The sequence below is a fragment of the Homo sapiens genome, chromosome X (assembly GCF_000001405.40).
Source record: "Homo sapiens chromosome X, GRCh38.p14 Primary Assembly".
Lineage (NCBI taxonomy): Eukaryota > Metazoa > Chordata > Mammalia > Primates > Hominidae > Homo > Homo sapiens.
In genome coordinates this window covers 149,797,018-149,904,294 of record NC_000023.11, presented here as the reverse complement: position 1 = coordinate 149,904,294, position 107,277 = coordinate 149,797,018, and the positions used below count along the sequence as shown (strand labels likewise).

The 107,277-nt window shown below is 41.1% G+C and overlaps 1 protein-coding gene, 2 long non-coding RNA genes and 2 pseudogenes across 5 annotated transcripts, besides 4 other annotated features; 1 reads left to right on the top strand and 4 right to left on the bottom strand.

Annotated features, from left to right (window-relative positions):
• The first annotated feature begins 7,288 nt into the window (after positions 1–7,288).
• Positions 7,289–25,532, top strand: MAGEA8-AS1 (MAGEA8 antisense RNA 1). Its single transcript, NR_102703.1, has 5 exons — positions 7,289–7,368; positions 21,797–21,927; positions 24,437–24,494; positions 24,937–25,029; positions 25,299–25,532. It is a non-coding gene; the product is annotated as an MAGEA8 antisense RNA 1 (long non-coding RNA).
• On the bottom strand, positions 18,470–23,112 carry MAGEA8 (MAGE family member A8). 3 transcript variants are annotated; one of them, NM_001166400.2, is made up of 4 exons: positions 23,010–23,112; positions 20,946–21,224; positions 20,161–20,222; positions 18,470–20,085 (listed from the first exon to the last, which is right to left on the bottom strand). In NM_001166400.2, exon 4 carries the CDS (start codon positions 20,020–20,022, stop codon positions 19,066–19,068), a length of 957 nt encoding a protein of 318 aa, NP_001159872.1. In that variant the 5' UTR covers positions 20,023–20,085; positions 20,161–20,222; positions 20,946–21,224; positions 23,010–23,112; the 3' UTR covers positions 18,470–19,065. The 3 variants fall into 3 exon arrangements, with proteins under 3 accessions (NP_001159872.1, NP_001159873.1, NP_005355.2); NM_001166401.2 differs by lacking the exon at positions 20,946–21,224 and having other exon boundaries at positions 20,161–20,473; NM_005364.5 differs by lacking the exon at positions 20,946–21,224.
• On the bottom strand, positions 24,496–78,587 carry LINC00850 (long intergenic non-protein coding RNA 850). Its single transcript, NR_109813.1, has 3 exons — positions 78,479–78,587; positions 46,410–46,532; positions 24,496–24,948 (listed from the first exon to the last, which is right to left on the bottom strand). It is a non-coding gene; the product is annotated as a long intergenic non-protein coding RNA 850 (long non-coding RNA).
• Positions 73,722–73,841: an enhancer, noted in NCBI's record as "active region_30020". NCBI's record gives its function as "activates an Ori minimal core promoter by ATAC-STARR-seq in GM12878 lymphoblastoid cells {active_cell/tissue: GM12878}" and the evidence as "EXISTENCE:reporter gene assay evidence [ECO:0000049][PMID:35858748]".
• Positions 73,862–73,931: an enhancer, noted in NCBI's record as "active region_30019". NCBI's record gives its function as "activates an Ori minimal core promoter by ATAC-STARR-seq in GM12878 lymphoblastoid cells {active_cell/tissue: GM12878}" and the evidence as "EXISTENCE:reporter gene assay evidence [ECO:0000049][PMID:35858748]".
• Positions 73,952–74,091: an enhancer, noted in NCBI's record as "active region_30018". NCBI's record gives its function as "activates an Ori minimal core promoter by ATAC-STARR-seq in GM12878 lymphoblastoid cells {active_cell/tissue: GM12878}" and the evidence as "EXISTENCE:reporter gene assay evidence [ECO:0000049][PMID:35858748]".
• Positions 74,292–74,341: an enhancer, noted in NCBI's record as "active region_30017". NCBI's record gives its function as "activates an Ori minimal core promoter by ATAC-STARR-seq in GM12878 lymphoblastoid cells {active_cell/tissue: GM12878}" and the evidence as "EXISTENCE:reporter gene assay evidence [ECO:0000049][PMID:35858748]".
• On the bottom strand, positions 86,647–87,123 carry DUTP4 (deoxyuridine triphosphatase pseudogene 4; annotated as a pseudogene).
• On the bottom strand, positions 95,285–95,951 carry MAGEA7P (MAGE family member A7, pseudogene; annotated as a pseudogene).

Sequence of the window (107,277 nt, the reverse complement as noted above, 5' to 3'; positions counted from 1 at the left end):
GAGGGATTTGTCTCCGGTCTTTACTGGGACAACCCGATAGGGCTCCTGGAGATAAAACTCCCAAAAATGTGTTAGCCCCATTAAGATTACGCCCCCAGGAGTTGTTAGCTATCAAATTTACCTATGCTGAGCCTCCAGCCATTCATCTTGTGCAGAGGAGGTTTGCCTATCCTAGTACTTGTTCCTGGGTATTTAGCTCCTGGTCTCCAGGGTTGTGACTGTATCTGTATGTCTCTTGAACTTTGGGGCAGCAGTTTGCCCTATGGTCTCAGTTCTCTGAGGGATCAAAGAAAAGTTGTTTTTCAATTTATTCAGCTTTTCTCTTGTTTGTGTCAATAACAGAGAGACTTCAAGCTCCTTACATGCCCAACTGAAAACAAGAATGGACAATAAAGATGGAAAAAAAACATTTAGAAAAATATCAGTTTTAAGAGAATTAAAAAATTAAATGCTTTGGTACATATCTAACAAAATATGTACATTATCGGGACGTTGAAACTACAAAATGCTGATGAAAAAAATTTCAAAGAAGGCCCAAATAATAAATGGACATACTGTGTTCATGGACTAGAAGACTCAGTGAAGATGTATCATCTATACAAAAGTGATCTATAGGTTCAGACAAACTGTGGTCAAAGCAGCAGCAGGATTTTTTTCTAGATGTAGACAAGCTGATTTAACAAGTGTGTGGAAATGCAGTGGAGCTGGAATAGGTAAAACAATTTTGAAAACACAGAATAATAGGGAAATCATACTACCCAATTTTAAAATCTGATATAAGCCTATGGTAATCAAGACAGTATGGAATTGGCTAATGGATACACACAGACGCATTTATATAAATATGGAATAGAATGCAGAGTCCTTCAATAGACCCACACAAATTAGCCAAAAGAGTTTTTAGAAAGGAGTGAAGGCAATTCATTAGAAAAATGTTAGTGTTTTCAGGCTGGGTGCGGTGGCTCACGCCTGTAATCCCAGCACTTTGGGAGGCCGAGGCAGGTGGATCACTTGAAGTCAGGAATTTGAGACCAGCCTGGCCAATATGGTGAAACCCTGTCTCTACTAAATATACAAAAATTATGCAGGCATGTTGGCTCACACCTATAGTCCCAGCTACTTGGGAGGCTGAGGCAGGATAATTACTTGAACCCGGGAGGCGGAGGTTACAGTGAGCTGAGACTGAGCCACTGAACTCCAGCCTGAGCGACAGAGCAAGACTCCATCTCAAAAAAGAAAAAGTTAGCATTTTCAATCAGTTGTATTGGAACAATTGAACATCCAACTATTTAAAAAAAAAAACTTTCACCAAAACCTCACACATTATACAAAAATTAACTCAAAGTTGATCATAAATCTAAATGTTATGTGTAAATACTTTAAAACCTTTAAGGAAAACATGGGAGGAAATATTAATGGTCTGAAGTTAGGCAAAGAGGTCTTAAACATGACACTAATAGCATAATTCATAAAGGAAAATATGATAAATTGGGCCTCCTCATAATTAAAACTTTTGCTCTGTGAAAAACTCTGATGAGAGCATGTAAAGTCAACCAAGAGATTGGACAAATATTTGCAAATCATATGGTCTTTTATGAAGATTATATAAAGAGTCCTAATACCTCAAAAATTAGAAAATACGTGTCACAAGACAAATTACACTATATTTAGCTCAATTATCTAATTGGCTTTTATTTGTGATTCTAGAATGTGCAACTGCTAATTCTATCAAATAGAGTGGGTGTTCTGATGAGCTAAGCAGAAGAGGTTGACTTTATATGCAGGAAAGGGCTGAAGAAAAGTAGAAACAAGGGACAAAAAGTTGACTGGTCATTTTGAAGTTGATTTCCTTATATGATAAAAGTGGAGAAAACTTTCTTTCCATGCCTGCTCGAGCACACTGGGCTCTTTGTCATTGGATGCTGTGACTCTCCTGTTTCTTTTTAATTTTTGGAAAACTGGCCCATTTCAAATTTCATTTTGATTATATGGCAATTAGGATGAGTGATTCCATTCTGGTTTCGTCTGTTCTGCTGTTGCCTATCAATGGAGCTTAGTCCAAAACAATTGTCTCCCATGAATTCATTTAACACAACCAACCAAATTTTTTTTTTGTGGGGGGAAGAGGGGCGCCAAAAGATATCAATAGACACTTCACTGAAGTGAACATATGCATGACAAATAAGCACATGAAAAATCATTCTACATCACCTCTGTTAGGGAAATGCAAATTAAACCATGATGAGATACCATAATACTTATTTGAAAATGACTGAAACTTTTTTTAAAAAAATTGCTAAGTGCTAACAAGGATGAAGAACAACTTGAAATCTCATACATTGCTAGTGGGAATTATGATACAACCACTATGGAAAATGATTTCCAAATGTCATATCAACACACTTAGCAATCCCACCCAAGGAAAAAAGAAAAGCTTATGTTCACACAAAAGCTTACATACATGAATGTTTATAACATTTCTGGTCATATTTGCCAAAATCTGGAAATTACTCAAATATATTTCCATGGGTAAATGGAAAATGAAATTTTGGTGCATCCATACTATGAAATACCACTCAGCAATAGAAAGAAATGAACTATTGATACACAACAATGTGTAGTATATCAAACTCAAAGGTGTCTTGCTCTATGAAAGGAGCCAGTCTCAACAAGTTACATATTCTATTATTCTATTTACCTTATATTCTTGAAAGAGAAAAATGAAATGACAAAGTACAGATGAGTGGTTGCCAGGGTTACGTGTGAAGGGGTGGGTATAACTATAAAGGTTTAGTAGGTGGAGGGGATTTTGGGGGGAGGAGGGTGATGAAAGTGTTACTATCGTGATTATGGTGGTGGTTTTATGAATCTACATATGAGCTAAAGCCCACAGAACAGAACACCAAAAGCCAAAAAAAAAACCAAAAATTTACTGTTTGATAACTTAAAGAAAAAAATTAAAAAGTAAGCTGCAGTGACTATATTATATAATTTTTTTTGACTTTATAAGAAGGAAAATTACCATGGATAGAGACATTATGCAATGATAAAAAAGTCAATTAACAAAGAAGACACAATAGTCCTGTTAATTTACTTAAAAGCAGAGCTTCAAAATACACAAAACAACATTTAATAGAACTTAAAGGATAAGTAGTTAAATCTGCAGTTATATTTGGAGATGGCAATGCTCCTTTCTAAGTAATGATGGAAGAAGTAGACAGAAATTCTGCAAAGTTGTAGAAGGAATGGAAGAACAAAATGAACCAACTTGAGCTGATTGATTTTTATTGCACACTCCACAGCACAGCAGCAGGATATACAAGGTTTTCAAGTGTATGCGGAATTTTCACCAAAGTAGACCCTAAATGAGCCCATAATGAATTTAAAATAATTGAAAATGTACAAAGTGTATTTTAAAAATCTAGAATGGAATAAAAAATAAAATATAATAAAGGAGATATCTGTAAAGTCCCCATGTAAATGAACCACATATATTTACTGATCTATGTTTTAAAAAAATTCTTGAAGAAAATTAGAAAATATTTTCAAATAAATGAAAATGGAAATATGTTTTAAATTTTGTGGAATTCAGCTAAGCGAGTGGCTAGAAGAAACATTGTCATTAAAAGCTTATATTAGAAAGTAACAAAGGACTAAAATAAAAAATCTAAACTTTGATCTTACATAATTAGAAAAAGAAAAGAAAGCCAAAGGCAAACAAAAATATGTGGATGATATAAATAAGGAGAGAACAATTAATGAAATAGAAATTTCAGAAGTTTCCAAAAAACAGTAAATGATGTTGATGGAACCAAAAATTATTTCTTTAAATAGATCACACAAGCTGAAATGTCTGATGTCAATCTGAGAAAAATTTTTAAAACGTGGTGGAGAAGTAATGGCTTTCAACACAGCTAGAAGTAAAGGACACTATATGGAAACTACTTTTTTATGACGACAGCACTCCATTTTTAGAGAAACTTGTGAGAAAACCAGATTTGCCTTAAAATTGTCTGAATTTTTAAGTGCCTACTATGTGACAGATGCTATCAAATGCATTAATCCATCAAATTTGAAGAGGATCCTGTAAGGTCAGCATGGAGAGTTCACCTTCTACACTCCATAGCATTTTCTGCACTTCCCTTTGCAACACCATCTATCATCTCGGGAAGCTGAAGATTTCCTCCTTCCATCTGATGCAGGGGCAGAATCTTACCCATCATCTCTGCTACCCTCCATATGACTGTTCTTACCTGAACACATGTACAGGTGCCACTAGTCACACTGAAAGCCAGCATGTTCCTAGAGGCAGATGCCAGACAGGAGGCAGTGGAAGGCTGGTTAATTATTCTTTTCAAATTCTAGTTGGTATGTCCACCAAATAACCATTTTTTCACCTCTGGGAGAAGCCCAGGTTTGGTAAGAATTCAGCTTTAGGAGATGGCTGCTTCTCTTCTACTTCTTATGAGGGGGTGGATGTTCTGAGCACCATCCATCTCTTTGCCTGTTCAGTCTCCACCTTTGGATAAGAACCTCATTAAAATCCTACTGCAAATATCCATGTGGCTTCAAAAACCCACTCTCTACTTTCAGAGCTGAATCTCAAGAACCAGGAAACCTAGAGCAAATATCAAAGTTTGCAGTGAAAGACTGAATGCCTTCTCCTAAGAACAGAAACAAGAAAAGGGTTTCCCCTCTCACTACTCCTATTTAGCATTGTAGTGGGATTCTTACCAGTGAAATCAAACAAGAAATATAAATAAGAGGGACCCAGAATGGAACATATTATACAACATTGTTTCTAACCTTGGAAGACATGCCTGTCTATGCAGAAAATCCCAAGGAAACTGCACAAAAGCTTCTCAAATAAGTGAGTGCAGCAAGCTCACAAGATAGAAGCCCAATATACAATAATAATATTTCCATGTGATGGCAATAAAAGTGGGAAGTTGCTCTTGCCATTTCTTCAGATTCACTGAGTGTGTCCTTTGCTCTGTCCATTCTACTGTTCAGCTCATCAAAGTCATTCTTCATTCTAGCTGTGATATTTTTCATTTTTAGCATTTCCTTTTGACTCTTACAGTTTCCATCCTTCTGCTGATATTACTTATCTGTTCTTGCACATTATCTTCTGTTTCCTTATAGCCCTCAGCACATTCCTCACAGTTGTTTCAAATTCCCAGTCAGATCATTCCAATATCTTTACCATATATGAGTCTGTTTCTAATGACTGCTCTTTCTCTTCACACTGCATTTCTTGTGTATTATGGTTTGAAATTTTTTGTTGCAAACTTGATGTAATGGAATAGATAAAAAGAATGGAGTTAAATAGGCATTTAGTGCGAGACTTTGTGTTCATCTGGCTGTGTTTACTGTTTGCTGTAGCTGTAGGTGTCAGAAGCTAAACCTCCCTTTTGTGTCCTTCATTTTTCCTCCTTGGTTGTGTTTGGTTTTCCTTGGATACTTGTTCATTATGGTCTGACATGTACTGTTCTTTCAGTTTCATTGCCCTATTGATGTGGCAGTGAGCTGTGGAGGGAGGGAAAATGTTCTGTCCTCCTATGACTAGGTGTTAGGCTTGAATCAGTGTGCCTGGGCTGTAGGTTTCACTGGTGCTTCTCAGTTTTGTTTTCCCCTTGAAGACACAAAAGGCTGGATGGTGTTGTAATTGGATATTTCCCTTCCCACAGGTTGGTTAAAGTCTAGAAAAAACCCAGCAAGTTAGACTCTGGAAAAATAGTTTCTCTTGAGTTCAGGCCTTGGTAAGAAGAACAGAACACTCTGGGCATATTTTCTAATTAATTCTTTCCAAACTCCTTACAGGAAGTAGGAAGAGATTTTTCCCTGGTCTTCACTGAGAAAACCTGACAGGGCTCCTAGAGAGAAGATGTTGGAAACAGTGGTAGTCCCCTTAACATGGTTCCCCCAAGAGCTCTCAAACTTGCCAATAGTGAGCCTCCAGCCATTCATCTCGTAGAGATGAGGTTTTCCCATCTTGATACTTGTTCTTGGGTATTCAGCTCCTGGACTTCTTATCTCCAAGGTGTGACTGTATTTTGCCTGTTTCTTTAGCTTTGGTCTGGTAGTTTGCCCTGTGGTCTCAGTTCTCTAAGCAAATCTGAGAAAAGTTTTTTTTTTTTTTTCAATTTATTCAGCTTTTTACTTGTTTGTGTCAATGGAAGAGACACTTCAAGTTTCTTATAGGCTGAACTGGAAAAAAGAATGGACAATAAACATTGGAAAACATATTTTAAAATATCAGTTTTAATAGATTAAAAAATAAAATGCTTTGCTATATAACCAATAAAATAAGTCCCTATCTGTGTGGAGAAATGACAAAATGCTAATGAAGACAATTCAAAGAGGTCCAAGTAAATATATGAACATATTATCTTCATGGACTGCAAGACTCAGTGGAGATGTGTGACCTATACCAAAGCTATCTGTAGATTCAAAGTCAATGCTGTCAAACTACTAGCAGGAATTTTTGTACATGTAGACAAGCTGACTCAAAAAGTGTATGGAAAGGCAAAGGATCTGGAATAGTTAAAACAATTTTGAAACAAAAACCAGAAAATCATGGTGGAATCATACTGCTCAATTTTAAGATGTAATATAAACCTACAGTAATCAAAACAGTATGGAATTGGCTAATGGATACACATATAGATTAATGGAATAGAATGGAGAGTCCTTGAATAGACCCACACAAATATGGCCAATGGAGATTTTTAGAAAGGAGTAAAGACAATTCATTATAAAAATGTTAGGCTTTTCAATCAGTGATATTGGAACAATTGAATATCCATATGTTATTAACAAAAAAACTTCACCAAAATTTCACACTTTAGACAAAAATTAACTCACAGTGGATCATAGATTCAAATGTTATACAAAAAACTATAACGCTTTTAAAGAAAATATAGGAGGAAATACTGATGACCTGAAATCAGGCAAAGAGGTCTTAATCATGACACCAAAAGCGTGATTCATAAAGGAAAAAGTGATAAATTGGATTCCTCAAAATTAAAACTTTTACTTTGGGAAATACATGGATCAGAGAATAAAAAGTCAAATGTGGAGTTACACAAATATATGCAAATTGTATGCCAAACAAAAGTCTTTTATGCAGAATATATAAAGAGTCCTAAAGTTTCAGAAATGAGAAAATGTGTCAAAAGACAAAATTACACCAAATTTGGTTCAAAAATCTAATTAGCTTTCATTTGCAATTCTATAGTGAACAACTTCTCATTCTATTTAAATAGAATAGGTGCTCCAATGAGCTGAACATAACATGTTGGCTTTACATACAGAGCAGGGCTGAGAAATGTACAAACAAGTCTTCAGCCTGGGCCCCATTCCCAGGTAAGTAGCTGAATTGGGGTTTTGTCTTGGAAATTTTCCGTAATGGCTAAAAGTTAAGATTAGCAAGTAGCTGGTCTTAATTTCTACTTACCAATAGAGTACTCGGTAATCCTGTGCTATCTTTTGTTTTGCTTAACTGCCTTTCTGTTTTTCAGTTTGTTTTTTTTACTGTTGTTTTTGCTGTTTTAGTCTTTTTCCCAATGGATTTGGCCAACTCTACTGGACTTGGTCAAATCCAAAGGAAAGTTCCAAATTATGGGGAACAAAGTCTCTGAATTGGCTAAAATCATGCAGCTGAAAAAAAAGAAAGAATTTGATTACCTTAGGTGCATTATTTACATAACAAGGCCACCTTTTAGTAGCCAAGCCAAATTGAAAGAGCAATGGCTGTAGTTCAGTAGCTAAGATTCTGCTCTTTTTTCACATGACAGCCTCGGTTTGGTTCCTAAATCAAGTCCTTTCTGGTTTGATATTTTTGTTACATTTGAACTATCAGCAGTTTATCCCAGCCAAAATATGGTAATGAGATTTAACGAATTTTTTTAAGAGCACAATTATTATGTCAGCTTAATTAAAAGCTAAGATCCAAGATGTATATGTGTGTGTGCCTCTGTGTGTGTGTGTGCCTCTGTGTGTGTGTGTGTGTGTGTGTGTGTATGTGTATGTTCAGAACAGGGATCTCTGAGAAAAACAGAAACAAAAATTTAAAAAGGTAAATATATATGTATACACATACACCTACATATATATTATATATGTGTGTGTGTGTGTGTGTGTGTGTGTGTGTATGTATATATTGAAAAGGCCTTTATGCTTTCTTTCTCTTCTAGAATATTATTTTTTGAGAAAAAGCGTTTTTTACCATTCTCAGTCAACGGAATTCTGTTTTCTCCATTTACTTCTGCCAGTCTCTTTCTTCTTGCCACCGTCTGCTGCATGAGGGGCCTTAAATAATTTCAGGGTCTGTGAAATTAGATTTTTTTCTAATTTCAGAAGCGCTCATTAGAGCTCTTTAGATTTAATTTTTATATATTTAATTATATATTTATATATTGATTTATAATCTATATAATTTAATTTTATATATGTAATTGGCTTACAGACAAAAAAATCACTTAAATCAAATACTTTATCAGAAAAATAGGAGCCCAAATGCTTTTATAAGCTTACTTAAGTAAATCCTTAATAAATAAGTTGGTTTTAAAATTATTGGTAAAATAAAATTAGAAATTTCTTCAGAATGGTCAACATACATTATTGTTGGATTCATTGGTCTAGTAGTTTAATATTTAATATCTGTTAGGTGTTATAAGTTGTCAAAATTTCGCAGGAGAATTGTAAAGCTTGCAGCCCACAAGAGAATTATTTTTGTATAGTTTTTTATAAATAAGGCACTGAATATTGTTGAGTTTAATGGGAACAGCTAAATCTTGAATATTGGCAAAATATACCATTTTTTTAACCTTAAGATTCTTACTGAGGTAAATACCTGAAATGCACGTGCTATAAAATGGTTAATAGGGATATAACTTTAAATGATGACTATCACAATTTTCATAAACAATCTAGTTAAACGATTGAAAAATACAATTAATTAATTGATTAGGAAAATGTAATGAAATAAATGCTTGCAAATAAACCTCACATAGTTTAGAATCTAAAGTTGTATTGAGTTAAATAATAGATATTCATTAAATGGATCATTTCCAATTTCTTTAAAAAAATTATGGGGAAACATTTTTCATAAAAAATGTGTTCTTATTTAAAGGGAAATAAGTTTAGTCTAAATTTAAATGTTATTTAATGGTTATTTTTGAAACAAGGTAAAAGGAACCAGTAAATAAGAGAGATGTAAAGAAAGTTATAGATATAATAAGATATTTTGGTAAGAAAGGCTAAAAGGAGACTAATTTTATATAAAATGAATCTTGCATGGTAAATTTTTTGCCCTAAAATAAAATGACTGGTTATTTAAGAAAAAGGTTGTTTAGGATACAACAGGAGGTCCAAGAATGTTGTAAATGGTTTCTCTAAGCCATAATAAAGTTTGTAAAAAGAGCATTCATAAGACAGAAACTTTATGTGATCAAGTTGGCTATAACTAAAAAGAAATTATTTATAATTGTCTTTCTAGAGATTGGGTATTGATAAGGAAAAAACACTAAAACACTAAGGAATTGGTTAGAACAACAACATTTTTAAGGTATTGATTTATTATTAATAAAATTACAAGGGATTTTAATTTTTTAACTCAAAAGCTCAACTGTTATTGCATCTCACTGTTTTCAGCTTTCTCTCCCCTTTGAAAAGGGCTGAGATAATAACTGTCTCCTTTAACTTTTTCGTCAGCTCCTGTAACCTTTTTCCTCAGGTTTTAACTGCTGTTGTGGACTGATGCTGAAAGTGTTTCATTTTAAAGGTCTAAAGGAAATGTTTTCTTCCAGTATGATATTCTGTGCTCTTGGCTTTAAATTCTATGAAACTAAGAATTTTCACTTATGACCCAGGACACACTCTACCTATTTCTAAGTACTATTTTCATTAGTTCTGACTTGCAGGTTATCTAAAAGGACTCCCCATAGGAAAAGCATTCACACTGCAGAAGGTTGTTTTTTGTTTTTTTTTTAACTTTTGGTAAGTGGCCTAACAAACAAATTTTACATTTTATCAAAATAATTCCTATGTCATTGTTACTATGTTTTGATTTCCTCAGGAAAACTGAGATAAAAAATTAAGATTATTACATCCATGTAAGTTTCTGTATTTCTTTTTTTTTTTTTTTTTTTGAGGCGAGGTCTCGTTCTATCGCCAGTCTGGAGTGCAGTGGCGATCTTGGCTCACTGCAACCTCCGACTCCTGGGTTCAAGCGATTCTCCTGCCTCAGCCTCCTGAGTAGCTGGGATTACAGTTGCCTGCCACCACGCCCAGCTAATTTTTTTTGTATTTTTAGTAGAGACGGAGTTTCACCGTGTTAGCCAGGATGGTCTCGATCTCCTGACCTCGTGATCCGCTCGCCTCGGCCTCCCAAAGTGCTGGGATTACAGGCGTGAGCCACCATGCCCGGCCAGTTTCTATATCTCTTTTAAAGTCCTAGTGCTATTAAGTTACAGGGCTTTGATTCCTGGGACTAAAAAGGATGCCAAGTCCTGCTAAAAGCAAAAGATGAGGAGAGGAAGGAGCCCAGGGAACGAGAGCACAGGATGAACCCAAGTTCACTTTGATTATGTGGCAGTCAGCACCAGTGTTTCCATTCTGTTTTGGTCTGTTTTTCTGGGACCTGGGGATAGACCTTAGTCCAAAACAATGCCTCTTAAGAATTCATTTAACACAAACAACCAAATTTTGTAAATGGGCAAAAAACATCAATAGACACTTCCCCTAAGTGGACATACACATGACAAATAAGCACATGAAAAAGTACTGTCCATCTCATCTATTAGAGAAATGAGAATTAAACCATGATGAGATAGCATAACACATATTTGAAAATGATTTTTTTTTTTTTTTTTTTTGAGACGGAGTCTTTTTTTGAGATGGAGTCTTGCTCTTGTCGCCCAGGCTGGAGTGCAGTGGCACAATCTCGGCTCATTGCAACCTACACCTCCCGGATTCAAGCTTCCCCTGCCTCAGCCTCCTGAATCTGGGATTACAGGCACCTGCCACCACGCCCGGCTAATTTTTGTACTTTTAGTAGAGATGGGGTTTCGCCATTTTGCCCAGTCTGGTCTCAAACTCCTGACCTCAGGTGATCTGCCTGCCTCGGCCTCCCAAACTGCTGGGATTACAGGTGTGAGCCACTGCACCTGGCTGAAAATGACTGAATTAAAAAAAAAAAAAAGATATTACTAAGTGCTAGCAAGGATGAAGAAAATCTTGTATGTTGCTAGTGGGAATTGTGAAATGGTACAACCACTGTGGAAAATGATTTGGTAATTTTTTTTTCTAGTTTTGCAGTTTGTACTGCATTTATTGTTTAAAAACCTTTTATTTAATTATTTTTTGTTTCTTCCCAACTTTTATTTTTGCTTTAGGGGTACATGTTCGTGTTCATTACATGGGTAAATTGCATGTCATGGGGGTTTGGTGCATCGATTTTATATCACTCAGGTAATAAGCATAGTACCACATAGGTAGTTTTCTTTGTTTTTGATTCAGAGTCTCACTCTCTTACCCAGGCTGTAGTGCAGTGACATGATCTCGGCTTATTGCAACCTCTGGGTTCAAGCAATTCTCGTGCCTCAGCCTCTCGAATAGCTGGGATTACAGGCATGCATCACCACGCCTGGCTAATTTTTGTATTTTTAGTAGAGATGGGATTTCACCATGCTGGCCAGGCTGGTCTCGAGCTCCTGACCTCAAGTGATCCACCCACCTTAGCCTCCCAAAGTCCTGGGATTACAGGCATAAGCCACTGTGCCCGGCCAAGAAAGGTAGGTACTCCCATCTCTACCCTTAAGTAGGCCCCAGTGTTTCTTTTTCCCTCCTTTGTGTCCGTGTATACTCAATGTTTAGCTTCCACTTACAAGTGAAGACATGTGGTATTTGGTTTTCTGTTCTGCATTAATTTGCTTAGGATAATGGCTTCCAGTTGTATCGTTATTGCTGCAGAGGGCATTATTTCTTTCTTTTAATGATGCATAATAGTCCATGGTGTATGTATACCACATTTTCTTTATCCAGTCTACCATTGACAGGGATCAAGGTTGATTGCATGCCTTTGTTATTGTGGATAGCGCTGTGATGAACATTTGTGTGCATGTGTCTTTATGGTAGAACAATTTGTATTCCTTTGGGTACATACCCAGTAATGGGATTGCTGAGTGAATTAGTAGCTCTGGTTTAAGTTCTTGGAGAAATTTCCAAACTACTTTCCACAATGGCTGAAGTAATTTACATTCCCACAAGCAGTGTATAAATGTTCCCTTTCATCACAACCTTAGCAGCATCTGTTATTTTTTGACTTTTTAATAGTAGCCATTCTGACTGTTGTATAATCTCATTGTGGTTTTGATTTGCATTTCTGTAATATTAGCAAGGTTGGACACTTTTTCATATGCTTGTTGGCCACTTGTATGTCTTCTTTTGAGAAATGCCTACTCTTGTCCTTTGCCCAATTTCAATGGGGTTGTTTGTTTTTTGCTTGTTAATTTGTTAATCTTCCTTAGAGATTGTGGATATTAGACTTTTGTTGGATGCATAGTTCGCAAATATTTTCTCCCATTCTGTAGCTTGTCTGTTTACTCTGTTTATAGTTTCTTTTGATATGCAAATTAGGTCTCATTTGTCAATTTTTGTTTTTGTTGCAATTGCTTTTGGAATCTGCATCATGAAATCTCTGCCAAGGCCTAGTTCCAGAATGGTATTTCTTAGGTTTCCTTCTAGGATTTTTATAGTTTTAGGTTTTTGAATTAAATCTTCAATCTAGTTTTAGTTGACAAATTAAAGATTAATCCATCTTGAGTTGAAACTGGAAGGGGTCCAATTTAAATCTTCTGCCTATGGCTAGCCACTTATTCCAGCACCATTTATTAAATAGGGAGTCATTTCCTCATTGCTTGTTTTTATCAATTTTGTTGAATGTCAGATGGTTGTATGTGTGTGGCTTTATTTCTGGGTTCTCTAACCTGTTTCATTGGTCTATGTGTCTGTTTTTCTACCAATATCATGCTGTTTTGGTTAGTGTAGCTTTATAATACAGTTTAGAGTTGACTAGTGTGATGCCTGTGGCTGTGCTCTTTTTCCTTAGGATTGCTGTGGCTATTTACATTCTTTTTTTGGTTCTGTATGAACTGTAGAATATTTTTTTTCTAATTATATGAAAGATGTCATTGGTAGTTTGATAGAAATAGCATTAAATCAGTGACACATATACACCATGGAATACTATGCAGCCATAAAAAAGATGAGTTCATGTCCTTTGTAGGGACATGGGTGAAGCTGGAAACCATCATTCTGAGCAAACTATTGCAAGGACAGAAAACCAAACACCGCACATTCTCACTCATAGGTGGGAATTGAACAATGAGAACACTTGGACACAGGGTGGGGAACATCACACACCGGGGCCTGTCATGGGGTGGGGGCAGTGGGGAGGGATAGCATTAGGAGATATACCTAATGTAAATGACGAGTTAACGGGTGTAGCACACCAACGTGACACATGTATACATATGTAACAAACCTGCACGTTGTGCACATGTACCCTAGAACTTAAAGTATAATCAAAAAATAATAATAATAATAATAAATAAATAATAAAAAGAAAGAAATTATAAAAATAAAAAAATTTTAAAAATCAGTAAATTGCTTTAGGCAGTATGGCCATTTTAACAATATTGATTCTTCCTATCCATGAGCATGGAGTATTTTTCCATTAGTCTGTGTTAACTCCAATTTCTTTCAGCAGTGTTTTGTCATTCTTATTGTAGAGATCTTTCACTTCTCTGATTAGTTGTATTCCTAGGTATTTTATAATTTCATGGCTGTTGTGAATGGGATTTTGTTTTTTATTTGGCTCTCTTTGTGAATGCTGTTGACGTATAGAAATACTACTGATTTTTGTACATTGATTTTGTATCTTGAAACTTTGCTGAGGTTATTTATCTGATCTAGGAGCTTCTGGGCACAGACTATGAGGTTTCGTTGGCATAAAACTATATCATCTGCTAAGAGAGATAATTTGACTTCCTCTCTTCCTATTTGGATGCCTTTTGTATCTTTTTGTTGCCTGATTGCTCTGACTAGGAATTCTAGTACCATGTGGAGTAGCAGTGGTGGGAGTGTGGATCTTTGTCTTGTTCCAGTTCTCATGGGGAATGCTTCCAGCTTTTGGCCATTCAATATGATGTTGGCTGTGCGTTTTTCATAGATGGCTCATATTATTTTGAGGTATGTTCTTTCCATGCCTAGTTGGTTGAAAGCATTTTCCAATGTGGACATATACATGACAAATAAGCACATGAAAAATTATTCTACATCACAGCTATTAGAGAAATGCATATTAAACCATAATGAGATATGGTAACATATATTTGAAAAAGATATTTAAAAGACATGGCCTGGCACTGTGACTCAATGCCTGTAATTCCAGCACTTTGGGAGGCTGAGGCGGGCGGATCACTTGAGGCCAGTAGATTGAGACCAGCCTGGCCAACATGGTGAAACTCCATCTCTACTAAAAATAAAAAATAAAAAAAATTAGCCAGGCGTGGTGGTGCACGCCTGTAATTTCAGCTACTTCGGTGGCTAAGGCAGGAGACTCGCTTGAACCCAGGAGGCAGAGGCTGCAGTGAGCTGAGATCACACCACTGCACTCCAGCCTGGGCAACAGAGTGAGACTCTCTCTCAAAAAAAAAAAAACGACAACGACAACAACAACAAAAAACCATTACTAAGTGCTACCAAAGATGAAGAACAATTTTAAATCTGATATGTTGCTAGTAGGAATTATGAAATAGTACAACCATTGTGGAAAATGATTTGATGGTGGTGGCTCCCTAAATCTACACATGGGCTAAGGCCACAGAACAGGACACATAAAGAAAACAAAATTACTGTTAATTTAAATAATGAAATTAAAAATTAAAAAAAGAAAGTTGGAGTGATTACATTGAGTAAACTTTTAAAAACTTTATAGGAAGGAAAATTACCATGGATAAATAGGGACATTATGCAATGATAAAAGAGTTAATTAAGAAAGAAGACATAATAATCCTGTTAATTCACCTAAAAGCATTATTTCAAAATACACGAAACAATTTCTGATAGAACTGAAAGGATAAATAGTCCAATCTACACTTGCATTTGGAGATTGCAAAACTCTTCTCTGAGTAAATGACTGAAGTAGACAAACTCTGCAAGGTTATAGAAGAAACTGACAACACAAAGAACCAACTTGATCTGAGTGGCCTTTACTGGACACTCCACAGAATAAGAGCAGAATGTATAATATTTTCAAGTGTGTGTGGAATTTTTACCAAGATAGACCATTAAACAACCCATAAAAAATTTAAAACAACCGAAATTGTACAAAGTATATTTTAAAAATCTATAATGCAATAAAATGTAAATATAACAAAGGACATACCTATAAAGTCCCCAAGTATTTTTAAATAAACAACACATTGTTACTACTCTATATTTAAAAAAATTCTTGAGGAAAACTAGAAAATATTTTCTGATAAATAAAAATGGAAATATGATGTTTTAAAATTTGTGGAATTCGGTTAAGGTAGTGCCTATGGAAACGTTTATGTCCTTAAATGCTTACATTAGAAAGTAACAGAGGGCTCAAATAAAACATCTAAAATTTGCTCTTAAATAACGAGTAGAGGGAAAGTACATTAAAACTAAGGCAAAGAAAGAGATGGGGTGGTATAGATAGGAAGAGAAAAATTAATGAAATTAAAATTTCAGGAATTTCAGGGAAACAATAAATGAACTTTATAAAACCAATAGTTAGCTTTTTTGATAGATCAGACAAGTCCTAGTGTCTGATGTCAATCTGAGAAATTTAAAAAAATATTGTTGTTGAGAAGCATTGGCTTTGAACACAGCTAGAAATAAAGCCAACTACATACAAACTATAATTTGTCTTGATAACTACACCCTTAATTTATCAGAGAAGTTTCTGAGAAGACCAGCTTTTGTTTGAATTTCTCTTAATTTGTAAGGGACTGCTATGTGTCAGAAGCTTTCAAATGCATTAACCCATCTAATTTGAAGATAATCCTGTAAGGTCAGCTGGGTGAGTTCACCTTCTTCACTCCATAGCATTTTCTGCACTTCCTTTTGCAACACCATCTGTCACCTCAGTAGGCTGAGGATTTCCTCTTTCCATCTGATGCAGGAATAGAATCTTACCCACCTTCTCTGCTACCCTCCACATGATTTGTTCTTGTCTGAACACCTGTATAGGTGCCACTAGTCACACTGAAAGCCAGTATGTTCCTGGGGGCAGATGCCAGACAGAAGGCAGTGGAAGGCTGGTTCTTTTCAAATTCCAGCTGGCATGTTCACCAAGGAACAGTTTCTTATGTCCTAGGAGGAGCCCAGGATTTGTAAGAACTCAGCTTCAGGAGATGGCTGCTCTTCTTCTACCTTTTATGAAGGAATGGGATTCCTGAGCACCATCCATTTGCCTGTTCAGTCCCCAGCTTCAGACAAGAAGCTCATTAAAAATCCTTCTGCAAATATGCTAGTGGCTTAGACAAACTACTCTCTACATTCAGTGCTGTATCCCAAGAATCAAGAGATTATGGGCAAAGCAGACTCCACTCACACCCCATTGGGAAAACAAAGAGTATTTAGAGGACTCCCAGGGAGAGAGGACGAGGTGTCTAAAGTCACAGTCCAGAATGGCTGTGGCTATGGGACAGGACTGAGGGTGCGTGGTGGAAAAGTCAGGGAACTTTTGCAGGGCTAGGAATGTTCCACGTCCTGGGGAGGGCAGGTGATTCTGTGCAGCCTCCAGAGGTAGCAGGGAAGAGCAAGCAGCGGGCTAGGTTCCCAGAGGTGGAACAGAGGGTACATGAGGGGGACCAGATGAAGGGTGTTGTAACTCAGGAAAGTGTTGGAGCCAGACAGAAATGCTGGCTAGGAGTGTACTTGCCCCATGTGCTGAAGGAGAGAATCCAATATGTGGATGAGCACTTGTAGGCTTTCCCATAACGTGTTTCATAGTAGGTGCTCAACAGAAAGCACCCAACAGTCAGCTCCCAGGGGAACCATCATGCCCCTAATGCTGTTTGATTCTCATTGTCACCTTCTTTTGGCCTGCTTTTACTACCTTGGCCTGAGGGTCCTTCTTTTTGTCACCTGAGAGACATGATGCAGTGCTGAGAAATGAACTACTTACTATTCAGGAGGTGGGCCTCAGGCTGGCAGGAATGGGAAGAGCATGAGCTCCAGAGGAATCACACTAGAGATCTGGTTCCAGCCCTATTACTAGCCATGTTATCCTGGGAAATGCCCAAGCCCTGTGAGCCTTGGGTTCTTCATCTGTGAAGCAGGTGTGATAAGCCCTGTTCAACAGCACTGTTGGAGTGTATGCAATGTAAATGATGCACCTGGCTCAGGGCCTGGTGTAATTTAGAAGTTTAAAGAATGGCAGATGACTATATTTCTACTATTTGACCCCAGGCCCTAGCACTCTGAGATTTTGTTCTTGTTGATTTCTCCAGGACTTATCAGAAAATATGCAGCTTATTAGGACCTGGAAGAATTACTTAGCCAAAAAAAGAAGTTTTGTCAATGAATTTCAGTAAGTTTACCCACTCAGAGGGTATACTTCAAAATTTCAGTGTGCAGGGGTCTTCCTCAACTGGAATGCAACTCAGAGCTCCTAGAATATGAGTCAAGAATAAACTCCTTCCCTCTCAGCTTCTTTTCCATCTAAACCACTATTTTCATTCATTATATCACCACCCCAAATCTTTTCCCTTGTTTTAACTGGCCAAATTGCACTTCAGATAAGCTAGTTAGAATGTCTCTTTAATAGAGTCAGCTCTGGCTCACACAACCAGGAAGAAAAACACCTGGCCAGTGGCATCTGAGCCTCACATCCCAGGAGATTCACGCTTCTCTCTAAGGAAACCCTTCCGGATGATGGGTATCCATCATCAACTTCGTGTGCCGTGTTCAACTGCACTGAGACAAGAGTGCAGGACACCTCCCATTCCTGCCCCAGGAGGAGATGCCTCTCTGTTTCATCCACCATCCAAAAGGAACTGCTGAGCATGTTTCCCTTCCAAGCTTTTCTCTCGTCCTCTGAGAATCTGGCTCTGGCCCCACCCCGCTTCATTAGAATCAGCTCGCCCAAAAGGTACTGCAGTTTCCCAAAGCCCAAAAGGCCTTGGTTCAGGGCATGTACACTCCACCACTTCCTGTTGCTCCACACGCTCATCCCTCTCTTATTTTTCCTTTAGATCTTAGAGGATACCTGGCCACCTTAGTTATGTGGCTGCAGATACTAGACTCTACCACCCTAAGGTCAGGGGTGGGCCTGGCTTACTGTAGCATCTCCAATACTAACCCAGGGCCTTCCAAATAGCGGAAGCTCAATGAATATTTTGGGAAAAAATGAGCCAGTGAGCAGGGGGACTTATTTATTCATATTTAATTCAATTTCATTCTCAAAGAAGCCAAGCAAATTCAGGTACATAGGGTACACTAAGAGGTACAGGTAAGGCAAGAATTAACTATTGTTTAATTTCTTTATGTCTTTATCTCATGTATTTTACTGCTATGTTGTTTCACATTTCTAAAAAAACCTTAATCCTCTGCTCTTGTAGTGTCTGAATTCAAGAAATAACATGGGTTTCCCAGTATAAATGAAAAGCAAGACTCTTACTCCTAAACTATATAAAAAGCAGTAAGTCTGTCTACTGTCATACATAAAATGAATGTTGAAGTTCATTACACCATCCATTAGAAGGAACATTGGAACAATTCCAAAAGGAAACAAAGATAAACCTCCAAATCGCCCAATAGAACAGGAACTGAGAGATGGTCCACACTGTGTTCCCTCACACCCAACATGCTCCCCACTACTGAGAACTGTGACTGCTCTCTTCAAACACAGAGTGAAGAATGGGCCTCATGTAACAGAGCAGGGAAAGTGGTGGATGTGGCCCTGGAACGTGCACTGGCCCAGGCCCTCCCACAACCTGCCCCACTGGCCCTAGCTGCAACTCCTGCTCAAACTCCTTTCTCCTCTCCCAAAGCCTCTTCATGCAGGGATGGGTAGGAAATGCGAACTCTTGCATTGACCCTGACCACATGCTCCAGGACTTTCACATAGCTGGTTTCAGCAAGGGCCCTTGGACCCCACAGGAACTCGTAGCGCACAGGATCACTGCCGGGCGCCTGGCGGTACTCCAGGTAGTTCTCCTGCACCCACTCTTGGGTGAGCAGCTTCCTGAGCTTCCAATAGACACTGTGCTCCCTCCCATCATACAGCCCCATCACACTCAACGCTTCCCAGATTGCCTCCTCCGGGGCGCGGCTGCCCTCCATTAAGATCATGCCCAGGACGATTATCAGGAGGCCGGTCTTGGGCGTACTCTGATCATCACCCAGCAGGCCATCATAGGAGAGGCCCAGGCAGGTGACAAGGATGTAGGAGTGGCCGGCAGGGTCCACTTCCTTCACATCAATGCCAAAGATCACCTGCATGCACTCAGAGGCTTTGCTGAAGATATCAGGAAAGTGGTTCTTGTAATTTTTGATGACACTCTCAAGCATTTCTGCCTTTGTGACCGGCTCCTTAATTTGATATTTGCGGAGCAGGAAACGAACTAACTCAGCCACTTTCTCATCAAGTGCTTCCCGGAACAGGGACTCCAGGTGAGCTGGGTCCGGGGAGGTGCTTGGCCCCTCCTCTTCATTGCTGCTGGAACCCTCATCGGATTGGCTCCACAGAGTGCTGTCGGTGACAGTCAGGGAAGAGGAGGCACCCTCAGGACTCTGGGGAGGACTTGGTGACCCAGAATCAGTCACCTCCTCAAGGGTTCCCATGATCAGAGTAGAGGAGGAGGATGCAGCCTTCTGCTCCTCAGCTGTGGGAATCTGCACATCCATAAGCCCTGGTGCCTCTCCTTGGGCCTGAAGGCCTTCCTCAGCCTTGTAGCGCTGACTCTTCTGCCCAAGAAGCATGATGACTCAGGTCAGGGCAGCAGGAGAGTGTGGGCCGGAGCTGGGCAATTGAGACCCACAGGCCTGGGGAGAGAGGAAGCGTGTGAGAGGCCTCAGCTGGGTACTACACCCTGGATGCCCTAACAAAGGTCTACTTACAGGTCTTCTTCAGTGCTTCTCTGGGGCCTCCTGACCTCCTGGCTGGCCTGTTCTCTGCGAACCTGAAGGAGAAATTGAGAGGGCATCTCAGGGTGCAGCCTCCTGGCAAAGGCCAAGGCTCCAGGACTGACAAAAGGGCTGGTAGGGCCAGGAACTGTGGGGTTCCTGCTGTTCTGATGCCAGAGGGGCCTCTGGTATACATACAGGGGAAACACCACCTCAGCTTGACTGCTACTACTGCCTGGGCCTCTTATGCTCTGTGATTGAAGATACTGCCTCAGACCAAGACCTCACAGCCTGGTTCCTGGAGCTCCTAGAAGATAAATCGAGGGGAACTCAGGCTGCAGACTGCAAGCACAGCCCCAGCACCCCAGTGCTGTCAGGAGGGTGAGCCTGACTCTGTGAGCTCCCCACTATTTTGTGTGGATGGTCCTTTCTGTGCTCATTCAGGGCCCTCATCTTTCTCCTGGCAGGGCCTGGATCTGGCCCTTTTGCTGGCCTGAGAAACTTTCAGATCAAGAGTTTATATCCCTGATATGGAAGACAAGGATATGAAGGGACCCACATCTGGCCCCACATGCCCAAGGCCTCCTGGGAAAAAAGCAATAGCTACACAAAATGCAATGGGGCCCACGTGTCCTGTCCTAGGGTGAGAAAAAAGCAATAGCTACACAAAATACATTGGGGCCCATGTGTCCTGGGCTGACCTGAGGCCACTTCCTTAATCCAAGGACCTATCTCCAGGAGACACTGGAAGAGCAAATGAGGGGATTCCATCCACCCACCTTTCCCTGCACTTCCCATGGCTGACAGAAGGTGCAGGGTGGGGTTCGGTCCTGTGTGTTTGGTGAGTGGTGTCCTCTGAGTCCCTGACTCCTGGCAGGGCCTTGGACCCCCGCTCTGCTGACCTGAATGCAGTGCCCTCAGACCAAGGCCTTCTTCTCCCTGAGACCAATGAGTCTGGTATAACACAGGGGCCTCAGCTGATAGTCCTGCTCATGCTCTCAGGGGTGACAAAAGAGGCCGGGCAGATTTCTGTTGGGCCCCCATCTGTTTTTTGCCTGCTAGGAGAACCATCGAGGGTACCCTCAATCTTCCCTCAGTGTTGTCACCTAGACTCTTGGTAGATTCTTGGACCACTGAGTCTGTTGCCCACATGGGGGTCCCTGTTTTGTCCTGAGTTGCCCTCTGAGAACAAGGTCCTCACTTCCCTGAGATCTCAAGAGAGAAATGAGGAGCCACCACATCTGATGACCACTGGGTGGGGTGTCCAGGGGTGACACTAGGATCTGTCCCTACTTGTTCTTGAGTGGTGGGTTCTAAGGTCTTCAGGGGGTTATTCATCTTTCCCCTGATGGAGCCCGCCCTTCCTCAACCCACAACACCCTGATATGAGCAGACATCTCCCCTTACCACCAAGACCTTATCTTCCTGCGTTTCCCCAACTTCCTGCCCACAGTACAGATGAGATCTCCACTTAGGGCCACCCTTGATCGGGTTCCCCCAGAGATAATAACCAAAGTTAGCCAGACTTTGTGGGGTCCCTTCTTTCCAGGCCAGGAGTACCCCCATTCATCACAAAGTGAGCACATCTTGGGTCCTGCAGATCCTGTGACCCCGTCCCTCTGTTGAACAGGTGTGGCTCCCTCTGCTGAGCTGAGGACGCCCTTCAGACCCAGGTTGCTACCTCCCTGAGACCCAGGAGGCAGAAGTAAGGAGGCACTACATGGACAACCCTGCATGGGATTCCCACGGCTGACAGAAGTAGTAGGTTTCATGGGGTCTTTCTCTGTCTGGGTGTCATCCAGGTATTCATATTTACTCCACGACAAGGCATGGCCCTTTCCTTCCTGCTGAACCGTGGATGTGTCTTGCATGCCAAGGCCACCATCTCCTTGAGGCCCCCTACCAGAAAGTGGGGGGGCCACATCCCTTCCCCACTGTCCTGCCTTGGGTGCCCAGACCTGAGAGTGGGAGCAGGTTTCCTAGGCCATGATGGGAGGTCTGCTGAGTCCTCCTTAAGGGCTCTGGGGCACCTCTCTCCAGTGATCTGAGACTCCACTCCTCAGACCACAGCTGTCTCCTTTCTGACACCCTGAAAATGCAGCAAGGATGCGCCACATGCAGCCACAGATCCTGGGACTTCCCAAGGCTGAGATCTCCACTGATCTGGAGTCCAAGGACCCCTGAGTCCTCCCTCTTCTTCTTCTCCTTGACTCCTGGCAGGGCTGTTCACCACCCCCCTGCTGACTTGAGTTTCAGTCCCTCGGATTCCTGAGGCCAAATGTGGAGGCCCCTCAGTCTCAGACAGGTAGGGTGGGCCCCCTGTCCTGGGGTCCTGGGTCCCCTCGGGCCTCCTCATCTCCCAGCATAGCCTGGGCCCTCCCTCTGCTCCTCTTGAGTCCGTGCTCATGAAGCCCCTTTGCTGCATCAGCCCCGGATGCGGACGTCAGAATCAGCGAGCCCGGCCGCCATGCCCGGCCGCCATGCCCGGCCGCCATGCCCGGCCGCCATGCCCGGCCGCCATGCCCGGCCGCCATGCCTAGGGCTTCCCAGGGCTGACAGTAGGGGCAGAGATGTGCTCTGTGGAGCCTCAGCCCTCCCTCAGGGTCCTGCCCTTGATGCCTGGCAGAACCTGGGCCCTGCCCTCTGCTAACCAGCCCTGCTCTGGTCACACCAAGCTCTCACTCCAGATTCCCCTGGGGCTTAAGCGCAGGGCTGGCGAGGGGTGGCCCAGCCAGACAAGTCTGCCCCCTGGTGGTCCAGGGCTGGCAGCAGGGGCGGCGCTAGATTATTTTGGGTCCTATATGAGGGGTGGGGGCCTCCTCAGTCCTCCCTCAGGGTCTCACCTTGCCTCCTCACAGACCCTGAGCCCGCTTCCCTCAGCCGATCTCAAGCCGACCCCTCAGAACCAGGCCCTCGCTTCTCTCTGATCCCCGCGGCCACGTCAGTGGCGTCACATCCGTCCACCCAGGGCTCACCTGGGTGGACAACAGGGGCGGAACCGGATTCTAGTGGGGCGGGGGATGAGGGAGGAGCGGTTCAGTCATCCCTCAAGGTTCTCACTTTGAGATCTGGCAGAGCCTGGAGCTCCGTACTCTGCTGATGGTGTCTGCTTCCCTCAGACCAAGGTTCTGATTCCGAGTCCCCTGAGGTGGCAGTGGGGGGAAGGGTGTGGTGGGGGGACAAGGCTGCTGGGGTCTTTCAGGGCTGACATGAGGGTCTGAGCTGAATTATGTGGCCCCTCTATGTGGTGTGGGTGGACCCTCAGTCCTCACTCAGGAGGGTCCTCTTCTTGACTCTTGGCTCTTTTAGGAGATACTCTGTTTCTGTCACCTCTGAGCATTTGCACAGCTGCACCCCTTGCAGAGAATGGCTGCGGGTCCCAGGCCAGATTCTCCCTGTGGGTTTGCAGCACCTAAGATTGTAGTGACCTCTGGGAGAAGAGGCACACCTTCCCACGGGGGCTCTTCCCCAGCTAGAAGAGGATTTTGCAAAACTTTTGTACTAAATGATTTATTTTTACACTGAAGAAACTGAGTAGCTGCAATAAATTTGTGGAAGTCCTGAGTTTTGAAGTTACCTAACAATTCCTATTCCACTTTAGTGATTTTCATAATTTAATTCGCATTCGTATAGTAAGAAACGAATTTTAAATCTATGCCAATTGTATATGTGCATTATATTTATGTTTATATGCATAAACACATATGTATGTATATGTTTATATTATATATGTGTAATTATATGAATGTATGTGTATATATCTTTACATATATTTATACATATATGTATGTCGACTATACGTACTTATTTTATCAAACAATATCTACTCATACAATGTGTGATTCACTCATACTATTCTATTTCTAGTTCATTATATATATTTGATTAAAATAATAGTATTTTGGAAGGTAGTCCTAACCTACTCTTTGTTTCTAGTTGTTATTAGCAGAATTCTGGAGCCATGGTGTCTCAATCAATCCAATTTTCCTGGTGTCCTGATATTACCCCTGGGCTACTGGCTTCGTGTTTTGAGGTGCAGACTCGGATCCTACATTGATGTGGGGTGGTCCTTTAAAACTTTTCCTGCAACTCACCCTGTCGTCTGCAGTGGCTGCAGACCTCCTCAACCTCCCTGCCTCTCCAACTGCCCAGAACACAAGTACCAGTTCAACACAGTTTTTTCCCCAGGGTTTTCTATGTTTTGTTGTTTAGACTTTGTTGCTGATATTGTTGTTTTATTTTTCTTTTTCCCTTCTATATTTTTACACAGTTGATTTTGGGAGTAGAGCACAGCAGCCTGGGCTTGATTGTCACTTTGGCAGCTACAGGTAGGCATTAACTGTTTATTTAATTTAAGTAAGATTTACACCTTTGCTGTATTCTATTCCTCATCAGTGAACATCATATACTACTCCATTTATTTGGGAATTTTTTCTCTGAATCTGTCAGCAAACTTGTACAGTTGCTTCTGTAAATGTCTTGCATATTTTGGTTAGGCTTCTTCTTCTTTATATTTTGGATTTAAATGCTGTTGGGGATGGTATATTTTTCATTTTATGTTCTAAGTTGCTCATCTGTGACAAGTCTCTTGTATTCGCTGCAGTGGTCTTTGTATGCTGTCTTCTGAAGTCTCTTATTCATTTGAATGTTCCATGTGTCTCTTCCTTTGAATTTTCTTGATGGTCATATTGTGAAAAATATGATCTATTTCTTTTCAATCTTCATACCTCTTTTTCATCTTGATATCCATAGCTCTCTTTTTCATTTCAGCATTCACTGCAGCTGTGAACGGTAGCAGTGAAAGCATACATCAATGACTTGCTCCTGACGAGAATGGGAATGCTTCTAACATTTCACATTCAAGTATGTTTCCTGTCAGTTTTAGAAAATTAAAGTGCCTTTTAATCTTCATTTGCTAAAAATGTTAATTTGAAAATATGATAAAATTCATTTCAGAGGCTTTTTCTGTATTTTTATTCCTTGCATACGAGCTGCTTGTTCATTAGTCCACTGTTGTGTTGAATATACAATTATCTATTTAGGACATTTGCTGCAATATGAGTGAACACTTGGCTCATATGTTCTTTTTATAAAGGCTGGATGTCTTTATCTTTTTTTCCCCCCCAATGCAGGAGAAGGAGCCTTGGAGAATTCGTTGAATAATTGCCCGTATTTTGGGATTATTTGGAAGAGTTAATATGGTGATTCGTTTTCCCTGACCACTTGGGGGAACTGACCCACAAAACTGCCTGCCTTAGAACGGTAGAGGGTGGATTGAGCTTTAAATACATTTTCAGTTTGTGGACGTACCATTGGTTTTATCCATTCACCAATTGGAAAAAGTATTGATTGTCAATTTCAAATAAGCTGCTATATATGTTTTTGTGTACGTGATTTTGTGTGTATGAACCTGTTTCCAATTTTCCTTGATAAAACCTAGGAGTACAATTGCTGTGTGTAATGGTAAGTCTAAGTTTTGCTATATTAGAAATAGCCAAAGCCCCTTCTAGAGTGAATGTGTTCTTTTTCTTCTCTACCAGCAATGAAAGAGAATGCCACATCTTTTGTACAATTTGGTATTTTCAGGTTGTTGCATTGTATCAATTGTAACAGGTGGGTAGAAGAATGTTACTGCTGTTTACATTTGTATTTTTATTGAATAATTATGGTAATCATCTTTTCATATGCTTTTTTGTGATCTGTGTATCTTCATTGGTGAAGTCTTGAAATCATTTACTATTTTATTGGACTCTTCATTTTTATGTGGTTGCATGTTATAAGGTGTTTATTCATTCAGTATATGAATCCTTTATCCGACACGGGGTTTACAAGTATTTTCTCCCCATTTTTGGCTTTTTTCCCCATTCCTTTAAGTGTTTTTTTTTTTTTAGTAAACATTTTAGAGTAATTTTAAATTTACAGAAAAGTTGCGAAGACAGTTAAGAGGGTTTTCCTATACATCATGTCCAGTTTCTCCTATTATTAACATCATGCAATAATATGATACATTCTTCATAATTCATAAATCAATATTCACCTGCACATTCCTGTCATTGTTTGAGGATCCCATCTAGGATACCATGCTACTTTAGTCTAAGCTGTGATAGTTTCTCAGACTATTCTTGTTTTTGATGACTTTAACAGTTTTGGGGAGTATCGATCAGGCTATTTGTGGAATTACCCTCATTTGGTATTTGTCTGAGTTTTTTCATATATAGACTTGAGTAATGGCTTTGGGGTAGGAGACCAGAGAGGCGAAATGCCATTCTCATTACACGATATTTTAGCAACATGACTCATCGCTGTTGATGTTGACTGATGAACTGGCTGAGGTAGTGTTGTCAGGATTTCCCTCTGCAAGGTTATTACATTCCCCCCTTTCTGTATTGTGCTTTATAAAAGAAAGTCACTAAGGGCAGCCATTGGGTAGTAGGGAAGTATGGTCCACCTTCTTGGGAAGGGGTAGTATTGACATGAATGATTTGGGATTCTTCTCAATGGGAGATTTGTTTATTCTCCCCCATTATTTGTATTTATTTAACCTTCAATTTGTCTCGGCTGAACTCATGGTAATTTATTATATGTTTGGGGTTATAATTCAACACCACTTTTATTTTGCTGCTCAGATTGTTCCATCTTTGTCCATTGGAAGCTCTTTCAGTTGGCTCTGATGTCCCCTTCACGTAACTGAGCCATTACATTTGTTTGTAGCTCTGTCTTACTTTATGGTATGACAAGATGATGCAGGCTCATTTTTATATTTCCTGTTCCAGTCATAGAAGAGTCAATTTTCCATGGTTTCTGCTTCCTTTTATGGGAGAAGAGTATTGGAATGTGAGAGGTGGGTGCTTGGCATGCTCATTGTTCCTGAGGATTTGTTATTCCTAGCCACCTCAATTCTCAGAGTAAAGATATATATTTTGGTATATTAACCTGTGTATATACACATATCTATAATCAGAATTCTTAAACCCAGTCCCTGTGAGAAATAGCTTTAGAAGCCAGACAATACTGCTTCAGTACAGTTTCTTTTAACTTCGGTCCCAGAGACTAACTTCCACAGGTACTTAGGACAGCACCATATCCCCAGATACTCATTAGAGGTTGTTTCATAGATTTGTAACACAGTTATATTGTTTTGTCATATTCTATACTCCACCTTGGCATTCCTCGACCTCCTAATTTTTTCAATTTTGCATACATTGAGGTTTACTCTTTGTGCTTTAAGGTTTTATGCTTTTTGACAAATGCATAATATATTCCATTTTTTGACAGCATGTCATCAACCATGACATGACAAAATCAATCATTACAGTAGCCTAGAGAATAGTTTCACCTGTCTAATAAATTCCTTCTGCTTATCCTAGTCATACCTTTTCCCCACCCCTGATCCCTGGCCACAACAGGTATTTTTACTGTCGTTATAGTCTTGTCTTTCCAGAACGTCAAATAAATTGCATCATATACTATGTAGTCTTTTCGGACTGGCTTCTTTTACTTAGAATTAAGCATTTAAGATTTATTCATGTTTTTGTGTGCCTAGATAAGTAAATATTTTGGTTGATGAATAGTGTTCTGTTGTTGTTGGACCACAGTTTGTTTATTCATCTGTCTCTTGAAGAACATCTTTGTTGTTTCCAGTTTTGGCCAATTATTAAATAAGCTGCCACACCCATTCATATGCAGGTTTTTTTTGTGGGCATAAATTTGCAAATTAGTTCAATGTATACCTAGGAGTGTCAAGAATTTGTTCAGCTTTGTAAAAAAATCAACTGACAAACCATCTTTGAAAGTGGCTGTACTACTTTGCATTCCCAACAGCAACAAATGAGAGTTCCTTGTTGCCAGGAATTGGTATTGTCAGTATTTGGATTTTGGACATTCTAATAAGTGTGTATCTTTGTTATTTAATTCATAATTCTCTAATAAAGAATGACATTGACTATGTTGTCTTATGCTTATTTTTTATGTGTACATGTTTTTTGTTAATTTGTCTGTTCAGAGCTTTTGCACATCTATTAATAGAGATTTCTTGTTTGTTTTCTTATTTACTTTTAAGCATTTTCTGTATATTCTGAATAGTTCTCATTGTTTAGTTTTATACTTTCTCTGTAGATTTTGGATACAAGTCCTCTATGAGATGTATGTTTTGCAAATATTTTCTTAAAGTCTGTAGCTTATCTTTCCTTTTTCTTACCAGTGCCTTTTACAGAGCAGTAGTTTTGTTTTTAATTTTTAGAATGTCCACCTTTTCAATTTTGTCTTCTATGGGCATGCTTTTGATGTTGTATGTAAAAACCCATCACCAATATCAAGGCCATGTAGATCTCCATTTATGTTTTCCTCCAGAAATTCTATAATTTTACATTTTATATTTGAGTCTGTGAAGTATTTTAAGATAATTGTTTGTGAAAGTTGTAAGGCTCTTTCTAGGTTCATTTCTTTGCATATTGATATGCATTTGTTCAGGTACCTTTTGGTGGAAAGACTGTCATTTCTCCATAGAATTGAATTTGCACCTTTGTCAAAAATCAGTAGACTATATTTGTGTGGGTCTTTTTCTGGGCTCTATTTAGTTCCATTGATGTGTATCTGTTCTTTTGCCAATAGCATACTTTCTTGATTACTGTAGGTTGACAGAATAACTGTATATCAAAGCTAACATCAACCATGAGAAACCATTCATATGTCTAGTGATTTCCTTTTATATGATGTAATGAGAATGACATTTTACTTCTGAGATCTTCTCCTAAATGTCCCTATCTCTATTCTTTTTTTTTTTAATTTTTATTTTCAGTTCAAGGGTACATGTGCAGGTTTGTTACATAGGTAAACTGGTGGCATGGGGGTTTGTTGTACAGATTATTTCATCACCCAGCTATTAAGCCTAGTGCCCATTAGTTATTTTTCCTGATCCTCTTCCTCCTCCCACCCTCCACCATCTGAGAAGCACCAGTGTGTGTTGTTCTCCTCTATGTGCCCATGTGTTCTCATCATTTAGCTCCCACTTATAAGTGAGAACATGTGGTATTTGGTTTTCTGTTCCTTTGTGAGTTTGCTAAGGATAATGGCCGCCAGCTCCATCCATGTTCCTGCAAAGGACAGGATCTCATTATTTTTTATGGCTGCATAGTATTCCATAGTGTATATGTACAACATTGTCTTTATTCAGTCCATCATTGATGGGCATTTAGGTTGATTTCATGTCTTTGCTATTGTCCATGATGCTGCAATGAACATACATGTCCTTGTGTCTTTATAATAGAATGAGTTATATTCCTTTGGGTATATACCAATAATTTGATTGCTGGGTCAAAATGTATTTCTGTTTTTAGGTCTTTGAGGAACTGCCATACTATCTTCCACAATGGTTGAACTAATTTACACTCCCATCAACAGTTTATAAGCATTCCTTTTTCTTTGTAACCTCCTCAGCATCTGTTATTTTTTGATTTTTTAGTAATAGCCATTCTGACTGCTGTGAGATGGTATCTCATTGTGGTTTTGATTTGCATTTCTCTAATGATCAGTGATGTTGAGCTTTTTTTTCATATGCTTGTTGGCCGCATATATGTTTTCTGTCTTCTTCTGAAAAGTATCTGTTCATGTCCTTTGCCCACTTTTTAACGGGGTTGTTTATTTTCTTCTTGTAAATTTGTTTAAGTTCCTTATAGACGCTGGATATTAGATCTTTGTAAGATGCATAGTTTGCAAAAATTTCCTCTCATTTTGCAGGCTTTCTGTTCACTTTGTTGATAGTTTCCTTTGCTGTGCAGAAGCGTTTTAGCTTAATTAGATCCCATTTGTCAATTTTTGCTTTTGTTGCAATTGCTTTCAGCATGTTTGTCATGAAATCTTTGCCCATTGCTATGTCCTCAATGGTATTGTTTAGGTTATTTTCCAGGGTTTTCATAAGTTTTACATTTAAGTCTTTGATCAATCTTGAGTTAATTTTTGTATATGGTATAAGGAAAGGGTCTAGGTTTTTTTTTTTGTTTGTTTTTTTTTTTTTTTGAGACGGAGTCTCACTTTGTCACCCAGGCTGGAGTGCAGTGGCACAATCTCGGCTCACTGCAAGCTCCGCCTCCCAGGTTCACGCCATTCTCCTGCCTCAGCCTCCTGAGTAGCTGGGACTACAGGCACCTGCCACCACGTCCGGCTAAGTTTTTGTATTTTTGGTAGAGACGGGGTTTCACCATGTTAGCCAGGATGGTCTCAATCTCCTGACCTCGTGATCCGCCCGCCTTGGCCTCCCAAAGTGCCAGGATTACAGGCACGAGCCACCGCGCCTGGCCAGAGTCCAGTTTTAATCTTCTGCATATGGCTAGCCAATTATCCCAGCACCATTTGTTGAATAGGGAATCTTTTCCCCATATCTTGTTTTTGTCAGGTTTGTTGAAGATCAGATAGTTGTAGGTGTGTGGCCTTATTTCTGGGTTCTCAATTCTGTTCCATTCATCTATGTGTCTGTTTTTATACCAGTACCATACTATTTTGATTATTATAGACCTGTAGTATAGTTTGAAGTTGGGTAGTGTGAAGCCACCAGCTTTGTTCTTTTTGCTTAGGATTGCCTTGGCTATTTGGGCTCTTTTTTGGTTTTACATAAATTTTAAAATAGTTTTTTTTCTAGTTGTGTGAAGAATCTCAATGGTAGTTCAATAGGAATAGCATTGAATCTACAAATTGATTTGAGAAGTATGTCCATTTTTATGACATTGATTCTTCCTATCCATGAGCATAGGATGTTTTTCCATTTGTTTGTGTCATCTTTGATTTTTTTGAGCAATGTTTTGTAGTTCTCATTGTAGAGATCTTTCACCTGCCTGGCTAACTGTATTCCTAGGTATTTTATTCTTTTTGTGGCAATTGTGAATGAGAGTTCATTCCTGATTTGGCTCTTGGCTTGACTGTTGTTGGTGTGTAGGAATGTTACTGATTTTTGTACATTGATTTTGTATCCTGAGACTTTTTTGAAGTTATCAGCTTAAGAAGCTTTTGGGCTTAGACTATGGGGTTTTCTAGATATAGGTCATGTCATCTGCAAACAGGGATAGTTTAACTGACTGCCTCTCTTCCTATTTTGATGCCCTTTATTTCTTTCTCTTGACTGATTGTCATGTCCAGGACTTCCAGTCCTATGTTGAATGGGAGTGCTGAGAGAGTGCATCCTTCTCTTGCGCCGGTTTTCAAGGGAAATGCTTCAAGCTTTTGCCCATTTAGTATGATGTTGGCTGTGAGTTGTCATAGATGAGTCTTATTATTTTGAGGTATGTTCCTTCAATACCTATTTTATTGAGAGTTTTTAACATGAAGGGGTGTAGAATTATATTGAAAGCCTTTTCTGAATCTATGAAATAGTCGTGTGATTTTGTCTTTAGTTCTGTTTATGTGATGAATTACATTTATTGATTTGTATATATTGAACCAACTTGTATCCAGGGATGAAACCTACTTGATCGTGGTGGATAAGCTTTTTGATGTGCTGCTGGATTTAGTTTGCCAGTATTTTGTTGAGGATTTTTGCATCACTCTTCATCAAGAATCAGGGTTCTTGCACTGATTCTTATTATCCTTATTATCTTTGTGGGCTTATGTACCTTCAGTCTTTGAGGTTTCTGACCTTTGGATGGATTTTTTCTTTTATCCCATTTGATGACCTTGAATGTTCGACTGTGGTGTAAGGTGAAGTGAGACTCCAGCCTGGGTGACAAAGTGAGACTCCATCTCAAAAAAAAAAGTCAGCTGGCTGGCTTTGTTTCTGGGGGCCAACACTCAGCACTCAACACCTGGACTGTATGTTCTAATTCTGGGGGACTTGTATTGGGTCCCATCTTTGTTCTCTGGCTCCTCGAGGTTTGGAATCCACTGCACTGTGCAGGCAGAGGTACAACAGCTGTGGTAGAGTGTTTGTGGGTGCCAGGGTGCCTACCTCCCTGCGTGTGTTCACCACAGTGGCGGAGGCAATGCAGCTGGATGGGGGATGGGGGCCCCCTGCTGGAGACTGTGTGTGTGGTCACACTGGAGGTGGTGGTGACTCAGGGGTGGGGTGCTGGTGAGTGCAGGTCTAGGTGCCTTCTCTATGCCCCACAAGCAGGAGTGATCACTCATGGTGGGGGAGGATCTGCTGTCATATCCCCATTCTAATCAGGAGAAAAAGATAAGACAAATACCACTGGATGGATTTTGTGCTAAAGAGCTGACCAATATTCCTCAAAAGTGTTAAGATCATCAAAAACAGGGACAGTCTCAGGAATTTTTACAACTAAGACAAGACTAAGGAAGCATGACTAGCAATGGAAAGAATTAAACTTTTATTCTGCCCTTCCTGTGTATTTTAAGATTACTCTACAGGCACAGTTGAAGAGGGAGAGCTGTTCCTCACTGAAAAATTTAAGCCAAGCCTAGTGAAGGCTATGTTTAACAAAAGAAACAATATCTAGAACCCCAGTGACTGAACTGATGTAGGTTGAATGAAACACTTTGGTTAAAGGTCAGTGAGGAATCAGTCAAAGGAGGAACGAGACTGTCATCACCTGAACCCACGATCAGTGCTGATATGGTAAAGAGTGAAAAAACCAGAACTCATGTGCTTCATGCTGGGATGCTGTAGGAGACATGGCACCACTGATGAAGTCCTTTTATCAGAAGAGTGAGACCTGCCTCTAACCTTGTCACAGAGGCTAACTTCCTATGATCAGAAACACTGGGAAAGAGCAACAAGTTAAATGACACAAGAAGGCAGCATACAGACAAATGAATGGTGGTGAGACATGCTGCAGGACCACAGGCCAGTCTGCTAAAACAAGCCAATAGAATGAAAAAGGACAATGGGATGAAGGCAGACATTGTGGGCAATAGGTCTGCTGGAGACTTAAAAGAGACCCAAGAGTATGATCTAAAGCAGAACATCCGTACACCCTAAGCTCCAGAATGTCCCCTCTGAGGTATGTACTAGTGAAAAGGCATACATTCATTTGGCAAAAGATGTGTCTAAGCATGCCCTCAGTAGCACGCTAGAAACAGCCCCAGTGTTCATCACCCTAGCATGGGTAAATACATTGGGATATATACAAAGGAATACTATACAGCCATGAGCATGAAAAAACCATTGTTACTTCTACAACATGGATGAAGGTCACTAATCTATTTTTGATCAAATATAGCCAGACCCAAAGAATATCAGCTCAATAATTCCATTTAAATAAAGATCAAAACAGGCAGTACTACTCTATCCACTAAAGTTAGGATAGTGGTTACCTTGGGAGACAGTGACTGGGAGGGGAATGAGGGGGATTCTCAGAGAATATGTTAATTTCTTGAGAGACGATGGGCCCTCCAGGGATATTCACATATGAAAATTAAGCAAGTCTATGTTTGTGATCTGTGCACTTCGTCAGCAGGGAGAGGGAGAATTAGGAGACATGAATGAATACAGTGTGCGAATCTAGTGGGTTTGGATCCAAACAGACACAATCCCATAGGCCACAATTCCAAATGTTGAAACCCCAAAAGGTCAATCTTTCTAAAGTCTAAATTCCAAAATATCAAAATCCCTAAGCAGAAGATGAGAAAGGTTAATAGAGAATGCTCATGTCAGTGTAACATAGAATTTCAATAAAGCAGTGCCATGAAGAAAACGAATGTGAATATATTCACTGAGGATACCCATGTCCTAAAAGAGAAAAAAAAAAGCAGCTATATGATGCGATGCATGACTTCAAAATATAGTAAATGATCGTGAAATCTGGCCAGTTCTTAACCACTATCTCCATGCAATTGCCCGTAATTTATACCTGTGATGCACTTTTTCTTATGTCATTTTTTAAAGTTTTTGTTTCCTATTTCTTTTCTTTTTTTCACTATGTTAAATTGTCAGCATTATTTTTTACAATGTGTCATATTTCTTTCATCTTGGCATTGCTTCCAGTACTAGAGGCATAAATTGTGTAGAGACTTTTAAAGAGTCTAATTTGTTTTATGCATTTTTTCAAATTAGATTCCACAAAAGTACATTATCACAATGCTTTGTGTGTAAGCATTGTGACGCATGTATAATCTTGCTGAATAAATGAAGAGATGTCTTTTTTTGTTCATGTGCATTTTTGAAAGATAAAATTTCTCGAGATCTTGACTCTAGGTGAAGGTGTGTGCAGTGGTGATCCATAATGGTTTTTGATTGTAGTTGTAAAAGACTTAGGTTGTTGGTCACAGTATTTCATATGACACCAAACTTATAAAATGAGTTTACAAAATTATCAACTATAGTAATATTTGTTGATACATTTCCTTGTGTGACCTATTTCTTTATGATTATGGTTTGTCCGCTTATAAGAGTTATACCTGTGTGACTGTCATTGGTGTAACTGTTTGTGCTTGCAAATATATGCATGTTATTGTTGTCTATTTCATTATATAAAGTGGCTTATGAAGTATTCTATCATGTTTTTACATTTCTCAAATAAGCCTACATTTTTAAAGGTAAATAAACATCTTCAATGATTTTTAAAATTATTTTTCCCAGAAGTGCATTTTTGGCATTTTGATATTTTGGGATTTCAGCATTTAGGGTTATGGTGATTGGCATTGCATCTTGTGGGATTATGGTGGACTCCTCACTGTAGGCATTGTATTCTGGCCTGCTGGCCCTAGTGTGTGGCCAATGGTCAGCCTGCCCAGTGGGGTTGGCCTACAGGTGACCTTTGGGTCACCCAGTCAGCTAGGAATGAAGGAGATGATTCAGGGCAGGTATATGGGAGTGTAGGGCCCACCCTTGAACAGGAGTGCAGCCTCTGGAGGGTGGAAGGGACCTGCACCATCCATGTACAAGTGGAAGCTTCTCCATCCTCACCCACTCTGTCCTAAACCCCAACTCTCCTCCAGGGCCCTTGTCTGTATTTTAGAAAAGGTGGTGTCCTAATGGAGATGGGGAGAAGACAGGTGGGCCAGGTCCAGTGACAGTCTCTCACTGGCTTCCTTGCAGGCCTCAGCCATGTGGCATGGGGCATCTGGCACTGGGTAACTGTTGATTACAGCAACCCTTCCCTGGTCATGGGGTAGACAGCTGAGGCCAGGGTGAGGGCAGAGCCCTGTTAAATGCAACTGTTGCTGGTTATAAGCTGAGCCAATCACGTACCTTCTCTGCCTCAATTCTTCATCTGTAAAGTGGGAACATGATAGTACAAGTTCAGAGAACTGGTGTGAGTCTTTACCTGATGTCACCCACCTGCATGTAAAATGACTGGCCCAAATGATGTGGTCAGTAAGAAGTAGCTTTTGTTACAGTATGTCTAAAATATGCCTTCCCTCATATTTTAACATTTCTAAACCTGTATATGTCTTCAGATCCACTTGTACACTGATTAGTGCATTTATTTTCATTTCCTCCTGAAAATCTGTTATGATGGATGGTTCATCTCACATCTCGGAACTGTGAAGACATGGTATAACTTGTTCCAGGTCTGGCTGGGTAACAGTCAGGGCTACTGGACCAGGGCCTGGATTCCTACATGAGTCTGTGGGACTTGGCCCTGGGAAGGTTTCCAACACATCTTCCAGGACCACACTCCCTGCACCCAACCCCAGACCTCAAAGTTTTGCAAGGGACAGTCCTCCAGCTGGAAACCCTGAATGCCCACACTGTGCCTGTCCCTGGACTCCCAGGTTCATGTTTCTAGAGAATGCTGGAGCCACATTCCAAATTCTTCCTGCCATAGCTTGGATTTGCAAGGAGCCTTCCACATAGATATGTAAAAACCATTTTTGCTCACACAATTGTTTTCAAGGTTTGACTCAGCCTAGAGCTACCTACTTAGAAGCTGCAAGCCTCTCTTGAGTCCAAGATATTTACAATTTCCTCTTCTGAATTTCCTTCCAGAAAGCAGCCAGAGGAGGAATTATGTCCCCAGGACACAATTATGTGCTAAACCATGGCTAGGAACTTGTTGATTGCGTAGACATCAACCTTTCGTATGTCCAAGGCCTTGCCCTCTCAGCTTTGTCATCCACTGCACTTTTCTTTTTTGCACACTCAGGAATCTGCCACACCACCTGCCCTTCACCCACCTTCTGTCAGCATTCAATGGGTGACAGGAAACTGCTGCACAAAGTGCTCTGGGGGTCTGTGTCATTTGCTATGTGCAACCCTCCCTTCAATGGGTATTTGGAAGGAGCCCATCTCTCCGATGAGCCAGACTAGACCATGGAAGGGTTCAGACATGGCCCAGGTTCCACAGTGAAGAAGTAAGAGGACCAGAATAGGCTCACATAATCAGACCCTCAGACTCACAACCTCTCTCAAGTAGAATGAGTGTTCTATTGAACAGAGGAGAGGAAGTTGTCTTTGTAGCCAGAAAAGTACTGAAGAGAGTGGAAACAGAAAACAAAAAGCAGGTTGGTCATTTCAAAGTTGCTTTCCATTTAGGACTAAAGTGGAAGAGACTTCCTGATTATGCTGACTCATGTTGATTGGAATTTTCTTTTTTTTTAAATATATATATATTTTTTATTATACTTTAAGTTCTAGGGTACATGTGCATAATGTGCATGTTTGTTACATATGTATACATGCGCGATGTTGGTGTGCTGCACCCATTAACTCGTCATTTACATTAGGTATATCTTCTAATGCTATCCCTCCCCCCTCCCCCCACCCCACAACAACTGGATTAAGAAAATGTGGCACATATACACCAAGGAATACTATGCAGCCATAAAAAATGATGAGTTCATGTCCTTTGTAGAGACATGGATGAAGCTGGAAACCATCATTCTCAGCAAACTATCGCAAGGACAAAAAACCAAACACCGCGTGTTCTCACTCATAGGTGGGAATTGAACAATGAGAACACATGGACACAGGAAGGGGGACATCACACACCGGGATTGGAATTTTCCGAATTATTTTTAACTGGCCCATTTGAAAGTTCAATTTGATTTCATGACAATTAGCATGAATGACTCCATTCCGATTTGTTCTTCTGGGGCCTAGTAAAGGAGGCTGGTCTGACACAATGGCCTCCCATTAACTTTGTTTCACAATCCCCCCATTTTGGCCAGGGTGAGAGTGTGGCCAAATCAGAGGGCATGAGTGCTACACTCAGTTACCATCAGTTTTGGATTTTTGGTGTTAACATGCCATTTGTATATTACAGTGTCCTTGTTGTCATGTGTTTCTTGGAGCTTTCATCATTCCAGCTGGAGAGAGGCCATTTAGCCTTCAGCAGATGGCTGCATGGAGATTTCTAAGCCTTTTCGAGAGGATGCAGTGAACTAGGGAGACCACTCTTATGACTGTCAGGAGGATAATGCCAAGAGTTTGGAGTATGCTCTTGCAATGGGAATGACAGAGCAAAGGTTGCTGCCTAGCCAATTGAAGTAGAACATCACACCCAAATGTCTCAAGCCTCTGGTCAGAGATAAAAATTTAGAGGTGTCTCTCCCACCTAAAAGACTGGGCTTCCCCTGTTTTTCCCTCCATATCTTTTACTTTAAAAGTACCATTCAGGCATTTGCCTGTGAACTTAACATGACCCATGTCCTATTTTTCTATATTTATACTGCTCTCTCTCTCTCTCTCTCTCTCTCTCTCTCTCTGTCTCTGTCTCTCTCCCTTCCCTCTCTCTGTGCCTGATTCTTTGCTTCTTCATTCCTGCCTCATATCATTAGGGAATAGAGAACCGTCCTCCCAACTCTTTGAACCCTCTCTGACCAGGATCTGTAAGTAATAAATCTTTGAACTTATTTCCTGTCATGGTGGTAATTTGAATTTTTGCCTTCCATTTGAATATCCTGTGTCTAACCAAGGCCAGGCTTTACCTGGGATGTTGTGGGGAACACAAGATCAGGGTCCATGTGACAGAACGGTGGTCAGGCAGGCATAAACGAAACACAGATTAGACAAGAACCACAGTGACATCTGCCATTATAAACAAATTTCCCACATGAGGGGCTACCTAATCAATGGTTGGACAACTAGGCACAAGAATTATCCTGTGAAAGGCATACTGGAAACACCTACCTTAAGCTCCCCTTCATTTCCAGTTATGGAAACCTTACCAGCTACTCTGGTACTGGAACCTCAGTTTGGCTGGGAATTTTAAAAACAGCCCCTTAGGCAGGCTTCCCATGAATTAAACCAACTGAAATTGAACAGATCAAAGAATGAGCCAGATGAGGAATCTACTTGTTTTAACCAAGCAGCCTGTTTGTCCTATTTATCCACATGCAACTGAAAGTGTTAGCAACTGCAGAGATCCCTCCGTTTTGAGCTAGAAGGTTGCAGTTCTATGATCTACTATCCTATCACAGGGCTAAATTAAAGCAGAGAGTGAGGTCAAGTGGGTCTGGAAGTCTGACTCTATAAAAGGGATTACTAGTAAAGTTTGGATAAACAATTGCATCAAGGATGTTGATAAAGCTAGCTACTGGGTGGATTAAAAATTCTCTTAGGTCATGTAAAAATATGGGTTTGGCATGGCATATCCAACTTTTTATGGAATCTAATCATTGTAAAATTCTAACTACTTTTGACCCTTGAACAACGTAGGTTTGAAATGTGTCGGTCCAGTTATACATGAACTTTCTTCTGCTCATGCCATTCCTGAGACTGTGAGAATAACCACTCCTCTTCCTTCTCTTCCACAGCCTACTGAAAGTGTGGATGATGAGGACAAAAACCCTTATCATGACCCACTTCACTTAATAAATAGTAAATATATTTTACTAAAATATACAAATACGTAAAATATATAAATGCAAAACCCTTATGATGATCCACTTTCACTTAATGAATAGTAAATATGTTTTGTCTTACATAGGATTTTCTTAATAACCCTTTCTCTTCTCTAGCTTTCTTTATTGTAAGAGTATAGTACATAATGCATTAAACAGAAAAAAATATGTGTTAATTCTTACGGTTTCCAGTCAGCCGTAAGCTATTAGTAGTTATGTTTCTGGGGAGTAGTATGTTATATGTAGATTTTTGACTGCATTGGGAGTCAGTGCCTCCAGCCCTCACTTTATTCAAGAATCAGTTGTACAGGTATTATCCTGACAAGTGAATGAGGTAAGCATAAGTAAGAAAAAATTAAGAGGGGTAAGGGTGTCATTGTGATAGTCTTATTTCAATAAGACTTCAGTAAGTCAATAAGTTTTATTTCAAGTGTGACTTCATAAGAAGTCATACCTTTTTAACTTTTATGTTAGGTTCAGGGGTACTTGTGCAGGTTTGTTATACAGGTACATTGTGTGTCATGGGGGTTTGGTGCACGCCTCATCCAGGTAATAAGCATAGTACATGATAGATGGTTTTTCAATCCTCACCCTCCTCCCACCCTCCAACTTCAAATAGGCTCTTGTGTCTGTGTTCCCTTCTTTGTGTCCATGTGGACTCCATGATTACCTCCCACTTATAACTGAGAACATGTGGTATTTGGTTTTCTGTTCCTGTGTTAGTTCACTTAGAATAATGGCCTCCAGCTCCATCCATGGTGCTGCAAAGGACATGATCTCTTTTTATGGCTGTGTAGTATTCCATGGTGTATATGTACCACATTTTCTTTTTCCAATCTATTGCTGATGGACATGTAGGTGATCCTATATCTTTGCTTTTGTGAATAGTGCTGCAATGAATATATGCATGCATGTGTCTTTATGATAGAACGATTCCTTTGGGTATATACCCAATAATGGGATTGCTGGGTTTAATGGTAATTCTGCCTTAAGTTCTTTCAGAAATCACAACTGGGTTTTTCACAGTGGCAGAACTAACATACATTCTCACCAGCAGTGTATAAGAATTCCCTTTCCTCTGCAACCTCACCAGTGTCTGTTATTTTCTTCACTTTTTAGTAGTAGCCATTCTGACTGGTTTGAGATCGTATCTCATTGTGGTTTTGATTTGTATTTCTCTAATAGTTGGTGATGTGGAAAATTTTTTCATATGTTTGTTGGCCACGTGTATGTCTTCTTTTGAAAAGTGTCTGTTCATGTCCTTTGCTCACTTTTTTTTTGGGGGGTGGGGTCGGGGAACAGAGTCTCACTCTGTCGCCTTGGCTGGAGTGCAGTGGCGCAATCTCGGCTCACTGCAACCTCCACCTCCCAGGTTCAAGCAATTCTCCTGTCTCAGCCTCCCAAGTAGCTGGGATTACAAGCATACACCACCACGCCTGGCTAATTTTTTTTGTGTTTTTAGTAGAAGCAGGGTTTCACCATATTGGCCAGGCTGGTCTCGAACTCCTGACCTTGTGATTTGCCTGCCTCAGCCTCCCAAAGTGCTGGAATTACATGCATGAGCCACCGTGCCTGGCCTCTGCTCATGTTTTAATTGAGTTGTTGTTTTGCTTGTAAATTTGTTTAAGTTCCTTATAGATTCTGAATATTAGACCTTTGTGAAATGCATAGTTTGCAAATATTTTATCCCATTCTGTAGATTGTCTGTTTATTCTCTTAATAGTTTCTTTTGCTGTGCAGATGCTCTTCAGTTTAATTAGGTCCTATTTGTCAATTTTTGTTTGTGTTGCAATTGCTTTTGGCATCATTGTGAAATCCTTGCCAGGGCCTAGGTCTAAAATGGTATTTTCTTGGTTCTCTTCCAGGGTTTTTATAGTTTTAGGTTTTAGGTTTAAGTTTCTAATCCATCTTGAGTTGTTTTTTGAATATGATGTAATGAAGTGGTCCAGTTTCAATCTTCTACATATGGCTAGCCAGTAATCCCAGCACCATTTGTTGAATGGGTAGTCCTTTCCCCCCTGCTTATTTTTGTTGACTTTGTCAAAGATCAGGTGATTGTAGGTGTGTGGTTTTATTTATGGGTTCTCTAACCTGTTCCATTGGTTTATATGTCTGTTTTTTGTACCAGTACCATGGTTTCTTGGTTATTGTAGCCTTGTAGTGCAGTTTGAATTCAGGCAGTGTGACGCTTCAAACTTTGCTCTTTTTGCTTCAGATTGCCCTGGCTATTTGGGCTGTTTTTGGTTCCATATGAATTTTAAAAATAGATTTTTTTTCTAATTGTGAGAGAAATGTCATTGGCAGTTTGATAGGAATAGCATTGAGTCTCTAAATTACTTTGGGCAGTATGGTCATTTCAACAATATTGATTCTTACTCTCCTTGAACGTGGAATATTTTCCATTTGTTTGTGTTATCTCTCATTTCTTTGACCAATGTTTTATAATTCTTGTAGAAATGTTTCATCACTCTGGTTAGCTGTATTCCTAGATATTTCATTCTTTTTTTGTGGCTGTTGTGAATGAGATTGCATTCTTGATTTGGCTCTCTTCTTGGATGTTGTTGGTGTATAGAGATGTTACTGATTATCGTACGTTGTGTATCCTGAGACATTGTAGAAGTTGTTTATCAGAACTAGAAGTTTTTGGGCAGAGACTATGGGTTTTCTAGTTATAGAATCAAATTGTCTACAAACAGAGGTAGTTTGATTTTCTCTCTTCCTATTTTGATGCCTTTTATATGATCCTCTTGCTTGATTTCTCTGGCTAGGACTTCCATTACTATGCTGAATACGAGTGGTGAGAGTGGTCATCCTTGTCTTTTTCTATTTCTCATGGAAAATGCTTCCAGCTTTTGCCCATTCAGTATGATGTTGGCTGCAAGCTCGTCACAGATTGCTGTCATTATTTGGAAGTATATTCCTTCAAAGCCTGGTTTTTTTTGGGTTTTTAACAAGAAGGAATGTTGAATTTTATAGAAACTCTTTTCTTCATCTATTGAGATCATCATGTGGTTTTTGTTTTAGATTCTGTTTACGTAATGAATCACACTTACTTACTTGCATATGTAGAACCACCTTTACATCCCGGGGATAAAGCCTACTTGATCATGGTGGATTAGGTTTTTGATATGCAGCTGCATTTGGTTTGGTCCTATTTAGTTGATGATTTTTGTCTGTGTCAAGGATATTGGCCTGAAGTTTTATTTTTTTTTCTTGTGTCTCTGTCAGGTTTTGGTATGAGGATGATGTTGACCTCATAGAATGAGTTAAAGAGAGTCCCTCGTCCTCAACTTTGTGGAATAGTTTCAGTAGGTATGGTAACATCACTTCTTTATAATCTGGTAGTATTTGACTGTGACTTTGTCTGGTCCTGAGCTTTTTCTAGCTGGTAGGCTTTTTACTACGGATTCAATTTTAGAAACTATTATTGGTTTGTTCAGGCATTCAGTTTCTTCCTGTTCAATCTTGGAAGGTTGTATGTTTTCAGAAATTTATCCATTTCTTCTAGGTTTTCTAGTTTGTGTGCAAAGAGGTGCTCATAGTAGTCTCTGAGACTTTTTTTTTGTATTTCTGTGGGGTCAGTGGTAATGTCCCCTTTGTCTTTTCTGATTGTGTTCATTTGGATCTTCTCTCTTTTTTTGTTAGTCTGGCTAGTGTTCTATCAATCTTATTTATTTATCCTCTCAAAAATCAAGTCCTGGATTTGATTTTTTTAATGGCTTTTCACATCTCAATTTCCTTCAGTTCAGATCTGATTTTGGTTATTTTTGCTCTTCTGCTATCTATGGGGTTGGTTTGCTATTGTTTCTCTAGTTCCTCTAGGTTTGACATTAGGTTGCTAATCTGAGAACTTTCCAACCTTTTGATGCAATACTATAAACTTCCCTCTTAACACTGCTTTAGCTGTGTTCCAGAGATTTAGGTATGCTGTATCTTTGTTCTCATTAGTTTCAAAGAATATTTCAATTTCTAAGTTAATTTTATTATTTACCTAAAAGTCATTCAGGAGAAGCTTGTTTAATTTTAATGTAATTGTGTAGTTTTAAGCGATTTTCTTTGAATTATCTTTTTATTTCACTGTGGTCTGAGAGTGTGGTTGGTTGGCATGTTTTCTTTTCTTTTTTTTTAAACTTGCTAAGGATTGTTTTATGTCTGATTGTGTGGCTTATTTTAGAATATGTGCCACGTGCAGATGAGAATAATGTGTATTCTGTTGTTTTTTGTTGGAGAGCTCTGTAGATGTCTGCTGGGTCCATTTTGTCAAGTGTCAAGTTCAGGTCCTGAATACCTTTCTCTGTTTTCTGCCTCAGTGATCTGTAATACTCTCAGTGGATTGTTGAATTTTCCAGCTAGTATTGTGTGGTTATGTCAGTCTCTTCATTTATCTCTAAGTACTTTCTTTATGAAACTGGGTGCATATATATTTGGGATAGTTAAGTCCTCTTGTTGAATTGAACCCTTTACCACTTTATAATGCCCTTCATTGTCTTTTTTTCATCTTTGTTGGCTTAAAGTCTGTTTTGTCTGAAATTAGAATAGCCACTTCTGCTTTTTTTCTGTTTTTCATTTGTTTTATAGGTTCTTCTCCATCTCTTTACTTTGACCCTATGGGTGTCATTGTATGTGAGATGGGTCTCTTGAAGACAGCATACCATTGGATCTTGCTTGTTTATCTTGCTTGTTTAGCTAGTTTGTGGATTTTAATTGGGGGAATTTAGCACATTTGTATTCAAGGTAACAATTGATATGTGTGGAATTGTTCCTGTCATCATGTTGTTAGCTGGTTATTAAGTAGACTTGTTTGTGTGGTTGTTTTATAGTGTCACTGGTCTATGTATTTAAGTGTGTTTTAGCAATGGCCAGTAATGGTCTTTCCTTTCCATGTTTAGCATTTGCTTCAGGACCTCTTGTAAGGCAGCCCTGGTGGTAACAATATCCCTTAACACTTGCTTGTCTGAAAAGGAATTTATTTCTCTTTTGCTTATGAAGCTTAGTTTGGCTGGATATAAAATTTCTGGTTGAAAATTATTTTCTTTAAGAATGTTCAATGTAGGCCTCCATTCTCTTCTGACTTGTGCAGTTTCTGCTAGAAGACCCTCAGTTATTCTGTTGGGGCTCCCTTTGTAGGTGACCTGCCACTTTTCTCTAGCTGCCTTTAACATTTTTTTGTTTCATTTCTACCTTGGGGAATCTGATGACTATGTGTCTTGGGGATAGTGCTCATGTGTAGTATTTCACATGGGTTCTCTGCATTTCTTGAATTTGAATCTCGGCCTCTCTAGCAAAGTTGGGGAAATTTTCATGGATGATATCCTAAATATGTTTTCCAAGTTGCTTGCTTTCTCTCTCTGTCTTTCAGGGACAACAATGAGTCATAGAATTGGTCTCTTTACATAATCTCATATTTCTCAGAAATTTTATTCATTCTTCTTTATTGTCTAAGTTGTTTTGGAAATCAGGTCTTCCATCTCTTAGAATCTTTCCTCAGCTTGATCAATTTAATTGTTAATACTTGTAATTGTATTTTGAGATTCTTGAAGTGAATTTTTCAGCTTTATCAGCTTGGTTTGGTTCTTTATTAAAATGGCCATTTCATCTTTCATCTCCTGAATTGTTTTATTGCATTTCTTAGAATCCTTGGATTGAGTTTTGCTCTTGAAGGTTGATGATTTTCATTCCTAACCATATTCTGCATTCTATGTCTGTCATTTCAGCAATTTCAGCCTGGTTAGGAACTATTGCTGGGGACCTAGTGTAGCTCTGACTTTTTGAGTTTCCAGAGTTCTTGCACTGTTTCTTTCTTATCTGTGTGGGCTGGTGTTCCTTTAGTCTTTGAAGTTACTGTACTTCGGATTTTTTTTTTTTTGCATTTATCTTCTTTTTTGCTCTTAAGGGTTTGATTGTGGTATCAAGTGTGTGCAGTCAACTGGCTTCATTTCTGGATGATTTTAGGAGGCCAAGGCTTAGCTCAGCACCCATGAATTGTGGGCTCTAACTGTGGGGGGCTGAGACTGGGCCCCTAGCTTTGTTCTCCAGCTGCTCAAGGTTAGCAACCTGCCATGCTGGAGGAGAAGAGGTGTTGCTGGTCTGCTGGTCACCACACTCCCATGAGTGGTGCTGGCTGAAGTACATTGTTAGGGAAGTGACATTGGGATCCTTGCCTCCTTACACATGTTAGCAGCCACAGAAACACAGCATGGTACATGCACCATGGCTGAGGCTGAGTACTAGCAGGAACAAGGCTGAGGCATTATAGTGTATACTCATGGCAGTGGCAGCAGCTGTGGTATGACAAGGTATGGGATGTCGACAGGGGCAGGGTTGCTGGAGTCCATGTGTCCACTCATGCCAATGTTGGCAACAGCAGGGGTGGGACACAGGCGGGCCTGGAGCTGCTGGCTTCCATGAGTGTGTTTGCACCAGTAGAGGTGGCAGTGCAAGGTGGTGGGGCAGAGCTGCTGGTGTCCATGCCTATGTTCACACCTGTGGCGGCACGGGGGAGGGGGGCTGGTGTTGCCAGCATACGTTTGCACATTCACGCCAGAAGTGGCAAGATATCTAGGTGCCAACACGTCAGCAGGTGGTGTGGTGGGATGTCCTCACGCCAGCAGCAGTGGCATGACATCCTGTTTGCTCATATGCATATCAGCTGAGGAGGGGAGTTGAGGTCTGCCTGCATGTGTGCATAAGCAAAGTGGTATGGTGGTGGCTGTGGGTGAGTATATGCCAGCAAAGTGGTGTGGGGGAGGCTGCAGTGGGGAGAGTGTACAGGTGGGCTGGGACACTTTGATGGGGGCCACTCTGCTGCAGTTATCAAACATGTTCTGCTGGTGAAGGAACTACGATAAAGACCCCGGGAAGCACTGTGGTAGGGCATCCCAGGCTGTACTGCAAGCAGGCAAGGCTAGGCTGGGGCCCTGGGAGATGAGAGCAGACAGGGTGGCACTCAGATTGGACAGGTCCCATGTCACAGGCAATATCATGCTGGTCTGTCCAGGTCCGACAGTCGCCCCAAGGCTAAAGTCTTCTAGAGGAAAATGGTGAGCCTTGTGGAATGGGCATCCCTGGTGGTTCTCCACTGCAGATATTTCAGCACCAAACCATCTGGGCTCTGCACAGGCTGGAGTATTGACCCTACCACCTCTCTAAGTAGCTCTCCCTGCCAGCTCAAGTGCCTGTGGGGGTTGTGGGGTCTCCTGCTGCTAGGATTCCTCATGTCTATGGCAAGAGCAGACCACTCCCTGCCTGTTTAACTCACCCCTTCCCCAGTTGTCGCTGGTTGCCAGGAATGAGTCCCGGTGCATGGTAGCCTTGTGCAGGGTTCCCAGCTTCCTCCCCCTTCAGCCCAGCATCTGCATCCCATCTCCATCCACTCTCAGTGCTTTCCCTCTGAAGATCTGCTTGGAGTGTGACAGTCTTCCATATGTCCTAGTCTCTCAGTGGCAGATGATCCTCCTGGCTGTGTCTAGTTAACCATCATGACTGAAACTCTGAAGTCATCAACTTCTTACCCTGGTTTGCAGTTTGAATGTCCCTGGTTATGGCTTCACGGATTGTAGTGAACTCCTGATTGGCTCACATATCAGGCAGGAATGTTGTCCCTTGACACTTACATTGAGGGGTTCACCTCCAGCCTATAGAGGAATGGAGCAGATTTTGTTGTTAGTACAGGAATTGTAGCCAGGTAATGGAGAAAACTAGAACAATTTGGAATCAAGTATGGTCTACAAATAGATAATAATAACTCAAAAACAATGAACAGAGATACAGTCTAATAATAGGTGCACAATAGTTTTTTTTTTAAATTTTCCCAAAACATATTTTTTCTGTCTTCGGTCATCCCCGTTTCTAAGAAAGATAATCAGAGTATGACTATTTTGATAGCAAAATAAGTTTAGTATCATCAAACTTGGCCTGATTATTTACTTAAGCGCAGTAAAGATTGTGATTAGCCAAATAAGCTCTTTTTAAAGGTTGCTCTGCTGGAGCTTTTAATAAGGATTCTCAGATTACACTTTTCAAAGCCTCTTCATGCTAGGAAGCCAAACCAAGGCAGACTTCAGACTGCCTGCTATACAGATTTGGGTGAATTCCTCTCTTCTCCGGGTCCCCAAAATATTTTGAGGTCCCTGGGCCTTCAGGAAGTGACTTTTTTTTCTCACTCAGTATAAGGCTAGGAACCCTCAAAGCCATGAATTCTATGGACTTTCCCAAATGTGGTGTCCCAGTGACTGTCTTGGTAATATAACTAGTATTGCCAACTGTATCCTGTTATAAAGAGAGCAGATTGTGATTGAACTTATGCAAACAATATCGCCATAAAAACTAGAAAATATATATATTGTTTCTGATTCCTAGAGGGACCAAGTAGACAGAAAAATTAAATGATTTCAATTTTGTTCACAAAATTATACTTTACCAAATTATAGTGAGCCCTAGATACCTTAAAATAAAGAAGTTTCCTTAAATCTGGAAAACAAAACATTAAAATAAAGAAGCAAGAAAATTCCAAAATAAAAAATATGAAAACATTATCCTCATCAGTTCATTTATTCCCGTGTAATTAATTCTTGTTCTGCTTGATGTTGGAGCAATGGTTTCATGAAGTCATCAGTTTCTTCATTAGATTTATGGACATTCTTATCAAGTCCAATGGTATGATCTTAAAGTTACCAGAATCCTGTACTTTTCAGAATCTTTTCCATGAGTCTTTTTGAAGACAAAGCACTTAAGGATTACAGTTGCTGGGCCAGGCGTGGTGGCTCATGCCTGTAATCCCAGCACTTTGGGAGGCCGAGGCGGGTGGATCACCTGAGGTCAGGAGTTCGAGACCAGCCTGGCCGAAATGGTGAAACCCTGTCTCTACTAAAAATACAACAATTAGCTGGGCGTGGTGGCAGGCTCCTGTATTCTCAGCTTTTCAGGAGGCTGAGGCAGGAAAATCACTTGAACCTGGGAGGTGGAGGTTGCAGTGAGCTGAGATCACGACACTGCACTCCAGCCTGGGCGACAGAATGAGACTCGATCTCAAAAAAAAAAAAAAAAAAGAGGAAAAAAAATAGGATTACAGTTGCTTGAAAAAGCATTCAAAAATAATTAACTGTGGGTGACAAGACTCGAAATGGTCATGGTTTAAAATCTGATGAGCTCATTCTCAGCAAACTATCACAAGGACAGAAAACCAAACACCACATGTTCTCATTCTTAGGTGGAAATTTGACAATGAGAACACTTGGACACAGGGTGGGGAACATCACACACTGGGGCCTGTTCGGGGGTCGGGGGCTGGGGGAGGGATAGCATTAGGAGAAATACCTAATGTAAATGACTAGTTGATGGGTGCAGCAAACCAACATGACACATGTATACCTATGTAACAAACCTGCATGTTGTGCACGTGTACCCTAGAACTTAAAGTGTAATAATAATAATAAAAATCTGATGAGAGTGCATTATAATGATGACACTGTTGATAAGGAAATTTGGTTATTTCTGTGACATACAACATTTTAACATAATGGCTGAAATGATGACTGATAACGTATCAGTTTTCTAGGAATCTCATGCAACTTTTGGAGTGCATATTAGTGACATCTATAAAAATAGAGTCAAAGTAGGTTAAATATCACTTTTTATTTGACAATGTGTCCCAATAATTTAACTTATCAAATAAGCCTAATTGGTTTAATATCTCCCTTCCTTTGAAGAGGTTTAGGAGCCCTTTGGAATGTTCTAACATTAATTTAGGATCAAGAAAGACTTAATTTAGGATATGATTTTGAGAAGTTTTTGAAAGATGTCACAAGGTTTAAAGCACTTCACTAAACAGTATCACCAATCATTATGAAACAAAGACAAATACAGATATGTTACATAGCTTTCAAAAGACTTAGGTCTCTGAAGATTTATAAGACTAATTTTTTTTAAAAAAATCAAAATACCTGATAAAAGACCCATAAAAAGACAAAATACCTTATAAAAGACGACAAAAAAATCCTGACAAAACACTGAATTTATTATTTTTTTGTTCCTTAGGTAGATCACTGAAAGGATATGAAAATGTTTCCTAGTCTCTTATCAACACTCCAAGGAAATACCCATTTTCAAAAGCAAAGACCCGATTCTAGTTTTGCATCAGGGTACTTTTGATATTAAAGCTCATTCAAAAAAACCTCTTATAATAAATTTATTCCGTTTTAGCATGCTTGACCCCACATGAAATTCTTTTCACAATCCTATTATGTTCTTGTATCTCTTTGGTCTTTCATATACTTTTTCACATTGTGGAACAATCAGTCATTCTATTTTAGGGTAAAAATTGTTCTCTTTTTCCCTTAAGGCAAACACAGCATCATACATATGCCTTTTTTTAAAATAAGATATGCCTTCCTTTCCTCACTTATAGAGTTGTTTTCCTTTATTTTAGTTTTAGTTACCACATGTTAGAATTTTCAAAATCCCTTATGATCTTAATTTTTATGTGAAACTATACAGGAGGCAATTTTGAACTGTCATATGCTAACATTTTATAGATATACTTTTCATATCACAATTTTTTTGTTTAACAACAGACTCAAATATATTAAACTTCACTATACCTATAAAAATAAGCTTCCAAAGTATCGATACTTTATATTTATGTTCAGCAATTAATGTTTCAATAATTTAACTTGCTTAGGAATGACTTAGACATTTTATGACTATCTATTATTTCATTTAACATAACATAATATTAAGATGCCCAGTGATGAAACAAGATTTTTTTTTCAAGTTTTATTTTACTTTCAGGGGTACATGTGCAGGTTTGTTATATAGGTAAACTTGTGTCATGGGGGCTTGTTTTACAGATTATTTCATCATCCAGGTATTAAACCTAGTACCATTAGTTATTTTTCCTGATCCTCTCCTTCCTCCCACCCTCTACCCTCCAATAGGCCCTAGTATGTGTTGTTACCCTCTTATGTGGCCATGTGGAAAAATATTTTTGAAACTATGGAAAGCTTACTTATAAAGTTTATTCCATTTATATTTACCTAATTTACTCATTCTTAACAATTCAATTGCTCATTAAGCAAAGCTAGCTATTGGAGGAGTTCATAAAATGCCAACCTACAATGCGTTGCTTTGGTATACTAATCACTTTGAGCTTAAGGCTGTTGAAGAATAGCAAAATGTAAGGCAAGGCTCTCTGAATTCCCCTTATCTATCTAAAGACAGATCCTTCAAAAGGAACTCAACTGTCATGAGTCCTCTGAAGATGACTCTTATCACATAATAGGAGGTCAGAAGTCGACATTACACCCAGACAGACCTCCTCACAAACCACCATCTGTTCTTCTAAGAGACCATTAATCTTCCCTCCACATCAGTTACTCTGAGGATGTCTCTTCTTCATCCCCTGACCATTTTACCCACTCCAGTGAGGGGGTTGAATCAAGGGACCCTTGCCCTATTCTTGATCCACCTACCTGATTGTTGCCCTGAGCAATTCTTACCTGAGCACTTCTTACCTTGTCATCTCTGCCTTGTGGTTTTTAAAATTTTTACAGAAAGGGAGAAACAGAGCACACTTGTTTGGGGTACTGCAAAGTTGGGGAACTAGCAGAGAGTTTCTCTGGTCCATTCAACTATTACTAGATTTAACCTTTTTTCTAACTGCATTACTGTCGTTTTAATTCATCCAATTTTTAAGAAAGAAAAATTATCCTAAATTTGCATCTCAAAAGGGATAGTTCTTAGGTAAATCAAAGTAGGAAACTTACATGTCAAAGGCACAGGACTTAGATTTCAGGACTGAGTTCCTTTACTTGCCAGACTGAAAAGGAACAGTTAGGAAGTCCAGTAAAGACAAAATGGTAAAAGGTGAGGCTTGTCTAAAGCAATACTTTCTCCCACTGCAAGAATTTCTGGTGATTTTCTAAATGCCAGAAAGTCGTATTTTGGAGACTGATTTAGTTCGATGTGTGGTATTTTCAACTCAGCTTCTGTTTCTCAACTAAATGACCGAGTTTAAGGCAATGTTCATTAAGGAATAGTGCAGGCAAAGCATTTTCTATAGCTGGAATCATCAGCATGGATAGTTCTGAAAAAGAACCAAGCCTGCTTGTCCTCGACTTAACTTATAAACGCCTTATCTAGCTTCCTTTCTATCTTTGGAGCAGGAAAGTAACTAAGTGAAAATGTTGGCAGATTCCATTTTCCTGTTAATTACCTACTTAAACTTTGCATTTGTTTTCTATAAGGGATTTCTTAAAGAGGCAAGGCTTAAAAAAATCTTTTTAGAAGTTTGTGCACATGAATAGTCATCCGTGTGGGGGCCTATTTCAGGAGGCCTAACTTTCTTTTGACAGGTAATTTGGATCTTTATTTCAGTAATTGTCCACATATTGTGGTAAACACTCTTGTTTTTAACAAGATCGATATCTGCAGAAACATTGTTTGACACTTTGTTAGAAGCAAAGTGTCTTTTTCTAATATGATGGATACATATTATTCCATTGAAATCAACAATTGAGAGTCAAGTTTGATAATTGAAAGACCTTGTTGATTCTAATAGAATCTAAAATAACTGCTTTTTTCTAATGATCAGTGATCTTGAGCTTTTTTTGTTCATATGATTGTTGGCCGCATGCATGTCTTCTTTTGAAAGTGTCTGTTCATGTTCTTTGCCCACTTTTTAACGGGATTGTTTGTTTTTTTCTTGTAAATTTGTTTAAGTTCCTTATAGATGCTGGATATTAGACCTTTGTCAGATACACAGTTTGCAAAAATGTTCTCCCATTGTATAGGTTTTCTGTTTACTCTGTTGATAGTTTCTTTTGCTGTGTAGAAGCTCTTTAGTCTAATTAGATTTTGTCAATTTTTGCTTTTGTTGCAATTGCTTTTGGCAACTTCATCATGAAATCTTTGTCCATGCCTATGTCCTGAATGGTATTGCCTAGGTTGTCTTCCAGGGTTTTTAGTTCTGGATTTTATGAGATATCATCTAATAGCAGTCAGAATGGCTATTAATAAAAAGTCACAAAACAACAGATGCTGGTGAGGTGGCAGAGAAAGAGAAACACTTATACACTGCTGGTAGGACTGTAAATTAGTTCAGCCATTGTGGAAGATAGTGTGGCAATTCGTCAGAGACCTAAAGACAAAACTACCATTTTACCCAGCAATCCCATTACTGGGTATTTACCCAAAGGAATATAAATCAGTCTACTATAAAGACACATGCATGTGTATGATCATTACAGCAGTATTCACAATGGCAAAAATATGGAATCAACCTAAATATCCATCAGTGAGACTGGATAAAGAAAATACACCATGGAATACTATGCAGCCATAAACAAGAATGGGACCATGTCCTTTGCAGGGACATGGATGGAGCTGGAGGAGGAGGCCTAATTTTTAAGCACATTTTTGGGGTGAACAACCTTGTTCATCTGAAATGTTCACATGATGGCCATTGTAAGTCTAAATTATCCTTATTAAGATTGTGCCATTTTTTAAAGAGCTTGCAGATTCTGCTGCCTAATACTTATACACATAAAAAGCAAATATAGCCAGAAGGTGGAGGACACAGGTCTCTGGAAAGTAAAGATCTCAGTAAAAATTGTTTTTTCCATAGGTTATTGGGGTGCAGGTGGTGTTTGGTTACATGAGTAAGTTCTTTAGTGGTGATTTGTGGGATTTTGGTGCACCCACCTGAGCAGCATACACTGCACCACGTTTGTAGTCTTTTTTCCTTCACCCCCTCCCACCCTTCCCCTACAAGTCCCCAAAGTCCATTGCATCATTCTTATGCCTTTGAGTCCTCATAGCTTAGCTCCCACATATCAGTGAGAACATACGATGTTTGGTTTTCCATTCCTGAGTTACTTCACTTAGAATGATAGTCTCCAATCTCATCCCAGTTGCTGTGAATGCTGTTAATGCATTCCTTTTTATGGCTGAGTAGTATTCCATCATATATCTATCTATCTATCTATCTATCTATCTATCTATCTATCTATCTATCATCTATATATCTATATATATCTCATATATATCAGATATATATGAGATATATATATATATATCTCATAGTTTCTTTATCCACTCGTTGATTGATGGGCATTTGGGTTGGTTCAACGACTTTGTAATTGCGAATTGTGCTGCTACAAACATGCGTATCTAAGTATCTTTTTTGTATAATGCCTTCTTTTCCTCTGGGTAGATACCCAGTAGTGGGATTGCTAAATCAAATGGTAGTTCTACTTTTAGTTCTTTAAGGAATCTCCACACTGTTTTTCAAAGTGGTTTTACTGGTTTACATTCCCACCAGCAGTGTAGAAGTGTTCCCTGATCACCGCATCCACGGCAACATCTACTGTTTTTCGATTTTTTGATTATGGCCATTCTTGCAGGAGTAAGGTGGTATCACCTTGTGGTTTTGATTTGCATAAGGACATGAATAGATGATTCTCAAAAGAAGATACACAAATGGCCAAGGTCTCATTTTTATGTTGACTCTTGGGTCTTTCAGAGCTGACATCAAAGTCTAAGAAGGAAATGCCTTGGGATTGGGTCCTGGATTGCTTTCTAGTGAACCTTCCCGCATGGATGCTGTCTTGAAGTTGGTGGGTGACATGGTATTAAACTTGTTTCATGACCAGCTGATCCTAACATGGATGTCTTATTTACAGGTGGTGAGTGCTCTAATCGCTCCTAAGTGCCTAAACCATGCCCACCAGTCAGATCATGGCTGTGACTCTGAGGTCCCCTTGACTAATGTAGCCAATGAATCTCTCATACTATGCACACACACCAAAAGGAACTGGAAGAACCAAATCTCTGCAAATTTCCAAAAGCCAGAGTCACACACTGCATGTGGTAAGCTTCTCCCACCATCAGTTACCTTTAAAACTGCAAGTCTTGTCAGTGACTTGTCAGCCCCACAAACCCCCAAGAAACTCATGTGCTCTCTCACCGGACACATGAATCCTGGAATCAAGAGCCAAAAGTATCAGGGGAATCAATACAAAAATGTGACCCTAGAGGAACTTATAACCCTTGTGTCTGTGAGAGTGAAAGGGGACTCAAAAGCTGTCAGCGGCATCTCCCCTGCATTTGTCAAGGGGTCTCCAGAGTCATCAGCAGTGCCTTTTGGGTCCTATCATGGGTTGCCAGAAACTGCTAAAAGAACAAATAACAGCAAATCAATTTAAAAATCAAACTGGCTTTTATTTGCAATACTAGAATTGGGCAACAGCACATTCTATAAAATAGAATGAGTGTGCCAATCAACCGAGAGGAGGAGGTTGGCTTTGAAGGCAGAAAAGGGCTGAAAGAAGCAGAAACAGAAAAAAAAAGAAAGCAGGTTAGTCATTTTGAATTTATGTTCCATTTAGGGTTAAAGAAGATATTCCGCTGACTCAGGGACTCAGGTTAATGGGAAGATTCTGTTTTTTTGTTTTGTTTTGTTTTTTGTTTTTCCCCATTGGAAAGTTCAGGATCATTACTTAACACTCAGCACAAGTGACCCCATTCTGGTTGGGTGTGGTCAGCTGGGGCTTAGGACAGGAGGCTAGTTCACAGCAGTGGCCTCTTGTGTAGGTTGTTTCACTCAAGCCCCTGAGTTAATGGAGCTTTCTAAAGGAGGCTGTGCTAGCTTTCCTAAACAGCCAGCTTTCCTCCCCCTCTGTAGACAGGAACATCTGGATGCTAGTGGTTTACACTGGTTTTCTTTTCTACAATATCTTAAATGATTTTCATAGAAAAGCTTGTCTGTGAGGAATTGTAGTATTAAAATTCTCAATCGATATTTAGTGCTTGGATTTGCCTTCTCTCTCTCTCTCTCTCTCTGTATGTGTGTGTGTGTGTGTGTGCTAAGCTTTTCAAGTATGGAAACTAGAACATGTCTCTGTAGGTGATAATTCTTGCCTCTTGGGGTCCCTGGAGAAAGGAAGTCCACATGGAAAAGAGAAGCAATCTTCAGGTGGAGATACATCCTCAGAGATTTAAAAGCAGTTTTCAGCCTGTGTTATATACACGTACCAAAGATGACCTGTGTGTAATCCCTAGGCTGGATGAATGCCTTGGTTGTCGTTTAGACATGGGATGTTGCTGTTGATTGGCCTTGAGGCTCCTCGGCTATCCTGCAGTACCGCTGGTGTTTCTCTACTCTTTTTCTTCACAAGACTGAGACCTGTTGGCTCCGAAGCCCACCAGCACAAAACTCAATTTTTCACACGTTTGATCGTTTGAAACATGGCACTGCCAAGCAGATTGTTAGGCATTCAGAGCCTACCTGGCTTCCATACCCTGCTAAACTTCACCCCACATCTGCTAACCATAGATAAGATAGAACCTTGTGGTTAGGAGACCTCAAAGCCACTTTGTCCAGCTACTGATACACAGCAGCTAGACCTGTAAGGCCCTTATCCAATTCCCACCTCCTCCAGCAGTTCTCCTGCCTTCTTACATGTCTGATGGTGACCCCTGAACTATAAACTCTGGACAGCCCTCTGCTCTGAGGATATCCCCTCCCCAGCACCCTATCCAATCACCACCCAATAAAGCTGCTTTGTGTGGTACAGCCTCTGGTGGTCCTATCATTTTCCTTGATCAACCCCCCCAGGCGCACACAGTGTGAAATGAGCTCTTATGAACTCAGATATCTGACCCTTAGAGGCTGATGATTGAGCTGAGTTGCATGATTTGAGGGGGTCTGTTTGGACAAGGCCAAAAGGCCTTAGGAAAGCACACCAGGCAGGCATCTCACGGGGACATGGAATGCTGATGTTGTCTGGCCTTGCAGCATCTCGGCTTTCTTGTGCTGGAGAAACCCCCCTGACTGTTTTGGATTCTGAATTCACAGATCTCAACAGGCTGGGCTTGACTCTAAGTTAAAACCCAAATTGTCCACCCTGAGCTGTTTCAGACTCGCCACAAGCTGTGCTGGATAGAAAGCAGGCGTAGCTCAATGCAATAAATTAGTCTTTGACACTGGAATCTTGATTGTTCTGGGCCCTACTCCATGGGGTTCAAAACTGTTGCAACCTGCATGCAGCCCTGGGCCATCCACATCTCTTGCAGATGCCCATGATTTAGGGCTTGTTCTCAGGTGGGACCCACTAGAGTGGGACTGCTCATGGGCACTGTATTTCTGATTCAGGCGGATTGCACTTCTAACCAGTCATGGTGGCCAAAAGCTGCACATCGGGAGAGGGCACCCCACAGAGACTGTGATCCCTCTGCCCACTCATGACGGATCAGTCTCGAACCCCTTCTCTGGGATGCCCACTGCTGGTGACTCGTGTTTGACAACCTACATCAGTTACAGGTTGGTATAGCAGATGGACAGCCTGACTTCACTTCCTCTCTCTCCTCCTGGTCCACATGCCAGGCAATGGGGTCATCAAATGCAGCGATGCCCAGGAAGGGATGAGTTTTTTCTGCTCTGCTCACTGCATAAATAGGGGGGATGGAAAGGGATATGTAAACCCATTTTGAAATCTTTTCAAAATGCAGGATTTTAAATATGATGGGTTTTTCTGTCCACATCTTGTTTTATGACAGTGTTTTTGTCCCTGTTACATACAGCCTTGCTAGGTGAGAAGGCCTGAGAGAAGGTATGAGTGATTGAGGGAATGTAAAGTTTTTATTACTGAGTGAGCCACGTTGATTTTATAAGGGTGGAGAAAAACACAAGATATCTGTGGAGGTGAGAGGGAGAGCACTGTGGTCTTAGTGTTGCAGAACTGTTCCTGGAAGGTTTCTTCCCTTGCTGAAGGAAAACTCCCCATGCTGCCTTTGCAAGCTGCTGCAAGCTCTGTGACTCCAAACTGACAGCTTCACCTGAGCCCATACCTGACGCCATACCTGACCCCACTGACTAGGGGAGAGAGGCGGTGGCTCCAGCCCCTCCATGTTCCCCACGGAGCACCTGCAGTTGTCATCCACAGTAGTCATGGACAAGCCAAATTGTCTGCAATGAAACCAGGGACTGAACTGGATTATGTGGCCTGTACTGGATACCCCGTGGCTGGCAGCAGCTGCCACAGAGGAAGGCCACAATGAGGCCTTGATGTCCTGTGCTTCCTGACTTAGGTACACTCTCTTGGGGTGCCCAAACCATGGTACACTTGGTGTGTGCAGGGACACCATGTGTGCCCTCATGTATTGTACATCCTGTGTGCCCTGCCTGTCATGACACTGCCTCAGGCCTGGATGACTTTCAGATCAGCTCCAACTTACTGACCAGAGTTGTATTCTACCTGAATTGATGCCCTCGGCTAGGTAAAAGGAAACCATTTGTACTAAAATTTAAGGAGGGAGCCATTTGGTTGTCTAAGATAGTCCTGTGTGGTTAATGGGGTTTGTGTTGACTGGTTCAATCCAGGACTCCTAACAGGCATAAGTGATATCTGTATGCAGCTTGATTACACCCTGCTGTGTCCGGTCCTATTGATAATTTCCTGTAATATGCCTTGACCAATGGGGTGCACTGTGCAGAAAAGACTGCACACAGCAGGCTTCATTCCTCTACTTAGAACAGCCTATTACTTTCAACGTTGTCCATTGGCTGGATTCTGAGGACTTGGATTTGGGAGGGATTTCACTTTTCTCAGAACTCATTATACCTAAACTATGTATGGAAACAAAAAGCTGCACAGTGCTTTCCTCCTGGGAGTCTGGAATTTTGGTCCATGCCTGGGAAGAACCACTTGTGTGACCAGCCCAAGTTCAACTCATGGGTGATGAGGTTTTACTGAACTCCACTGGTTGGCAGCATTTTACATGTGTGGTCACACCTTGTTGTGAGGGAATTAAGTGCATTCTGTGTGACCCTACTGGGAGATGAGATGACTCTGGAAACCTGTGTCTGGTCTCCTGCACTTCTCCCTGTGCACCCTTTCCCTTTGCTGATTGTGCTTGGTACCCTTTCACTGTAATAAGTTGTAGTCATGGGTAGGACTATATGGTGAGTCCTGTGAGTTCCCCGTTAGTGAGATACTGGACCAGATTTAGTGGTTTGGGGTCCCCCATTTGGTCCATATGCCCCATATCTGGCATATCCATCCAGCCCCTCCATCTCACACTCCAGGAAGTTCAGATCAGGACACTACTGAGAGGAATCATAATGGACAAGCTTGCTTGAGTGTTTCTTAGATCTCAGGGACTCTTCTCAATGCTTTTTAAAACATCTAATATATTCCTCATCACTCACCGTTGAGATAGATTCTATCTTTTCACCAATTTTGTGAAATAAATCCTTGGTTTTCTCTATGCAACTTTTCTGTAAATCCAAATCTCTTCTCATACCAAAAGTTCATGCTTCTATAAAGTAAATGGTACCAGGAGGTTTGGGCAAAGAAACTAGAAGTTGAAGTAAAATCAGTATGGTGGTAAAATTTTTGTGCTTTTTTTTCCTCCTCTATCTCCAAGACTGAACTCAAAGGCTGCCCAAATTTCTAAATTGCACATGAGGTGTGGACAAAAAGAGTTTTATGAAACAGGTCTCTGTCTATGGCCCAAGAGCTAGGAAGGCAGGCCCATACAGTATACAGGGAATGAGGGAAAGAACATTTGGATCCTGCTGGCCCAGCTCACAGATTAGCTCCAGTCCTGAATCTGTATCCTGTGGCTGCAGCATCAACCACAGCTGGAAAAGCATCTAAAAATCTCAAGGAGGGGAATCCTACTCTCAAACAAGAGATTTTGTCCAAAAAAGTGTGAGAAGATTGGAAGGTGGTAATGAGTAGCACTTTTGCAGGTCTCAGCCCAGGGCACAGGCCAATAAAAAGACTGAGACTTACTCATAGGTCTGTGGAACACTTCCTCTTTGCCACACCTTACCAGTATGTCAGTAGGACTCCTGTGTAATAGCAGGGGAATAGCACTGAAACAACTTCATATCTCAGATTTCATTTAAGAATAAATATCTAGGGAAACTCAACACAAGAGCAGAAAGTTTAACCTCTGAAACCTATGGCTCCAGGAAACCGTAAACACAGTTGCACTCCTAAACAGACAAAAATAAACTGTAACTATAAAGGCTTATTTTCCTCAATTCCATTTACCTAGTACGTTATGTCTGGCTTTCAACTGAAAAAGGAGTTACAAAGCATTATAAAAAAAGAAAATACCCAGTTTGAAGAGACTAAATATCAAACAGACTCAGGTACGGAAGAGATGTTGGATTATCAGTCTGACAATTTAATACCAGTATGGTGAATATGCTAAGGGCTCTAATGGAAAAAGTGAATAGCATGCAAAAATAGGTTGGTAATATAGGCAGAGAGATGTAAACTCTTTGAAGCAGAGTCAAAAAGGATATGCTAGAAGTTGAAAATACTATAAAACCATCAGTAAAAGAAAATGTATACCTATTGGACTTCATAAAAATTAAAAACTTCTGTGCATGAAAAGATATTAGGAAGAGAACCACAATGCAATCCACAGACCAGAAACAAATATTTCCAAATCATATATCTGATAAGAGATGCACATGCAGCATATATAGAGGACTCCTAAAATTCAACAACAACAGAAAACAAACCAATTCAAAACTGTGGAAAGTATTTGATTAGAAATTTCTGCTTAAAAGCTATGGAAGTGGGCAGTAGGCATATGAAAAGATACTTAATGAAACTAATTATTAGGGAAATACAACTCAAAACCATAGCGATATACCACCTCACGCTCACTAAGATGGCTACTATTTTTTTTAAAAAATGAAACATCAACAAGTCAGGAAATAAGTGTTGGCAAACGTGGTGATATTGGAACATTTGTGTCTTCTGGAATGTAAAATGATATGACTGTTATGCATAACCCTGTGTGATTTCTCAAAAAATTCAAAGTAGAATTACTATATAATTCAACAATTTCACTTCTGAGTATGTGTCCAAAATAAACAAATACACAGACCTACATTTTTGTGTACTGAAAAATATGGTATTATTACTCACAATAGCTAAAATGTAGAAGCAACCCAAGTGTCCATTGCTAAATGAATAGAGAAGCAAAATGTGGTATATGCATACAGTGGAAACTTATTCAGCCTTACAAAGGAAGGACATTCTAGCATACATTACAACATGCATGAACCTTGAAGATATTATGCTGAATGAAATAAATCAATAACAAAAAGACAAATACTGCATGATTCCATTTACACGAGATACTTAGAGTGGTCATATTCATAGAGACAGAAACTAGAAAGGTAGTTGCTAGGGGAGTTGGGAAAAGTGAATGGGGAGCTATTGTTTAATGGTTATAGTGTTTGTTGTGCCAGAGAAAAGAGTTCTTGAGATGAATGGTGTAGATGGTTGCATAATAATATGAATGTACTTAAATATCACTGCTCTGTAAACAAAAACTGGTTGAGAAGGTCAATTTCATGTTATGTATCTTTTATTAAGAAAAGAAAGAAACCCCTACTGTAACAAAAATGAATAATGCCTTTGATTGGCTCATCAATAGACAGGACAGGGCTGAGGAAACAAGCACAAGCCTGATGAAATGTCAATATAAATTTTCAAACCTGAAATGCAAAGAGAAAAAAGAAAGGAAAAAGACAGAACAGAATATTCAAGAACTGTGTGACAATTACACATGGTATAAATATGTATAATTGAAATACCAGAAGGAAAAGAAAGAAAGAAAGGAACAGGAGAAATATTTGAATTGGCAATGGCTGAGAATGCCCCCAAATTAATGACAGACATGTATTCACAGGTCTAGGAATCTCATAGAACACCAAGTAGGATAAAAACTAAAAAGTATACATCTACACAAATCATAGACAAACTGTAGAAAATCAAAGAGAAAAAAATATTGAAAGGAGCTGGAGGAAAAAACAAGTATCAGAGGAATTCCTATTGTTATTTTACTCTATCTTCCTGCTTCCTAGTTTCCTAACCAAGCCCTTTAAAGGGAAATGCACAATAGTATGAGTAGACAAAAGACCCACCTTCTAGTGAGAAGGTCAGAGGGCGTTCCCTGGGATCCAGTGGACATGGTGAAGATCACTGAGAATAATTGATGTGGTTTGAATTTGTGTCCCCACCCAAATCTCATGTCAAATTGTGATTCCCCAGTGTTGGAGGGGGGACCTGATGGGAGGTGACTGGATCATGAAGGTGGATTTCCCCCTTGCTGTTCTCATGATAGTGAGTGAGTTATCATGAGATCTGCTTATTTGGACGTGTGTGGCACCTCACCCTGCTCTCTCTTCCTCCTTCTCTGACCGTGTAAAACATTCCTTCTTCCCCTTTGCCTTCTGCCATGATTGTAAGTTTCCTGAGGCTTCCCTAGCCATGCTTCTTGTACAGCCTGTTAATTAGACCTTTTTTATTTATAAATTACCAAGTCTCAAGTAGTTCTTTATAGCAATGTGAGAATGGACCAATACAGAAAATTGGTACTGAGAGTGGGGTATTTCTATAAAGATATCTGAAAATGTGGAAGTGACTTGGAACTAGGTAATAGGCAGAGGTTGGAAGAGTGTGGTGGGCTCAGAAGAAGAAAAGATGAGGGAAAGTTTGGAGCTCCCTAAAGACTTGTTAATTTGTTGTGACCAAAATGCTGATGGTGATATGGTCAATGAGGTTTAGGCTGAGAAGGTCTCAGATGGAAATAAATAACTTACTAAGAACTAGAGCAGGCCGGGCATTGTGGCTCATGCCTGTAATCCCAGCACTTTGGGAGGCTGAGGCGGGCAGATCACCTGAGGTCAAGAGTTCGAGACCAGCCTGACCAACATGGAGAAACCCCATTTCTACTAAAAATACAAAATTAGCCGGGCACGGTGGTACACGCTGTAATCTCAGCTACTCGGGAGGCTGAAGCAGGAGAATCACTTTAACCCGGGAGGCGGAGGTTGCAGTGAGCCGAGATCACACCCTTGTACTCCTGCCTGGGCAACAAGAGTGAAACACCATCTAAAAAAAAAAAAAAAAAAACTAGAGCAAAGGTTACTTTTGTCATGTGTTAACAAAGAGTTTGGAAGCATTGTGCCCCTGTTCCAGAGATCTATGGAACTTTGAACTTGAGAAAGATAATCTGGAACTGGTACTTATATTTTAAAGAGAAGCAGAGTATAAAAGTTTAAAAACTTGCAGCCCAGCCATGTGGTAGAAAAGAAAAACCCATTTTCTGGGGAGGAATTCCAGCTGGCTGTAGAAATTTGCATACGTAAAGAGGAGACAAATGTTAATTGTCAAGACCATGGGGAAAATGCCTTGAAGGCATTTCAGAGAACTTCCTGGCAGCCCCTCCAATCACAGGCCTGGAGGCCTAGGAGGGAAGAACAATTTTGCCACCAGGCCCAGGGCCCTTCTACCATGTGCAACCTCAGGACATCGCTCCCTGTGTCCCAGCCACTCCAGCTTCAGCTGTGGCTAAAAAGGCCACAGATATGTCTCAGGATTCTGTTCCAAAGGGTGTAAACCATAAGCCATGGCAGCCTCCACATATTGTTAAGCCTTCATGAGCATAAAGGGCAAGAGTTGAGGCTTGGAAGCCTCTACATAGATTTCAGAGGCTATATGGAAATGTCTGCTGCAGGGCTGCAGCCCTCATGGAGAACCTCTGCTAGGGCAGTGCAAAGGAGAAATGTGGGGTTGGAGCCCCTACACAGAGTCCCCACCGGTGCACTGCCTAGTGGAGCTGTGAGAAGAGGGCCACCATCCTCCAGACCCCAGAATAGGAGATCCACTGACAGCTTGCATCATGTACCTAGAAAAGCCACAGGCACTCAACACCAGCCCGTGAAAGCAGCTGAGGGGGCTGTACCCTGTAGAGCCACAGAGGCAGAGATGCCCAAGGCCTTGGGAGCCCACCCTTTGCATCAGTGTTGCCTGGAAGTGAGACATAGAGTCAAAAGAAATTATTTTGGAGCTTTAAGATTTAATGACTGCACTGCTAGATTTCAGACTTGTATGGGGTCTGTAACCCCTTTGTTTTGGCTAATTTCTCCCTTTTAGAACAGGAGTATTTAGTCCATGTCTGTACCCTCATTGTATCTTAGAAGTAACTAACTGGTTTTGGTTTTACAGGCTCATGGGTGGAAGGGACTTACCCTGTCTCAGATGAGACTTTGGACTGTGGACTTTTGAGTTAATGCTGGAATGAGTTAAGACTTTGGGGGACTGTTGGGAAGGCATGATTGTATTTTGTAATGTGAGGAGAACATGTGATTTGGGATGGGCCAGGGGTAGAATGATATGGTTTGGATTTGTGTCTCCACCAAAATCTCATGTCAAATTGTGATCCCCAGTGTTGGAGTGGGGCCCTGGTGGGAAGTGATTGGATGATGGGGGTGGATATCCCTCTTGCTGTTCTTGTGATAGTGAGTGAGTTCTCATGAGATCTGGTTGTTTGGAAGTGTGTGGCACCTCCTGCTGCTCTCTTCCACTTCTCTGACCATGTAAGACATGCCTGCTTCCCCTTCACCTTCCAGCATGATTGTAAGTTTCCTGAGGCCTCCCAAGCTATGCTTCCTGTATAGTCTGCAGAACTGTGAGTTAACTTCTTTTTAAAAATAAATTACCCAGTCTCAGGTGGTTCTTTATAACAACACAAGAACAAACCAATAATGGCAGCAAATGTAAGAAAGAACACTTTAAATTTGATAGAATTTCCTGCATCAACCCAAGGTGCCCATGCAGGAATCTTTCTATTAATCTAGGATTGGAGAACTGGACTAGAGATAGAGCATTACCCAGTTCTCAACCCTGAGCAGGACCACTCACAACCCATGGATTCAAATATCATGACAGCAGCAACAGCAGAATGTATAATACATTTTTTCCAGCACACATGCAACACTCACCAAGCTGGATTATCTTCTGAGTAGTGGAACACACAATAAACTGATCATGAGGTCAGGAGATCGAGACCATCCTGGCTAACACGGTGAAACCCCGTCTCTACTAAAAATACAAAAAATTAGCTGGGCGTGGAGGGTGCCTGTAGTCCCAGCTACTCGGGAGGCTGAGGCAGGAGAATGGCATGAACCCGGGAGGCGGAGCTTACAGTGAGCCAAGATCACGCCACTGCACTCCAGCCTGGGTGACAGAACGAGACTCCGTCTCAAAAAAAAAAAAAAAAAATTGAAATCACCGAGTATGGTCTCTGGCCTTTCATGGCATCAAATTTGCAATCAAACAATAACATTAATACAGCAGGAAAATCTGAAACCACTTAGAAACTAAATCACACAATCTTCAACAATTCAAGGATCACACTTAATCTCAACAAAATAAAAAATCCACAGAACTAAGTTAAACTGAAAAAGCAACATATCACAACTTGTAGGATGAAGCTAAAACAGTGTTTAGAGAGAGAATTACAGCAGTTAACACTTAGATTAAGACTTTTTAAAGGTCTCAAATAATCTAAGCTTCTACCTTAACTAACTAGAAAAAGAAGAAAACAAATTAATTCAAAGCAAGCAGAAGTAGAAAGTCAATAACTGATATTAAAAAGAGAAAATACATAGGAAAAAAATTAAGAAACCAAAATCTAGTTCTTTGAAAAGATAAAGAAAATGGATGGAACTCTAGTCATCCAGACAAAGTAAAAAGAAGACACAAATTATTCAAATCAGGAAGGAAACAGGAGTTATCATTACAGAACCTGCAGACATTAGAAAGGTAAAAATGAAATACTGAAAACAAATATATGCAGAAAAATTCAAGAATTGAGATGGAATTGGTGATGAAATTAAATAAATTTCCTCTAAACTCAGAAACTACCAGAACTCATCTTAGCTGAAATGGATAACCTGAATAGTACTCTAGCTAATAAAGTAATTGATTTCATAGTAAAAATGTTTTTGAAAATTAAATATGTAGACCCAGATATGTTCACTGGAGATATCTTACAAACATATAAGGAAAACGTCACACTCATCTGGACACTAATACAGCAAATAAAAGAGAATGGAATGTTTTCTGAATCTTTTTATCAGGTTAACATTACTGAGCTATTACCAGGCCAGCAGTACAAAAAAAGAAAAAAAAGAAATATAAAGGAAAAAATTAGAGGCCAATATGCTTTATAAACATAGATGTGAAAAATCTCCATCAAAACCTTTTTGAATAGAGTACAGCAACATCTAAAAAGTGGGATTTTTCTGGGAAATGGAAGGCTGGTTCAATATTTGATAATTAAGCAATATAATTCACTATCTCAACAGACTAATGAAACTTATGATGATTTGAACTAAAGCAGAGAAGAGCATTGAGAAAATACAACATATTCATAATCAGAAGTCTCAGAAAACTAGATGTAGAGAGGAACTTAACCTGACAGAGTACATATACCAAACCCTAGAGCAAATATCAATGTAGGGAAAGACTAAATGCCTTCCCCTAAGAGCATAAACAAGAAAAGTATGTCTCCTCTCACCACTCCTATTCAGCAATGTAGTGGGATTCTTACCAGTGAAATCAAACAAGAAATATAAATAAGCAGCATCCAGAATGGAATGGATTAGACAACACTATTTCTAACCTCAGAAGACATCCCTGTCTATGCAGAAAATCCCAAGGAAACTGCACAATAACTTCTCAAACAAGTGGGTGCAGCAAGCTCACAAGATAGAAACTCAATATACAATAATCATATTTCTATGTAATGGCAAAAAAAGTGGAAAATTGTTCTTGCCATTTCTTCAGGTTGTGTCCTTTGCTCTGCCTAGTCTACTGTTCAGCTCATCAAAGTCATTCTTCATTTTCGTTATAGTATTTTTTTTTATTTTTAGCATTTCCTTTTGACTCTTTTTTACAGAGTTTCTATCTTTCTGCTGATATTACTTATCTGCTCTTGGACATTATCTACTGTTTCCTCAGAGACCTCAGCACATCCCTCAAAGTTGTTTTAAATTCCTAGTCAGGGCTGGGCATGGTGGCTTGCGCCTGTAATCCCAGCACTTTGGGAGGCTGAGGTGGGCAGATCACGAGGTCAGGAGATCAAGACCATCCTGGCTAACACGGTGAAACCCTATCTCTACTAAAAACACAAAAAATTAGCCAGGTGTGGTGGTGGGCATCTGTAGTCCCAGCTACTCAGGAGGCTGAGGCAGGAGAATGATGTGAACCCAGGTGTGAACCCAGGAGGCGGAGCTTGCAGTGAGCCAAGATTGCGCCACTGCACTCCAACCTGGGCGACAGAGCGAGACTCCATCTCAAAAAAAAAAAAAAAAATTCCTAGTCAGATTATTACAATATCTCTACCATATGAGTCTGTTTCTAATGAATGCTCTGTCTCTTCACACTGCGTTTCTTGTGTATTATGGTTTGAAATTTTTTGTTGCAAATTTGACGTAATGGAATGGATAAAAACAATGGAGTTAAATAGGCCTTTAGTGTGAGGCTTTATGTTCATCTGGCTGTGTTTACTGTTTGCTGTAGCTGTAGGTGTCAGAGGCTAAACCTCCCTGTGGTATCCTTCATTTTTCCTCCTTGGTTGTGTTTGGTTTTCCTTGGAGACTTGCTCACTATGATCTGGCACTCACAGTTCTTTCAGTTTCATTCCCCCATTGATGTGGCAGTGAGCTGTGGAGGGAAGGAAAATGTTCTATCCTCCTATGACTAGGTGTCAGGCTTGAATCAGTGTGCCCTGGGCTGTAGCTTTCACTAGTGCTTCTCAGTTTTGTTTTCTCCTTGAAGACACAAAAGGCTGGATGGTGTTGTAATTGGATATTTCCCTTCCCACAGGTTGGTTAAAGTCTAGAAAAAAACCCAGCAAGTTAGACTCTGGAAAAATAATTTATCTGGTAAGAAGAACAGAACACTCTGGGCATATTTTCTAATGAATTCTTTCCAATCTTTTTACAGGAAGTAGGAAGGGATTTTTCTGACCAACTCTACTGGACTTGGCCAAATCCAAAGGAAAGTTCCAAATTATGGGGAACAAGGTCTCTGAATTGGCTAAATTCATGCAGCTGGAAAAAAAAAAAAAGAAAAGAAAAAAAAACAAGAATTTGATTACCTGTGGTGCTTTATTTACATAAGAAGGCCACCTTTTAGTAGACAAGCCAAACTGAAACAGCAATGGTTGTAGTACACTAGCTAAGCTTCTGCCTTTTTTTCACAAGACAGCCTGCATTTGTTCCTAAATCAAGTCCTTTCTGGTTTGATATTTTTGTTACTTTTGAAATATCAGCAGTTTGTCCCAGCCAAAATATGGTAATGAGATTTAAAAGGATTTTTTTTAAAGAGCACAATGGTTAAAAATCAGCTTAATTAAAAGCTAAGATCCAAGATATATATGTTTGTGTGTGCCTGTGTGTGTGTGTGTGTGTCTGTCTGTCTGTGTCTGTGTATGTGTTATATATAAAGTTTCGGTGCCACAAAAGGAATAGCACTCAAATATAAAATTTTCTTTTTAATTCTCAGCAAGGCAAGTTACTTCTGGTGAGCGCACACTTGGACAAGGGAGGGGAAGGGGTTCTTATCCCTGATGCACGTGACACCTGCTGTGTCATTCCCCTGTTAGTTAGGGTTAGACTGCAGAGGCTAAACTAATTCCGATTGGCTAATTTAAAGAGAATATCGGGTTGAGTGCTTTGGCAGGAGTCAGGACAGAGCAGGTAGCAGGTAATCTGAATGAGTTAGGGTGGAGCAGGTGATCAGAATGAGTTAGGGTGGAGCAGGTGATCAGAATGAGTCAAGGTGGAGTGGGAAATAGAAAAAGGTTGCTTTACGAGGAAGTTAAGTTTAAAAGTAGAAGGCAAAGAATTGAACATACTGACATATTATTTGAAAAGAAATTTAGAACTCATATCTAACAACTCCTCCCCTTGTATTTCCTTACAGCTTTCTTTTCAAACTTTTTTATTTTTTTAACATGTCTTGGCTTAGTTGTTTTGCTTGGTTTTCCAAAGAAGAAGTGTCTCTGGATAAAGTGGAGGATAGTTAAGGGAGGTTTTAGTAAGTGCCGTTTTTATGAGCCTCTGCATCAACTTACAGATGCATGGTATGACACAGCACCCAACAAGAATAAGTACACCCATTACGCTGCAAGGGAAATAAGAATCGAGGCTATTATTCCTTTCCATTTACTGAACTACTTTTCTAGCCATCCTGTAAAGGGACCATTTACCCAAGTTGCTGGCTAGCTCATTGGATAGAGCAGTCAGACCTTGCAGTGCCTTTGTTATACTTCCACTAGGGGTGGTGTTGTTTGGGATGAAGGTGCAACACTGAGTTGTAATCATGATGCAAACTCCTCCTCTTTCTGCTAATATCATGTCTACGGCTATCCTATTTTCCTAAGCCGTCTCGCTAGCAGCCGCTAATTGTTCAGCTATTTAACAGCATCTCTAGTGTAGTTAATAAATTGCTGTTGGTTGCAATAGATGTAGTTTATCCAATCTACATTTTTATTAATTGTCATCCACCAAAGTATTGACTCAAATCCTGCAGCTATTTGATTTCGGGCTTTAAATTGATCTGGTATTCCCTGTGGGACTTTAATTGTGTCTAAATAGATGTGAGAGTCAAAAGACCCATAAGGGGCTTCTATTGCTTTATGGTGTCTTATTTTTTCCTTCCTCTGGTTGATGAAATGCCAGGGTGAAAGGGATAGCCAATTGGACTAAAGCACAAGTGCCACTCCAGTTATTTGGCAGTGTTCAGTAAAGGTCCACCACAATACTACCACACATCCACTTGGGGATGAACAAGGGCTGACTGATTGATAAGCTCTTGAAAATTCTTAAGCTCACTGCATCCCTTCAGGTCTCCGAGTAATGCTAAGTTTCCTCCCTGTAGTGAAAGACACGAAGTGAACTTGGTGTTGGGAGACAGAAGCTGGATGGCCCTCGGGGTCTCACTCGCAGGGTGCCGGACTTTGGGATATAGCAGAGAGGGAGCTTGGCACGACTTATTACTCCAGGCTGTAGAATCCTGGAAAAGAGCTACCATGCAGCCCATACCTTGTCAACTGGAGGACCACCTTAGTCGAAAAGGGACAATCTGGGCCTCTGGCCTGCCGTGTGCAAAGCATAACAATTGCTTTTGTTTAACATGTGGACCGAATATTTGATCCATTCCAACCAGGCATTTGCATCTTGGTATCCTGTCTTAATTGCCAAAGTTTGTTTTAAGTCTTTAACTTCTATGATCCTCTAGTAAAATGAATGTATAGTTTTAGGAAATTACAAAAACTGGTTGGGGCAGTCCATCCTTGCTCTTTAGTGGTCCAGAAAACGTTGGACCAACTACTGCATAAAAGCTGTACATCAGGGAGCAAGACTCCTGGTTAACACTGGAGTCTTTATCGAAATCTCCCCAGATTAAATGGTCCTAATTTACTAATGCCCAGTCTGAGGAGAGTCAGGAGGGACAGAGGTACTTTTCTGAAGTAGAGAGCTGTCTTTGACTTGGCAAGTCCCCACAGGGTGTAACAAGGCAAGCATCAAATCCAATAGTTTGAGGTGAAATTGACTTAGTTATGTTAATAACTAGATGGTCAGCAATAGAGTGAGGAAAGAAGAAAGAGTAATAGAAGAGGTGAAAGAGAGTTAAATTTTTCTTAGCTTTAGTTTGGTAGGGTTTTTCCCTGAGACTATGGCCCACAACTCTGGAGGGGGTGGCACTTTCTTGACTTGGGTGTGATGAGTCCATCCCTTTTTCGCTGTACCAACAGCAGTCTTGGTGGTTAGCAGTACAAGGTAGGGTCCTTCCCAGAGTAGCTCGAGTTTTCCTTCTTTCCACCCTTTGATGAGATCATGATCTTCAGGCTGGTGCTGGTTTACTGTAAACCAGGGGTGGTACCTGTGCTAAGACTTTTAGTTTTGAGGGAAAGGAAAGTGGAAGATAAACCAAGTATATAATTTCTAAGAAACTGACCTTTTGTTTTAAATGTGAGGACATCAGCAGTGGACTTTATAGTCCTTGGTGCCTTCTTACTGAGAAATTTCTTTTCGCACCCATTTTTATTAGTTTTTAGACCAAAGAAAGCCAAACATCATTTTATATTTGACAATGCTTCCTGTATGATTTTTATACCAGATAAGCTAAATTTCACCTTTATATTAGTGTGTTATTAATGTTAAACTTAGTTTTAATAAAACTTTGTAGACATACTTATTCGATTTTTAATGTCTGACCATAAGGTAAGATTTTTATAGACTCTTTAACCTTTTATATTTTTTGTTAAAGAGCAGGTTAGTGCTTTCAGAAAAACCTGCTGTGCTTTTATTTTGCTGTTGTTTGAAATGCTTGTTCCCCAGTGCTGTAAATAAATAGCACTTGAACATAAATTTAATTTATTTAATAAGGCCATTTTTACTTCCTACAGAAAGGGTACACTCGCCAGCAGTTTTGCCATGAGAGTACACCAAACAAAGGAGACAGGGTCATTTATAACCTGACATGTCCACCCTACTGCTGTGTCTGGTTTCCATTGGCTGGAACGGGACCTCACATTCTTTATTTGTCCCGATTGGCTAGCAACTTAGAGCTTTTTAAAAGAGGCAAAGGTAGAGGAGAACAAAGGAAGGAGGAAGTAACTTGTGGAATGCTGAGAAAGGTAAAAACACTTTTAAATAAGGAAGAGGAACAGGCTATGACCTAATGCTTGCTTGGACCAGTATAAGCATGCCAGGGCAAATACTTAGGAGCACAGGTCTTTGAATAAATTTTGCTTCTAAGAGAAGTTACTATTTATTCCTAATTAGATAGGGAGGAAAGTCTTTGAAGAGGAACCTCTACTTTACTTTTTACAATATTCCCCCTCTTTTTATTTCATAATTTCTCTTCAAACTTATTTAATATGTTTTGACTTAATTGCTTTGTCCCTGTAAAAGAAGTAATTTTTTTTTGAATAGGGTGGAGGAGAGTTAGGAGTTAACTCTGTAAGAGTGGCAGAGACAAGTTTTTGCATAAAACTTTGAAGGCAGGGAATAATATAACAGTCTACAAGAATAAGTACACCAATAATAAGAACGAACAAGGTGAGAATTGAAGTTAAATTTTTTTTTAATTTATAGTTACCTATTAGAACAACGTGGATTTAAATTTTGCATCTATTTGATTTTGTGCTTTAAAATTATTTGGCAGTTCTCACAGGACCTTAATAGCATTTATATAAACCTGAGGATTAAAGGACTTACAAGGAGTTTTCCTTGGCCTGCGGTGTTTTGTTTTTACCTTTTTAGATGGATGAAATGCCAGGGTGAAGGGGATAGCCAATTGGATTAGAGCACAAGTACTGCTCCAATTATTTGGCAAAGTGTCTAGTAAAGATCCTCTACAGGATTACCATACATTTGCTTGGGGATGGCTAAGCATGGACTGATGGGCAAGCTCTTAGAAAGGCTTGAGCTCTTTATATCCTTTTATGTTTCCAAGAAACACCAAATCTTCCCCCTGCCATGAGAGGTACAAAGTAAACTTGGCATTTAGAGGTGGAAGCTGGATTGCCCTCAGGGGCTGGCCCACAGGGGGTTGAACTTTAGGAGATAGCAGAGAGAGCTCAGTAGGATGGATTATTCTAAGCAGTGGGATTTTGAAAAAGAGCCACCGTACAGTCCGTATGTGGTCAATGGGGAGACCATTCGAATGGAAAGGGGATAATCTGGGCCTCTGGCCTACCGTGCATACAAGCGTCATAATCGCTTTTATTAACGGATTATTTAATCAATTTCAGCCAGGCATTTGCAATTTGATATTTTGTCTTGACGGCTGTTTGTCTTAGGTCTCTTATTTTTATAATAGACACCCTAGTTTTATTAGATGTAGGAGCAACCGGTGTGAGATCTAGAACTGAGGCTACTGAAGAAGGGGAAGATGGGGGAATAATGCATATTTTAAAAATACTTATGGGGGTCTTTTCCATTTACGTCAATCCTTATACTATAGAAGCGACTAAGGGCAGGTTTAGAGTTAGTTAAGGTGGAGGTGGTGATAGAGAGAAGGACGGGGTTATATTGATAAGGCTGACAGTTAGAAGGGGTAGTCCTTTTAGTGAAATAGATGAGGGATTTTAGATCTGCACAAACCTTTTTCGTGGAAGTTTAACTTTGCTCCTGAGTAGTTTAATGGATGTAGTCCCATTTACTACAAGGTTGCCAGCCTGTAGGAGCAGAAAATTGGCATCTTGGCTGCATGTGATTACAACAATGAGTGCTAGGGGTAACCGTGTCAATTAGAGGGCTGGGACATAAATATTTGTGTGAAAAGACTAGCTGTTGTTGATCTTTTACATTTCCACAAGGTATGACAGCGCAAGCATTAAAGGCAATGGTTTGAGGTGAGTTAGATTTAGTTACATTAATAACAAAGGAGCTAGTAACAGAATAAGGAAAGGAAAGGAAGCAATATAGAAGGTATATGAAAATTAAGCTTTCTTTAACTTAGTAGGGCTTGATCCTAGTACAGTAACCCACGATTTTGAGAGGAAGTTTTTTTTGACTCGAGTATGGTGGGTCCATTTTTTTTTGTCTTGGCTGTGCGGACGGCAGTCTCAGCAGTTAACAGCATAAAATAGGGTTCTTCCTAGGCTGGCTTGAGTTTTTCTATCTTTTGATGAGGACGTGGTTTTCAGGCTGGTGCTGATGTACTGGAAATTCTAGGGGTGGCACCTGTGCTAAAAGACTTTTAGTTCCAAGGGAAGGAAAAGTGGAAGATAAGTATATAATTTTTGCTGCATATTCTGGGGCTTGAGGCCTCATGGTGACGCCTCCTGCTCCATTCTTGCTCAGTGCCACCTAGGGGATGCTGCAGTCCTGCCCCTTCTTAATGTCTTGGCCTTCTTGTGGCCTTCACTGCCCCTGTGCACTGTGACCTTGAGGATGAGGGGCCTTGTGACTTACCTGGCTGCCTTTGGGCCTTAAGAAAGCTAAACACCATTTTATATTTGACAATGTTTTTTATATGATTTTATACCAGATAAGTTAAATTTTATCTTTATATTAATATGCTATTAATGTTAAACTTAATTTTAATAAAATTTTGTAGACATTATCTAATTTTAATGTCTGACTATAGTTAAATTTTATCTTTATATTAATATGCTATTAATGTTAAACTTAATTTTAATAAAATTTTGTAGACATTATCTAATTTGAATGTCTGATTATAAGGTAAGACTTTTATAGACTCTTTTTAACTTTTTATAATTTTTGTTAAAGAGCAGGTTAGTGCTTCAAGAAAGATCTATTGTGCTTTAATTTTAACGTCCAGTTCAGAAAAACTGGATGATACCTCTTTAACTTTAGCCAGTATGTTTACACACAGAATTTCCTTTACAATTAACTTTTTAAAACTTGCTTAAACCTTTAAAACAAAAAAAAATTTTAAACCTTTAATGTAGGTAAAAATCCACATTCTTATGCCTCCTTAAAATCCTGTTATTAAAAGTATATTTTATGTTTCTTACATACCTTGTACATAAACTTTTTAAAAATAATTTTACATTCAGGAGGCCTAATTACTTTTAAATTATACAATATTTCTTGCATAAATTCCCTTTTATAGCTTTTCTTACAACTTTCACAATCTGCAACATGTCTTAACTTTGTGCCTTCCTTTTACACTATTTCTTTTTCTAGTTTCACCCTCTATGTCTTTGATTTCTGTCTCTTCCAGTTTCTCTTACTTACCCTTTCCATTTCTCTTTCTCTCTCATTTGCACTGTATTTCTCTCTCTCTCTCTCTCTCTCTCTCTCTCCCTCATCCTCTGTCATCCTTTGTCATCCTGTTTCCCTTTCTTTTCCCGAGTTCTCTTGCTCCTGCCGTGAGCGGGGACCAGCCACGGCCGCCCCCTACGCGTGCGCGGCCGGCTGTTTCTCCTGTGTTCCCCCCCTTTACTTTCTTTTTTTTCATTTCTTTTTACACTTAGTTTCTCGGGCTGGGTGAGATTTGCGTGGCTGCAGTCTGGGCCTAGGGCAGTCACCAGCCTAGAGGCTTGGCAGATGCCTGCCGCAAATTGCAAGAATTATGCCCTATTCACCTCCTCTGCTCTCCTCCCAGCAAGGGTCCACCGCCCTCTTTTTCACATAGACTGGGGCTGGGGAGAGGGACTTAACCCTTGGCGTGCCTGCCTCGCTGTTTGGCTCTGTGACTGCTGTTTTTGCTTGCTTTCTCTCTTCTCTCCTAAGTTCTTTTTCTTCTCTGCTGGTCTTTCCTTAGTCTCTGCCAGCCACCTATGCTGCTGTTTTTCCTTCTCCTTTCCCTTCCCTTAGGGGAGGGACCGGCGGGAGTGGAGCTACTCTTTCTTCCCCTGAGAAGAAAGGAAAGGGGGGTTTCTAAATATTTTTCTTACTTCCGGAGGTTTGTGTGAGGTTCAACCCCCCCACCATGGGGATTTCTCACCTCTTTCTGAGGTTCAACCCCCCCACCATGGGGATTTCTCACCTCTTTCTGAGGTTCAACCCCCCCCCCAAGGAATTCTCAGCTCTTTCTGAGGTTCAACGCCCCTGGGGATTTCTCACCTCTTTCTAACCTCCAGGACATCCTGACTAAGGCATACTTTACCACCCCTGCAGTTTTTTTACTTTACTGGCTCCTGCGGCTTCTCCTTCCTTGGTCTGTGCACAGAGTCATCACTGCAGTATGTGAGGATCCTTTAAGCTAGGTTGCTGGCCAGTTTCTGTTTTTTTTTTTCTCTCTCTCTCTCTCTCTCTTTTTATTTTTGCATTGCTGAGAGTACAGGTTTATTCATCACACCGGGTGGGTCTCAATTTCTCACCCATGAGACGCTTGCAATGAGGTAAGGGAGCACGCTCCATCATGAGAGACGACTGGAGACCACCCCCAGAGGAGAATGTATCCCCATATGGCCCATCAAATTGTTTGAAATGCTTGTTCCCTAGTGCCGTAAAGAAATAGCACTTGAACATTATTATTTAGTAAGGCCATTTTTACTTTCTGCAGAAAGGGTACACTCGCCAGCAGTTTTGCCACGAGAATACACCAAACAAAGGAGACAGGGTCATTTATGACCTGACGCATCCACCCTACTGCTGTGTCCGGTTTCCATTGGCTGGAACGGGACCTCACATTCTGTATTCGTCCCAAATGGCTAGCAACTTAGGAGTTTTTAGAAGAGGCAAAGGTAGAGGAGAACAAAGGAAGGAGGAAGTAAATTGTGGAATGCTGAGAAAGGTAAAAACACTTTTAAATAAAGAAGAGGCACAGGCTATGACCTGATGCTTGCTTGGACCAGTATAAGCATGCCAGGGCAAGTATTTAGGAGCACAGGTCTTTGAATAAATTTTGCTTCTAAGAGAAGTTACTATTTATTCCTAATTAGATTGGAAGGAAAGTCTTTGAAGACGAACTTCTACTTTACTTTTTATTTACAATGTCCAGTTCACAGAAAAACTGGATGATACCTCTGTAACTTTAGCCAATATGTTTACACACAGGATTCCCTTTACAATTAACATTTCAAAACTTGCTTAAACCTTTAAAACAAAATATTTTTTTAACCTTTTAATGTAGGTAAAAATCCACATCATTATGCCTCCATATAATCCTTTTACCAAAGGTATATTTTACTTTCCTTATACACTTTGCACGTAAACTGTTTCTTCAATAATTCTACATTCAGGAGGCCTAATTACTTTTAAATTATACAACATTTCTTGCATAAATTCCCTTTTATAACTTTTTTTTGGTCATGACTTTCACAGACAATTCTTCCATGTGCCTCAACTTTCTGACTTGCTGCAAACATCCTTTTCTTTAAACAACCAGTTAATTTACTTTAGGACAAGAATTTACCATATAACATTCTTTTTACATAAATTCCCCCCTCCACCCTTTTTTTCCTAAAGATGATAACCATTCTTTTCCAAAGCGAACTTCCTTCATGTCTGTGGACTAGACTGCCTAAGACCATAAGATTAGAAGTTAGGATAATACATGTTACACTGTTAACTTTTAGCAAACTTTACTTTTGTTGAAAACCTTGTAAGTTTGGGATTTCAATTATCCTTTGCTGTTAACAAGACCTTGTTTAGTCCAGATTTACTTAGAATTGGCATAGATGGTTCCTTCCTGGTTCTTTAAGTACTTTAAGGCTTGGCTGAGAGGAAACAGCTCTCAGGTTTGAGCAGACCAATTATTAGGCCATTTTCCTAACTCTGCTTTTACAAGAGTTTCCCTATCAATTACTGAATACCTATTGTGTCTTTTTCCCTCAGTCACCAGGGAGGAACCATCTATTGTCCTGTCCTGAAGGGAGTTCCTCCTAGGTATGGTCAGACCTTTGTATGGTAATTAATTAAGATTTAGATCCCCTGTTAGGAAACCTGCTGGGTTAAGGGAATTATCCGTGGTTAATGTTAAATCATCTTTTTCTAACAGAAGAGTCCCATACTTTAAGATTTTTGAGTTAGTAAGCTACCTTTCTGCTTTTTTTTTTTTTTTTGACTTAAGATAGTTCTGAACTTGTGAGGTGTGCTTACAATGAAGTTTCCTCTAAAAGCGATTTTTCTACTTTCTTCTGCTAGCAAAGCAGTTGCTGCTACAGATTAAATGCATTTGGGCCATCCGCAGGTTAAGGATTTTAGATAGGAAGGCTAAGGGTTGTCAGTGGCCTAAGTGCTTTAGGGCTATGCCCTTGTTTACACTGACAACAAGGTGGTATTGGAGTGTTATAGGGTCATGGAGAAGACCTTCAATTATCAATTATAGGTTTTAAATTTACCCTGGCTTTTAAAGGAATAGGGTACACTGTTTCTTCTTCACTACTTCTATCTTTCTTTCTTTGACTTTCTGTCTCTCTCTTTCTCTCCCTTTGACTCCGTCTCTGCCTCTCTCTCTTTGACTCCCTCTTTGTCTGTCTCTTCCTCTCTCTCTGCCTCTCTTTTTCTCTGTCTCTCTTTGACTTTCTGTCTCTCTCTCTCTGACTCCCTCTTTGTCTCTCTCTCTTCCTCTCTCTCTCTCTGACTCCCTCTTTGTCTGTCTCTTCCTCTTTCTCTCTCTCTCTGACTCCCTCTTTGTCTGTCTCTTCCTCTTTCTCTCTCTCTCTTTGACTCCCTCTTTGTCTGTCTCTTCCTCTCTCTCTGACTGCATCTTTGTCTCTTCCTCTCTCTCTGCCTCTTTCTCTCTCTCTCTTTGACTCCCTCTTTGTGTGTGTCTCTCTCTCTTTCTCTCTTTGATTCCCTCTTTGTCTCTTCCTCTCTCTCTCTCTTTCCCCCCTCCCTCTCTTTCCTCTCTGCTGTTCTTTCCCTGCCTCTGCCAGCTGCTTATGCTGCTGTTCTCCCCTCTCCTTCCCCTTTCCCTAGGGGAGGGACTGGCAGGAGTGGAGCTACTCTTTCTTCCTCTGAAAAGAGGATGCCCAAGATGGACATTAACTCGACCCAGGTGTACAACTGAGGTCCTAAGAATTGGTCAATTTGGTCTGCCACTCTGTAAGGGTCATCTAGTAGTGATTTAAGCTCCTTTTTTAAAACTGTGGACTTCTGAACTCGGTAGGGTAGCATTTACAAATCCAATGCCCCCTTCCCCCCTCCCCCCACCCTCCTTGTGGTACCTCTTTCAAAGGTAAGAGGATCAGGGCTAACCCCTTAGGTACAGAGGGAAATGGGAAATTCTGAATATCTTTTTTACATCGTTCTACCTCATACTGGAGTCCTTTTAGACAGGGGTATTTAGGTCGGGAGGGAACAGACTGATGGAATGGTAATTCCCAAGAGTCAGGGTTATAAGGAGGAGGGATAACATGAGTAGAGGGGGATTTGGAATGGGATCTGAGGTGTCAGTGGCTGTCTGAGGGGAAAGATTGGGGACACTGAATGGGGGAAGATAGTCTAGAGGATCTCATGCGCTGGAATGTTTAGGCGTGAGAGCTGGCTCCTCTGACTTTTCATTTTGAGGTGCCAGATTGGGTTCTTCCCTATTTGTTTTTAAGGGAAAAAGGAGGGCAGGTCCTTGTCTCCATAGCCTAGTTCTTCTTGAGACACTGGACTTTTATCATTAACATATCGGATTAGAAGCTGACACATTACATGCTCATTCGACCTAAACTTTAGCCAGAAGATTGAGGGTTTGAGGATGGGTCCCTGAGTTCAAGTAAAACAGCAATATTGTATCATTTGTTGCTTTTTCCTTTTTTCTTTTAGTCCCTTCATTATCCTTCCAGTGTTTTAGCATGAGACCTAGGGGGCTATCCGGGGGGATATCTTTGTTACCATCTTTATCCTCCTTGCTCCCTGTCTTGCTTGGGGTATTTCTCATCTTGATGGTTTTGGGGTAAGGTTCAAGGTTCAATTTCCCTTACTGGGAATTTCTCACCTTTTGGGGTGAGGCTCAATGTCCCCACTGGAAATTTCTTGCATTTTGGGGTAAGGCTCAATTTCCCCACTGGAAATTTCTTGCCTTTTGGGGTGAGGCTAAATTTCCCCCACTGGAAATTTCTTGCCTTTTTGGGGTGAGGCTCAATGTCCCCACTGGAAATTTCTTGCATTTTGGGGTGAGGCTCAATTTCCCCACTGGAAGTTTCTTGCCATTTCTACTACTGGAGATTTGTGTGAGGTTCAATCCCCCACAATGGGGATGTCTCACCACTTTTTAACTTCTAAGCCACCCCGACCAAGGAGTACTTCACCGCCCCCGCCCCACTGCAACTTTCTTACCTTGGTCCTGACCACCAAGGAAATATTTTACCAGCTCCCACAGCTTCTCCTTCCTTGGTCTGTGCACAGAGTTGTTGCCACACTATGTGAGGATCCTTTAAGCTAGGTTGCTGGCCAGTCCCCTGCCCCCACGTTGCTGAGAGCCCAGGTTATTCCTCACACTGGGTGGGTCTTGATTTCTCACCCCTGAGGCTGCCACAAGGGGGCGGGGTGTGCCTCCTCACAAGAGAGAACCAGAGAACGTCCCTAGAGGGGAATGTAATCACAGGCAGCCCCTAAATTGTTATATATAAAGTTTCAGTGCAGCAAAAGTAATAGCACTCAAATATAAAATTTTATTTTTAATTCTCAGCAAGGCAAGTTACTTCTATAAAAGGGTATGCCCTTACAGATGGAGCAATGGTGAGCGCACACTTGGACAAGGGAGGGGAAGGGGTTCTTATCCCTGACGCATGTGGCCCCTGCTGCTGTGTCATTCTCCTATTGGCTAGGGTTAGCCTGCACAGGCTAAATTCAGATTGGCTAATTTAAAGAGAATGTTGGGTTGAGTGCTTTGGCGGGAGTCAGGGCAGAGCAGGTAGCAGGTAATCTGAATGAGTTAGGGTGGAGCAGGTGATCAGAATGAGTTAAGGTGGCACAGGTGATTGGAATGAGTCAGGGTGGAGTAGGTAATTTGAATGAGTCAGGGTGGAGTAGGTAATCGAAAAAGGTTGCTTTACGAGGAAGTTAAGTTTAAAAGTAGAAAGCAAAGAATTGAACATACTGACATATTAATTATTTGAAAAGAAATTTAGAACTCATATCTAACGTCTGAGAAAAAAAGAAACAAGAATTTTAAAAGGTAAATATAGAGCAGTTTCAAGATGGCCGAATAGGAACAGCTCCAGTCTGCAGCTCCCAGCTTGAGTGATGCAGAAGATGGGTGATTTCTGCATTTCCAACTGAGGTACCAGGTTCATCTCACTGGGGTTTGTCAGACAGTGGGTGCAGTTCACGGATTGTGAGCTGAAGCAGGGCAGGGCATCACCTCACCCGGGAAGTGCAACGGGTAGGAGAATTCCCTTTCCTAGCCAAGGGAAGCCATGACAGACAGTACCTGGAAAATTAGGACACTCCCACCCTAATACTGCACTTTTCCAACAGTCTTAGCAAACAGCACACAAGGAGATTATATCCTGCGCCTGGCTTGGAGGGTCCCACGCCCACGGATCCTTGCTCACTGCTAGCACAGCAGTCTGAGATTGAACTGCAAGGCAGCAACAAGGCTGGGGGAGGGACGTCTGCCATTGCTGAGGCTTGAGTAGGTAAACAAAGCAGCTGGGAAGCTCGAACTGGGTGGAGCCCACCGCAGCTCAAGGAGACCTGCCTGCCTCTGTAGACTCCACCTCTGGGGGCAGCCCATAGCTGAACAAAAAGCAGCAGAAACTTCTGCAGACTTAAACGTCCCTGTCTGACAGCTTTGAAGACAGTAGTGGTTCTCCCAACACAGAGTTTGAGATCTGAGAATGGACAGACTGCCTCCTCAAGTGGGTCCCTGACCCCCGAGTAGTCTAACTGGGAGACACCTCCCAGTAGGGACTGACTGACACCTCATACAGCCCAGTGCCCCTCTGAGACGAAGCTTCCAGAGGAAGAATAAGGCAGCAACATTTGCCGTTCTGCGATATCTGCTGTTCTGCAGCCTCCTCGGGTGATTGATACCCAGGCAAACGGGGTCTGGAGTGGACCTAGGCAAACTCCAACAGACCTGCAGCTGAAGGTCCTGACGGTTAGAAGGAAAACTAACAAACAGAAAGGACATCCACACCAAAACCCCATCTGTACGTCAAAGACCAAAGGTAGATAAAACCACAAAGATGGGGAAAAAACAGAGCAGAAAAGCTGAAAATTCTAAAAATCAGAGTGCCTCTTCCCTTCCAAAGAAATGCAGCTCCTTGCCAGCAACAGAACAAAGCTGGATGGAGAATGACTTTGACGAGTTGAGAAAAGAAGGCTTCAGACGATCGGTAATAACAAACTTCTCCAAGCTAAAGGAGGATGTTCAAACCCATCGCAAAGAAGCTAAAAATCTTGAAAAAGGATTAGATGAATGGCTAACTAGAATAAACAGCATAGAGAAGACCTTAAATGACCTGATGGAGCTGAAAACCATGGCACGAGAACTACGTGACATATGCACAAGCTTCAGTAGCTGATTTGATCAAGTGGAAGAAAGGGTATCAGTGATTGAAGATCAAATGAATGAAATAAAGCAAGAAGAGAAGTTTAGAGAAAAAAGAGTAAAAAGAAACAAAGAAAGCCTCCAAGAAATATGGGACTATGTGAAAAGACCAAATCTACGTCTAATTGATGTACCTGAAAGTGACAGGGAGAATGGAACCAAGTTGGAAAACACTCTTCAGGATACTATCCAGGAGAACTTCCCCAACCTAGCAAGGCAGGCCAACATTCAAATTCAGGAAATACAGAGAAAGCCACAAAGATACTCCTTGAGAAGAGCAACTCCAAGACACATAATTATCAGATTCACCAAAGTTGAAATGAAGGAAAAAATATTAAGGGCAGCCAGAGAGAAAGGTCAGGTTTCCCACAAAGGGAAGCCCATCAGACTAACAGCGGATCTCTTGGTAGAAACTCTACATAGAAGCCAGAAGAGAGTGGGGGCCAATATTCAACATTCTTAAAGAAAAGAATTTTCAACCCAGAATTTCATATCCTGCCAAACTAAGCTTCGTAAGTGAAGGAAAAATAAAATCCTTTACAGACAAGCAAATGCTGAGAGATTTTGTCATCACCAGGCCTGCGTTACAAGAGCTCCTGAAGGAAGCAGTAAACATGGAAAGGAACAACTGGTACCAGCCACTGCAAAAACATGCCAAATCGTAAAGACCACTGATGCTAGGAAGAAACTTCATCAACTAACAAGCAAAATCACCAGCTAACATCGTAATGACAGGATCAAATACACACATAACAATATTAACCTTAAATGTAAATGGGCTAAATGCTCCAGTTAAAAGACACAGACTGGCAAATTGGATAAAGAGTCAAGACCCATCAGTGTGCTGTATTCAGAAAACCCATCTCACATGTAGAGACACACATAGGCTCAAAATAAAAGGATGGAGGAAGATCTACCAAGCAAATAGAAAACAAACAAACAAAAAAGCAGGGGTTGCAATCCTAGTCTCGGATAAAACAGACTTTAAACCAACAAAGATCAAAAGAGACAAAGGCCATTACATAATGGTAAAGGGATCCATTCAACAAGAAGAGCTAACTGTCCTAAATATATATGCACCCAATACAGGAGCACCCAGATTCATAAAGCAAGTCCTTAGAGACCGACAAAGAGACTTAGTCTCCCACACAATAATAATAGGAGACCTTAATTCCCCACTGTCAACATTAGACAGATCAAGACAGAAAGTTAACAAGGATATCCAGGAATTGAACTCAGCTCTGCACCAAGCCGACCTAATAGACATCTACAGAACTCTCCACCCAAATCAACAGAATATACACTCTTCTCAGTACCACATCACACTTATTCCAAAATTGACCACATAGTTGGAAGTAAAGCACTCCTCAGCAAATGTAAAAGAACAGAAACTATAACAAACTGTCTCTCAGACCACAGTGCAATCAAACTAGAACTCACCATTAAGAAACTCACTTAAAACCACACAACTACATGGAAACTGAACAACCTGCTCTTGAATGACTACTGGGTACATAACGAAATGAAGGCAGAAATAAAGATGTTCTTTGAAACCAATGAGAACAAAGACACAACATACCAGAATCTCTGGGACACATTTAAAGCAGTGTGTAGAGGGAAATTTATAGCACTAAATGCCCACAAGAGAAAGCAAGAAAGATCTAAAATTGACACCCTAACATCACAATTAAAAGAACTAGAGAAGCAAGAGCAAACATATTCAAAAGCTAGCAGAAGGGAAGAAATAACTAAAATCAAAGCAGAACTGAAGGAGACAGAGACACAAAAAACCCTTCAAAAAATCAGTGAATCCAGGAGCTGGTTTTTGAAAAGATCAACAAAATTGATAGACCGCTAGCAAGACTAATAAAGAAGAAAAGAGAGAAGAATCAAATAGACGCAATAAAAAATGATAAAGGGGATATCACCACCGATCCCACAGAAATACAAACTACCATCAGAGAATACTATAAACACCTCTACGCAAATAAACTAGAAAATCTAGAAGAAATGAATAAATTCCTGGACACATACGCCTTCTCAAGCCTAAACCAGGAAGAAGTTGAATCCCTGAATAGACCAATAACACCCTCCGATATTGAGGCAATAATTAATAGCCTACCAACCAAAAAACGTCGAGGACCAGACAGATTCACAGCCGAATTGTACCAGAGGTACAAAGAGGAGCTGGTACCATTCCTTCTGAAACTATTCCAATCAATAGAAAGAGAGGGAATCCTCCCTAACTCATTTTATGAGGCCAGCATCATCCTGATATCAAAGCCTGGCAGAGACACAACAAAAAAAGAGAATTTTAGACCAATATCCCTGATGAACATCGATGCAAAAATCCTCAATAAAATACTGGCAAACTGAATCCAGCAGCACATCAAAGGATTATAAATCATGCTGCTGTAAATACACATGCACACGTATGTTTATTGCGGCACTATTCACAATAGCAAAGACTTGGAACCAACCCAGATGTCCATCAATGATAGACTGGATTAAGAAAATGTGACACATATACACCATGGAATACTATGCAGGCATAAAAAAGGATGAGTTCATGTCCTTTGTAGGGACATGGATGAAGCTGGAAACCATCATTCTCAGCAAACTATCACAAGGACAAAAAACCAAACACCGCATGTTCTCACTCATAGGTGGAAATTGAACAATGAGAACACTTGGACACAGGGTGGGGAACATCACACACCGGGGCCTGTCGTGGAGTGGGAAGAGGCGGGAGGAATAGCATTAGGAGATATTCCTAATGTAATAGGAATGTAAATGACGAGTTAATGGGTGCAGTACACCAATATGGCACATGTATACATATGTAACAAACCTGCACGTCATGCACATGTACCCTAGATCTTAAAGTATAATAATAAAACAGGTAAATATACATACATATACACATACACATACATATATATATATGTATAAAGCAAGCATATATATATATATCAGGCCTTTATGCTTTCTTTCTCTTCTAGGATATTATTTTTTTTGACAAAAAGGGATTTTTTTTACCCTTCTCAGTCAACTGAATTCTGTTTTCTCCATTTATTTCTGCCTGTCTCTTCTTGCTACTCTCTGCTGCATAAGGGACCTTAAATAATTTTGAGGTTTGTAAAATTAGATTTTTTTCTAATTTCAAAACACCTCATTAGATATATATGGTTATATATTATATATTTTATATGCTTATATATAATTTATATGATTTAATTTTCTATATTTAATTAACTTAAAGACAAAAAAGTGCTAAAAGACTTTATCAGAAAAATAGAAGCCCAGATGCTTTTTTTTTTTTTTTGAGACCGAGTTTCACTCTTATTGCCCAGGCTAGAGTGCAGTGGCACGATCTCGGCTCACTGCAACCTCCACCTCCCAGGTTCAAGCGATTCTCCTGCCTCAGCCTTCCTGAGTAGCTGGGATTACAGGCATGCGCCACCATGCCCAGCTAATTTTGTATTTTAAGTAGAGACGGGCTTTCTCCATGTTGGTCAGGCTGGTCTCGAACTCCCGACCTCAGGTGATCTGCCTGCCTCAGCCTCCCAAAGTGCTGGTATTATAGGCGTAAGCCACCGCACCTGGCCCCAACTGCTTTTTAAAGTTCACAGGCAAAAATCTCTAAATGGACACATTGACAAAAAACATATGCAGATGGAAAATAATCATAAGACAAGATAATCAACATCATTCTTCAGAAGGAAATTGTGAATTAAATAAAAGTGAGATACACACGTATTAGGATGACTAAAATCCAAAAAATCGAAAATGCCAATGGCTGGCAACGAGGAACAAAAGACACTGTTGGTCATCACTGCTGGGAATGCAAAGTAGTAAAGCAACTTTCAAAGACAGTTTGTCAGCTGTTTCCATTACAAAACTGAGCACAGTCTCTTCAATCCTAGGTATACATCCAGCTGGTTTGCAAACTTATGCCCACGCAAAAATCTTGCATACAAATGTATGTGGCAGCTTACTTCATCATTGTCAGAAACTGGAAGCACACAAGATGTTCTTCAGGAGGTGAATGGAAAAACTGTGTTCCAACAACAACAGAACATTATTCATCAACCAAAAAATGACCCCTGAGGCACAAAAAACATGAATGAATCTTAAGTGCTTAGTGTTAAGTGAAAGAAGCCAGTCTGAAAATGATAGATAGTATATGATCTAATTTACCTGACATTCTAGAAAAGGCGAAGCTATAAAGGCAGTAAAAATGTCTGTTGTGGCCAGTGATCTGGGGTGGGGAGAAGGTATGCCTTAGATAAGCAGAAGGGATTTATTAGACTGGTGAAATTATTCTCTAGGATACTGCAATGATGAATTACATTATGTATTCTAGAAATAAACAGTCCTAGCCATGAGTGATCAGATAAAACCCAAAACCAGAAACTCATTTTTTTCTAAAATGGTGATATGGTTTGACTCTGGTCCCCACCCAAATCTCATCTTGAATTATAATCCCCACATGACAAGGGAGGGACCTGGTAGGAAATGATTGGACCATGGGGGCAGTTTCCCCCATGCTGTTCTCATGATAGTGAGTGAGTTCTCATGAGATCTGATGGTTTAAAAGTGTTTGGCAGGTCCCCCCTTGTGCCCTTTCTCTCCTGCTACCATGTGAGAGGTGCCTTGCTTCCCCTTCACTTTCTGCCATGATTGTGTTTCCTGAGGACTCTGCAGTCATGCGGAACTGTGAGTCAACTAAACCTCTTTTGTTTATATATTGCTCAGGCTCAGGTAGTTTGTTATAGCAGTGTGAAGGTGACTAATACAAATGCTTTGTCTGAAAGATTTTCAGAAGAAAAGAGGGAGAAATGTGAAAGAAACATAAAAATGTGGGACCCTAATTCACTATGCCAAAAGAAGAAAATGAATCTGAAAGGTGAGTCATGTAGGAAGCTGCCTTTCCTTTTGTTCCTAAGCAGATAGCTACAGATAAAAGGTTAAATATATCCACAGGTAGCTACTCTACGTTCACTTTATCTTACGTAAAGTGCCAGTTTAATGAGGGAGAGAGGAATACATAACTGGTTATACCCCTACCTGCTCCTATTCCTCTTGCAACATGTGCATTCAGTAATGTGACCGTGCCCTCCCTCAATGTCCTCCAGCTTGCTTTTCCCCTTTAAATATTGAAGCCCTCAAAATCATCTCTGGAGAAAGGCACAGACCTACCTCCTGGGCATGCCCTTAACATTGGCAAAATAAACTTCCAAATTGATTGACACCTATCTCAGATACTTTTTAGTTTTCAGATGAAATTCAGGGAAACAAACTAAATGTAAGAAATTCCCAAGACACATGTCTTTTCAAGAGCATACCTCTCCTAGTCAACAGGAGATCTACCAAAAGAAATGTAATAATGAAAAAATAAACTGAGGACTCTTTTCTCACCCTCACAAAGAATTTTAAGATTAAAAAAAATTAGACTAGTGAAGAGAAGGGAAGAACAAGGAACAACTTTAATCTCTCCCTTTCATTTTTTATTTCTTTTGGTTTAGCTTATGCAAGATTTTGTATCCATGAAAGAATTTAAGTTTATTCAATAAAAAGTATTAATGATTTAAAGCCATTAAAGCAAAATAAATTGCTAATGGGGTATCATTGATTGAGTTAAGCAATACAAGTTTTTCTGTATTAGTAATTGATATACATTTAATTTTTTAAAAGACACCGTTTGAATAAGGTCACCACAAGACAGATTTACATACAACTGTTTATTGGAAAAAAAACATAAGAAAGTATATTATGTGATCTGTACAGATGTACTCTTTCCTTGATCATATGAAAATGCAGTCTTTTTAGAAGGTTATAGCTATTAAATTTAGAGAAGTACCAAACAACAAATCACTTTAAGCAAAACTCTTCATTTTTCAGAAAACAGTATGATTTCACATTTTCTATTTTGGCATAGATTTTAATTCTTTCCAGTGGAACCTAAACCTTCTGAAGGCCTTTCAGTTTCATCCAGAGCTTGAACTTCTGTTTACGGATAAAAAATCCATTCACAGAAAACTGGTGCAATTTGATCACTTTTTTTGACTTCAAACCTTTCTTTACCCAAATTAAGCACTACAGTCCCACCATTTCCTCTATAACCTTCGTCTGTGACACCAGCTCCTGTATCTATAAAGTGTTTTGCAGCCAGGCCAGACCACTGAGCCACTCATCCATTGCAGCCAGCAGGAAGAGCAGTTTTCACAAGCGCTTACTCCGTAGATGGTATTGTATAATCGTAGGCACTATACAGGTTATAGTCTGCGGTCAGCCAAGACCCCTGGTTCAGGGCCATGGCATGCTTGGAGAGCAGGCAAAGCACAGCTGCATGCTGCCCTCCTGGCAGGTCAGGCCTGCTTGCTGGGGGAGAAATGGCAGGTGTCTTTTCAGAGCAGGGCATAGCAGAGCAAAAGGAAAGCAGAGGAGACAGTCCAGGGAACAAGAGAATACAGGATGAGCCAACATTTGCTTTGATTAAGTGACAATTAGCACCAGTGTCTCCATTCTGTATAGGTCTGTTCTGCTAGGGCCTGGAGACAGACCTTAGTCCAAAACAATCACCTAACATGAGTTCACTTATCACAAATAACTAAATTTCATAAATGGGGAAAAGATATCAATAGACACTTCCCCTAAGTGGACATATGCATGACAAATAAAGACATGAAAAATCATTGTTCATCATATCTATTAGAGAAGTGAGAATTAAACCATAAAGAGATAGCATAACACATAGTTTAAAATGACTGAAAATTTCTCAAAAAAGATATTACTAAGTGCTAGCAAGGATGAAGACCAATTTAAAATCTGATATGTTGCCAGTGGGAATTATGAAATAGTACAACCACTGTGGAAAATGATTTGGAAATTTTTTTTTCTGACTTTACAATCTTTACTGCATTTATTTTAAAAAAATTTAATTATGTTTTGGTTCTTTGGTTCTTCCCAACTTTTATTTTTGTTTCAGGGGGTACCTGTGCAGATTTGTTGCATGGGTATATTGCGTGTCTCAGAGGTTTGGTGTACTGACGACTTATCACTCAGGTAATCATCATAGTATCAGATAGGTGGTTTTCAAATTGTCACCCTACCCCTAGGCTCCACTCTCCACATTGGTAAAATAGTTTCCAGTGTCTATTGTTCCCTCCTTTGTGTCCACATATGCTCAATGTGTAGCTCCTACTTATAAGTGAGAACATGTGGTATTTGGTTTTCTGTTCCTGCATTAATTTGCTTAGAATAATAGCTCCAGCTCCATCCATGTTGCTGCAAAGGTCATGATTTTGTTATTTTTAATGGCTGCATAGTATTTCATGGTCCATATATACCACGTTTTCTTTATCCAGTCCACCATTGATGAGCATCTCAGTTAATTCTATGTATTTGCTACTGTGAATAGTGCTGCGACGAACATATGTGTGCATGTGTCTTTATGGTAGAACAATTTATATTCCCTTGGGTACATATCCAGTAATGGGATTGCTGGGTCGATTGGTAATTCTGATTTAATTTCTTGGAGAAATTTACAAACTACTTTTCACGATAGCTGAAGGAATGTACATTCCCACCAGTAGTGTATCAGTTTCCTCATGACCTCAGCAGCATCAGTTTCTTTTTTGACTTTTTATTAATAGCCATTCTGACTGTTGTGAGATGGTATCTCATTGTAATTTTAATTTGCATTTCTATGTTAGTGACGTTGGACACTTTTTCCTATGCTTGTTGGCTGTGTGTATGTCATCTTTTGAGAAGTGTCTGCTCATGTTCTTGGCCCATTTTTTAATGGGGTTGTTTTTTCCTTATTAATTTGTTAAAGTTCCTTATAGATTCTGGATATTAGACCTCTGTTGGATGTGTAGTCTGCAAATCTTTCTCCCATTCTGTAGCCTTTCTGTTTGCTGGGTTGATAGTTTCTTTTCACGTGAAGAAGTTCTTTAGTTTACTTAGGTCTTATTCTCAATTTGGGGGTTTTTACAATAGCTTTTGGAATCCTCATCATGAAATCTTTGTCAAGGCCCACATCCAGAATGGTATTTCCTTGGTTTTCTTCTAGGACTTTTATCGTTTTAGGTTTTTCATTTATGTCTTTAATCCATCTTGAGTTGATGGATTAAAGATGAATTCATCTTGAGTTGAAACTGGAAGGGGCTCAGTTTCAATCTTCTGCGTATGGCTAGCCAGTTATGCCAGCACCATTTATTGATAGGAACTCATTTCCTCATTGCTTGTTTTTGTCAATTTTGTTGAAGATCAGATGGTTATAGCTGTGTGGCTTTATTTCTGGGTTCTCTAACCCGTGTTAGAGAAGACTATCATGTTTTGGTTACTGTAGCATTATAGTATAGTTTAGAGTCAGGTCCTGTGATGCCTCTGGCTATGCTCTTTTTGCTTATGATTGCTTTTGACTATTCAGGTTTATTTCTGGTTCCATATGGAATTTAGAATAGTTTTTTTTCTAATCTGTGAAAAATGTCATTGGTAGTTTGTTAGGAATAGCATTAAATCGGTAAATTGCTTTAGGCATTATGGCCATTTAAATATTATTGATTTTTCCTAAGCATGAGCATGTAATGTTTTCCCATTTGCCTGTGTCATCTCTGATTTTTTTCAGCAGTATTTGTAACTGCCACTGTAAAGGCGTTTCACCTCTGATTCGCTGCATTCCTAGGCATTTTATACTTTTGTATTATGAATGCGATTATGTTTTTGATTTGGCTCTCCACTTGGATGTTGTTGGTGTATAGAATTGTTGCTGATTTTTGTACCTTGATTTCGTATCTTGAAACTTTGCTGAAGTTATTTATCAGATCTAGGAGCTTCTGGGCAGAGACTATCGGGGCTTTCTTGGTGTAAAATCATATCATCTGCAAGGAGAGATAATTTGACTTCCTCTCTTCCTATTTGGATGCCTTTTATATCTTTGCCTTGCCTGATTGCTCTGGCTAGGACTTCCATAATATGTTGAATAGGAATGGTGAGAGTATGCATCCTTGTTTTGTTCTGGTTCTCATGGAGATCACTTCCATCTTTTGTCCATTCCATATGATGTTGGCTGTGGGTTTGTACATAGATGGCTATATTATTTTGAGGTGTGTTCCTGCAGTGCCCAGTATGTTGAGGGCATTGTCCAGTGTGGACACATGCATGACAAAGAAGCACATGAGAAATTATTCTACATCACAGCTATTAGAGAAATGCATATTAAGGCATAATGAGCTACAGTAACATATATTTGAAAATAACAAAAAAAAATTTTAAAAGACATTACTACATGAATGTTTACAGCAGCTCTAGTCATATTTGAGAAAACCTGAAAATTACACAAATATATTTTTGTGGATAAATGGACAATGAAGTTTTTGTGCATCCAAACTATGAAATAACTACTCTGCAATAAAAGGCATGAACTACTGGTATGCACAACAAGGTGTATCAAACTCAAAGATGTCTTGCTGTGTGGAAAGAGCCAGTCTCAACCAGGTACATATTCTATTTTTTCTATTCATGTGACATTCTTGAAAGAGAAAACTGAAATAGTGAGTACAGATGAGAGGTTCCCACTGTTAGTTGTAGACATGTGGGTATAACTATAAGTGTATAGCAAGTAAAAGGGGTTTCTCTTGGAGAGGAGGGTGACGGAATTGTTTGTATGAAGATTGTGATGGTGGTTCCATGAATCTATACATGAGCAAAACCCACAGAATTGGACAGAAAAGGAAAAAAACACTGTTTGTCCATTTAAATAATAAAATTGAAAATTAAAAAGAAAGCTGGAAAAACAGAAAAGTAAACTTTTAAAAACTTTATGGGAAGGAAAATTACCCTGGATAAATAGGGACATTATGCAATGATAAAAGAGTCAATTAACAAAAAATACATCATAATCCTGTTAGTTCACCTAAAAGCATTGTTTTAAAATACATGAAACATCTGATAGAATTGAAAGAATAAATAGTCAAATCTACACTTGCATTTGGAGATTGCAAAACTCCTCTCTGAGTAAATGATTGAAGTACACAGAAACTCTGCAAGGTTATAGACCAACCCGAATAACACAAAGAACCAACTTGAGCTGACTGGCTTTTACTGAACACGTCACAGAACAACAGCAGAATAAATATTGTTTTCAAGTGTATGTGGAATTTTTACCAAGATAGACCGTAAAACAACTCTTAACAAATTTAAAATAATTGAAGTTGTACAAAATATACGTTTTAATACGAAAATGTATTCATTTCAAATTATACATTTCAATTTAATAATTGAAATTGTACAAAGTGGAAATTTTAAAGATCCAGAATAAAATAAAAATATAACAAAGGACATATTTGTAAAGTCTCCATGTAATTTTAAATAAACAACACATTTTTACTCTTCTTTGTTTAAAAAATTATTAAGGAAAATGAGAAAATATATTCTGATAAATAAAAATGGTAATATGATGTTTTAAAATATGTGGAAATCAGCTAACGTAGTGCCTAATTTTTATCTCCTTGAGTGCTTATGTAAGAAAGTAACAAATGGCTCAAATAAAACATCTAATCATTGATGTTAAATAATTAGAAAAATAAAAGTAAATTAAACCTGAGGAAAACAAAAGGATTGGGATGATATAGACAGGAAGAGAAAAATTAATGAAATTGAAACTTCAGAAACTTCTGGAAACAATAAATGCAATTGATGAAACCAAGTGTTATTTTTTTCAATAGATCAGACTAGCTAAAATGTCCCATGGCAATATGAGAAATTTGAACAATATAGTTGTGGAGAAACAACGGCTATGAACGCAGCCAGAAGTAGAAGAAGCTACATACAAACTCTAATTTGTTATGATAACTACACTCTTCATTTCTTATAGACGGTTCTGAGAAGACCAGTTTTGCCTTGAAATTCTCTGAATTTGCAAGTGTCTACCACGTAGCAGATGCTTTCAAATGCATTAACCCATCAAATTGAAGAAGATCCTGCAAAAGTTAGCAGGGAGATTTCACCTTCCATACTCCATAGCATTTACCGCACTTCCCTTTGCAATGCCATCTATCATCTCAGGAGGCTGCGGATTTCCTCCTTCCACCTGATGCAGGGGCAGAATCTTACGTGACATATCTGCTTCTCTCCACATAACTGTTCTTGCCTAAACACCTGTGCAGGTGCCACTAGTCACACTGAAAGCCAGTATGTCCCTGGGTGCAGATGCCAGACAGGAGGCAGTGGAAGAGTGATTCATCATTCTTTTCAAATTCCAGGTGGCATGTCCATCAAGGACGCATTTCTCATACCCCGGGAGGAGCCCAGTGTTTGTAAGAATTCAGCTTTAGAGGATGGGTGCTCCTCTTCTACCTCTTACGAAGGAATGGAATTTCTGAGCACTATCTATTTGTTTGCCTGTTCAGTTCCCAGCTTCAGATAAGAAGCCCATTAAAATCCTACTGCAAATATGTGAGTGGCTTAAAAATCTACTCTCCACCTTCAGGGCTGTTTCCCAAGAGTCAGGAGATTATGGGCAAAGTATAGTCTATTCACAGCCCATTGGGAAAATAAAGAATGTGTATAGAACTCCCAGGGAGGGAGGACCAGGTGGCTGTGGCTGTGGGACAGGACCGAAGGTGAGCCGTGGGAAAGCTAGGGGGGTTCTGCAGGGGATAGGGATGCTCCATGTTCTGGGGAAAGCAGGGGATTCTGTGCAGCCTCCTGAGGCAGCAAGGAAGAGCAAGCACCAGGCTGGGCCTCTGAGTTGGAATGGAGGGCACGTGAGGGCGACCAAGGGAAGGGTGTTGTAACTCGGGAAAGTGTTGGGGCCAGACAGACATGCTGGCTGGGAGTGTACTTGTCTCTTGTGCCTTTGACGGAGGAACCAAGATGTGGATGAGCACTTGTAGGCTCTCCCATAACATCTTTCATAGTAGGTGCTCAACAGAAGGCACCCAGCAGTCAGCTCCCAGGGGCCCCAACACATGCCACCCAAATTCTGTTTGATTCTCATTGTCACCTTCTTTTGGCCTGCTTTTAGTACTTTGTCCCCAGGGTCCTTCCTTTTGTCACCTGAGAGACATGATGCAGTGGTGAGAAATGAACTACTGCTCAGGAAGTGGGCCTCAGGCTGGGAGGAGTGGGAGCAGCTTGGGCTCCAGTGGAATCAGACTAGAGATCTGGTTCCAGCCCTGTTACTTACTACCCTTGTGATCCTGGGACATTCTCAAGCCCTGTGAGCCTCAGATTCTTTGTCCGTGAAGCATGGGTAATAGGCCTTGACCAATAGGGCTGTTGGAGTGTATGTAATGTAAGTGATGCACCTGGCTCAAGTCCTGACACAAATAAGAAGTTTACGGAATGGCAGATGGCTTTTATTTCTAGTATTTGACCCCAGATCCTAGTATTCTGGGATTTTCTTATTGTTGTTGTGGTTCTCCAGGACTTATCAGAAACTATGCAGGCGAATAGGACATGGAACAATTACTCGGCCAAAAAAAAGGAAGTTTTGTCAATGAATTTCAGTTAGTTTACCCTCTCACGGGGCATACTTCAAAATTTCAGGGTGCAGAACCCTCCCCCAACTGGAATGCAACTCAAAGCTCTTAGAATATGAGTCAAGAATAAAGTCCTTCCCTCTCTCTCAGCTTCTTTTACATCCAAACCACTTTTTTCATTGATTATGTCACGACCCAAAATCTTTCCCTTGTTATAATTGGCCAAATTGCACTTCAGATAAGCTAGTTAGAATGTCTCTTTAATAGAGTCAGCTCTGGCTCACACAACCAGGAAGAAAAACACCTGGCCAGTGGCATCTGAGCCTCACATCCCAGGAGATTCACGCTTCTCTCTAAGGAAACCCTTCCGGATGATGGGTATCCATCACCAACTTCGTGTGCCGTGTTCAACTGCACTGAGACAAGAGTGCAGGACACCTCCCATTCCTGCCCCAGGAGGAGATGCCTCTCTGTTTCATCCACCATCCAAAAGGAACTGCTGAGCATGTTTCCCTTCCAAGCTTTTCTCTCATCCTCTGAGAATCTGGCTCTGGTCCTACCCCATTTCACTAGAATCAGCTCTCCCAAAAGGTACTGCAGTTTCCCAAAGCCCAAAAGGCCTTGGCTCAGGGCATGTACACTCCACCACTCTCACCTGTTGCCCCACACCCTCACCCCTCTCTTATTTTTCCTCTAGATGTTGGAGGACATCTGTCCACCTTAGTTATATGACTGCAGATCCTAGACTCACCCACCGTAAGGTTAGGGGTGGGCCTGGCTTACCTTAGCATCTCCAATACTAACCCAGGGACTTACAAATAGCAGAAGCTCAATGAATGTTTCAGGACGAAATGAGTCAGTGAGCAGGGGAATGCATTTATTCATATTTAATTCAATTACATTCTCAAAGAAGCCAAGCTAATCCAATATGTATTAGCCAAGCAAATATGTATTTCTTAACTACACAGAATACAAGAAAGACAAGAATTAACTATAATTTAATTTTTTTTTTTTTGAGATAGAGTCTTGCTCTGTCGCCCAGGCTACAGCAGTGCGATCTGGGCTCACTGCATGCTCTGTCTCCTGGGTTCACACCATTCTCCTTCTCAGCCTCCTGAGTAGCTGGGACTACAGGCACCCACCGCCTCACCCAGCTAATTTTTTTTTTTTTTTTGAGACGGAGTCTCGCTCTGTTGCCCAGGCTGGATGGAGTGCAGTGGCGCGATCTCGGCTCACTGCGAGCTCCGCCTCCAGGGTTCACACCATTCTCCTGCCGCAGCCTCCCCAGTAGCTGGGACTACAGGCACCCGCCACCACGCCCGGCTAAGTTTTGTATTTTTAATAGAGATGGTGTTTCACTGTGTTAGCCAGAATGGTCTCGATCTCCTGACCTCGTGATCCCCGTGCCTCTGCCTCCTAAAGTGCTGGGATTACAGGCGTGAGCCACCGTGCCCAGCCAATTTAATTTCTTTATTTCTTTATCTCACCCATTTTACCGCTTTGTTCTTTCACATTATAAAAGGTACTTAATCCTCTGCTATGTTATGTTGTCCCAATTCAAGAAATAACATAGATTTTCTTACATAAATAAAAAACAATGCACTTACTTTTAACTATATAAAAAACAGTAAGTCTGCCTACTGTCATACATGAAATGAATGTTGAAGTTCATTACACCATCCATTAAAAGGAACATTTGAACGACTGCAAAAGGAAACAAAGATAAACCTCCAAATCGCCCAAGAGAACAGGAACTGAGAGATGGTCCACCTTGTATTCCCTCACACCCAACACACTCCCCGCTACTGAGAACATTGACTGCTCTCTTCAAACACAGAGTGAAGAATGGGCCTCATGTAACAGGACAGGGAAGGTGGTGGATGTGTGGAACGTGCACTGGCCCAGGCCCTCCCCCAATCTGCCCCACTGGCCCTGGCTGCAACTTCTGCTCAGACTCCCTCTTCCTCCTCTCCCAAAGCCTCTTCATGCAGGGATGGGTAGGAAATGCTCTCTTTAGTACTGACCCTGGCTGCATACTCCAGGACTTTCACATAGCTGGTTTCAATGAGGGCCCTTGGACCCCACAGGAACTGGTAGCACGGGGGATCACTGCTGGGCACCTGGCGGTATTGCAGGTAGTTTTCCTGCACCCAATCTTGGGTGAGCAGCTTCCTCAGCTGCCCAAAGAAACTGCTCCATCCCATCATACACCATTACACTCAACGCTTCCCAGATTGCCTCCTCAGGGGCACAGTGGCCCTCCATTAAGATCATGGTCAAGACCATAATCAGAAGGCCGGTCTCGGGCATGCTCTGATCATCACCCAGCAGGCCATTGTAGGAGAGGCCCAAGCAGGTGACAAGGACGTAGGAGTGGCCGCGGGGTCCACTTCCTTCATGTCAATGCCAAACATCACCTGCATGCACTCTGAGGCTTTGCCATAGATCACAGGAAACTAGTGCTTGTAATTTTTGATGACACTGTCCAGCATTTCTGCCTTTGTGACCAGCTCCTTGACTCGATACTTGTGCAGCAGGAAGCGAACCAACTCAGCCACCTTCCCATTGGAACAAGGACGCCAGGTGAGCGGGGTGTGTCTAGGTGGTTGGCCCCTCCTCTTCCCGGCTGCTGGTGCCCTCACTGGATTGGCTCCATAGAGTGTTGTTGCTGATGGTCAGGGAAAAGGAGGAACCCTGAGACTCAGGGGAGGACTGGGGGACCCAGCAGCAGGCACCTCCTCCAGGGTGCCTTCAATCAGAGTGAAGGAGGAGGCAGCCTCGTGCTCCTCGGTGGCGGGAGCCTGCACACCCACCAGGCCCAGAGCCTCCTGTCCTTGGGCCTCAAGGCCATCCTCAGGCTTGCAGTGCTGACTCCTCTGCTCAGAAGACATGATGACTCTGGTCAGGGCAGCAGGCTGGAGTGCGGGCAGCAGCTGGGCGATGGGGAGGAACCCACAGATCTGGGGAGAGAAGGAGCTTGTGAGGGGCCTCATTTGTGAACCACGCCCTGGAGGCCCTAACAAAGGCCTACTTACAGATCTTCTCCTTCGGTGCTCCTCTGGGGCCTCCTGGGGCTTCTGACCTCCTGGCCGGCCTGTCCGCTGAGAACCTGAAGGAGGAAGTGAGAGGGCACCTCAGGGTACAGCCGGCCAGCAGAGGCTGAGGCTGCAGGACTGACAGTAGGGAAGGTGAGGCTGGGCTCTCTGGAGTCCCTTGTGTTCTGGGGAGTGTGGGGCCCTTGTTGTCCATTCAGATCAGAACCTCGCCTTGACTGCTAACACTGCCTGCGACTCCTCTGCTCTGTGACCTGAGCACAGTGCCTCAGACCAAGGCCTAACTGCCTGGTTCCTGGAGCTCCTAAAAGAGGAATCGAGGGGCCCTCAGGGTGCAGACTGCAAGCACAGCCCTGGCTTTCCAGTGCTGTCAGAAGGGTTGACCAGGCTCTGTGAGGTCCCTACTCTCATGGGGTGCATGGTCCCCTCTGTGCTCACTCACCTTTCTCCTGGAGGGGCCTCATCCTGCCCTTTTGCTGGCTCGAGAAACTCAGATAAAGAGTTCACAACCCTGATATGGAACAGAAGGGTATGAGGGGACCCACATCTGGCCACATGTGCCTAGGTCCACTGGGAGAGACAGCAAGAGATATCCAAATTCACTGGACACCATGTGTCCTGGGCAAGGAGCCTGCTGGGTCCTCATGTTGACTCCTGGCAGAGTCTGGGGCTCTCCCTCTACTGACCTGAGTTCAGCCCCCTAAGACCAAGGCATCCCCCTCCCTGACACTGATGATCCCAGGATAAGAGAGAGACCTCAGCTGACAGCCCTGCCTATGCTCTCTGGGGTGACATCAGGGGCAGGGAAGATTTCTGTGGAGCCCCCGTTTGCGTTCTTGCCTGGGGGTACCCTCAGTCCTCCCTCAGGTTCCTCACCTGGACACCTGGCAGATCCTGGGACCAGTGTGTCAGTCGATCAGACTGGGGTCCCTGTGTTGACCTGAGTCACCCTCTGAAAACAAGGTCCTCACCTCCCTAAGATCTAGAAACAGAAGTGAGGAGGCGCCACATCCCATCACCATTGGGTGGGGTGTCCAGGGCTCACTCCAGGAGCTGGCCCCTTTGGTTCTGGGGTGAGGCTTCCAATGTCTTCCGGTGGGTTATTCATCTTTACTCCTCCTGGCGCCTGCCCTTCCTCAACTCCCAAACTCCTGAGAGGAGCAGCCATCTCGCCTTTACACCAACACCCCATGTCCCCAAGGGTTCCCCAACTTCCTATCTGTGGTACAAGTGAGATTGCCAATTAGGGACATTCCTGATCTGATTGTCCCAGAGCTAAGAATAAGTGACAGCCATAATCTGTGGAGTCCTTTCCTTCTGGGCCAGGGGTACCATCAGTCCTCATGAAGGGGGCACTCCTTGGGTCCTGCTGATCCTGGGACCCCTCCCTCTGCTGGCCAGATGTGGCTTCCTCTGTTGAACTGTAAGTACCACTAATACCAAGGTGTTCACCTCCCTGAGACCTCCCACCTCCCGCCATATGGCAGAAAGGAGAGCATGCCACATGGTACCTATGCCTGGGGCCACCCGGGGCTGAGAACAGTGGAAGCCAGGTTCTGCGAGTTCCCTTCTTCTTGGAGGTGTGGAGGTACCTTCTTACCTTCAGTCTTCACCAACCTTCCTTCTCTTGACGCCTGGAAGACTGGACCCAACCTGTGCTGACCAGGTGTGGCTATCTCTGCTGAGCTGAGGACACCCCTCAGACGGAGGCCCCCACCTCTCTGGGGCCTGGGAGGCAGAAGTGAAGGAACTCTACACTGACACCCCTCAATGGGATTCCCAAGACTGACAAAAGGTGCATATTTCAGGAGTGCCTCCTGTGTCTGGGTGTCCTATAGATATTCAGATTTACTTCCGACAGGGCCTGGCCCTTTCCCTCCTGCTGAACTTTGGACGGTCTTCCAGGTCAAGGCCACCATCTCCCTGGGATCCCTAACGAGGAAGTGGGGGCCAGGTCCGTTCCCCACAGTCCTGCCCGAGGCCCCCCAGGACTGACAGGAAGGGCAGGTGTCCTACCTCTGGGAAAGAAGCTCTGCTGAGTCTTCCCTCAGGGTCCTGAGACTCCTCCCTCTGCTAACCTGAGCCTCCAGTCCTCATACCAAAGCCCTCTCCTCTTTGTTGTCTCCAAGGCATAGGCAGGGATGCACCACATGCAGCCATCGTGCGTGGGACCTCCAAGGGCGGAGGTCCCCAGTGATCTGGAGTCCAAGGTGTCCTGAGTCCTCCCTCTTTTTCCTCCCCTTGATCCTGGCAGGGCTGCGTCAGAGCTCCCCTCTGCCGACCTGAGTCTATCTGTTGGATTCCTGAGGCGAAATGAGGAGGTGCCTTAGCTTGAGATGGGGGCGGGGCGGGTCCCCTGTCCTGTAGTGATTGTCCTTTAAGGCCTCCGTGCTCTCCCGGCAGGACCTGGGCCCTCCGTCTACTCCTCTGAGGTGATGCTCATGGTATCAAGCCCCTTCCCTCCATCAGCCCAGGATGTGGACAGCAGCATCAACGTGCCTGGTCCCCATTCCCAGCATTTCCCAGCGCTGACAGCAAAGACAGAGCTTCCTTCTATGGGGCCTCAGCCCTCCCTCAGAATCCTGACCTTGTTATGCCTGGCAGAGCCTGGCCCCTGCCCTCTCCTAACCAGCCCTGCCCTGGTCATACCAAGCTCTGACTCCAGAGTCCCCTGGGGCTTAAGCGGTGGGGTGGCGAAGGGTGGCCCACAGCCTGAGAAGTCCGCCCCCAGGTGGTCCAGGGCTGGCAGCAGGGGTGGTGCTGGATTATTTGGGGTCTTCCCTCTGGGGCGGGGGCGTCCTCAGTCCTCCCTCAGGGCCTCACCTTGCCTCCTCACGGAAGCTGGGCCCGCTTCCCTCCAACAATCTCATCAGAACCAGGCCCTCACTTCTCTGTGATCCCCAAGGCGCTCAGCACAAGTGACCCCATTCTGGTCAGGTGTGGTCAGCTGGGGCTTAGGGCAGGAGGCTAGTCCACAGCAGTGGCCTCCCCTGAATGTTGTTTCACACAGGCCCCCGAGTTAATGAGCCTTTCTAAAGGAGACAGTGTTAGCTTTGCTTAACACCGAGCTTTCCTCCCTTGCTGTAGACAGGGATACTTGGATGCTCGTGATTTCCACTGGTTTTCTTTTCTACAGAATCTTAAAAGCCTTCTGTACGAAACTTTGTCTGTGAGGAATTACAGTATTAACACTATTCTCAATCAGTGTATATCTAGTGCTTGGATTGGCTTTCACGCTCTTTCTCTCTAACTCTGCGTGTGTGTTCGCGTTAAGCTTTTCAAGTATGGGAAACAGAAAGTGTTTCTGAAGGTGATAATTCTTGCCTCCTGGGATCCCTGGAGAAAGGAAGTCCACATGGAAAAAGAGAGACGGTCTCCAGGTGGAGATACATCTTCAGAGATTTTAAAAACAGTTTTCAGCTTGTGTTCTATAAATGAACCAAAGATGACCTGTGTGTGTAGCCCCTAGGCTGGAGGAAGGCCTTGCTTATTGTTTAGACGTGGGATGTGGCTGGCAAAGGGCCTTGCAGTAGCATCTCAGCTGTCGTGCAGCACTGCTGATGTTTCTCTACTGTTTTTCTTCACAAGACTGAGACCTGTTGGCTCAGAAGCCCATCAGCACAAAACTGAATGTTTCACACAGTTGATGGTTTGAAACGTGGCACAGCTAAGTACGTTTTTAGGCATTCAGAGCCTTCCTCGCTTGCATACCCTGCTAGTCCTCACCTAACATCTGCTAACCGTAGATAAGATAGAACCTTATGGTTACGAGACTCCCAAGCCACTTGGCCCAGCTGCTGAGCAACATCACCTATACTCATAAGGTCCTTCTCCAATTCCCATCTGCACCATCAGTTCTCCTGCCTTCCTTCCGTTCTGATGGTGACCCTGGAAACATAGACTCTGGACAGTCTGTCCCCTCCCTGCATTCCCTGTCCAAGCACCACCCAATAAAGCTGCTTGTATGGTACAGCCTCTGGTGATCCTCTCATTTTCCTTGATCAACCCCCAGTCCCAAACAGTGTGAAATGAGCTCTTCTGAACTGGGATGTCAGCCACGTATAAGCTGATGACTGTCGGAGCTAAGGTGCGTGATTTGAGGTGCATGTTTGGACTGTAAGACTGGCAAGGCCTAAAGGCCATAGGAAAGCATGCCAGGCAGGCGTCTCCCTGCCTCACTGTTTTCCGGCCTTGCAGCGTGCTGGCTATCCTGCTGCTACAGAACCCCTTCCTTCCACCCCCGACTGTTTTGGAATTGCAAAGTCACAAATCTCAATAAGCTGGCCTTGACTCTAAACTAAAACCAAAGTATCTGCTCTGAGCTGTTTCGGACTCACCACAAGCTGTGCCAAGCAGAAAGCAGGCATAGCTCAATGCAACAAAGGCATCTTTGACTCTGGAACCCTGGCAGGTTTTAAACACCTGTTAGTGGGGTTCGAAACCATCACCACACAGCACAGATGCAGCACAGACCTCCCACATCTCTTGCAGATGCCCATGATGAAGGGCTTGTTCTCCGGTGGGGCCAACTGGAGTGAAGCTGCTCATGGGCACTGTATTTCTGATGCAGACAGGTTGCACTTCTAACTTGTGCGATGTCTGCTGAAAGCTGCATGTTGTGGGATGGCACCCCCCATCGACTGTGATTTCTCCACCCACGCGTGACAGATCAGTCTCAGATCTTCTCTCTAGCGTGTCCACTGCCAGTCATTTGTGTCCCAGGACCCACTTCAGTTGCAGTTTTTGATAGTGGACAGACAGCCTAACTCTGCTTCCTCTCCTTCCTCCTGGTCCACACGCCAGGCAGTAGGATTATCAAATGCAGCTGAGCCCAGGAAGGGATGGATTTTGTTTTCTTTTTATCATTATTGTTCTATACTGTTTACTGCATAAATGAGCAGGATGAAAAGGGGTATGCAAACTCATTTTGGAATCTTTTGGAAACATAGGATTTTTTCCTGGCTGCTTCCTAAACATGACGGGTCTTTCTGTTCACATCTTGTTTTATGACAGTGTTTTACTGTGAAAATGGTTTTGTCCCCATGACACACAGCCCTGCCAGGTGAGAAGGCCTCAGGCATAAGGGGATGATTGAAACAATGTAAAGCTTTTATTATTGAGTGGGCCATGCTGATTTAGTAAGGACGGAGGAAAAACACAACATCTGGGGAGGTGTGAGGAGGGCATTGTGATCCTGGTGTTGCAGAACTGTTCCTGGAAGCTTTCTTCTCTTGCTGAAAGAAAACTCCCCATACTGCCTTTGCAAGCAGCTGCAATTTCCGTGACCCCAAACTGATGGCTGCACCCATGACAACATCTGACCTCGCTGACTAGGGGACAGAGGGAGAGACCCCGGCTCCACTGTTTTCCCCACGGAGTACCTTCAGATGCCCTCCCTACCAGTCATGGAGAAGCCAAATTGTCTGCAAGTGAAACCAGGGACTGAACTGGATTATGTGTCCTGTACTGGATACCCTTGTAGCTGGCAGGAGGTGCCATGGTGATATATCACAGTGAGGCCTTGATATTCTGTGCTTCCTGACTCAGTTCGGCCACCTTGGGGTGCCCAAATTATGGTACCGTGTGTCTTTGCAGGGGGACCACATGTGCCCTCGGGGTTGTAAGTCCCATGTGTGCCCTGCCTTTGTGACATGGCCTCAGTCCAGGATGGCTTTCAGGTCAGGTCACAACGGTCCAGAGCTGTGTCCTGCCTGAATTGATGCCCCAATTGATTCAATTGGCCAAGTATAAAGAAAAAGTTAATACTGAAATTTAAGAGGGAAGCCACGTGGCTGTCTAAGATGCACCTCTGTGGTTAATGGGGTTCGTGTTAACTGGTTCAGTCCAGGACCCCTAACGGCGTATGTGACATCTATATGCAGCTCGGTTTCGCCCTGCTGTGTCAGGTCCTACTGATAATTTCCTGTAAAGACGCCTTGTCTAAAAGGGTGCGTGGTTCAGAAAAGGAGCACTGGGCAAAGAAACCAGAAGTTGAAGTAAGGTCAATATGGTGGAGAAATTCCTGTGCTATTTCTCCCTCTTGTATCTCCAAGCATGGACTCAAAGGCAGCCTACATTTGAGAATTGCACAAGGATAGGAAAAGCTGTATGTATGAAGGTCTCTCTTTATGGTCCAAAAGCTAAGAAGGCAGGCCCATAGAGGACATGGGTAATGAGGGAAAAAAATCTTTCGATCCTGCTGGACCTGCCTCCACACCAGCCCCAGTCCTGCATCTATAACCTGCGGTTGCAGCATCAACCACAGCTGGGCAGGCAGGCACCTAAAACCCTCGAATAGGTGATTCCTGCTCTCTGACAAGAAATTTCAACCAAAAAGTAGGGGGAGAGTTTGGGGGTAAGAAATGAAAAGCACTCGTGCAGGTCATAGCACAGTGGCAGAGGCCAATAAAAAGACTGAGCCCTGCTCATAGGTGTGCAGAACACTTTCCCTCCCCCACGCCTTACCACGATGTCAGTAGGCTCCTGTGTAATAGCAGGGGAGCAGCACTGAAACAAGTGCACATCGCAAACTTCATTTAAGAAGAGTCCCATGCCAGGCACAATGGCTCCCACCTGTAATCACAGCATTTTCGGTTGACAAGGCGGGAGGGTGACTTGAGGCCAGGAGTTTGAGACCAGCCGAGGCAACATAGAGCGACACTGTGTCTAAAAGAAACAAACCAAATAGAAGAAGAAAAAGTCTCTAGGGAAATCCAAGACAGGAGGGAAGAACAAAACAAGGACACCTGAGTAAAGTTTAACCTCTGACACCTATAGCTCCAGCAAACAGTAAACACAGTCTACCGCATAGTCAGATAAAAATAAACTCTCAGCTGAAAGGCCCATTCTCTTCCATTCCATTTACTCAGGACATTACTACTGGCTTTCACCAAAAATGTTACAAGGCATAGTGAAGGGGGAAAAAAAAATCACAGGTTGAAGAGTAAATATCAGGTACATATGCAGGTTTAGCAGAGATGTTAGAATTACCAGCTTGAGAATTAATACAACTATGATGAATAAGCTAAGGGCTCTAATGGAAAAAGTGAACAACATGCAAGAACAGGTGGGTAATAATAGCAGGGAGATGGAAACTCTTTAAGAAGAATCACAAGAAAACACTAAAAATCTAAAACACTCTAGGCAATAAAAGAACACAGGCAAATTAGACTTCATGAAAATTAAGAACTTTTGTGCATCAAAAACACAATGAACAGAGTCAAAATGCAACCAAAAGACTGGGAGAAAATATTTGTAAATCACATATCTGTTAAGGGATATATATCCAGGATATATAAAGAACTCCTGAAACATGACAAAAACAACAACGACAGCAAAATCAAAAATGGGGAAAATATTTGAATAGACATTTCTCCTAAAAATATACACAAGTGACTGATGCGCATGAGAAAAGATACTCAACATCACTAATCATTAGGGAAATAGGAATCAAAGGCACGATGAGGCACCTCCTCCCACTCACTAGGATGGCTACTGTTAAAACAAATAAAGCAACGACCAACCAGGAAATAACAAGTTGGCAACGATGTGGTGTTAGTGGAATCTCTGTGTAGGTTGGAATATAAAATGTTACAAAATTGCCGTGGGTAACAGTATGTGATTCCTCACAAAATTCCAAATAGGGTTACCATATTATCTAGCAATTCCCCTTCCGAATGTATACCCAGAATAATTAAAAGCAGAGTCTCAAAGAGATATTTGTAGACCCATATATATAGCAGCAATGTTCACCATAGCTAAACTGTGAAACCAGCCTAAGTGTCCCTTGACACATAATTGGATTAGGAAAATGCAATATACATACAATGGGAAATTATTCAGCATTCAAAAGGAAGGAAATTCTGGCATAAGGTACAGCGTGACTGAACCTGAGGACATTATGCTAAGTGAAGTAAGTCAGGCATGAAAAGACAAATACTGTAGGATATCATTTACACACGGTACATAGAGTTGTCAAATTCATAGAGACAGGAAATAGAAAGCTAGTTACCAGATGAGAGGGAGGAAAAATGGGGAGTTATTGTTGAACGGGTATAGTGTTTCATTTTTGTCAGAGGAAAAGAGTTCTTCAGATGAGCCATGGTGATGGTTGAATAAGAGTATGGATGTATTTAAGAGCCCTGAAATGTGCACTTACCATGGTTAGGAGGGTTTATGTGATAGGTGTTTTATCATGATAGAAATAATTTATTAGGAAAAATAAAACAACCCCCACTGTAACAGAAATGAAGGATATCTTTGATTAATTCATCAATAGGCAGGACATGGCTGAGGTAACAAGCAGCAAGCCTGAAGAAACGTCAATCAAAAATCCAAACCTGAAATGCAAAGAGAGAAAAAAGGAAGAAAAGTAACAGAAAATTCAAGAAGCATGAGACAGTTACAAAAGGCACCACCACTGTGCATAACTGAAACACCATGTTCAGAAGGTGAGAAAGAAACAAAGGAAATATTTGAAGTGGTAATGGCTGAGAATTCCCCGAATTAATGACAGACATGAAACTGCAGATTCAGGAAGCTCATAGAACAGGAAACAGGATAAATACTAAGAAGTATACATCTATGTACATATTCAAACTGCAGAAAATCAAAGAGAAAAAAAATCTTGAAAGAAGCTGGAGGAAAAACAAGTGTGAGAGAAATCCTTTCTCTGTCTATCCTCTCAACACTTGGCCGCCTAGCGTGACCCCTGAAAGGGAAATGCACAGCAATGTGAGGACACAAAAGACTTACCTTCTAGCTAGAGGATCAGAGAAAGTCCCCAGGGACCCAGTGAGCTTGGGAAAAACCACTGAGAGTAGCGAATGTAAGCAAGAGAACACATTAAATTGAGCAGAAATTCCTGGGCTCAACCTAAGGTGCTCACGCAGAAATCTTCATAGTTACCGAGGACTGGAGGACTGAACTAGTGGTAGACCATCACCCAGTAGTCAGCCATTATTCAGGAGGACTCAGAAATGCTATGGATGCAAATATCACAGCACCACCAACATAAGAATATGCCTTTTTTCAAGCACACATGGAAAACACACCAAGCTAGATTATCTCTTGGGTCATAAAATAAATATATTTTTTTTTCCTAAGACAGAGTCTTGCTCCATTGCCCAGGCTGGAGTACAGTAGTGAGATCTCAGCTTACTACAGCCTCTGCCTCCCATGTTCAAGGGATTCTCCTGCCTCAGCCACCCGAGTAGCTGGGATTACAGACACACACCACCATGCTTGGCTAATTTTTTTTTTTTTAGACAGAATCTCGCTCTGTCACCAGGCTGGAGTGCACTGGCGTGATCTCGGCTCACTGCAACCTCCGCCTCCCAGGTTCAAGTGATTCTCCTGCCTCAGCCTCCCAAGTAGCTGGGACTACAGGCGCACATCACCACGCCCAGCTAATTTTTTTTTTTTTTTGTATTTTTAGTAGAGATGGGGTTTCACCATGTTGGCCAGGATGGTCTTGATCTCCTGACCTCGTGATCTGCCCGTCTCGGCCTCCCAAAATGCTGGGATTACAGGTGTGAGCCACCACGCCTGGCCGGCTAATTGTTTTATTTTTAGTAGAGACAGGGTTTCACCATGTTGGTCAGGCTGCTCTGGAACTCTTGACCTCAAGTGATCTCTCTGCCTTGGTCTCCCAAAGTGCTGGGATTACAGGTGTGAGCCACCTTGCCAGTCTCTCTTTCTTTCTTTCTTTCTTTCTTTCATTTTTCAAACAACAGATTTTTAAAAATCCACATCATCAAGCTTATGTTCTTCGACCTCTATGGCACCATATTAGAAATGAAACAATAACATAAGTACAATAGGAAATTATCATACCTTGTGGAATTAAACGACACCATCTTCAACAATTCAAGGATCAAAAAGGTAGCCTCAAGGAAATTAAAAAGTCCATAGAACTGAATTTAATTGGAAAAGCAACATATCACAACTTGTGGGATGCAGCTAAAACAGTGTTTAGAGAGAAAATTATAACATTACTTAGATTAAGATAAAAGAAAGATCTCACATAAATAATGTGAGCTTCTACCTTAACTAACCAGAAAAAGAGGGAAACCAATTAATTCAAAGCAAGCAGAAAAAAAGAAAAAAACACAACAGAAATAGTTCACAATGAAATCCGAAAAAAAAAAAAAAGGAAAGAAAGAAAAATCATGGAAACCAAAAGCTGTTCTTTGAAAGGATCAAGAAAATGGATGGAACTCTAGTCAGTCATGGAAAGTAAGAGAGAAGATACAAATTATTAAGATCAAAAGTGAAACAGGAAATATCATTAGAGAACCTGTAGACCTGAAGATAGCCATGAAATGCTAAGAAGAAATCTGTGCAGAATAATTCAATAACTGAAATGGAATTCATGATAAAATGAAATGAAATTCTACCAAAATCAGAAACTAGTGGAACTCACCTTAGACAAAATGGATAACTTGAAGAGTACTTTAGCTACCAAAATAACTGATTTCATAGTAAAACTCTTTCTGAGAAAGAAATCTGTAGACCCAGATAGGTTCACTGGAGATTTCGTACAACCATTTAAAGAAGTAACATGAATTTGCACAGTCTCTCAGAGAAAATAGAAGAGAAGGGGATGTTTCCCAAATCATTTTACCTGGTTAACATTACCATGGTATTACCAGGCTAACAGTACAAACAAACAAGGAAACACAAACCAATAAAAATTCTAGAGGTCAATATGCTTCACAAACATAGATGCAAAATCTCCAAAAAATTAGCAAATAGAATCCAGCAATATCTTAAAAGTCGGATTTATCTGGAGAATGCAAGGCTGGTTTAATATTTGATAGTTGATCAATGCTGTCCACTATATCCAGAAATGTATGATGACCTCAACTAAAGCAGACAAAAGCACTTGAGAATGTACAACATAATCACAGTGAAAAGTCTCAGGAAACTAGAAATAGAAAGGAACTTAACCTGACAGAGTACATGTACAGAAAACCAAGAGCAAATATCAAACTGGGTAGTGAAAGACTGAATGCCTACCCCTAAAAAGAGAAA

Coding starts and splice junctions, on each gene's coding strand:
- MAGEA8 (NM_001166400.2), bottom strand. CDS start 20,022: ATGCTTCTTGGGCAGAAGAGTCAGCGCTACAAGGCTGAGGAAGGCCTT.